Source organism: Amblyomma americanum, chromosome 2 (genome assembly GCF_052857255.1).
Source record: "Amblyomma americanum isolate KBUSLIRL-KWMA chromosome 2, ASM5285725v1, whole genome shotgun sequence".
In the NCBI taxonomy this organism is placed as follows: Eukaryota; Metazoa; Arthropoda; class Arachnida; order Ixodida; family Ixodidae; genus Amblyomma; species Amblyomma americanum.
The window spans coordinates 52,128,993-52,236,153 of NC_135498.1; the positions used below are offsets into that span (position 1 = coordinate 52,128,993).

General features: G+C 45.5%; 6 protein-coding genes and 1 pseudogene across 12 annotated transcripts; 3 read left to right on the forward strand and 4 right to left on the reverse strand.

The window, feature by feature from the left end:
* Positions 1 to 3,343: 3,343 nt before the first annotated feature.
* LOC144121227 (transmembrane protein 248-like) lies at positions 3,344 to 33,547 on the forward strand. The gene is made up of 7 exons (XM_077654326.1): positions 3,344 to 3,556; positions 7,124 to 7,281; positions 11,118 to 11,454; positions 16,983 to 17,133; positions 29,343 to 29,508; positions 30,580 to 30,702; positions 32,740 to 33,547. Exons 2-7 carry the CDS (start codon positions 7,126 to 7,128, stop codon positions 32,752 to 32,754), a joined length of 948 nt encoding a protein of 315 aa, XP_077510452.1. The 5' UTR covers positions 3,344 to 3,556; positions 7,124 to 7,125; the 3' UTR covers positions 32,755 to 33,547.
* On the reverse strand, positions 21,782 to 22,349 carry LOC144121228 (uncharacterized). The gene has a single exon (XM_077654327.1). The coding sequence runs from the start codon at positions 22,307 to 22,309 to the stop codon at positions 21,914 to 21,916; it is 396 nt and encodes a 131-aa protein (XP_077510453.1). The 5' UTR covers positions 22,310 to 22,349; the 3' UTR covers positions 21,782 to 21,913.
* Positions 22,627 to 25,556, reverse strand: LOC144118311 (uncharacterized; annotated as a pseudogene).
* A 1,143-nt stretch (positions 33,548 to 34,690) lies between the features above and the next one.
* LOC144121229 (uncharacterized) lies at positions 34,691 to 72,033 on the forward strand. Of its 4 annotated transcripts, none has more exons than XM_077654330.1 (9): positions 34,691 to 34,902; positions 36,490 to 36,667; positions 47,258 to 47,299; positions 48,716 to 48,827; positions 49,643 to 49,820; positions 50,927 to 51,046; positions 57,411 to 57,778; positions 62,672 to 63,254; positions 65,117 to 72,033. In XM_077654330.1, exons 1-9 carry the CDS (start codon positions 34,836 to 34,838, stop codon positions 65,158 to 65,160), a joined length of 1,692 nt encoding a protein of 563 aa, XP_077510456.1. In that variant the 5' UTR covers positions 34,691 to 34,835; the 3' UTR covers positions 65,161 to 72,033. The 4 variants fall into 4 exon arrangements, with proteins under 4 accessions (XP_077510456.1, XP_077510454.1, XP_077510455.1 ...); XM_077654328.1 differs by having other exon boundaries at positions 65,149 to 72,033; XM_077654329.1 differs by having other exon boundaries at positions 62,678 to 63,254; positions 65,149 to 72,033.
* Positions 72,034 to 77,051: 5,018 nt separating this feature from the next.
* Positions 77,052 to 78,301, reverse strand: Stoml2 (stomatin like 2). Its single transcript, XM_077654337.1, has one exon. The coding sequence runs from the start codon at positions 78,167 to 78,169 to the stop codon at positions 77,093 to 77,095; it is 1,077 nt and encodes a 358-aa protein (XP_077510463.1). The 5' UTR covers positions 78,170 to 78,301; the 3' UTR covers positions 77,052 to 77,092.
* Positions 78,302 to 78,522: 221 nt separating this feature from the next.
* Tango5 (Transport and Golgi organization 5) lies at positions 78,523 to 102,922 on the forward strand. 4 transcript variants are annotated; one of them, XM_077654333.1, is made up of 12 exons: positions 78,523 to 78,833; positions 82,943 to 83,217; positions 84,074 to 84,164; positions 88,178 to 88,288; positions 90,704 to 90,783; positions 91,580 to 91,679; positions 92,338 to 92,389; positions 92,510 to 92,589; positions 92,676 to 92,756; positions 94,039 to 94,217; positions 95,303 to 95,405; positions 101,069 to 102,922. In XM_077654333.1, exons 1-12 carry the CDS (start codon positions 78,714 to 78,716, stop codon positions 101,231 to 101,233), a joined length of 1,437 nt encoding a protein of 478 aa, XP_077510459.1. In that variant the 5' UTR covers positions 78,523 to 78,713; the 3' UTR covers positions 101,234 to 102,922. The 4 variants fall into 4 exon arrangements, with proteins under 4 accessions (XP_077510459.1, XP_077510461.1, XP_077510462.1 ...); XM_077654335.1 differs by having other exon boundaries at positions 78,528 to 79,843; XM_077654336.1 differs by lacking the exon at positions 78,523 to 78,833 and adding an exon at positions 79,957 to 80,093.
* LOC144121234 (uncharacterized) lies at positions 102,876 to 104,516 on the reverse strand. The gene has a single exon (XM_077654339.1). The coding sequence runs from the start codon at positions 104,360 to 104,362 to the stop codon at positions 103,514 to 103,516; it is 849 nt and encodes a 282-aa protein (XP_077510465.1). The 5' UTR covers positions 104,363 to 104,516; the 3' UTR covers positions 102,876 to 103,513.
* Positions 104,517 to 107,161: the final 2,645 nt, after the last annotated feature.

A 107,161-nucleotide genomic window follows, 5' to 3' on the forward strand; every position in this document is an offset into this window, starting at 1 on the left:
CAGGTGAATGAACGCAGTAACTTGCATGCTATTAAGTGCATTGAGTGGCAGTGCCTATCGACTCCCAGACTTCGCGCTTTACTACCGTGGCCCAATGCCTGTTAGCCAGTTTCCGAATGCGGCATTTATGTGCGAGAAACCTATCGAGGCTAATTTAATATTTTTTATGCTACTACGCGGATCCAGCAGTGACGCAGCTGGTCAATATATGCTGCTTCTGCAGTGCACAGGCTTGAAGCAGCCGCCGGTAACTGCGGCAGCTGCGGTAGGCACGGGCAAGCGGAACCTGTTTTGCCTACCATGCGAAAGTCGCTGCTAACATCAGCGCCACCGCATTTTCATGACGTCGCGCGGTGAAGGAGGTCCATACTAGACCCGTACGTGTTCCACGCTTCGCATTTCGCGTTTCGCCCCGCCGCGGTGGCTCAGTGGTTAGGGCGCTCGACTACTGATCCGGAGTTCCCGGGTTCGAACCCGACCGCGGCGGCTGCGTTTTTATGGAGGAAAAACGCTAAGGCGCCCGTGTGCTGTGCGATGTCAGTGCACGTTAAAGATCCCCAGGTGGTCGAAATTATTCCGGAGCCCTCCACTACGGCACCTATTCTTCCTTTCTTCTTTCACTCCCTCCTTTATCCCTTCCCTTACGGCACGGTTCAGGTGTCCAAAGATATATGAGACAGATACTGCGCCATTTCCTTTCCCCAAAAAACCAATTATTATTATTTCGCGTTTCACCACGGCGGCACAACGGAATGTAATGTTCAGTGAGCTTTGGCTTTGTCCCCTCAAAGAGTGAACAACAGCGGAGCGTGACGTTTCGCGTAACTTCAGGGTGGCAAGCGCAACTTCATTTCAGTTCCCCGCGGCACGTACATCGAGATTACCGTCGATCGCTATTGATATGTTTTCAAGGAAACGTGGAAAATTGTCAAAGAAAAATTTGAATAACATCTGCAGGTGAAATTGCTGATGTAAGTACTGCAACAAAGGCAAGTCATACCAGCTCTTCTCGTCCGTGCACATTTGCGCTATGCTAATAAAAAATGGATGAAAATAACGCAGTATTAATATCATTCACTTCTGTAGTTTTTACGGTTACTTTTCATGTGTTGTAATGCCCACTGAAATTATAGGTATACATTTCAGATGAAGTAATTGTAATCGGTTATTCTCTTTTGTAACGTACGTGTGCAAGACTATTCAGTGGCCATATCAGGTGTTCGGCTGTAGACCCCAAGGCCGCGCGGGATCAAATCTCAGCAGCGGCTGCCGCGTTTCGAGGGGAGCTAAATTCGAAAACGCGGTTGTGGTGTGAAATGTCAGTGCACGTTAATAAGAGGTGGTGCTTCAGGACGTTTAAAGCACCATACACCACATACCTCAACGTCGTCAAGGATAGCTAGGAGGCCAAGGGGCTTACCTACAACCAACGGCCGTGAACGCTTCAATTACGATTAGTAATGTTGCTTGTCGGCAGCAACTGTCGCGGCAAGGGGTCCCTAGTGGATATTAAAACCCCATGAGCGACATGCGGACGTTCAGAACGTCAGCAGGACGTCTAAGGAATGCCCATTGGGGGTATATATATATTACCGCGCTCAAGAGCTTGAAAAACGCCGTGATGGCGTTTACTTTGAATACGCAGACGGGCATAATGGAACTTTGAAGAAATAAACTCCGCTTTTGATTAACTTTGTTCTTTATTTGTGTGTAGCAGGGGACACAACGCCGGACACAACGAACGCAATCCGCTCTGCCCTCAGATTTGTTTTTGAGTGAGCTAGACTGTACGTATACCCTTGATAGAGAGTAATTGTTTTCTGCATATGCTGCTTGGAACAGCTAGCCTCAGCTGCCATCTCTAATAGAAAAGAGACACATCCCATTTAATTTGTTTATCATATCACTCCTCGTTGCAACTTGGATGTACGCTTGCGCGGATGTTGACTCGCGCTCACGCTCCGTCCTTCGACGTTCTCCTGGTTCGCCCTGTTCAACTGGCGGCACCCATCATACCCTTCACTACACGTCGCTGGAAAAGCTTTCAATTCAGACTGTTTGCAGCGAGGCAGTGAGGCCCATACGTTTCACTATCAGAAATTAATAAAGAAAGTGCAGTTGGAGGAGGAGGAGGAGGAGGTAAACTTTATTAAAGAAGAGGTCTTAGGCGCGGGTTGGGGTGACGTTCCCCTCCCCGCGGTACGTGGGATCCTCTTTTAGGCCGGACGTCAGGTGGCCGAACGACATCCTCTTCGGCCCGCTCCGTGACTCGGAGTTGAACCTCCGGGTCTGAGCTGAGCAGCGCGGCCTCCCGCGTACTGCGATTGGGTAGAAAGCTGAAGACTGTTCGACGGCTTGTCTTGATTGCATGAATATAGAATGTGTGGTGTGTCTGCCTTATGGTGCCCACAGAGAGAACAGACGGAGCTGAACTGCTCTAGGAACCATATGGAGTACATGTACGGATTAAAGAAAGTGTCTGCTTGGAGCTGCCGCCAACTGACTTGTTGCGTTTTACTTAGAGATCTATGTGGTTCTGGGAAGATTTGTGTTTCTTTCTTGAAGTGGGTATAGTAATTTCTTTGTAGGTCGTCACTCGCTCCTTGGCCGACCTGAGTTTGGGTTAGCGCTCCTCCCGGTTAACTACGAATCCTCGGTCAAATTGGTGCGCCGCCTCGTTTCCAGTATGGCTCGAATGGGCGGGGATCCAGATCAATGGAATCTGGCGGTTATTGGAGATTTTTTGTAATAATTTGATGGCTGCGGAGTGGGCCCTTCATTTGGCAAAATTTCGAATTGCGAATTTAGAGTCGCTGATGATGTATTTGGCAGTGACGGAGGTAATGGCTAAAGCTATGGCAGCTTCTTCGGCCTCCTCCGGAAATTTTGTTTTATCGATTGTCGCCGATGCGAGGGGAGAACCTCGATGATTGACAAGCCATGGAAAAGACGTCTCTGTCCGCATGTTCTGCCACGTCAACATGCGCCGTGTATTTCTGAACTGAAAATCTTTCGTGAGGTTTTTGTGCCCTAGCCTTTCTTCTATCCGTATCGTACTGTGGATGCATGTTTTTGGGCAGTTGGCAGATGGGTACCAACGCTAATTTGATTCTCGCGCTATCCACCATGGTCAGCCATGGTTACGAAAACTCTGAACGGGCTGAAGTCAGTGATAGTGGCTCAGATGTCTAACCATAAATTTATATAAGTAATGCCGATGAAAAAATTGAAAGCTTCTGAATGTTTTTATTTGTATGAAAACACATCTAACACGTAATTGTCATTTCGTTGCATGTTTCGTTGTTCTTGTAGCATATATAGCCAATCGCATCCACAGCGGGCCACATCCAGATCAGCATCAGTTTGCTTTCCTGTTACTCTTTTCGTAGTGGCTGTGGACTGATTGTGCAGCCGTGTATTTGTGCTTTGAGTGAGCTGGGAAGAAGAAGGGATGACCAGACATGTGAAAAAAATGATTGATGATAGGGCTGTAATAGAAAAAATTATGTAAGGTCTTGCTTTATCGTGTTTGGACGTTTGGACAACAATTCGATAGGTAAGCTCTTGCGCGAAATTCTCGGTGCTCTGGGTGCCAGTTAAGTGTTTAAATGATTTATTTACGCACATTACACATTTAAATGATTCTTTTGCATATAATATGTATGAATAATGTGCCGCGATATTGCCTTCGTGCTGGCAATAAAGGTGAGAGATCGAAGCGTTCGTACTTTTGTACCAGACGCTTTGGACAACTAACGAGAGTTCTGCTTCCAGAATTGTATACACTGCCGCTTGTTGCTTCTTGCGCAGTTCGCGATGTCTGTGACGTTCTGCAAGTTTAACCATTACGAACTGCTTGTTGTTGTTGTCTAAAAAACAATGGCACATACCCACGGTGGGGGATTGACCAGGGTAGAGTGAACTAGAAGATATAGTGGTGGTTCAACAGCGCAACAGCACACACAGACCAAGGAGGAGACGAGACACACAAACCAGCGAGACAGCAAACCAGATATTCTAGTTCACTCAAGCCTGGGTTTGGTGCAGATCCAAACAGGAAAAAACTCATCCAGGTTTATCTCAAGCGGCTCATAAATATAAATAAAGGAATCTGTGAAAAAAAAAAAACGAATTTTGAGAGATCTCGAGGAAATCGTAATGAAAATCGAAACAAAGCGGTGTGAGTTGAATAACTATATTGTAAAGCAATAATCAGAAATAAAATAATTTTGAGAGAAAAGTAAAGTCTGATTTCTTAGCGAAATCAGCCATCGAATTTGAAGTAGTGCCCCAGTGCCCTAGAATCCACTGAAAATGCACCTCTTGCACATGCAAGGGTACAAAGTACATTAGGGATCGGTACAAGAGACTAGCCCTCGAGCTTTCAGGCGCTGTCAAGACTACGAGACAGTCGGAGAGAATGATTACATGAGAACTATTGCGGGGAACTTTTTGAAGGGCCAAACCAATAGCAAGAAATTCAGCAGCAAAAATTGGTGTATAATCAGGGACTCAAATAGAATATCACCAATCTAGTGCGTGGGAATAAATACCTACTGCTGCTCTTTCAGCATGTTGAGATGCGTCTGTGAAAACAGGTTCGTGGCTCGGATACTGGAACAGATATTCTTCCAGGAGACCATTTAGCACATTGGCAGACATGTTCTTTGCGGTCGAAGCAAACAGCTGATGCAGCCTGCACATTGCTAACGCATTGCACGGACCTAAGCGAGACAAACTCTAGACAACATTTACTTTGTAAACACAAATTGAGGCAGTTTTTAGCGTGGCCAATGTTCGTCTAGAAACAAAGCTGGGTTTGTCAAAAAAATTGGTGGAGCTACTCCAGGCATATGCTCAAGTCCCCGTAAGAAGATGCACTCTGTGAGGAGCTGGAATTGAGAGTTAAAGTCCCGTACGTGGGCTTCGAGAAAGAAGACACAATTTTCCACTAATTTTGGCAAACCCAGGCAAAGCCGTAGAGCTGATTCATGTCAGGCTACCGAGAGCTTGCTCATCTTTGAGGACTACTTTTGATATGAGGTCGCCAGACTAGATGAGGGTCGTATATTACACCTAGGTATTTTAAGGGCTCAACCTGCGTGATTTGGATGCCACGATACAGTAGACAGATACAGTAGACAGACGGAACGCTGGAGGGAAAACGAGAATGAAAGATTTGTTCACGTTGAGAATTGAATGTAACTTATACAGCCAAACTTCAAGGGCATTGAGGTAGGCTTGCAGTAGCTGGTACTGTACTGTACTGCTGCTGCCAGGAAAATAGAAAGGAAAGTGCACGGGTATGTCCCGCATGAGTATGTTAAAAAATATAGGTGACAGGACCGATCCCTGAGGCACACTTCTAGTCTGAGAAAGGTTTCAGAAGTAAAAAAACCGCTTCTTCGTGGAGTAAAGGAACTGCTTCTTCTTGGATGACGGCACATTCGTCTTTTGTTTTCATTGACACCGTTAGCTGTAAACAACTTTTTGATCATCTTTCACGGTGCCTCCTTGCTGTTGTAGTTTGTTCTATAAATATACAGGAGAGTGTTTCATTCTTGAACGCAGGTAAAATATTCATGTTTCGCACGCTGACATCTGTAGATTATTTTTTTGGGCGCAAGAGGTAAGAACGCAGGAGAATATGGCTTCTGGTCATGTGGATTAACTCAAGTTTCTGTGAATGTAATTTGTACTCGTTGCCATTGCCAGAGCGCACTGGCTAATGCAGCTAATTTCTTTGAGCTGTTTTCGCCTGCCGCCTCAGTTCTGCACTTTCAGGTCGTAATAAGCTTCGTTGAGTACTTCCGCAGGAACACCCATGAAACTGCAGCAAAGGCTTTTGTGGGCTGCACAGCAGTGTTCGCGGCGTGTGCAGCAGAAGTAGAGCGGTGTACTTGTTCGCAGGAAACCTGTCGCAAGCTGGTCTTTGGGCTACTGTGACATGGTAGTCAAAGTTCATTTTTGCTATGTGCTTCTATTCCTTGCAGATGGCATTTTTTTGGTGCTTTTGATATGCTTGTTTCAGTGTGTTTTGTGCCTGCCTTTCACTCTGCCATCTCGTATATTTTGCCCTCAATTTTTCTTTTCACATTAAGTTAGGATGCTGTTTTGTTACAGTGGTACCGCTCTGACAGCCGGTAGCTCTTCTATGTATTCATCGGGACAAAAGCTTTCGAACTGTACGATCAGCAACTGAATTGCATAGCTGCCTTGACTGGTGGCCTGCTCTCAAAATCCAGTTTAGTGCATCCATTTTCCGGTTGGATGAGAGCTCATCTAACTGAACCATGTCCGTGTAATGGCAAGTTGCCTCTGTTTGACATGATGAGCATCAAGAAGAAAGTTGCTGTCCAAAAAGAAGAGGAAAAAATTTTTTAATTGAGGGCAGTGAAGAACAGAAGCACATTATTTAGGATGCACTAGAAAGGACGAAGTGGACAGGACACAACGTACAGAGTACAGGGCTTTGTTTATTGTCTCTGAAATACAGTGTTTCTGCCTGTAATGGAACAAGTTCATTCCCTTGCTCAGCTCTGTACCATGCTAGGGCGGTGGGCACGAGAGCTCATCAGAAGATCAAGACAAGTAATGAGGCAAACAAGTTTCTTTATTTGTTGTTACCGCGTAGAATCGCAGAATCGGTCCTCACATCAAACCCGTGAAATGAAAAGCTGTTGTACAGGTACTTTTGGGAGACTCGTCTTTGATAGTGATGTGCCTGGCCATCAGATGATGTGATGCAACCTGGTCATCACTTGCATGGTCTGCTAACACTGTGTCCATGTGGCACATTTCTTTTTGTAGTTTTATAAGATGTTCATTCAGGCATCATGTACTCCTAGCTTGGCTCAGAGTTAAGCTTGAAGTGTACTTTAGGGCTGACTATCTTTGCTGCAAAAAGTTTTTATTACACCCATTTCCGTGTGTGGTTACCTTTTTTCTTCCTCAGCTCATAGAATGGTTTACTCTTGTTAGGTGACCGTGACTGCCCTGATAACTTGTTCATGCTTTGTTCATAGGAAGAGGCAATAATTTTCAGCCTGTTGCACAAGTGTTGTTTATGCTGACATGTGTTGTAATCCTTCTATTTCATTTTTTCTTTTTCCCTGGTCTCCAGCCATGACTGTTGGAGTGGTACAAAACCTGCGAGGGTTTGCCCTCAGTCATCCACCGCTACTCGTGTTCACAACCTGCCTGTTGGCCTTTGGAGTCACTATGATAGTGTTGGCCTACGTTATAGGAGGAACAGAGCTTCCCAACCCAGACATTGACATGGTGAGCTCTACGCATGGCTGAATGCATATGGGATTGTGAGAGCACAAGCACAATTGGGGAACCCATGTTTCAATGGAAGCAGAACACAAAAAGCGCCCGTGTGCTGTGTGATAGCGTACGTTAAGAACCCCAGGTGGTCGAAATTAATCCAGAGCCGTCCACTGTGGCGTCCTTCATAGCCCATGCGTCGCTTTGGGACGTTAAACATCAAAATTCACAATTCACAGTCGTCTGCTTATCTTCAGCAAATACACCTACTAATATGCTTTCCCCGATCCTCGCACTATGCTTATAAATGGAACACTATCATGCACAAAGTGTTTGCATGCAGAACTTGCAGTCTAATACTATGTTGAAGGAACACCGCAATGTTTTTTTCACTACTACTTATTCTTATTCAAAGGATTCCTCATGCGTTTCAGCAACCAGTGAAAAATAATTATAGAGACTGGTGCATACAAGTCAAAGCTATTGCACTTGCAAAATTTAATATAAAAGGATCACACGAAATCAAATTCGTATGCCCATCTTGCCCACCCAGTGCCAAGAACAGTACCTCTCTCTCACGCGCACATATGCACACATACTACACAGTGTTGCTTTGCCAGTGTAGCCTGCAGTTGCGAATTTCGATACTAGTGTATTATTCCATGCGCACACGTCTGTGACAATGACAAGGAAGGTGTGGCTAAAGCATAGTTGTCCATGCTTGCTTGGTGGTGGGGTTGGAAAGCAGCCACTTTTAACCCCTGCCTGTCCATGTTCGGTCCTATTCTTTTCACATTTTTAGCCACAGCGTCCATCCATTGACTGTTTATTTTTTTTCTCTGTCTTCTCGGTTGGCAGCTTGAACAAGAGCACTCACTTCCTCAATAGTTTGAAGCGATATGGAAGGTGCTGCCCTTTGCATTATTCTAGTTAGTTTTCGTTTTCTTATAGCGCTTCTTTTCAGTTTGTGTCTCAAGCGAAAAGTGACAGTGCTCAGAAACATTACGTTTTGAATCCTTATACTGAGTATAAAGAAATTAAGCTCAAACTGGAAACCAAACCAATCAAAAAGCAGCACATATACTGGATTCCACCCCATATCCGCTGCTGAAAAATTCTGCTACAATTTGACATCATTTGCCTGAAATAAGTATTTCTGGAGCAGATCAAAATATTAAACATTATGATTTTAGTGATCTCCCTGGGTGTTGAAGTATCTCCATGTCCCATATTATGCGTACAAAAAAATGAAATGAAAGCTACACGGTTGATTTGCTTTGCAGGGCCCCTTAGGTGAGTACATGCTGGTTAAAAATTTTGGCCTCTGGACTGAACAGCTTCACAGTGAATACATAATAGCTGTGCAGTTTCATTTGTTTAGAATTAATTCTCTTTATCGTAAATAAAAAGCAACATTTCTGAATGGTAGCAGTGTTGTGAGAAATGCCTATGAGTGGGCGTTCTGTTTGGCAAGGACTGTGGCCTTTAATTGCACATGCTTAACTTAGTGGCATATAAAGGTAGAGGAAAAAATATTTTTTAGGCCTGCATTTACTATTGTAGCCATGGACGATTTAAGGGGTTGAGATTCGACTTTTACATACTTTGAACTTGCGTGTTTTCTTTTTATTATGCATGCAAACACACAACTTCGAAGCCATCTGCATGTGAAGTACAACAAGAGCAAACAAAACAAAAGAGATTAAATCTTTTAACACTAGCCATTCTGGCACATAACAGCCTCTGGATGCTGCCATTGTGAGGTTAGTGAGGAACACATGTAATTGACATGTCTTGTGATTGAGTGGAGACATTGTAGTGCATGTTATTTGCTTCAGTTGTGTCCCGGGCTCTGACTCTGTTTTGCCTTGGCTTTTTCACGGGAGAGCAGTGGCGTGCCATTCCAGGAAAATATTGGCAGGCTTTATTCCTGTCTTGATGTAAACTGCAGATAAAAAGCAAGTGAAAACATCTTCAGAGGCTCTTGACATGTGCACCCCTTTCCACTTGTGTGGGCTCTGTGCTTGGCTCTCATTGGCAAAGTTGACTCCGCATTGTGCAGGTAGCATTGCAGGGGTTTACAAAATACAGGAACATTTACAGGAGATTGTGCTGTATATTTAGGGGTTGGACTTTTCGGTTTTTATTTTTTGAAAATTCGGCGAACTTTTTTTGGTGTTTATTTCTGAGTGCCACTTCCGTTTTTTTTAATAATATTTTCTGCATTCAAATTTTCAGTTTTTATTGATGTCATATATTATGTCCCTGTGTGGTCAAAAATTACATACAGTTTACATTAACATATTTTTTAAAACCAGTCACTCGTGTAGCAGTATGTACCACATAAATGGCCATCGTAAGAGCTGTCTGCAGAAGAAAGTCGTACAGTCGTAACAAAAAGTAAAAAATCCCAAACTTAAATTATTGGGCCTTGAGACAAAAACGTAAGTGGAAGTTTAGCTCTAAAAACTTCATTGTTGCGTTCTGGTTGCACTCTGCGCTAAATGAGAGGACCGTACACCCTTGCTCCTCTTGCTGATGCAGCGATGGAACTGCCGCGGTGTTACAGTCGCGTAATCATGATCAATCATGATCAATGAGTTAGACAGGCAGAGCAGATCGATGGGTCTAAAAATTAACATGCAGAAAACCAAGGTAATGTTCAACAGCCTAGCAAGGGAACAAGAGTTCACAATCGGCAGCGAGAGCCTAGAAATTGTGACGGATTACGTCTACTTAGGGCAGGTAGTGACAGCTGATCCGGATCATGAGAGGGAGATAACTAGAAGGATAAGAATGGGGTGGAGTGCATATGGCAAATTCTCGCAGATCATGAGTGGCAGTTTGCCAATTTCCCTCAAGAGGAAAGTGTACAACAGCATAATCTTACCGGTACTCACCTACGGGGCAGAAACGTGGAGGCTAACGAAAAGAGTTCAGCTTAAGTTAAGGACAACGCAGCGAGCCATGGAAAGAAAAATGATAGGTGTAACGTTAAGAGATCGGAAGCGGGCAGAGTGGGTCAGGGAACAAACACGGGTTAATGACATCCTAGTCGAAATCAAGAGAAAGAAATGGGCTTGGGCAGGGCATGTAATGCGAAGGCAAGATAACCGCTGGTCCTTAAGGGTAACGGAGTGGATTCCAAGAGAAAGTAAGCGGAGCAGGGGGCGGCAGAAGGTTAGGTGGGCGGATGAGATTAAGAAGTTTGCAGGCAAAGGGTGGATGCAGCTGGCAAAGGATAGGGTTAATTGGCGAGACATGGGAGAGGCCTTTGCCCTGCAGTGGGTGTAGTAAGGCTGATGTTGATGTTGATGATGAATCTAGAACATGACACCTTCACGCTGTTTATGCATGGATTTGCATTAACATTTGCTTGTTATGGTTTTAAAAGTTTTCACTGCCTTTACATGCAGTGGAAAGACATACTTAATGAAGCGAGGGCCCCAAGTCGGTGATAAGTTTGAGCAGGGGGTGCTACGCTAGCCAGTAGTGCTTAGCTTAGTGGTCCAGCCTTCCTATCTGCAATGGCGTGTCGGAGTTCACAGGTCTATGCCTCATAATTCAGTCACTGTATTAAATTCCTAAGATACTGGTTTCTGGTTCCAATGTTTTCTTAATTTTCTGCTGTAACCTATATTTACTGGTACTGAATAGCCAGTTAGTTGTGACATGCATGCCAGAAATACTGACTTTTTTTCGGTCACAACCGAATTTCAAAAAATGAATTCGGCATATTTTTAACATTGTTTTGCGGTTTAAACCGAAAGGCCAGCCCTTGTGTATATTCTGCAAAATGGCATTGTTTTTGCCAGCTGTTCTCACGGTTCTTCCCATGTCTCTTGCAGGATTGGAATGTGTTCCTCACACACCTGTCTGAGCTACACTACTGTGTCGGTCCTCAATCGAATCCTGGTAGTGAAGGGCTCCAGTTGGGGGCCAGCAAGCGTTCCACAGCACAGCTCACCGCATCTAACGTGACCGCCGACATGCCAGGCGTCAAAGCCGTGGACAGGGCAAAGAGTCTGAGTGCCTTGCTTCCGGACCTGGGCTCTGGTGACCCCAAGGAAGACAGTCCCAATGTCACGGTTGCAGTGGCCGTGCCAGCGACCTTCTTTCGGGAGGCCCTGTCCAGCCCAGTGTTCTGGCATGGCAATGCTCGAGGCTACATGCTGGGTTTCTCAGGTGCTTAGCCTTGCTTCTACTTTTCTATTTGTGCACTAGGTTCCAGTTTGGACTTTTCACTTCAGGCTAGCCCAGTCTATAGGCTAGATTAAGCCTGGTTCCAAAGTAACGCAGAAGGTTTTTTTTTTTTCATAATTTGAAGGTCATGATTTATACAGTTGGCTCCGGATAATTTGAACTTGAAAGGGGACTGAAAATTTGTTTGAATTAAGTGGAGTTCGAATTCAGTGGAGCTTTTTTAATACACTTGATGCTGACGGGACCGAAGCACGAGTTCAGATACAGTAAAACCTAATTAATTTGACTGCTGTTAATTACTAGTATATATTATGTTGTCTTTCTTTAAAGTGCCCTATTTAATGTTGATGTCCTCAAGAAGGAAACAAGATATCTGAGAAATAACCAGTACAATTCTTAAAGGGCAGTTTACTGCCAGAGAACAGCATAAAAATATTGGCATATTGTATATCTTTACCCGTGATGACAAAAGCAAGGGTAGAACCCGTGGTTTTGGCAGGAATTTATATTTTTGGTGAAGAAAGTCGGGCAGGAGGTGATGGTTCTGCCGTGCAGTGTCAATACACTGCTACTCTCTAAATTGTGACTGCTAATTGGGCGATGTCACCTGGAGTTGATATATTACACTTTATGAATAGGACTGAGTGAACTGCATAGCATTATTTTTGTTATTTTTGCAGGAAGAAACTTCAGATGCCTTAATTTTTTTTCACTTGTGGCTATTCACCATTTCTTGCACTAAACAGTTTAATCATGCCTTCTTCTTAACTCTTTAAATGTTTTAAAGACTGCCACTATGCTGCCAGTGACACTGCCAGCAAAAGTAGTTGTTGGCGTCTGTGATGGGTATCATCATTATTAGTTTATTGATAGCATTTTTAAAACAGCCTTAGTGCTCTCAACTGTAGCTTTAAAACCTGTGCAGTTCGGTTAATGTCAGGCTCATTATTGCCATTGCATGCTGCCTGGGCAACGCGGCAGTCATCATATCCATTGAGCTTCATAGAGACTGTACTGACTATGTGAAAACCTCGTTATAGCAAACAGGTAAAAAATCTTAAAATAGTTCGTTATAGCCAAAATTTGTAATATAAATTTTCATCAAAAATGCATGCAATAGCGGCGCAATTTAGTCGTTGAAGAAACGGAAACTCAGGCAGCTCTTGCTGGAGGGCGAGACTTTTTCCGAAGTTTTAGTGCCGTTCCGAAGGCTCCTGCGGCGATTGCGAAGACTGCAAAAAGCCAAGCGCCAGATACATTGACTTCCCCGCACAGCACCACCAGCACGCTACGGTGGCAAGCCAAGCGCCAGAAAGGGTGGCTTCCCCGCATTGCAGCCATGTCGCGTGGAAAGCGGCACGACAAAGCGAAAGCTGTTGCTGTTTTCATCACCTCCGTGACAGCCGACGTGAGTGCAGGATGGTTACTGCAAGCCCACAACCTTCCACACCGCTGCCCCCGGGGTGCCGCTGATGGGTGCGAGAAGCGTGAATGTGTGCTGACTGCCGGACTATGACCCTCCACGCCGCTGTATCTTCCGTGAAGCACGAACCTTGGCACAAACACTTGTTGCACCACCGCCAGTCACTTGTGTAGTGCGGCGAAGCCTGTCGTCTGGCATCTGAACGGTCACCGCTTGGCGCTGAGGAGTTCGATATATCCGTTTCATGGCCACCGCATTCGATATATTCGCATTTGGTTGGTTACCATGGTTACTATTCTTTCTTAGATAATCTTTTTGGCCATATATCAGAAGATGCCCCGGGCCTAATTGTGGGTGGTGACATAAACGTGAACATGTTAATGCCAACATGCATTCAAAAAGAAATTCACTCACTGATTACATCAACGTTGATCTAACAACTGCAGGTACAGTTTACACCGACGTAAGCGATCATTTAGGCATAGTTTTTTTAGTTGAAAAAGCATGCGACATCTTAAGACAGGCTAGACAAGAACTTTTTGTTCAGGTCATCACGCCATCATGCCTAGAACAGTTCCGCGAAGCAATCAGACATGAAACATGGGCGGCCGTTTACGAAATGCGCTGTGCAGAAACTGCATGTAACCATTTCATCACAACTTTTATTCATGCATATCACTTGTATTTTCGTTTGAAGAAAGTAAATAGGCCACGCAGGGCCGATGCATAATGCCCAATAACACCAGTTTTAACTCATTTTTTCTGATCCCAACAGACAGCGAAGAAGTGTTTTCATCTATAAACGTTATTAAAAATGGCAAATCAAAAGATTCTAGTGGAATTCAAATAGCCCCTGCAAAGTATGTCCTTGATTTGATCTGCCCTGTTTCATCACACGTGTACAATCTGCTATTTTCGACTGGCGTGTTTGCAACAAAAGTGCAAGAAGCCCGAGTGATATCGGTATTCAAACATGGTGAAAGAAATAACCTTAATAATTATCATCCTATTTCAGTATTGCCCGTATTCTCTAAAGGCATTGAGAAATTAATACACACCAGGGTGGCATCATACCGTCACAAAAATAGGTTTCTTCGTGACTTTCAACGCAGTTTCCGAAGGCATAGATCGACCGAAACAGCTCTTCTATGCCAGAAAGAAATAATAATTGAATCATTTATTAAGAAAACACTCATAATCAGCATATATACAGACTTTTCAAAGGCATTTGATTTAGTCGATCACAAAATCCTTCTTGCTAAGCTACAGAAATACGGTTTCCGTGGGAATGCGCAAGCCCCGCTGGAGTCATATGTATTTTCAACATTGGACGCAGAACACAGAAATAAACTATGTGAAATCATCTACCCTTCCTATTAGTTCTGGAGTGCCGCGGGGGGCATTCCAGGGCCACTTTTATTTTCCTTATATATAAACGACATTATTCATTGCACAAAAATGCACGATTTGTATCCTATGCGGATGATTCATCTGTGTTCATTACAGGTACTTGTGAAAGCGACATCGAACTGAGTGCAAGTAATGTGTTGGCTGGCATTAAAGCATGGGTTGATGCAAATCATCTAAAGATAAATTCAAATAACACAAAAATAGTGTTATACCTGCCGAAGGGAAAACACAGTTCAAAGCCACTTAACATATGGCACAAACGCGTTAGAAACGGTGGATTCCGTAAAAAGCCTCGGCATGATCTTCTCAACTCGCTTAACATGGAATAACCATGTTGACTATCTTTGTTCCAAAGTAGCTTCAGCAGTGGGAATCTTATCTAGATTAAAACGTAGACTTCCTGAAAAACTTAAAATCATGCTATATAATTCACTAGTGCTGTCTTTACTTCAATATTGCAACCCCGTTTGGGGAACAACTGGTGTCACAAACTTGTTGAACCTACACTTGCTGCAGAAAAAAGCCCTGCGATGCATAGCAAACGTTCCTTCCCGTTATCCTTCCCATGACCTGTTCTTAGGATATGACATTACTCCCATTTTCAAAATGTACAGTTACAGTTTACTGGTGCGCTACAAGTCCTCTGTAAAAATCAGTGACAACATTTTGGCGACAATCGCTAAGCTGGAAAAGAAGGATTCGTGTCGTCACACCCGGCATGGTGAAACGTGGAATGTGCCAATGCCCCGTGCAAACTACTGCAAGGAATCAATATCATATACCCTCCCGTCATTGTTAAACCGGTTAGAGCAAGAGTCATTTGACCCCTTTTGTAACTCTAATTCAAAGATTATTTTTATCAAGTTTACTTACGTGAGATGCCTATTGTTTCAGTCATTTTAGTTAGAGTGTTCGTTTTGCTAACAACTGTATTCAAATCTATTATGTTTCATTTCTTGATGTATGTTTAGTGACTAATTCAACATGTAAAACTTGTGCTTTGTTTTTGTTGTTTCTTTTTACCTGTTATACACTTGTACGAGAGCCGTATCTGTATGTGTGCCAATTTGTGAGGGGGCAGGACCCAAGTAAAGCCGCTTTCGCGGCTTTTAGTCCTGTCTCCTTCTCTCAAGAAGGGAAAATAAAAAATTGAATTGAATGACGCTTGGATGGGCTCTGCTGAGCCAGACATTAGTGGAGCTTTGTGGGCTGCACGACTTCTTTAAATTAACTGTTGCATGGGCTTAGGCATTTGAATTATTGAGTGTTTGATCTTATCAAAATGCATGAGAGCTTAGCGGGACTGTCGTGTCAGTTTGAATCGGCCAGAAGTTTGAATTAAGCAAGTTCAAATTAACAAGATTCCACTGCTTTAGTAATACTTCTAATGCATATTAAAACTTTCATACCTCTAATGCATTTGTGTTTGTGGTGTCATGCTTCTGTCGTCGTCCTTTTTGCGCTACCTTTTTATTCAAGCATGTGTCACCAACTAGCCCAGCAACAAGTTTTATTGATGCATATTTAGTTCTTTTTTTGAAAAAGGTGTAAAAAATAACAAACCACAGTGATAATTGCATCATTATCAGTTCTAAAGTCCAATTTTATGATAAATGCCCTGGTGTATGACATTATGTGCAGACTGCTCTGCAGCATTAGTATTTGAAAACTATGAGCCAAATAATTTTTTTGGGTTCATAAATTGTACATGATGATGTTTTTTTTCTGTTTTGGGTCAAACATCTGTTTGTTCCACTTAAGGGAAACTTTTTTTAAGGCCAGATTATATTGGGCACATGTCATTCATACATGATGCAGGATAGTATACAACACAGTTGTCACTGTATGTGATGAGTGGATAGCAAGTTTTGCACCTAAATGTCATGCAGTTGTCTGAAACTGATGAACCTTCAGTATCATTGCTTCCCAGAAATTGGTGATGCTCACTTATACCAGCAGGCAATGAGCAGCCAAGCGACTCTGTTTCATTGGCATTGTGTCTTCAAGGAAATGAAATTCACAGTCTGATGTATTCCTTTGTCCCAAAGAGTACAGTTTGCCATATTGGGCTGGTGATAGCAGGGGTAGGTAACAGTCTTTTAAGAGACCATTTCCCATTTTCAGCTCCACACTTTCAACTCACTTTACTGCTTATCTAAACAACATTTGGCTGGGCAAGCTAGGATTTCACAGAAAGAGAAGATATATACAGATGTTTTTGTCTTTGATTTTCTTTTTCTTTCTCCTAGCAGGTTCGCACTCCAAGGAACTGTCATTAGTAATTTTACTTTGTTTCACTGTCTCCAAGTCTGTGAGGACAAATAAGTAAATGCATGACTGTCCTTGGTAACTACCTTGTTTTGTTTTGTGCAAGGCATGACTTTCAAAAGTAGCTGCTGTACTTTCCACTGACATGTAAGCCTTTGGGCACTCATTGATTGCTTCTCAGGCAAAGAGCAAATGCTGAATGATTGCATGCTGATTGATGTATAGTACCTGATGGTAAAACTGAATATTAATATTTTTTTTAGCTCAGACTCAGTGCAGAGTGGTTGTAGCTCTTGGTTTACTGCTGTTCTGAATTGACCCAGTCACGGTATGTGTGCACGCCATGCATGTTCATGTGCATCTGAATGCATTAGAGAGAAAGGGAATCAACACATGTCGCTTTCTACAGGGAAGCGAGCCAAGGAGCAACTGCTGCTCACCATGATCCTGTGGCCTCGCATCAATGACAGCACAGCAGCCTGTACAGGGAAGCACTGCCACGTCGAGACAGACACCTGCATTATCCTGCAGGGTCCCTCACACCTCCTGCCCAAGACCAAGTAAGCTTTGCTGCTCACCTGGCGCTCTCTGTCGTGGCCTTCTTGATGCAGGTAGTGCCGGCCAAACCAACCCAAATGCTTCTGTCTGGGAATGCCATCATTTATGATGTAGAACTCCTTTCTTGAGAGTAACAACCACTTCGTTGTGAAGAAACATTGGACAACAGACATTGTCACTGCTCTTACTGTAGTGAATGGTCTCAGCAGTGCCGTTGCTACGGCAACAGCAAGTTAATTGTGAAAAATTGAAAGCAGTGCAGGCTTAGCGTTGTGCCTCGAGATGTCAAAGCTTCCGTACAGGTGTCAAGCATCCACTCACCTGTACCACCAATAAGTACCTACCCTGCCATTGCTGTTATAGAGGCCTTGCAGGCCTCTGCTGAGGATACTATCCTGGCACCAAGTACCTTCCATGCTCCCACATATTATGCTCACTCCTTGGTCAGCCTTCCTGGTTCTGACAAACAAGCCTACCTCTCTCTTCATTCTTCTCCCCTTTTCCACATTTCTAACACTCCAGCGAGCTGATGCTAATGGTGCAGCAATGGTCCAGTAAAGTGTGGTCTTCCTTCCTTGACGAGCACTGCTTTTCGCTGGCCTTATACCGGCTGCACTGCCCAGCTGTGCTGTTATGCCCACTGATTGATTTCCAAATAATTTGGCAAGGACAGAAGTGTGTAAAGGGGGCTACGATTCTTCTTTCACCTGATGCCATGTGCTGTGCTGTGGGAGGTACAGTGCGATAAGTGTTCTAAAAGCAGAGAAAAGGTCGGGTTGCTATGGCTAGCAGTGCCTGATTAATCATTTTTATTTAAATTGTGAACATTTTGTACCCTCAAACCACCATCTGTCCTTTCCAAAATTGCATGCCTGACACGGGAACAGGACATAATTAAAAGGCAGCTTTTACTTTGAGAGGCCTGCCTATCCACTGAGAGCAAATTAAAGTTGGTCTGAGTCAATAGATGATCGCATTCTAGCGACAAAGACTCTACATTCACTGAAAATGGATTGTTTATAAGCTAGAAAAGGCCAAATTAGTACAGGTGTCTCTATCTCCAGTGCTTTAAGTCTGGCTCCATTGAAGGGCGATTCTCTAGTGATTCAAGCACAGGTGGAGGGGAAAATAAAGAGGGAGAGATAGAAAGTGGCAGGTGGCCTGTTTACACATCGTGTTATACAAGGGGGAGAAACCATTTTTAAAGGTGATTGTTTGCTCAGTTTATGACACAGACCTGTAACAAGTAATGCGCACGCTTTACTAGCGGGCTCGTTGTCATTTTGTGTAGTTGTTACATAGCCTTGGAGCTGAGTGGGCAGCTCTGATGCGAGGTCACAGATTTCCTTTTTTATCCCAACCTTTGTGTAGTGCTGTTGACTTTTTATTTTACTCCGTCTCGGGTGTTAGAAAACATGTTAATGATTCTTACTAAAAATTGCAGTAAAATTTTCGAAAGATAAACAAGAAATGTTCTGACCACCACTGACAAGAAGTAATAAAAAATTGACGATCAATTTGCCTAGTTAGGCCGAATGCAAACTGGGTGCACTAGCACTTGTGGGGTTGAATTGGGGAGATATAAATATACGTTCTCCCCGCTCAATCGCGGCTGACACGGTTCAAAGCCGCCCGGACCCCACCCCATGATCGCGTACGCTACCACGGCGGGCCTTGCTTTGAGGGAACAAAGGAACGACGCGTTGGCTGACACAAACAGGCATTTATTGCTACAGCAACAATAACGCCAGCTAGCAACAAGGTACGCTAATGAATCGAGGTCGTCCGACTCACCAGCAAGGTTCCGAGCGAATGTTTTGCCCATGCTAGGGCAAGGGATACTCCGAAGGCCGGACGCGATGAGTACGGGAGCGGGTCTCCCCGTCGCTTCCTCCCCCCGCCGGCAAAGAGCGGAGCCGCGAGCGATACGTCTGCTCGCGCCGACGATCCCAGCCAAAGAGCCCCATGCCCCTCTCCCGCGCGCGGGCTTCAGCAGTCTCTCGCGCAGCGACACTGGCGTCCTCTCTTGCCAGTTAATGTAACTGACAAGGGAATGCCGTGGCCTCCGCGATCAGCTCCGGCGGCGCACCGTTGCTCCGGCCATTCCATTCACACGGAGAGAGCGTAATCGGAGAAAGCGGTGCGACTGCTCCTCTTGCCGCACCGTGGCACGCGCAACCCAAGGCTCGCTTTCCCTGATGCGGACGGGCGCAGAGGACGAAAACGCAGTTTTCGCAGTCTGTGTGCGACATGCACTAGAAAATTATCGCACAGCACAAGTAGCTGACTGGTGCAATTAGGCAATTGCTTTTTTAAATTATGACGCAGACTTAGGACTGGGTTGAGGCAGATCGTCATGAGAGTGTTTGTTTCACAACACGCAGGCAATTTTCTTTATTTCTGTAGCCGTGCATTTTTTCAAAACACGGAACATTTTACAGTTGAGTGGAGAGGATTATTTTAATTCTACAGTTCTTTTACATATTAGTTTAGAACCTGAAATTACTTTTGATATATAGAGATCAAGGAGTTCTGTCAGTTTTCCTCTAGAAATGGTACAAATGTGATTTGTACTTACATGCGTGTAATATATTTACCGTATAAATGCGTGTAAGGGCCGCACTTTTTTTCCCAGATTCGGGGGGCAAATTTCGGAGTGCGGCTCATACACGCGATTTTCGAAAAAAAAATTTTTTTTTCAAGTGAAAGCAAACCAATCTGGAATGCGCGGCATTTATTTACCATTCAGGCATCACTCACGGAGTCTTCAGACTCCGGGCTGGTGCTGTGTTCAGGTAAATGTTCAGCCCACAGAAAGTCGTCTTCGGTCCCGTCTAAATTGTTTGAAATTCCGGTCACTTTGAAACTCCGGGTTACAATGTCGGTCGACACGGAATTCCATGTGGACAAAATCCATCCAAGCACAGTCGCGAGCGGTGCCCTCTTAAGCCGCCCTGTCGGCGTCTCGTCGTGATTGCCATTGGCCATCCATTCCGAATACTGCCTTCGAAATTCAACCTTAAAAGGCCGATTGACGCTTACATCCAGGGGTTGCTGCATGCCGGTGAGGCCGCCCGGTATCACGGCCATGTCTGTGCGGATACCGCGCAGGCGTTCCTTAACCCTGCCCGTCAAGTGACCGCGGAAGCTGTCCAAGACGAGGAGCGATCGTCGGGCCAGCATGGCGCCTGGGCGCTTCTCCCAAACGCTTTTTACCCATTCGAGCACAAGCTCATCGTCCATCCAGCCCTTTTCTTGGGCGCGAACTACAATTCCCTTGGGGAAAACGCCTTTAGGAATCGTTTTTCTTTTCAGGATGACACAGGGGGGCAGCTTCCGTCTGTCCGCGGTGACGCACAGCATAACGGTACACCGTTGGCGCTCCGCGCCAGTTGTCCGCACGAAAACACTCTTCTTTCCTTTCAGTTCAACTGTGCAGCTCTCGGGACAATCGAACCACACGGGGGTCTGGTCGGCGTTCGCTATCTGCGAAAATATATAGTTGTGCTCACGACGCAGACTGATGACATACTTCTGAAAGCTGAGCACCTTGTCGGTGTAGTCGGGGGGCAGCCGCTGGCACAGCGTGGTCCTTCGCCGAAATGATAGGCCCTTCCTCTCCAGAAATCTTCGTACCTAGCCGGCACTAGCCTTGAAGTCCTCGTGCGGTATGCTTTTAGCACGCGCCAAGGCTCGTGCCCTCACGCGCAGCATGTCTGTTGTCAACGCGTAGCCGTTGTTCCGCTCTTCCATTGAATAGCATAGCAGCTCTTCTTCTAGCTCAGGAAATTTGCATGGCTTGCCTCGGAAAGCGCGCTTTTTGGAGCTGGTATTCTTCAACGCATCCCTTTGTCCGCACCACCGTCGGACACACTTCTCGTCCACGTCAAATTTTCTGCCCGCGGCACGCTTGCCGTGTTCGAGAGCGAACTCCACTACTTTCAGTTTAAAGCCCGCCGTGTAGCTGTTGAGGTGTTTGCCCATCGTGCAACAGTGACAATGCTCGGAGGCAGTTCATGAAAAAGTGAAGAACGACTGCGCACGAGAGCAACAACTATGCCGAGCGACCACGCTAACACAACCACCAAAAAAATGCATGCTTTGACAGCCAGAACAGAACAAAGTTAGACCTGGCGATACCGATGCCGATACGGATAGCGGAAGTACAGTAGCGGAAGCTCGCGGCAGAAGAAAAGATGATGATGATGACCCGCGGCCTCGGGCGCCATCCATGGGTGGCACCTCGAAGCTCCTGTGCGCATGTATTTCGAAGGCTATTCTTGCGTGTTTCCTGGAAAGTTTGGGTGCGGCCCTTACATGGATTTTTTTTTTTTTTTTCAAATATTTCCTTTGGAAATACGGGGTGCGGCCCTTACACGCGTTTATACGGTAGCTTTCAACGCTTGCAGATGCCACTAAATGCATTGTCCCACTCAAATGTTGGGCTTCCTTTTTGTAGATGGCTTTTTTGTGACGTGTTCAAATGTATCATATTATACCCCAATCCTGCTACAGCCTCGAAAGAGGCTAGCAGTATCCCCAAATAAATAAAAGCCTGCAGTGCATAAGGAGGTTTTTTTACGTTGTGTACGGTCGGAACTGAGGCGAATTTAGTCTCATTTTTTTTTTTCGTGCGCGGCAAGCAAAAAAGAGGGTTTAAAGCGCCGAAGCTACAGCTTGGCAGGAGGACAGATAAAACCATTTGAGGATAAATGACTCTTTATATACAAAGACAAAATCGGAGCCATAATGTTCTGCATCTGTTTTTACATTGTGTTTATTTTAAACACGGAGCACTTTCCTGTGCAGTGGCTTGCAGGCCAGCTTTTTGCGGTAAGCAGCCCTGTCTGTCACAGTAGTGCTGACGTTGGCTAAAAGTGGCCTCATGAACTTATCAAACACTACAGATAGTGTGCTTGCGGCGTGGTCATCCCTTGCTGGGCAAACGAAAAGGGGGCACTGCTCTAGTCGAGGCAATAATAGTTCTGCCAGCTGCTGACGCACGTTGCTCTTTTTTATGTGCGGCATGGCAATGTCAACAGCCTTCTTAACGGTCACAAGGACCGTGACAAATTCTGACTTTGGGAATGTTAGCCCGCTCCTTGATTGCAGGTCAATAAGCCCCATCAGCAGGGGCTGGGTCCATCCGACTGGCGGAGGGGAGGGCAGAAGCTGCATGTTCTCCGCTCCTCAACTGCTCTCGTCACGAACCCTGCTATATAAGCGATGCTGGCATTTGCTATGGTTGATGGGGGCCGCTGCACTGAAATAGAACATACCCATATTTGTATATGGAGTTAGGCATTCTGCAATGTATTCCTATTTGTGAGAGCACAAAAAAAAACAGCTTTTGGCACTAACCTATAAAAACGTTCCAAAGAGCAAATTTTAGACAGCATGTAGAGACAAAGCTTGTGCATTAACCAAATATGACATCATGTCACCACTCAACGTGCATTCCCTCAAAATTTTCAAATTTTGGTCATTGATACCAGTCAGTTGTTATAGCCTTGACATAACGCGAAATGATCGCTTTTTGGTGGCACTTCACATAGGCGAACGAGTGTGCACTCGCGAGGCATCGCTTTCAGGGATGTGAAAAGCTCATCAATGTGCATCACAAAATCTTCAGTTCCCGTGAACCTGAAACAAAAATATGCACACTATTCATATCAGCCAGATATATGTATTAGACAAATCGCTGTTGGTTGCAAAAGAACAGCACTAGTAGTCCAGTGAGCCAGCCAAGCGTAAGCTCTTGAGAAACATTTGATGCAAGATATACCTGGCTGGGGCAACTTGCGCTGTCTCGGTCGAATCATGCGTTGTTGCCTGTGCTGTTGCTTCAGCCGGAACATCAAGTTCGGAGGACTTCACATTCAGGGAGGCACCATGCATACTGCAATACATGTAAAACAGTTACCACCACTACTAAGCAGCCGCCACATAAAACCAAAACTGTTTGTAACACATTGCCCATCGGCACAGCAGGATTTGCATGCTCATGTGTTCTGAACTGTAAAAACTTCCAGTCAGCAGGCAGGCTACAACATTAGTAGCTGCTCGCATCAGGAAATCTTAGTTGTGCAAGGGCCTGAAATGTGATAAGCTTTCTATTTTGAAACAAGAGACAACCAGTTCACAACTATGAGCACTCGTCCCGGAGCTCAAATAACATGCACCTACCTCAAAACAGTCTGTCCGTTTTCAACGTTTGAAGCTTGGGATGGGCACAGGCTGCCAGTCCGCAAGGTCCTCTACAGGCTAAATGTCACGGCTCTTGCATCCAGACAGTCATTGCCGCCAGCCATTTTCCGCAAAGAACTGAAGAAGAGCTCGACGGGGTCGCTAGAGAAGTTCCTTGTTAAAACATAAAAGAAGCCGCTCTCGAGAAGGTACTTAATGCATAGTACCGTAGATTTGCTTGTCAGCAAGACAGCTTTGTAGGTTTCAGCACTAAGAAACTTTTTCCCGTTCCTTTTACAGGCATTGTAGAGAACTTCGAGGTAGTCTGGGAACTCCTTCTCCAGCCATTGTAGGCGTTCGTCGGTAGCGCTAAAAAAGTGCATTTGGTCAGGCTTTCTCATATGCACATGTGCTGTTCGGTTGGCCACATTGTGGATGGCAAACCACTTCTGCATCATCTTCATAAACAATATTGTTGCGTCTGCGTTCCTGAACTGTTCTGCCTGAGGGTAGTAACTGGGGTATTCTTTCAAAAAAGAAAGCGCCGAGATAACTTCACCTGAGAACAGCTGCACTGCTCTGCCCACATGCATCTTCTCAAAATTAGTCGGCTCTTTGTGGTTTTGTGTCAGGAATCGAACTGGCTTCACAATCTCGTTTTTTTGAAGGACATAGAGCTGCTTCAAACTCTCCAGTTATTGGCCGACTGCCATCTGTCATTTCCCCGTCCAGAAGAAGGCTTCGCACGTTTTTTATAATATGACACTGGTCAAAGGACAAGAATAGGCTTCTTTCTGGATCACATGGATGACTGACCACTGGCTTGAGGGAGCCATTGCCCAGGTGGCGCATCATTGTGACATTAATCTTGTGGTTATCCGCGACGATCCGGACGACGTAGAGGCCACACTTTTGAACTTCAGCGTTCACTTCTTTTGTCAGCTGATACAGGAGCTTGCCACTTAATCGGTTAGTGAAGAAAAAGCTGCAAGGAATTTTGTACGACGTGGACAGGCCTGTTGCAACGAAACACAGCACCTTGTTGGCAAGCACGATGTTGTTTACATTCTCTCCTGTCCCAGCGTCTTCTCTCACAGTTTGCTGACCAAAAAAGCAGTCCATTTTGCGATCGTAGATGCATTTGGAGCTTATAGCCATTTCATCCACAATAATTGAGGAAAACCGCGCTTGCTCTTTCAGCTGTCCCACCTCTTGCTTTAGGCGTTCTTTCATTAATGGTGTGATCCCACTTTCACTGTTGGATTTGCCAACATAGTGAAGTAGCGTGTTTTTTGAAGGCAATTTCAGCAGTCCTCTGTTGCGTATGTAACGGCATGCCTTAGGGGACAAGTAGTACAAAACTACACATTCCCGGACAAAGTCTGGAGACCACACGGGCCGTTGCCTTGACGCATTGGCGATCTGTTCCGCTAGGCAGTCTTTAAGCAGAACTGGGCTGTGCCGACCTTGTCCAAGCACTTTCTCAACGCCGAGTGGAGAGTGTGGTTTTCAAAACCACTGAGCTTCTTTTTTAGGCGGCTGTTTTCTCGCTGCAGTCTCGCGATAGCATCTGCTTTCCTGAACAATTGCACTCTCATTCGGTTTACATTCCTTGAATCCGACTGCTTGCGTGAAAGAGGGTCATCGGTAGTTTGCGTTGTGCAATCAAGTGCCTCACTAGACTGCTGTAATTCACCGACTGCATCTTGTGCACTTGGCTTCTCATATCCTGCACCTTTAGGACTTGCTTCTTCATCTCCTAACAAGGGTGCATGAATCAGGCTATCAACGTACACTACAGGAAACGAGCAGGCAGAAGTTGCCGAATGGCGTGTGCTTTTTTCGCAACCACAGGCTGAACCAGCAGATTCATCAAGGCTGCTCGATAAATTTGATGCCCTTTCTTGGTTTGGAGTAGAATTCTGCGTCAATCGCTCCAACTTGCGTCATTTTTGTGGCTGTTGTGGCTGCATGTAGCTTGGGTAACCCGCGAACACGCTCGGAACAGCATCCTATTTCAGGCACCGCAGCTTTGTGGACCCCAAAGTAAAATCCGAATCTAAAAAGTGAAGGCCGCAGATGACACTGCTAGCAGACTTGTCATTTGGGACAAAATCTTTTCTTGATATGGCCTTCAGCCATGCTTGGCGGCGATCATCATTCGTGGGAAATTCGTGAAAACTTATTCCAAGTTTCTTTTTTTTCTGTCAGAGTGGCAGAAAGGTACGCAGCAGTACATTTATCTGAAAAATACAGAAGCAGATAGGATTGTGGTGCAAAGCTCATGACAGAGAACCGATGCAGTTTTCATCACACAGCAAATAATTTAATTGCGGGATCACATTAGCTACACGAAACCACTCGCACCTACCAGGAACACATGCAACATAGCAAAACAAAGCCCAGCAAAAAGTTCTCGCTTCAAGAGCAAAAAAGCAGAGCTCATAACTTCTGACTCTCGTGGTGGCGTATAAACAATGCACGAGCGCTTATCGTAATTAATTATGTTGTTCGAGCCAGAGAGAGCTTCGCTGTAAAGTAGCTGCCCAGTACTTTAAAAATCGAGTGAAAGGCACAAAAAGCATACCTGAGTTTTGTCATACAGCACGGAAACTTTTGCGACACAAAAAAAAAACATTCAGCACGATGGCATGCAATCTGGACGAAATGTCGCGCGGTAAAAGCCTCGGTTGCCCCAGTCGGCTTTTAGACGACCACTATAGCTGCATGCAAAAGCAATCCGTAACTGTTTAGCAACGTACCTCGACTTCTTTGTAGCTGCAAGAAGGAGTCGAAAGAAATTGACTTCGTATTCACTGTTCTTCTGCGTGACAACAGGGTTGATGTCGCCACTGAAATCGCAGGCAGTGCCGGCTAGGCGAGTGCCGCTTGAGCCTTGGGCTAAGGTCGCCACCTCGCGGCGTGTTACGGAGTTAGCATAATTACACTTCTCCGCTGCGCTACGCGCCGAATGGGACGGCCTGAGCAACAGCGCGCCGCCGGAGCTGATCGCGGAGGCCACGGGAATGCTTTCCTCCTCGAGGTGAGACTGCTGCTGCATGGTGCTTCGCGGGAAAGCAAACACAGGGGGCTGCAGGGCAGGTCCCCACATCCCCCCAACCTTAAATAGACCCACGCGCCTGAAAGTACATGCTGTGGAGGAGTCTCCTGGTCTTCATGTCCTTGAGGCACGTCTTGCAGCGGAGGTCATGCCGACAGCGTCCACGCAGACTTCCGCGGTGTTCCGAAGGCGGCGTGAAGGCCTCCGCTGGGACGACTCGCATGGCCCGCGAATAGAAGGCCGGTGGGAAAACTGCAGGCCAGGATTCTGTAGTAGTCGCCAGGGCAGCAGCAGCCGGAGGTGACTGCTGACTGGTCTCGCCACAGCTGCCTCGGATGGATGCGGCGAACAGGATACAGGCCGCTCCGTCGCAGCAGGTGGGAGCGAGAAGATGTGCACCGGACAGCGAGCCTGGGTGGCTCCACCGGATCTGCAAAATTGCCGAAACACTCTCGGCCTGCCTTTAACGTAGGTCACGGGAGGGGAAACGGCATCCGCAACGGCCTCGTGGCACAATGCCTACCTAACTCGCTAGCAAAACGTGTCGGCGGCTGTGCAAACGCAAAGTTCGAGTGAACAAAGCCCTTTCTTGAGTTGAACGAGACTGCTCAGTTCGTGCGAGGTTACAAAAAAACGGGCGGGCAGCAAAGTGCGCCCTCTCACAGCACCACGGTCCGGTGGTCGTGCCTCTTCTGACGTGGTGCAGGCAGCTCCGAAAAGCATTAGGCCTAACTACCACTCCGACGACCGTGAACACAACAAAGACCCGAAACGGGTTAAGTGCGCGCAGCCGCGAGGAGACATCAGCTTTGTGGGGTGGTTCTACCCCGCTCACTGCACAAAGCAGCTTCTGAGCAGTCGGCGCCCACAGTATCGGACGGTGTCGGAGCGCCCAGTGCCGAGCTGCAATACCAGCGAGCTCGTAGCGGCACCCGTGGCCCCAGGCCACCCGGCTCCCGGAGCCGCGACTCCCAGAGTCGCGAAAGAGACAGCAGAGAAAATATATACAGAAACTCGGACCACCCACGCGGCTTTCGTACTCACTCTCTTCGGGCTTGGCAACTCCGCGGGCGCTAGGCCTCGCGCTCCCTCGATGCGAACCAAGTGATTCTCGCGAAGAAACTCCAGGGAAAAAATGTGCTGAGAATGTCGAAAAGTTCAAACATGCTGCAGCGCAATACACCTCGCACTCAAGAAAGCATGCCACAGCTCCTAGCGATCAAAATTCACTCTAGGCCTAGCACTTGTCAAGTCCGGACAAGGAGCGTTCCTCGAACCGACAGTCGTCCAATGTTCCAAGAGCGGGCCCCACGTTGGGCTGCCAGATGTGGGGTTGAATTGGGGAGATATAAATATACGTTCTCCCCACTCAATCGCGGCTGACACGGTTCAAAGCCGCCCGGATCCCACCCCGTGATCGCGTACGCTACCGAGCGCACGCCAACCACGGCGGGCCTTGCTCTGAGGGAACAAAGGAACGACACGTTGGCTGACACAAACAGGCATTTATTGCTACAGCAACAATAACGCCAGCTAGCAACAAAATACGTTAATGAATCGAGGTCGTCCGACTCACCAGCAAGGTTCCGAGCGAATGTTCGCCCGCGCTAAAGCAAGGGATACTCCGGAGGCCGGACGGGACGGGTACGGGAGCGGGTCTCCCCGTCGCTTCCTCGCCCCGCCGGCGAATAGCGGAGCCGCGAGCGACACGTCCGCTCGCGCCGACGATCCCAGCCAAAAAGCCCCATGCCCCCTCCCGCGCAGCGACGCTGGCGCCCTCTCTTGCCAGTTAATGTAACTGACAAGGGATGCGTTCCTCCTCGAGGTGAGACTGCTGCTGCACGGTGCCTCGCGGGAAAGCAAACACAGGGGGCTGCAGGGCAGGTCCCCACACACTTCAGTTTTCACTTCGGTTCCATTGTTTGGATCCATTGTTCACGGATGGAATTTGTTCGAGTAACGATAATGGGCGAACGCCCATGCATTTGGAATTGGTCATTCTCTACATTCATAGATCCATGGGAGCCCTCATACCACTCCTGGTGGAGTGGTGCAGAGGTTAAGCGATGCGCCATTCCCCTGCAATGGCAGATGCTGCCATCAGTGGGGCTTGTGCGGCCAATGTTGATCTTCCCGAGCAACCGCTATCGACAAATCATTAATTGAACTGTCACCTGCCACGATGGGCAGTTTTCACGGTAGGCAGGTGGTCAGGTTGCATAAGAACAGCATCTTTTATGGGTACCATCGAATGTTATCGCATGCTTGCGCAGGCACACACGCACGTACGCACTTTTACTGGGAGATTGCCCACAACCTAGTCGGCAAACAGACAGATAAACACACAATGGCTAAATACGGGGAATGCCCACTATAAGTGCTATTGCACTAAAAATAGTTCCCTGCTTCAGATTCATGCAGTCCATAATACAAGCACGGAGGCCTCCAGATCCCTTGTTAATACTGGTGGGGGGTCTCAACTTTAAACCTTGGCCATCGCCGATCAATTTCGCAAGTAAACTGCATGCATTGACACAATTATTTGGGTGCAGATCCTAGGCTGCACTGCCATTCACTTCAAAATGGGGATGATGGAGATGTTTTTGGTGTAGATGTCACAAGATTGAATAGAGTGACGGGAAAATTTTGAAAGCAATTTTTGCAGCAATGAATGTGTCTTTTGCTGCCGAAAAAACATCAGTGTACCCTGAAAAAGCCACAAAATTTATTTTTACTGAGAGCTAAAATTTAGTGGTGTTGTCCTCAGTGTCCCTTTATTTCATTTGGACATACACGGAAAAAATTTTCACAAACAAGGTTGGAGAGATGTTTAAACTTTCCTCCTCCACTCAAGATGAGCAATGAGGGAACTCAGTGCGGTTTTGGTTGCTGAAATATGAAGTTGGAGGAAGAGCCTTTGTATATGTATGCTGGCCACTTTCTTTTTTTCTCCCACAAATGCAGACGGCCACCCAAGTGCTTCCTGGAGGCAGTACCGCCATCAGTGAGCCGTCAGGTGTTTCTGCAGCGTTCGGCTGCTGACACAGGAGGTCGTGTCAACTGCAGCGGCGGCATCTGGACGAGTTTTCTGTACAAGCCTGACCCAGAGCTCACTGTTATGCTTTCCTATGTAAGCAGTCTCACATCGAGAAACCACCCTGAAGGAGACTGCGAGAGAAGCTTTGGTGCTGAGTTCTCAAGTGTGCTGCTGCTGTTTAGGTTGCTGCATCGCTTGCTGCTATGCTTGCTGCAAAGGGGGTTGCTGTTGTGATGGCTCTCGCTGCCAGTGGTGTTATAGCCATTTAATTAATTCATGCATTGCATACTTGAGCCTCCATGCAGTTGCACCATGGAGATTTATATAATGAGCGAAAACCAGTTTGGCCTACTGGCAGGTCATGCATATCTGGACCGCATTGGGCAAAATGAGGAAAAGGAAGCAGTTGGAAACAGCCTCATATTAGGTGCCTGTTGTGTAGCATTCCAATTTGGATTGGGCCAAGCTTGTTATAGTGTGTCTGCCCTTTCCACTGTACCGATTCCTAGTCCAAACTATGGATCTACTAGCTTGTCACCTCTTGTGCCCCATGTCCTCCTAGTGATAGGTAACCAGAAACTTGTTGGGTTAGGGCTAATATGTATTTCTTCTAGCTGTAATGGGGAGAATCTGAGGAGGTTGTAATGAGAATATTCACGAAGTTTTGATTTATTGGTTGTAGTTGTTTCACCACTTTGAGAATGCTTGAAAAAAAGGCTAGCAGAGGGTCTCAGGAGCCCACATGTGCTGACAGTAAGGCCATTTGTAGGCACTTTTGGCCACCATGGCAGAGTCTGATAGGTGGTGGTTCATAGCATTTAAGTGATGTGGTCGGCCATCATTTTCTTCCTCCTGTGCATTTTGACCAATGGCTAATATGGCCAGAAAGCATTTTTGTTTCAAGAGCTTTTTTCATTGAGACAGCTCCCAGGACTGGGCAGTCAGAGAATGACACTGCACATTTCTTTCACACCTGTGGCCTACCTTGATGCCGTTTTTATCAGAAAGCAACTAAGGATTTATGCAAACTCATTGCCAAGGTCCATACAGCATTAAAATTATTTGTGGCTGATTTTTCGACTCGGTGCTTTCTGGTGATAATAATGACAGCCATTTGTTTCCTCGGTTTATTGCCTTTCTCTGCCTGTGCTTTTTTTTCACCAGGGTGATCGTTCCCTAGTCAACCTGCACCTGATCCACACCAGCTACTTTCTTTTCTTTGTGGTGATGACACTGGCCTGCTATGCCATCATTCGCGGACGCTTCCACAAAGTGACCGTAGAGAAGGTGGGTCCCCGCATGCAGCGTTTCACCCTGCGCAGATTGCTCAAGTGGTCATTTTTAAAACCCAGACTCAAGTCACTAACTTTACCTCCTGACAACAAAAAGCCACCATGGTTTATGTTGCTCGGCTGCTGACCCGAAAGGCGCAGGTTTGATCCCAGCCACGGCAGCCGCATTTCGATGGCGGCGAAACGCTAGAGGCCCATGTACTCTGCATTGGCAATGCACATTAAAGAACTCAGGAGGCCAAATATATCCGGAGTTCTCCACTATGGCGTCCCTCATGGCTTGTGTCACTTTGGGACGTTAGACGCCATAAAACCAAAACCTAAACCAACCTCGACAACAAAGCTGAAATAAGTTGTGCGCTTGTTATTTTCCTCTGTGCATTGATCTTGCTCTCTCTCTTTTGTGCCTTGCTGCTAGAAATGTCACCCCAAACCTGGGGTATGCGTCATGTTGAGCTCAGTGAATTAAATGGTTAATTTCCTCCTTTTGTGTGAAAACAGCGTGGAATAGCACCATTCTTGTTAGCAGGTTCTGCCACTTCTATGATTTCGTTGCTCACAGGTATGCTTTTGGGGCGCCCCTTGCAAACATGCAGTAGTTTAAGGTGTCTGGACTTAATGAGGTTAGCTGCCTCATAAAAATGAAAATTGGTTTTGAGGAAAGGAAAGGTGCTATAAGTGTCTCAGTTTTTCATGGACATCTCAGCTGTGCCCCGAGGGAAACAAGAGAGAAAGAGGTATGTGTTGGAGGTCTGTGGATGAATTTCAACTACCTAGGGTTGTACACAGACATTGCACTCTACATGGGCACCTTGAATTTTGCCTCCATCAAAATGCAGCATTCCCCCCCCCCCTTTTTTTATTGTGGGGGGGTGTGTCACTGTTCTTGTGGAACCCTTTGTTTTCAGGTTTTTTATTTTTCTGAATTTAAAGGATAAAAATTGGGCATTACTTCTGTTCAAATAGAGGAAAAAAAAAGCCTTTTCTTGAAACTCTTTTGCAATTAGGTTCTTTATTTTTACAGGTAAAATCAATAAGCACGATCACTCCTTTGTTATAGGACATGTATTATCCCACACAAAAGTCTAGCTTCATCAAAATAATATTTATGAGCTCTCATGCTGCTAATTAATTTTTTTTTCTAATAACTGTTTTACTTCTATTATCATCTACATTTGATGTTTTTATGTGCCCATCCTTGACACCCAGAGCCTCATACATCTAAACTGTGAAAGCAGCTTTTTTTTTTCCTTCACTACTATCAGTTAGGCACTAGCACAAAAACTTTAAAGCGTGCAGGCAAGCAACAAATAGCACTTGTTGCAGTTATGCAAATCTGGCCTTTGTTGCCTAGGTCCTACCAGGTACTTGTTGATTTCATTTAAAAGTGAACGTTTGCTGTTAGTGGCAAGGGCATCGGCAGGAACAAATCAGTTTAACTAGTGTTAGACTACCAATAATAATGGTGGAGGCCATTTTTAAATGAGCTTGTGGTTGCTGCTAGTTTCTGCATAGTGCCCTAGCTAAGCTGATTTATAGTGGCAAACTGCCTTTCTGAAAGGCAGTTTTCGGGGAGATATCAGGCTTGCCCAATCTAAAACTCAATCAGGGTACAGGATTCAGGAAGAATTGGGCATTTTTTTCTAAAATAAAGGGCCTCATGTATGTGTTAAATACAACTCGCACTTTTTAATCAATAAACAAGAATGAGATCAGAAGAAATTATTTCACTACTGTGGTGAAATAAATTTTACTGTCTTAATTGTAAATTCCATACTGACTAACAGTTGGCTTTCTTGCTTCTTGGGCATGTTGCTGCAGCCTGGAATTTGCAATTTAGCTTAAGTAGGGTGACCTTTTTGTAGCATATTTTGTGAAATTCCACAAGCAGAAGCATCAAACATTTCACTGCTGGAAATTTGGTGGATCAGTCAGTTATTTGTCATTTTTTATGTTGCAATCATCATTTTTCTTTTCCTTGTATAGTTTGTTGTGGGGAGAGATGCAATTCATGTTGCTTCTTTACCTGCAGGTTATACATGCTTGAGCGGGGTTTCATCATTACTCCCTGAAGACACAATCTGCGACATTCCAGAAAGCCGTGGGGCCTTGATGTGGCTACTTCAGTGTCGAGAGAATGCTGTGGTGACAGAAGTTGCACACCTCGGCAAACATCAAGTTTGCACATGTCATCTACATGCGATGGCTTCACAAGCACTTTGCACAACACGGCTTCACACTTTTTCTAACTGTGACACTGACCGCAGAGTCATCTCACAGGTTCTATGCACAGAGAGGACCTTGGGTGTGTTGCTGAGCTGGCAGTTGTGTTTAGAAGGGAAAACTAAGCCTGTTGCAGCCAAATACAGGTTCCATACATGCACAAAATAGTTATATGCAGGTGATATGTTATTTGTATAGAATCAAAAGGACAAAACTTGTCCTTTTGTGTCAATACTGCTTGTGAGAATGGCACTTGCTTCTTTTGCCAAGAATGTTGCACTTTCTTTCACATTCATTAACATGCATAATTAGTATGCACATGTGTATTGGCAAAAGGTGACCTTGGCAGGGGCTATCTCCTATTAAAGGTGCTCTTGACTGGAGTCATTTCCGCTCACTGAGCAAAATAGAACGAAGCAAGTGCAACATTAGGCTGCCAGAGGCTGCAGTATCGGCCCTGTTTGTGCACTGGTGGAGTTCTGTAATAAAGAAATAAGCGTGTAAATAGCTGTTCACGAATCGTTGTTTGCTCTGCTAGCCTGTAAATATGTGCGTTGTCAGAAATATGTACACACGGGGAAAAAAAAAAAGCTTCGCATTAAAGGCACTGGCGTTGATACTTGTCTCTGTGCTGTTTATCCCTATGACTGAGGCAACATGTAATAAATGGTGTGGCTTACGTCTACGTGAAGCTACAAAGAAACGGAGCGAAACAAAGGTAAAACATTTGGTATACTGAATTCCCCACTCCATTTTCTCCAATGTTTCGATCACTCAAAGCAGGCTACCCAACGTGCCCTACCACACACACCGAGTGCAATCTAGCCCTAAGCAGCTGGGGACGCCCCTAGTATTTTATCGCAGAGCCAGCTCCTATCGCGTGGGTGCTGCGCACATCACGTCAGTCACTGGGGCGGCAAAACGTGCACGTCGGCAAGCACAGGAAGCGTGAAGGCGCAGGCATCAACGTGTTCGTCCCTAGCCGGTTCTGAATCTGATTACAGCTGTGGCCTGCGTGTCATATCCCAAGCGCAACTTTCCGGTTAGGGTTCATGACCCCATTTAAGGCGAGCTTTTCACACCGTGGGCTAGCGCCCACGCCCGTTTGGCCTCACGCACTCCGGTTCTCGGCATCCACGGATCCATCCAATTAGTTCGATGGCTAAATGGCCCCTTGGTGACGCTCAAAACGCGGAACCTACGGGATTTGAGTAAAGGTCGGCCAGTTGTCATGCTCGTGGCGCGGAAAAAACATCCACAACAACACGTGATTTTGTAACTCCGCCCACTAGCTATGTTTTCTCGCGCTCCCATTGGTCAGCACGTGACGTATCAAATGTTTCATTTCAAGCGTCCTTATACCTTTATCTCAAGTCAAGCACAGTTTTTGTTACATTAAACGCATAGTAAAATATTTGCTTGTTTTCTGATGTGGATTATCGGCTATACACTTTCTCAGAGTGTGGGGAATTTTTTTAACATGTTTGAAGACTTTCAATCCCAGCAATTATTTAGTTAAATTCGTATGCCGCTCTGCAGGCGTTTGCGATAAATTTGTGCGATTTAATGCTAAAATCTCCAGTTTACAACATTGTGTACCACTTAAAGGCAGTCTCATTTTTTCTGAAAACGTGTTTATTATCCCACACGACCAGAACAGCCTGCATATGAGACGCGTGAAATACGATCGTGGCATAAGGACGCGCTCCAGTGGCACGTCAATCACGGTTACCACGTGGTGCGTCGGCATACTACAGGAGTGTTCTGCGAGTGTTTTGATGAGCTCCCGCCATCTTGTGAGGAAAGTGTTCTAGTTTGCTGTGGAAAAAGACGTGTAGCTCGCCAAAGCCACCACCGGGATTGACTCCACCTGAGTGCGGAATTCATCGGGAACTGCTCTGCGACATGAGTTTAGATACTCTGCTTGAAGCCGCCAAATACATCGAATATAGATCGGAAGCAAAAGCACGTGGTAAGGATATTTCGTTCCGGATTACCGTCGGTAGCCTCGGATGTGTGCCTCTGTGATCGCGAACGGGAGCCCGTCCGGTGTTTCCCGGCTCGTGGGCGATCGCGATGAGCTCAAGCCTTTGATCGGCCACCGGGTGTGTGCGCGATCGGGCCCGGAAGCGGGCGGATGGGGTCTCGTCGGCGAACAATGTCGCTCCTTGTCCGCTGTCGCGGCGTCGAGTGCATCTAATACGCGGTCGGCCGAATAAGGGTCGCATCGGGTACGCATGTGTCAGTGGACTCGAAAACAACGTCCCCTAGCTCCCCCGAACCTTCGCGGGTCAGAATGGCCTTGCCCGTGCTCGCTAGCGCATCGGTGAGCTGCGAAAATAGCGGCTGTGTGCGGGATGAAGGTTGGAAGATGGCCCCGTTGCGCTTTAATGTAAATAACCGGATGAGAGTGCTGTGACTACGCAGGGTGGGGTGTTGTTTTTTGCAACACAGCGGCGCCGTCAAACGCGTCGGCCTCGTCAGGACAGCGTCGCAGGTGCTTTAGTTCGCGCTACGAGCCAGTGACCGTTTTATTTTTACTGTATCTGTTTTTCGGTACTTGCTACTCCATGACTTTCCTTTTTTCTTTTTGTGCCCTTACGTGTGCGCTGCAACGCGGTGCGGTTTGTGACCGCTGGAGCACAACGCGTTTACTTCAGGCGGCCCCGGGCTGCGGCTTTGTCTCATCTTTGCTTCAGTTTTATTGTCGGTTTATTATGCCCTGTACGTGGCACAGTAGGGCCGGTCCAACGCCCAGAGCAATGAAAAAAAAAAAAACGTGCGTGGATGTATATGTATATAAATCGCGAAAATGTGGCGTGCTCAATAGCCTGCGCGCAGGTCATTGCTGCTGTCCGTGGCGCACGCTGCCTATCACGTATCATTTGCGACCGCAATGCATTGCCTCGATCGTCAACTCTGGCGCTCGCGTGGTCGTGCGTGCCTTCAGGAGAGCACCTCCCCCTCTCGCGAGCGTGACGCATTGAGAGGTCCACCTGACACTCCTCATTGGGCTAAAGCGGCCGCTGTTTTTGTTTCCTCCCTCCCCGCGCGAGCGTTGGCGGGCGTCGTCGTGCGCGTGTGCCATGCGCGGCGCACATGCGTGAGAACGCATGCGGCCTCCTCCGGCCGGCCGTGCGCGCGTGTGTGTGACGGGGAGTTCCCTTCTCCGTTCTCCTCGCAGCGCCTCCTCATCCTCTTTCCTGTAAGAAAGAAAAGGCGCGTTGGGGGGTTGCGTGGATTGTGCGCACATTCCTTTGATAAACAAGCCGCGAACGTTGCCTCGCGTCGTATCGTCCTCCAATGGAGTGCTCTGTTCATGAAGCTGCCCTTCTTCGAATCGAACGGTATACAAATGCGCGAAGCGGCGGTGTAGAGGCTGTGCTGCTAGCTGGGCCACGTAGCGCAGTGCGAACCGGCCGCGCGCGCGTGCGCTGCTGCTGTTGTTAAACACGCTGTTCGCCCTCTCTCCCTCCACTCCCTGACACACGCGCTCTCTCTCTCTCTCCCTCGCTCGCTCTCCCGTCCTGTGTGCTGACCGCTTGCGGGGGATTCCCAGGCGAGATCCCGCAAGATTACCAGACGTTCGCGCTGCAGAGCAAAGCCATCGCAGCGGCTGACGACTTTCGGATCCAGGCGAGGCAGCAACTGCACAACGCATCGCGGTGCGACAATTCCTCGGATTCCTACTCGTCGAATCACTGCGACGATGGCCGGGAGAAGAGGCGGTCGGGCGGGTGCGTAGACCGTCCGCCACCTCCTCTTCCTCGGTTTTCTCCCCCTATCTCATAGTTTTCCTCTTTTGGTGAAATTGTGTTTAATAAAACGATGTGCTGCAGTGCCTGTCAATAACGTTGATTGCAATTGCACAGTGAAATATTATTCTACATGTTTGGAACTGCTGCTCGCTATGTGCTCCCAGCAAGAATGGCAGTGTAGTGCTGCCTCTTAAGAAATAAGTATTTAAATAGGGCATGTTGCAAGCTTCTTAAATGCGCCAGAATTAGCTCAATAGAAGCATTCTCTTGCATGAGTTCAAGTGTATTTTGTTTCTGTTGAGAACGCAAGTTTATGCACCCGCACCGATGGTGTATTCTTGTGAGCACACATGCACGCAAACTTGTACGGCTTTCTGAAAAATGCTGTTGGCTTTTGATAGACCTTCCAGGTTTTGTGTCATTCACTACACACATACGAACATGTCTAGCAGCTGAAATTTATTCATGAATTTTGCAGTACGTAGTGCTCAGAAATATTTGCGAAGGTATTGATATGAAATAAATGAAAATTTGGGTGTAACTCTAGCATCTGCACACAAATAGAAAGGATCACTTTTTTTTTTAGGTGTGTGCAAATATTTGGAAATTTTGAATACCGAATCAAATATCCTCCTATTCAATTATTCGAACGAGCCAAATAGTGTATGTTCAAAATTATTTGAAACGAATGGAATATGTCTAAGTTTTTGAATGATTGGCCTAAAGTTCGAATAAGGTGTGCCGTATTTTTCTTACGCAACTGTTCCAAAAATGGGCACCATACACATCGCATACCATGCTGCCATGAGGCCATGCCTCATACATAGCTTTCGCCCGTCTTGTGCATTGACATGTGGCGCTAGTTTATTATCTTCCGTTATCTGCAGCAAAATTTGGGGGGACACTTAAGCTCCGCCTTTAAGGTGTGATGTGACAGCGGTTCCTCTTGCCCACGCAGACATGGACACTGTTTCCTCTATCACAATCATTGTGTGAAAGACGACACGATGTACATATAAAGCCCTGCTTTAACCAAGCCATACGAACATGCCTGCGTGGGATAGCGGCAGCGTGTCTGACTTGCAACCCCAAGGGTCAGGGGGTTTTCGATGCGCTGTTGGTGTGGCGCCAGGGAGCCTGTTGTAACAGCCACCTTTTTGACTAGTCCTAATTTCTCTGTCATGCTGACTGCAACACCGACACTGACTTTTCTGCAACACGGGGCCTTTACACTTTCCCGTAGAAGGTACTTTTCCTATGCACATAACATGACAGTGATAAACTTCATACACCGACTTCGTGTTTGGGCCTCCCCAAATTGGAGATCAGTGTTGTGTCTTTTAATAGATACAGCTATACCTGCGATGGTAGCGCTTTGCTGTTTGTCACGATTGCTCATTGAATATTCACACGAGTAGCGAATATTCATAAACATCTTTGATTCGTATGCGATTCAGTTTTTACCTATATTATTCATATTCAATTCGGTAGCAAAGCTACAGTATTCGTTTTCAATTCTGTTTGGAAAAAGTGCTATTCGCACACCTCTACTTTTTTTTCAGTTTGTGAAGAAGTTGTGTTATTTACCTTGTCTGGGGGAAAAGATTGATGGAATTCGCAGAAACACATAAAAAATTCCATTTAAAAAGTTGACATTTGATTGAATTAACAAGAATGTATTGCTCACAAAAAGAGTTGAACTATGGGTTATCGTCTCCTGCTAGAGGATAAAACGAGGGTCATGGGGTGAAGGTGTGCAGGAGGGCAAGGGGATGAGCAGGAGACGGAGAGATAAACAAGAGGGGGAATCTTATCACTGCTGAGGGTGTGCAGCATCCCCTCTTCTTATCCTCAAAAGTATCCCAACTGAAGATTCAGAGCTGCATATTGATAACGAATGCCCACATTTTGGTACAGTCACTAAGTCCGTTTGCTCTTGGGCAGGTATCTAAACATTGTCATGTTCCCAAGGGTACATCATCATGTTAGGCAAACATGTGCTGCCCCTTTATTAATGCGATAGTGTTAAGGAGATTGTGTCACAGAAAATTCGGCGTCGTTGACCGTGAACCAAAATCCATGAAAGATCCGAGAGAAGCAACCTAGAAGGCAGGTGGGCTACCTAGGTCATGTGACCTTGTGGTGCCATTGCAGCCTATCCACCGGATTGTGAGAAGACTGCCCACCATGGCAGATGGCAGTTAAATTAATGATTGGTCGCTCGGGAAGAGCAACTTGGGTTGCACAAGGCTCACCGGTGGCAGCACCTGTAACCGCTGCACCACTATGCGAATGCACCAGGAGTGGTGCGAGTGCTCCCGAGGATCTATGAATGCAAAGTAGAGAATGACCAATTCTGCATATATAGGCTTTAATCCATTACGCTATTGCGTCATATACCCTTAAGGCAGAGCTTAAGTGTCCCTTCCAATCTTTAACTTTATCGTTTACTAACAGTTGTGTTTAGATCGATGGGATATGGAGGAGGTGTGAGTCACCTAGCTGCTGGTTGAAATCAGGTTCGATCCTATGGTTTGAGATTTATCTTTTACCTGCCATGGCGGCTTTTTTGCCGTGCGTTTGACCGCTTAGTTAAGGACGCGTGATCAAATTTCGGCTGGGGTGGCTGAATTTCGATGGAGGCGGAATGCAAAAATGCCTCGCGCACTTACAATGGCTGAACACGTTACAAGAACCCCAAGGGGTCAAAATTAATCTGGAGCTCTCCACCACGGCGTATCCATAGCCCATTGCAGCCTTGGTATGTAATCCCTCCCACACAAACATTTTTTTTTTTTTTTCAGAAAGCAAACACAGAAGTGAAGAAATTTGCAAATTATTTTAAGTTTTGCCCCTTAATGAGAAACATTGCACTTTGTTACCTGCAGCAGCCCACTGCAAAACGAAAACTGATTTTCTGTGCCCAGTGTATAATTGGCATGGGCCAACTGTAAGAAGTCATTTGAATGCGAAAATCTTCGGCGGAAGTCCATCTGGTTGGGTTTGAAATAAAAGCTGAGAAATACAGCAGCCAACATTATTTGAGTTAGTTCCAAAAAGGGCAGAGTGCAGTGAACATTCCTTTCGAGGATACTGTTAAGATTTTTATACTGCACGGACTTCACTGTCTTCTTGCCTACAGGATGAAACATTTAGTAATACATGTATTATGGTAGTTAGGCATCTATGATTAACCACATGCTTAATTTTCATTTTAGGGGCAAATTGCCAAAATAATATTCTTCAAAATCAAGATGTCAATAAGTACTCTTGAAAGCATTAAGTTACAGATTAATGATGGAATCACAATGCAAATTTTATTCTAAAAAGACACTTTGTTACTGGAAATAATTGCATTTAGCACACTGTATAGTAATGGGCAATTTTGAAAATGAATACTTTTAATGTTTGCATCTGTTGAAGTCCGCAAAGTGCATAATTTTATCTTTTAGGCAGGTTTAGTCCATGGACTGTATTCTGCACGGTACAGTACCGTAATATAATCAATATGGTATATATGCATTTAAAAGATATTGCATGTTATGCATTTGAGGTAAACAGGCAGTCTTCAAGACTAAACTGAAGCGTACCCAGTAAGATTTTTGTAATGTAAAAGAAATACCATAATGGTCAAGCAAGAGAATATAGCATAGAGTAGACAGGACACAAGAAGAAACGAACAACACAAGCGCTAACTTCCAACAAATTTTATTTCACACATGCAACATATTTATACACCAAAGTCTACTCTTGCGCTATATTCTCTTGCTTGATCATGCACCAACAAGCCCAAAAAGCCACACTTTTGCACCATAATGTTGAAGGGAAATTGTGTTTTCTCCTTTATCGATGATGCTGATCATGTTTACAGAAACTTGGCTGCATGCAGATATTGCAGTAAACTTCCTCCCAACAGGAGTATTTATAACGTGCAAGAAAGACCTGCTTCTACAAAATGGGCTGTGGTGTTCTTTTAGCTATATAAAAAATGCTGACATCACAGTCCATCAGCTTTAATTTTGCTCTCAAAACTGTTTGAAGCTTCTGTTGGGATTTCTGTTGATTTTCTTTATTGCGTGCCATATTTTATTTTATTTATTTCACAATACTGCAGGCCAGATTGGTCCGTGCAAGAGGGGCATAAAACAAATCACAAAACCATGTGGAAATGAACATTCGTTAGTCGATGCAGTAGTGGTATAGCAGTTGAGCTCTGCCTTTAACATTTATCTTTTAGTGATTTTCATTGCTCCTCAGTTAATTTATACTGCTTGTTCTATTTAAATTCAGTGGAATTTATTGATTTGCACATTTGACTGATTTATTTCATGTAGTGAACAAACCAACTCTTCATTCAGATGTCTTAGCTGTGTTCCCTATAGCTGTTAAGTTGGAAGTTGAAGTTGCTTATTTACATCCTAGATGTGGGTAGGCTTGGGTAAAAAGTGTTCGGAGATCACTTGAGGGACTCTCGAACCCCCCCTTTACATGACATACAGCAGGAAAATGAGACACAGTACATTGCAAATGTAAAAATGATCGGCTAACACTTCATACAACACTTTTTACACACACGGCTGGAATTTTGCACAAGTTGTTTTTTGTAATATCAATCATAGACTGTAGTTGGTTTAGTAAGTGGGGAACGTTTGAACGCAGCATCTGTTTTCCATAGCTGGTGCGTCAGAAATGAATAAATCATTTCACTATATTTTGGGGGATATAAAGCGGGACAGTTCGCGTGAGAGTAGTTAAGTCTAGAAACCCCCGGTTATCATATTTCAGAGATTTTTTGTATCTGGCTCCTAATAATAGTCGTACAAGCTATGAACTAATATAATCTGGTGGTGTGAAAATAGGTGATCATTAGGAGCACAGTAATCAACATTGCCTATGTAACGGACAGCTTTTTTTTTTGTAACATGGAGATTTTACGCGTATTTGTTTCTGTAGTAGTGCCCCAAACCAAAGAACAGTAGTAGTTTAAATGAAACAAAAAATGGAGTTATATATCTTTAACTTTACTGAGACAGGAAGGAAGTATTGGAATTTAGCAAGAATGCCATTGCACCTAGACAGATGAGCGACAACAGATTCTACTTGAGTGTTCCAGCTGATGTGATTGTGAAAAAGTATTTCTAGTGTTTTAATCATTTCTTTGGTCTCTATATTGGTGTTCCCAATCTTAATGTTGAAGTTCTGGCTAATTGTCTTGCATGATAAAGAACTGCTTTAGTTTTTTCAGTATTTAAAAGTAGTTCATTGTTTTCACTCCACGTGAAACATTGATGGTTGACAGTTTTATTGGTTATGTCCAACTTCAGTTAACCTTTAATATTGATGTACTTTTTACAGGCAGCAAAAATAAATATAATATCTTGGCTACTAGTGCCAATCAAATGCTAATCAAATAGTAACACCAATATGTGTCAACACTTGTTATTTAAGGATTTGTACCCAGGCAGGATTTTTCCATCATCATTACTTGCGTGAATCTCAAGGGGGTGAAACGTGACTTCCAGGGAGAGTGCACCCTTATGCTGTTAAGATTAAGCCAAAACTTCAATATTTTGTAACGACTGCGAGAACTGTTGTTGGCATGGCAATGAGCTAATGAGTTTGATTTTAGGAATACTGTCATTTCCAAAATGCTTGCAATTTAATCATTTTTTTGGCATAGGTGACCCCAGGAAAGCTCCTCCTACGTGAGGAAGGGGAAGAGGTTGTTGTATTATGACAACTTTTTCCTGAAAATTATGTCACTTAAATGCAACATTCGCTTTTTTTTTTGTTGCTGTAACTGCTATTTAAAGATTTGACTATTTTGGCATGAAATTCTACTAAAATGAGCACAATAAGTACATTGTCTTGTTCTCTGCAAAATTTTGGTCCAGGAACACCATCAAAATAAATTTTTGCCATGTAGTATGAAAAATGATAGTTTTCCTAATTATGCAGTTTGGCCCGAAAATATGAACTGAGAAAAATTATTTCAAAGGCTTGAACAGCTGTAATATTATTCCACGGGTCTTTTTTTTTTTCAATTAAAGTGGGAATGATATGAGATTTAAGATACGCATCGTGAACTGCCATAAATTCAAGCTCTTGTGATGATTATAGGCTAGAATTTAGTCTTCAATGGTCATGTGATGTGTTTCCATTAATCGCTGCCTTACTTTTGGTTTGCTTACCAGTTATGGTTAGCAACGCTAGGATTGTATGATTTTTGCTTGCTCTTTTAATGTCTTTCTGCTGCAGTCTTGGCAGAACGCATCAATAAGCCAGAAGGGGCAGAAACTAACGGCGATACGTCTTCTGGCCACTGCACTGCATGTTGAAAACTACGTTTTTGGGCTCTGCCAGGGACGGATTCGCATGCCATCTTCACAGGAAAAAAAACTTACGAAATGTCTATATTTCTACTGCACAGATTATGGCCATACTTGAAATATACATTCCTTATTAATTTTTAAACTGTGTATTACCAAAATTCTGAATTTTTTTTCATCAAATTTTATTTTTGCATCGATCCTTCTTATTTTTATTGAAAGAAAAAAAAAAGCACTGTGATGTCCAGTGCAATCAACACACTGCAAAAATCCCCAGAGGAGCTGGGGCTTGATACTCCGGTTGCTCTTCCCGAGCAACCTCTCGTGGGTTGCAAGAGAAGGCAGTTAAATTATTGATTGGTTGCCGGGGGTTGCTTGGGAAGAGCAGCCTGAGTCTCACAAGCCCCACCGGTAACAGCACCTGCCATCGCAGGGCAGTGACGCATCGCTGAACCGCTGCACCACCACACCACTGCGCCAGGTGGGGTATGAGGACTCCCAGTGAACCATGACTGTAAAGTAGAAAATGATTAATTCTGCACATATGGGCATTAACCCAGTAGCACTATCACTTCACACTCTTAAGGCGGAACTTAAGTGTCCCCTCCAGTTGTTGGTTCTTTTTTTTTCTACTTTTTACCCTTATCATTGTTACCAGTGCATTTGCTTCTTAATAGTACCTCATTCAATTTTTGCAGTAAAATAAGAACTTTGTGGGCAAAGAGGCTGGTACCCAAGTTTCTCATTTTCTTAACTTTACCTAGTGCAAATTCATCAAAAATACTACTCCGTGAGGCATAGTTTACAGTTTGTTCTATAGTGCTATTTCCTCTTGAAGTGCACAGCTTCTGCTTGCTGTTAAAGAACAGCACTCATTATAGTTGTGTGAGCAGTTTTTTCTTAACGTACTTGACATAAATTTGTTTAACAGCTATTTCGTCTTATGTATCTATCTTGTTTATCATTCACCTGACAGTTGTTGCATTTAATGCATGCAATTTGATCCTCTTCCTCGGAATTTGGAATTATAAACTTTGTAGTCACCCTGCATTTGTATCAGCCTGTAATGAGCAAATTTTTCAATCATTGGGGTAATAAAATCAATTCTTTAATTTTGTTCATTATGAACTGCTTTATGGGCCTCACAGCAGAAATTTTTCCAAGCATTGTGTCTGTGTTTTGCATATTTTGCAAGAAGTTAGAAGACAGGCATCGCTGCCATTGCTATACAGATGTCTTCTGGTTCTTATTTTTATTGTCAAATTAATGTCTAGCTCATAACTGCCTCCCTTTGAGATGGATATTACTCATATCACAATTTGAGCCTGTCGTTGGCTGTGGTGGCGCAGCTTACGGTGAGGAAGACTGGTCCATGATAGTGAAAATTTTAAATTCATTGGCTGCAAGGGATCTGTAGTAAGGCAGCTTTGGTCCAATATTGATGCTTTGAATACCCTTCATCTGTTCTTATGTGAAGCTGTTTTTCACTTTTTGTTTTGCTGTCTGCAGGGAGTTCAACTCCAGTTTAAAGTTCCCAGGTGTTTAAGTATTATGTATCATATTAACTTGCATATTATGCACACTTTTTCCCTAAAATTATGGCTTCAAAAAAGGGGGCACACAAATTACGTGGATATTTGGCAAATACGCCCTACAAAAATTTCAAAAGATCATAACACGCAATGTATACGGTATATTGCCGCGTATAAGTCGAACCCGCATTTCGCACCTCTCGTGTTGGCCAAAAAAAGAAAAGAAAGTTGACTCCAAATATAAGTCGACGTACCCCCCACGCCCGCCCCAGACCGACGTTATGTAGTTCCCCGTGTGATGGCGTGGCGGTGCGTGCTGAGCCCAGAGCAATAGGTTTCGATTTGGTTGCATTGTCTGCACTAGTTCCATAAGTTCCACGGTGGTATCGCGAGTGTGCAGCTTCAGTTCAAGTGCAGCTTGCCACTGGCTACTTCCAAAATGAATAATCGAGTGCAGGCCTAGCCGTCTGCTAGCCTGCAAATAGCAGCCAGCCGTGTGCTGTCGACGTCAATGGCCGCCAAAATCTCGAACCACGTGAAGAATTTTGAAGCAGCAAAGCGCATTAAGTGTCGCTATGATCCAGCCGCAGGAAATTGTCGTTTTACTCAAAAAAAGTTGTTGCATGTATATGCACAGATAATTTACGAATATGTGCTCAAAAATGCTGCTCATGGCACTTGATTTGACTGCTCAGGTTTACAAGTATGACGTCATGAATTTACCCTCCTCCTCCTTTCAAGAACGAATAGTCATCATTTCATTTAAACTACGGCTAAATCTTCTCCGACCTACACATGGGGGCTGCGCTACAGCTGCACTGCAGCTGCACTACAGGTGCACTTTCAATTCTGAGAGTGCAAGCCAGCCAGTGCAAGAACTAGTGCTGCTCTAGGCTGGCACTGTTGCAAAACGAAGACGGAAGTGCAGCAGGCACTTGCTGCACTGGGAAAACGAAGGTGAAAGTGCCGTACTCCTTGAACTGGTGCAGAAAGTGCAGCCAAATCGAAGAGACCTAATAAATGCGTAATGGTACAATCGCAGAGCCAGCACTCAGAGACAAATGGAGATACAAGGCGATAAAACGGCGCCCTCGCATGCGGCCTGGCCGAGTAGCGGCAAACAGAACAGCCAGTAGTTTGGTAGTTTCGGATTCTGACGTGACGCACGCTCTGGAGGCTACCAGAAGTTTGCTCTTGCAGCCGTTCGTATGATAAAACGACCGCAGGCGTGAGCGAGCTAGCTAAATGGAGCGCATTAGGCTTTTCTTTATTGGGACCAATTTAGAAACAAATTACCTACTTTTATTTTAAGACATCACTCACTCACCTTTCGCATACGGCGACATGGCCACGGCCGTGCCGGCCTTGTCAAACCTGCCCTGCGCGCACCCGTGTGCATGCTGGTGTGCTTGTGCAGCAGCAAGCACTAAGTATGCGAGTAAAAGTTTCTCTTATAAATCCGGGTAATAAATTAGGGGTGGGCAAATCACGCAAGGGCTCAGATTATTCGAGCAAATGCAGTACTGCGTATTTATGTGCGAGCTGGTTGTATAACTATTGGCTGAAGTTTTCATCATACCATGGTAATGTGTGTTTCCTGCAGCTAAAATTTCTCTTGAGTATCCTACTTGGCACTTCACTGTAGTGGAACGTGTTCAGCCAAAATGTAGTCATTGTAAAGCAGTGCTTCAATTGTATGTAATAGTCTTAAGTTTTAGTGGTTTTTAGCTAGGTTCTACCGAAGAAAGTAAGGCTGTTCCAGTCCTATGCTAGGCAGCTCCCGTCAGGCTCTTGGCACCTGTTAATCCTCTGAACTCGAGGCTGTTCCTTGCTAGACATGTAGTGGGATCCGTTGAGGGTTCTTCCAACTCATGCTTCTTAGTTCTTTTACTTTTTTTTTGTTCCCAGATGGACTCACAAAGTTTACTAGGAACTTTGGGACTCTGGCCATTCGTGGCGACATTTTCTATGCCCTTGTTTTACGGAATAAACCTGCCTGTTTTATTGAGAGCACAGACAATTTTTGCGGTGAAAACAGTTGCATTTCGTCTTCAGTAGACTCAGGGAGTTAATATTTTGACTCCAGTAGCAAAAATGAGACTGTGTTTCACTTTAGGGCATTTGAAAGGCATGTCCACCCAGGAGACTGCCTTGAGCACTTCTTTACAGGGTCAAATAATTGTTGCAAGGAAGAGATTGAAGTGTGACATATATAATTACTTCATTTAGCATATATATGGAGCAGTGGTTTTATTTGTGGCATCTGGTATTATAAAAGAGTTCTAGACTTTAAGAACATGAAATTCGTGAAACTTGATGACCCCAAAGGATTGAACCTTAACCCTCTTGCAGGCTTGAACGAGTCAGGCTCGTCATAAGCCGACTGTCATTTCTGGCTCGTGACGCGTTCAGCTTGTGTTTTCTGGCATTTGGTGTCTGGTTTAAGGTGAGCTGAGCTCATCCAAAATGTTTTTTTTTTTTGCTTTTCCAACAGATAGCGGCACATTTACTAAATGACCATTTTGGTGCCATTTTTGGAAAAAAAAATGTTTCTGTTAAGGGGTTAATTTTCGTCCTGTAGCATTTGAAAATACTGCTTTCATTAGCTTATTCTGAACTGCTGTTACTCTGGATGCAGTTCTCATTGTGCCTGTTATCCCACATAGTTCATTTTGTTGTTTTTTTGCTCTCTTTTTGTCTGTACTCAGGGCGGGCACACGGGAAGTCCACAATAAACTGGAAAAAAATAGGTGAGTGCATTACTTGTGAGTGAGTCCTTTTTTCTTCTTGCCCTCCTGCTCCTGTTTACCGCAGTTCCAACTGTGCATCTGTCTCCTCTGAGTGGAGTACGTGCACATTTTACATTGCCCTGAGCATTTTAGCAGTAAAGCTGTAGAACTTGTTTAATGCCAAACTGGCCTTCAAAACTCCTAATTTTTCTTTTTATAGTGCAATAACACTTAAGGGCTCGTCTCCCGGTTCTGCAGTGTTGGCGGCATTGGTGTCCAAAACGAAGTTGTGCGAGGGAAAGAAAGGAGGAAAGCTGAGTGGTGCTGTGCCACCGAGCTGGCCGAGTGCTGTCCAGATCCGTGTGCCCTGTGTGCTCACCAGAGCAAAGTAGTGCTTGCACAGACTGCCTCTGGTTTGATTTGTGGCAGCCTCGTTGTGTAGCGGTGCACAAAGCGTCTCCATAGCAAAACTCAGAAAGCGAGAAATCCAGCTGCCACAGTCGTAAGTGCAACGGAGAAGGTCCCTTTTACTATGATCGCAGAATTTTGCCGTTACACAGGCATGTAACAATCAGCTAATTTTTTTCCCTTTCTTCTGCTGAAATTTGTACTCTGGGGTCCTTGCGTTTTCAAGTTGTGAAAATGGAGGCATATTTTAGCTCGTGTACCTGCAGTGGATTGCAGAATATTGTATTTCGTACTTGGTTCTATGTAACTGATTAGTTGTTCACATAGTTCCCTGCAAGCTAGCTGACACTTTGAGAAAGTGCATAGTAGATAATGTTCAGTTGGATAACACCCAGATGAAAATTCAACTGCATTCACCTGTCGAACAGTAAATAATGTCTAGTAACGTGTACAAGAACCTCTAAAGCTCCATTTAAGTAGACTTAGGTTAAGGTGCGGAAAACTCTTCCAACTCTCGTCGTCGTTTTAGTCAGGCAACTGCTTATGGGACTGAAGAAGGGGAAAAAAATACCGCGCAGTACTTGCTTGGGTTTCGGGTAACAGACCTCTCTGCCTTTTTGAGGGTTTTTGGAGTTATGAAACGAAGGAAAGAAGTAACTATCGAGACTTTTCACCATCCACCTGGGTGAAAAAGCGAGAGAAAATGTTGTACTGTACCCCACTTCCTACTCACGTTCCCTGCTTTGTGAATGCACTGCCAGGCCGTATTTGGTGCATTCGTGAGAGTGACCACTCACAGCTGAGTCCCACGTGGGCAATAATACCCTGTTTGTTCACCAGACAAATGAGGGCAGTTTTTGGTTGTGATCTACTACAATGGTAATCCCATTTATAAACTACGACGAAAGTCTGTCATGCAGCCATCACTGCAAAAGCATTAACATTACCTCAGTGTGTTTGTTCCTTACTGTGCTCTTCCCATGTGTAGCATACTTGCAGTAAATTGTGAGTGTTGTACCTTTCTTGCAGGAGAGCCCACCTGAAGGAATGCTTTGAGACCCTGAAAAGGCAGCTTCCAAACATGGATGACAGGAAAACGTCCAACTTGACCATTCTCAGGGGTGCCCTACGGTACATACAGGTCTGACTCTTTTTATATATATATATATAGTTGCTGGTCGGCAGTAGTGGGGGCCTTTTTGCAAAAGTTCACAGCTGGGACATGGAAGCAAGGTATCTCGGGAGAGGAAAAACAACACCTCAATGGTTAGAGAGTCATCGTAATAATTTTGTCAAGTCTTGTGGCTGTGTTATTGGTGACAGTGCAGGTGTAGTTCTTTCTCAATGCCAAACGTTATTGGCATTGTCCTGGCTTTGCAGTTAGCTGTGTAGTCATTTAAAGAACTTGATTGCAGTATTCTTTTTTTGTTATTCTTTCATTTTCACTTGCTGAGTGTCTAAATTTTACTTCTAGGTGTGACAGTCCTACAGCAGTGACACTCGCCAAAGAGCATGCATGCAGTGGTTTCTTGGAACGTTCCTGTTCCACAAATGTTTACAAACTTAGCTGGGGTCGACATTTTGGCTAAAGTTGTGCTGCATGTGGCTAATGCAATCGAGGTGTGGCTGGCCTCTGTTCTAAAGGCTGCCGAAAGGCTGCTTTACACAGTGAAAGCAGGGACACCCAATTTTGTGTTCCTAATTTAAAAATTTTCTATTAAAGTAAAGGGTACCTACATCTGCTTTAAGCATGTTCTGTGTGTAACTTAGTGCAGCATGGATTGCTATGGCTTGCTCATATATTGAGGCACCTGCAGAAAAGACCATCCATTAATGACTGAAAATACGGCAATTTTATATTTGTGAAACTCTGTGAAATTACTCATCTAAAGCTTGACGTTTGGAGCTGTTTTAGAAGGGGCTGCATTGACTGTGCGTCCCTGCATGTGTGTGCAGAGCCTGAAGCGGCGCGAGCGGGAGTATGAGCACGAGATGGAACGCCTGGCTCGGGAAAAGATAGCAGCACAGCAGAGGTTGGCCACACTCAAGAAGGATCTGTCCCTGCAGCTTGACTACCTCGACATGAGTGCCCTGCTGCCAGAGAAGGACAATGAGACGACCACCACTGCTTCTGGTAATTGTCCTGCTTTGCTACTCACTTGTCAAGGGTCTGGTCTCCCAGAGTTCAAGCTCTTGTGTCGCTTTGGCATATTTAAACTCCACAATTTATGATTTACAATTTTTTTGCTCCACATCGTAAAATGAAATGTTTCTGATGCCCGCTTAGTACTTTTGGTTAAGTGGTACCACAGTAACTTCCGCTAGGTAGTGCCATTGAGTGGTAGAAAAGAAGGGATTTTATGCCAGCGGCCGTTGACAGCATTACAGTCACCGACCAATATTTCGGACTCGGTGGGACCCAGAAAATGGTCTGAATAATTGAGCAGGCCAGAAATTCCGTGAATTTATAAACAATAAAGTTTCTGCGAAAAACCGGATTTAAAAATCGCGAACTTCACTGCTCCTCACTGTCCGCTTGCAAGCGATAATATTAGACTTTAAATGAGCCACAGTCATGCTTTCGTCGTGCACATGAAGACTGAGAGAAGTAACCGACGGGAAGGCTTGAGCTGAAGCGAGCGCTTCCAAATTTTGGTGATTTTTGGCAAAAATGACTGTTGTCAGGCTTATAACATGCGCTAAAGGCGCGAAACGCACTTCGTGGTCAACTATTGCCCCCTAATGTTGTAAATTGCAACCAAAGCAATAGCTAACCGTAACCCGTCTTTAGCGGTGGGAGCACTACGACACCGGGCTAGATGAGTGTTGCTTGCCATTGGCGAGTTTGGTATGATCTGCCATGACTAGTACAGCTTGGGGTTAGTGGTTGACTGGTTAATACAAGGTTCGAGACAATTTTTTTTTTTGCTCATTGCTAGACAGATATGGTTGTGACTGGGCCCATCCACTCAAAGAAATTGACGTAGATTGCTGATGGGAAGTACAGGACGGGACTGGAACGTGCATTTGGTGCAACCAGAGAGTGCTATGGCATTCGATATGAGTGCTGTCAGACTGTAATCTAGACACTGCGTTAAACAAATTCATAGGTGACTTGTTCAGGCAGACAAGACACATCCTAGCTCACGAGCAGACTTAACATGGAATCGTGAAAGGCTCTTTAAACATGATGTTGCAGATAGTAACTGGTGTGTCCTGCTTTTGACGTACTACTTGCAGAGTGTGGCAACTACAGCGACCTGGATGAGGACTTGGACGAAAAGCCCCGTCCTCAGCCGCCGTCAGTGTCCCCCGCCAGCTCACCCAAGCCTACACTATCTTTTCTATGTGACGTAGCAGGTACGTGGAGAGCAGCATGTAAGAGCGCTGGTGCGTATTTGCCCTTCCTGTCAGCTCGCAGGAGGAGCATGCCATGAGCTTGTAGTTGCTGCCGGAGGATGCAAAGGAGTCATCTCATTAGATATGGTAGTGAGCCATCAAGGCATACTAGGTGTACTCTCTTTTTCTGTTATGTTTTGCAGGTTTTAAGATAGCTAATTAACAGCATTTTGTTGTGGTTTCATTGTGTGTTGTGATTGACACATTAGTGTTTGAGGTGATAATCAACGTGCCCCAGGTAATGTTAAGGGGCCCTTTCCTGGGACCAAGGGCTTATTGCACTCTCGCAGCTATGCTGGTTGTTGCTGTCAGTAACTCTGGCTGTTTGGCTTGGACTGTGTGGCTAATGGTGCAGCATAACGACAAAGGAGGGAAGCAGAGGAATCTGTGTTTAGTCCTTTTGTTGTCATGGCTGTCATTCTACTCCTTCCATTTCCCCCTGGCAAGACCAGTTTATAGTTTCTGCCGCTCTTGCCCATTGTCGCATTCAGCTGATGAGCACTGGCTTCGGTGGCTGCCTAGTGGTACAGGATTGTAAACAGTTTTTTGGAGGACGATGGCTACTTGTGCTATGCAGGGAGCCTCCAGGCTCCTTTCACTGGAGAAAGGAAGGAAACCTTGTCCTCCTTTTATTCTCTGTAGCATGTCTTATAGGCAGCAAGAAATGTGGCATTCTATTAGTATTAACCCTACATGCCGCAGCTCTGCTGTGCAGTTTGACAGTCACGTATGCATTGAGTTAGTGTTTAGAACCTCATTGATATGTTCTCGGTTTATACGATTGCCTGGTGTATACATTGGCGATGAGAATGTCCCATAGAGCTGTGCTGTTTTTCTTCCGGTTAATATCCCGCATAACAAAATTTCTTGGCTACTGTGTTCAACATTTTGACAAATTCTGGTTGTGCAATATGTTTAGCGACCAGCCGCACATTGCAGAGATACGAGTGGGCTGAATCTTGGTACAGTAGAACCCCGCTGTTACGTTCCTCACTGCTGCATTTTCCCGGCTGTTACGTCGTTTTCGTCCGGTCCCGGCATAGCTCCCATAGGATCCAATGTATTGGGTACCCCGCTGTTACGTTGTAGCTGTGAAAACGTTCCCGCATGATACGTCGCAACCTGGCACCCCGAACCCGGCCGGGCAACACACGCCAACCGCCATTTTGACAAGTCTTGGCCAGGCTTGGCTATGGAATTGGCTACAAGACCATGGCCTCCGAGATCACCCCCTTGCACGCGTGTGGGTAATCTCGGAGGCCATAATAAGCCGCACGCGAGTTGGAGAGATTGCCACTAGATGGCCATGGTAAAAGAATGCAGCGCGAAAAAAACAAGGACGAACAGAAGTGGACAGGACAGGGCGCTGACTACCAACACATTTATTCAGAAAGATGAGCAGCTTATATAATGCAGTCCAACACCCACGTGACCAGGAAAATAGCAAACGCGTTCAACTATCTAATACAAAAAAACAAAACGAAGTACACAATATCAAAGTGATACATATCTAGGTAACGCAATGTCCGCCAAAAACCGATAAAACCGAGAGGACCACGACGAACCGTAAGGTGCACGCATGGAAATGATCAGTCAGCGACCTTTGCCGCCAATGCAGCACGAGGCAAAACGAAAACGAAAATAACAATATAGTCACCGAACACTAAGTAAACGTCGAAGCTAAAAGCAGGGTCGCGGCCAAACGCATAACAAAACAATACAAAACGCAACGCAAAGCTGAGTCAACCGTTCACAGTCAAACTGAGTCAAAAAAGTTGAAAGTGCTCTATAACAAGAATTAAAAGCAGACGTGATTAAAAAAGACGTGTTTATAGTGGGCCTAGAAAACTGGACTCCTTGTCTGTAAGTAAAATAGAAGGCGTGCTGACGCACTTGTCTCCAGCTTTGGCCAAAGCTGGAGACAAGTTACGTTACGTATTTTTTTCGCGGTCCGGTGAAAAACGTATGAACGGGGTTCCACTGTACATGGTTATGAAAAGCTGTACTGCGGTGGTAGTCACTCTTTGTTGTGGCTTCTCTGCAGTGCCTCTGTGTCTGTGCAGTGTGTTAACATACTAGCGGGCCGTTCCTGCGGGGATGCAATTTGAATAAAAACGCAGCGGCATCTACACAGTGCCTAAGGGCATGGGGCCAAAATAGCTGAAAACTACAGTGATGCGCTTACTTGCAAGTGGGCTGGGCTCACTGAACACTGCATGAAATGCAAGAATGCTGCAGCAGTCAGCCTCAGCCACCGCGATAGCTTCCCCCGCCGTGCAGTGGTGCAAGGGGAGACGCATCTAAAAACAACGAGGTAGAGATGGCTTTTTTTTTTTTGCCATTGCTGTCGATGGACTGGGCGTGTTGCAAAGTTTCTCCTGCACTAAGCATAAGGTAAATGAGGACTGAATTCTGCGACCTATAGAAAAGCTGTTCAGGCCTCGTGCCAAGAAATGCTGAACAACACTTTATGAAGTAAATTCTCAATAAATGTCTTTCTACCTTACTTTTTAAAGATGTATTACTGTAAAGCGCAACACAAAGCACACGTCACATAACGGTAGATGGCACAAAACTCTACAGGACACCGCTTGTCCTGTCTACCTTTATGTGATGTGTGCTTTGTGTTGTGCTATGCAGTAGTCCATCTTAAATCATGAGCCCACTAGCCCCTAAAGAAACGCTACTAAAGTACCTCATTTTACTGTTACAGTTCTCAAAATTAGGCAGTTTGGATTATACGCTTTTCTGGATTATTCTTTTTTTTTCTGCATTTTTTTTTTTCAGTGTATCTACGAGGTTTTTTTTTTTAAGTTTGTCTGGTTGGTATTGGACTGTGTAAAACCGATGGCTCGATGGCTAAGTAGGTCTGAAAAGAAACATAAATCCCCGCCCGCTCTGTATTGTATAAGACATCACGTGGGGGTGTTGACTGGCATAAAGAGCCATTAGATCATTAAGTGCTGCCTTTTGACGGTAAGTAAGGGAGTGCTTGTTTCTTGGCCTTACGTACAAGAATTTGATGCTCATATTAAGGCCTCGTGTGGTGTTAAAGGACACTGAGGCCAATTTCATCTATTTATTATTGTTCTTAGTAGAAATCCGTTCTATGGCTCTCTCTGGGTATATTGAAATTAGTCCTCAGCATAAGATGAGTTTATGGCAGAGAAAATAAATTTTAAAGATTTTCCCGCCACTCAATTCAAACTTGTGACATCTACACTGAAAAGGACTCTGTGACTGCCCTTTTGAAGTAAATGGCAGTGTAGCCTGGCCGCTGGGATCCATGCCCAAAAGTCTGTGTCGATGCACTGCAGTTTAGCTGTGAAATTGGTGTGCGATGGCTACACGTGTATAGCTTTTTTTTTATCTTTCTTTTTGGTGAAAGCGTCTCTTTGTGATTAGAACACGGTAATCCATTGTTAGAGGCGGGCATCATTTTTTCCTCATTATTCCTTTAAGTGGCTGGAGGTTTATTCAAAAATCTGTTGCAGCTTTATAGTCAAGGCTTGTTTATTTCAACTCACTTAATTCCAACATCTCGTTATGGTTTGGTTCCATTGATATGAAGTGTTTAAAATGGCTCTGCTTAGTTCGTGCTCCGCATAGTACTGACAAATTTTTGGTTCCCTTGGAGTTCGAACTGTCAAGGGTGAACTATCTAGAGCTTGCTGTGAAGTGGAACCGTTGGGGTTAATTCCTGGGTAAATTGTGTGTGTGCTGTTGACACTGCCTCACCCTGCAGCCCTAGCTCACCAATAAGCTTTTCAGTAGATCGAGCCGCGCAAAGAAACATATATTTGTCCACGAGACATCTCTTATGACTCGCCACCGCTAGTGAGAAGGACGCTGTTTTCCAACTCAACGTAGAGGATTGCTTGTCGCTTGAAAGCCACGCTGTATTGTTGCTTAGGTTGCGGTGGCATCTTGGCGTCCACCGGGCAGAGACACAAACCACACACACCACTGCTAGTGACTGTCACCTCATTGAAGTGAAATGCAGAAATGGAAAAAAAGGCATGCAAAAATGCGCGGAAACGCTTCCACATGCTTGTGACTGGTCACGTGGTTTACCCTATTTACTCACATAATTTGCGCCTTCATGTAATTTGCGCACCCGTGATTTAATGCCCGGATTTAAAAAATATATATATTTTATTTTCTGCATATTTTACGCTTCCTGCTGCGCCAGACCAACAGTATGCACGCGGGTGCACGCAAGGAAGGATTGGGAATATTGGTGTGGCCGCGTCACCATGTACTTCTGGTAACGTCAGGCACCGGAAATCGAAACTACCGAACCATTGGTTGTCCTGCTTGCCGCTAGTCGGCTGGCCCAGCCCGCATACAACGCTGCCGTTTTATCACCTGTTTTCTCTATTTGTCTCTGACTGGTGGTTTCGCGCATTTATTGCTTTGAGCTGCACATTCCTGTTCAAATTCCTGCGCATCCAAATTCCTGTTTTTAAGCAGACTATCTTTTGCACCATGTCTGACAACTATTATATAGCATGTTCAAATTTAGCCTTTACCGATTTTTGTTTTAATGAAATGTGAAACGCCGTGCGCTAATGTCGCTATTGTACGTTGGTAATGCTGCCGGGCGGACACAAATCGGGGTAAAAATTGTCAGCGTAAATTCAGTAATTAACTGAAATTCATTAATTAACTTTTTATTGGCTGAAGGTAGCGTGCATATTTGTATTGAGAACTTAGAGCCACTTGCTTTTGAGGGCTATTCCATTTTGTACAATTTTAGTAGCGTGCCTGTGTCCTGAGATGGGCACGTCTAAAATTTCATCCCAGTTCGTCTAATTATGCATTCGAGACAGCGGCTCTTGGCGTGAAGCACCTTCCTCGTGTGGTGAAGCACCTCCCTTGTGTGACGCAGCTGTTGCGTATGGCACTCCGCCTCGCAAGAGTGTGCAGCGAGCGGCATCGCATCTTTCTACTGGCTGTAGAAGCAGTCGTATAAAGAATTAGCTCTCCCTTCTCGCCGACCGAACAGCGATTCATCGGTTTCAATTGCCAAGAAGGAAAACGCTGCCCCAGAACGAAAAGTCATCCGCGTCGCCACTCGCTGCACACTCTTGCGAGGTAAAGTGCCATACGCAACAGCTGCATCACACGAGGGAGGTGCTTCACGCCGAGAGCTGCTCTCTCGCATGCATAATTAGACGAACTGGGGCGAAATTTTAGACGTGCGTATCTCGGGACACAGGCGCGTTACTGAAATTATACAAAATGGAATAGCCCTCAAAAGCGACTGGCTTCAAGTTCTCAATATAAATATGCATGCTAACTTCAGGCAATAAAAAGTTCATTAATGAATTTTAGCTAATTACTGAATTTACGGGGACAATTATTACCCCAATTTGCGTCCGCCTGTCAGCATTACCAATGTGCAAAAACAACATTAGCGTACGGCATTTCACATTTAAAACAAAAATCAGTGAAGTCGTAATTTTGAACACGCTGTATAATTAGGCATGCATGGGGCATGATATTATCCGCGGCTCGATCAAAATTTATTTTCACCATGCACATAGGTCAACTTTATGAGTCCGTGTATAGGTTGACTACGATTATAAATTGAGCCCCCACCTTTGGAAGATCATTTGAGGAAAAAAACGTCTACTTATAATCGGCAATATGTGGTAATTCTTATTCGGTAGTAAAATAAATGACAGCTGCGCAGAACGTCCAGTCGTCAGATATAAAATTGACGCTGTTCTTGTTGTGTGGCATCGCAGCGTTCTGCTTCTTTTTTTTTTCCGTCTCTTAGCGCACTTTGCAACAATCGAGGTGAAGAAGTGCCCCGCAAATGCTGCAACGATAGTAGCTATGAAGACATCAGAGACAGTCACTGATCTGTGGCAGCTTTATAGGTGAAAAGTGAATGCTTATCAAATGAAGTGCACATCGCTGCCCATCGTCGCCCCGCCATCATAGTGTCTAGATTCCACCGAACTGTGAAGTATTTGAATAGCTTTTTATGAGAAAAGTTTCAGCTTCACTTCGTATTTTTTTTTTAGATGTTGCTACCTCTAGCGCCATTTTTCGAATTGCATGCTCACAATTCGCTCTATGATCATTGAAATTTGCTGTGTGGCAGCGGTGGCACATGACAGCCTTTGCTGTATATGCACAAATAAACTCAATAACTAACATTGAAGCAAATATAATGAGCCCAATAACTAACATTGAAGTTAATTTGGTTGCTTAAAACTAGTGTCAGCACTGATGATCTTACCGAGAGCTAGAAACATACTACTGCAGTCAGTTGAGGTTGAAGGCAACTTTTGGTTTTCTTCTCTGTTGGCAGGTAACTCTGAAAATGGCAAGCCTTCCATCCATCCCACAAATCACAAGTTTATTGACACAATAAATGGTACCACAAACAGCAGCAACAGTGTATGCGCCAGCAATGGTGGTGCTATCAGCAACATTATCTCCAGCATGGGTGCAGCGTTCACCACAGCTGGCCACACCACAACCAATAGCAACTGCGCTAGCACCCCAGTGATGGTCACCTGTGGCCGTGCTGCGGCACCCAGGGCATCTCCTGGAAAGGGCGTAGCCCCCATGGTGACACCGGTGCTGTCAGTGGCCAACAGCAGCAAGATGGTGGCGACACCAGCCTCTGCTTTGACAACCAGCACCAACCTGGCCAGCCTGGTGCCACAGCAACAGGTGTGTGTAGTGCTGTGAGGCAATGATGCTAACATGGGTTCATGTCATTTTCATGCCACTCGACTCTTTTCCAAAGGCACCCCTGTTAATTTCACTAAAGCTGGGAAAGGAATTGATACTTTTGTAAAAGTGCAGGTGGGATAAGCATCAGCACAGTCTTTTTCAGTGACAGCTGTTCGGTGCCCGTTCCTGGGTTTTGCATCATAGAGTCTGAAAAGGCACAACCAGTGGGTGGTTGCCACAGGAACCAATCGGAGCATAGTTTACCTGGAAGGAGGAGGATGATTGCCGTGGAAGGACAAGGGTATGGCAAGAGCGTAAGGCACAAAGTAGTGGTTGGTTGCTACGGGAACCACTCGGAGGGTAGTTATTTTGGAAGGAGAAGGGCATGACGAGAGCAAGGAATGCGTAACTGGAGGGTGGTTACCATGGAAACCATCCGAAGGGTTTTTACCGTGGATGGAGGAGGGAGAATATGGCGAGAACAAAGGAATGTAGTACTGTCCATCTGCGGCAGCTGTTGTATAATGCACTGCCTGAGGATGTCATCGGTGGCACCACGTGCCTAGAGCAGTGGACTGGAGAGGAGAGCTAGTCGAAATGTGAGTATGTATGGAAAACTAAAAAGAATTTTATAAATCGAGGCCTTCAGATGAACCGGGCATTTCTTCCGGTCTCTTGAACTCCGAGTGAATGAGGTTTTACTAGTCATCATGTTATTTTTTTCTGCCAGTCTTGTCATTTTATGGGTATTGTTTTGCATGACCTCATTACGTTTCGGATACTGTTATGCTGTCTAATCAAGTAGTATACATTTCTGTGCACATCATGTTTTTTGTACGGTACTAAGGCGGTCTAGTTTTGTTTATTTTAGTTGCAAATACCGTACACTATTTTGAAAAAAAAAAAGGGGCAACAACATTGCTTGTTAATCATTTTCTGAAGTTTCTTTTTTGTACAGAACAGATATTCGATTCGGTATTTGAAGCCATTTTTTCTTCATATTCGTATTCGATTCGTATTAGAAAATTCCAATATTCGCACACCCCTAACAAATACCTTTACAGCTGTCGCTGAATCTAGCATCAGACAGCGATAACCGCCCTGACAATTCTTTTTTTGTATGTTTGCTCTTAATGATGGCATTGCCACCTTTTGGCATGGCACCGTCTGAGGTGGCATAATTACACCACCATGCCACCACGTAATTACTTCACAGCGATGGCCTAGTGGTTTGAACATGTACTTACCTCCTATGTGGGAGGGAGGTGTGGGGATCAGTCCCCAGTGCTCTCAGGTACCCACCGGTTTCCAAGAGTACAGGCTTTCCCCTGGCCTGGTGCTTGGCTTCTTTTGGGTGAAATGCATGGAAAATAGGTCTTGACCCCGCCTTGAATAGACAGATACCTTCTGCCATGGTGCTGCTTGGAAAAAGCTGCCCTTGCACCATTAAAATTCATCATCATATCATGTGAACACTTGTTTTGAATACGTAATATGTTAGAATTTTAACGCGACAGTGTTAAAGGCCTCGTCCAGAAAATCCGGTGTCGGTGTTGTGAGCGAAAAGTCACTAATATGCCTCTGGCAGGTGGTGCCCAGAGAGCGACCTAGAAGGCAGGTGGGTCACCTAGGTCACGTGACCTTGCGGGCATCATCAAAACCTGCCCGATGGATAGTGAGCAAACTGCCCACCGTGGCAGCTGGCAGATAAATTAATGATTGGTTGCTCGAGAAAAGCAACCTGGGCTACACAAGGCCCACCGCTGTGAGCACCTGCCATCGCAGGGCAGTGGTGCATTGCTTAACCGGTGCGTCACTGCGCCAGGAGGGGTATGAGGGTTCCCAGGGATCTATGAATGTAAAGTATAGAATGACCTTCTGCATATGTGGGAATTAACTCATTACGCTATCGCGTCATAACCTTAATGCGGAGCTTAAGTGACCCCTCCAGTTTTTACAGTAACAACTGTTAAAGGCCTGTTCCCTGGGTTTTGTGTCATCGTTGTTGTAGCAGTATTAGGCTTAGCCGGAGGGTGGTAACCATCGGGAAAGAGGAGGAGGGTTGCACTGATGTCACTGTTAATATCACTGGAAAGCGTCATGGCAATGCGTCTCTCTCAAGTGGTCCGAACCGAGTGGCATCATGAAGTATTCTCTTCATAAAAATTTTAATGCTTGTCGAAGCAGTGAGTAGTCAGTTTTGTCTCTTTTACTGTGACAGCTGTTAAAAGGCTGTTCCCCAGTTTTAGCATCATACAGCAAAATCTCGTTACTACGAACATCAGATTAACGAAATTTTCAGATTTACGATTTTTTTTAAATTCCTGCCAAAATTCTTATATTTTCAATGTAAAAAACTTTCAGTACTACGAATTTCAGATTACCGAATGTTTCAGAATAACGTATGTAATTTAATCTCGCAGTCGTCGCAGTGTCACCATGTTGACAGCGAACGGTAGGATCTGCAAAGTTATCGGCGCTGTGATTGTGTTGTGCATTAGCTTTTCTGACAATGAGTCCTCCTGGCCCCCGCGTTAAAAAGAAGCGACGCCAGTTTTCGCTTAAAGAAAAAGCGGACATTCTGTCTCTTTTACTGTGACATCTGTTAAAAGGCTGTTCCCCAGTTTTAGCATCATACAGCAAAATCTCGTTACTACGAACATCAGATTAACGAAATTTTCAGATTTACGATTTTTTTTTAAATTCCTGCCAAAATTCCTATATTTTCAATGTAAAAAACTTTCAGTACTACGAATTTCAGATTACCGAATATTTCAGAATAACGTATGTAATTTAATCTCGCAATCGTCGCAGTGCCACCATGTTGACAGCGAACGGTAGGATCTGCAAAGTTATCGGCGCTGTGATTGTGTTGTGCATTAGCTTTGCTGACAATGAGTCCTCCTGGCCCCTGCGTTAAAAAGAAGCGACGCCAGTTTTCGCTTAAAGAAAAAGCGGACATTCTGTCGCAGCTGTTATGCTGGAAAAAAGCCGTCAACAATGGCAACGATGCTCAAAGATCGGGACAAGATCATAAAACAACATCGAGAGTCGCAGCTGGCTCCCTCAAGAAAACGTCTGCGGCTGGGCAACTACCGTGGACAACGACTTATGTGGACAGCAACTTTCCAATTATGTGGACAGCGACAGCGCAGCGGCTACATCCGCGGATCTCACCACCGAAGACATCGTGAATCAAGTGCGTGAGCAAGAAGAATGTAGTAGCGACGAAGACGATGCCGACACTGAATCAGCGCAAGAAGAGGAAGAGATTGTTTCCGGCTCGGACTTCCTATGGTGACTTCCAATCGCAGAGTTCGAGCACTTCTGGAGCAACGTTTCCTGCTCTATTTGGAGGAAATGTATTCCAGACACAGATCTGAGGTACGGATCGCGTCTTCCAATCGTAGACAGGGAGCGGTTGCCGAGCCGAGATAGCTCCGTGGAGCAGTTGGGACTGCTCCACCGTGCTCCACCGAAATCGGTGGATCCGACCGGAAGTTTGCGTGACGTTCTTTTTCAGCAGCGCCCTACACGCTCTGGCCAGAGCAAGTGTATTCCAATCGCAATTTCAGGTCGGGCGCTCTGCACCGGATTCAGGCGCTCTGTCACATAGCGTGCAGACCGCTCCAGGCCTGAGATTGGAATTCACCACTAGTCTTTCTAGAGAAGACCCTATCATCCCTCGGGCGCTGCAAAGATGTCCCCGATGACGTGCACAGGAAGGTCGAGGGTGTGGAGGCCTTGGTCCTGCAGCGCTTGTCGTCTACTCGCCAGAAGAAGATAACAGACTTCTTCAAGCAATAAATTGTACTTAAACTGTGCCCAGTGTTATCATTTATTATTTACTTACCAACACGTAAATCTGCGGCAAAGGTACGTAATTTTAGTTATTGTGATGCATTACTGACATGAAAATAATGGTTTTTTCAGTACTACGATATTTCAAAACAACGAATTAAATTCGGCGGTCCCGTGAAGTTCGTTGTAACGAGATTCTACTGTAGTCGGTACAGTAGTGCCATCGCAAGACACTCGACTGAGTGGCCCAAACTGAGGGATGTCACGCGTGACGGTGTAGTTCTTCTCGCGCATAACTCCCCCTACTGCTGTGACCACTTCCCAGAACACATGCATAGATCTCGTCTTTCAGAATCGGGCATTAGTCCAACACCTTGAGCACATCTGCCACTTCTCAATTCACAAGGCTTCCTTCATGACTGTTAAGGACTGGGAGAGAAGGGCTACTTAAAGAGCAAGTATGTCTGAAAAATAAATAATAACTTTTGGCATATAACGCTTTCCTCCGAGCTAAGCTCGAGTGGGCCTTTGTCATTTGGGATTCGCACACAGAACTTGGTAGATGATCTGTGCGATTGAGGTGGCAGAGTATGCGTTAGCATTAGTGTTTGAGGGGATTTCCCTCTCCTCTTTACCACCACTTGCCTCCCACCCTCTCTTCATCTGCACTCCCACTCTTCCTCTCCCCCCCCCCCCCCCCCTCTCCTCTGAAAGTGGAAGAGGATTTCCCTGTTTCCACTTTGGCACCTGCCAACCGAGGCTTCTGACGGATGTATGGACAGACGGACAATATTTCCAACATATGGTTTTAATGCAAATGCATTAAAAGAGTGGTCGATAAGTTTACAGATATGCATGTCGCTCTGAAATTTTTGCCTCAATATATTGTGAAATGAAAATTCGCTGAATCTCATGTTACACAGTGGTAACCGCCGTGTCAACTTTTGCACTTGAGGTTATAAGGCATTGTGTGTATGCGGTTGCAAGCTTTTGTTTTTGTGTAATTGTTTCATGTAGCTGCACTTACTACCATGTGAAGCATTCTGTTCAGTACTTATTTGTGCTAATCTTTGTTGTCCGAATGGCCAGTCACAGGTGACCACACCAGTAAGCCTAGGCCTTGTTTCTCCAAACCCGACCACTGGGAGTGGTGCTGCTGCCATGGCCCCAGGCATCCCAGCAGGTGCAGTGCAAGTGGTAGCCAGCCCAAGCGGCACAGTGAAAGTGATTGGTGTGACAGCAACTGCAGGCGGGCCGTCAGCAGGTGCACCCGCTGCTGCAACTTCAGGTACTGGTGGCAGCACCACCCCCTTGGTGGCCTTGGCCGTGGCGGCTTCCACAGCAGCAGGGCCGATGGTGGCACAGCCAACGACAGCCAAGTCACTGGTGCGTGTGGCGACTACTGCAGCCACAGGTGTTGGCAGGCCAGCCACGGCGACAGGCTCTGCGCCGGTCACCTTGGTGACAGCGGCCAAGTCGTTGTTTCTTGGTGGACCACAAGGGGGAGTTGCCGCTGCGACAGTGGGAAACATGGGTTCAAACCCGCAGCCTGTTGTGGCAGTGGCCGGGCCACCTGCGGCCGCTGTTGTGACAACACCAACCATACGACGGGGCTTGCCACAGATCCTGACACCACGGGTTTCTGGCACCACAGTGCTGTCCAGTTCTGCAGGTAAATGTCTGGTGCTGTGCTGTTGCAGGTGCTTATTTGTTTATTTTTGACTCCTAAGCAAAATATTTTTCAACCTGGTGCTCATCTAGCATTTTATAATGAATACCTTATACACTCGTGTGAGGGTGGCCCCGATGTAAGGGTTGCATCCTTAACTTGGCAGACAGTAATTAAAAAATAATAATAAATAAAGTCAGCCAGAATAATTGCTTCATGTGTGCATAATTTTGCCAACATGGTAACATACTTTGGGAGCTGGCAGACGGGAACTGCCGGCGGCACTCTTTGCGACAACGTACGCATTGTCCCACACGCTATACTCTACTTGGAACCGTGAAACCGTGAACAAGCAGTGCCTCAGCGCTTTTAACTCTTTTGTGCGCTCAGCGTATGCACCAGAAATGATAAAACGTTATGCTATGCAAAAACTAGAATGGGGAGTACCCATGCTAACGGCACATTTCCTTGCGACGACGCACTCTACATTCGCCCAGTGTCGCTATGCCTAGCTTGCTTTACATTGAAGCCGCTGCGAAAGTGCTTTGAATCCTCTAAAAGGTCCTAGCAGTGTCACCAATTTACCAGCGTGCAATAACCCCACATTAAAATAAACGTATAATTGATTTCTACAAGGCCTTCGACAGTGAAGCATGCGGAAAAGCAGGCCAGGTGAATGCTACCTCACACTGATGACGGCCGTGGGTCATGTGTGGCGCGCTGCTCCGAACCATTGACCAAGGCATCATTACTGTCTATCGAGTGCCAGATCTTTGGAGAATCTTGAGCTTAACTTCGAATCACGTGATGTTTTCCAGTAAATTGATCTAGCAACTTGTTTTGCTTTATGTGGTTAATTTGCGCCTTTCGTTGGGTGCGTGCTCTATCGTCTATACCTTCAATGCTTTATGTATTTGAAGGATTCGCTGGGACTGCTCTGCCTCATCATAAAAATTTGTGGCGTGGCATAATAAAGAGACGCATAACAAGGGCTCCGCCGTAGTCGGAAAAATTTTATAAAATGTGCCAGTCCCATGTAAGGGCCGCACCCCATCAAAACCGCGGAAAAAAGTGTGGCCCTTACACTGGCATTTTCGGTAACAGTTTATTTTCTGAAAGTACACATTTGACATGTGAAGACCTTGATTCCTAATTTATGCTCTCGAGAATTTAACCTTCCTTGCTCTCTACCTACTGTTGCAGTCTACAGTAGTCAGATGCTACACAAGAATGCGGTGGCAAATGCCCTTCAAAGGAGGCCCCGCAGCCAGTAGTGTTGACAAAGTGTCACGGCATTGTGATTAATCCCCTTGCACTGGCCAGCCACCTGTGGTGTCACTCTAGCCAGTGCAAGGGAATGAACCATGACAATGTAACTGTTTGATACCATTGGCTAGAGCAGGGGTTCTCATACTGTGTTTCGTTGGAGGGTTCCTTGGGATGCATTTTGGGTTCCCCAAGTCTGAGTTCATGCATGCCTCAACCTCCACCTTTCCTTTGTGCAATTTATTTTGGGACTAATAATCCTGTATAATAGCCTATAGTAGACTGTTCCACTCTACAACCAGTCAGTGTTAAAGGAATTTGGGCATTTTTTAAGGGGCTTTCTGTCAAGCCGAGACACGCAAGGTTCCCTAGCTCCTTCTAAGTGCTATTTGGGTTTCTCAACACATAAAGAAAAGATGGCGAACCCCTGGGCTAGAGGGCCTCGTTTGCGGGGCATTTGCCATTGTGTTCTTGAGTTGTATCTGACTCTAGCTTAGAGGTGCAGTTGAATATTCTGATCTACACTTTAACAGGATCTTAACTGCTGTAACTTTGTATTGAGTCTTATCTCACAACTGTTGCTCATTGCTTTGGTACAGAGGTGCCATTTCTTCCTTTTCTGGTGATGCAGTGGGCACCCTGAAACCTGTGCGGGGCAGTAGCCCTGCACTCTCCCAGCTGGCAGCTCACGTGACCCATGTCGCCGCAGCAACTGCACCCACGGGGCAGATTCCACTCATGGCACCCATTTCAGTTGTGGGACACCTGCCTACCCTGCTGAGCCAGCAGTTCCTCTCGCCAGGGCTCGGTCCTCTTGCGGCAGCCGCTGCCACAGCCGGTAGCAACAGCCACCATCACCATCACCACCACCATGCCGGTGCCACCGCAGTGGTCAAGCCCCTTGTTGTCGTCAGCCTTCCCAATGTGGTGGCCCAGCCAGCCACCTCCTCTAGCGTTGGCACAGCCCAGTGACACCCCCCTATTTGACAGTGACATCTCTCATTGGCAGCACTCGCTCCCATCTTTCTCTCGGTATTTTTCCTTTTTTTTTTTTGTAGTCTCGGCCCCTGCCACTCATGTGCACTCGCTTCACCACTGGCGTGTTGTGTTGCCTTCCCAAAGAAAACACCATTCACAAGTTACCACAATGGCTTGGTGCTGCAGCAGAGCACATCTCTCGTTTCCACAGTACCATCTTGGCAGAAAAATGCTTTTCCCAGCCAATGCATGTGTCTATGACGAAGTAGAAAAAAGGCTGTTGTCGTGTATGTATTGTTGTATAGTCCTTACATGGTCGTTTTCCTACCTGACTTCACCATTCTTCTCTCTGTGCTTTCAAACTGCATGCTGGCTTGGTTTCCTCGTGTTCGGCTTTGCTGTTGTTATGGCAAGTGCAGTAGGCATACCCTTGCACTCCCTGCCAGTCATGTCACGGATGCAAAACAAGCAAACAAAAGAACACAGAACGAGAGTGCTGTCTCAGAGAATTTGCTTCTCTTGTGTTAGGGATGTCTGCTGACTAGGCTGCATGTTAACAGGGCTGCTTGTAGTTTAGTAAGGGGGACCCGTGCTGCAGTACAGAGACTGATTTGAAGTCCCTGCAAGGAGACAGCCACATGAAGGGGCTGTTCCCAAGGTAACTCTTCTTTTCTTCTTTATCACTCTTTCCCTTTGTGCTATTTTCATATACATTTAGCTCTCGCCTTGTATGCATTCAGTTTGTTTACTAAAACCCTTTTACCATGCAGAATCATCTCTGCAAAACAGCTTGCGCAGCGTATTCCCCTTCCCTCAGCTCTCTGGGGGGGTACTGAGCAGCACACCCTTAGCATTTGATTGGAAACATGCTGGTTCATAATTATGCTCATAACATACTTGTTACTGCTATCCAAGCTGACGCACATGCAGCAATTAGGTAGCGTCTCATCGTTTTTCCCATTGCTCATTAACAGCATTGATGACTTGCAACATGGCATCCTTCTTCTCTCTCAAAAATTTGCTGTACCCGTAAAGGTCACTCTCCTTATTGTCAGCATTTGAGGAGCACCTGCAGTTTTGCTCTGAATCAGCTCTTTGAGCTGAAGAATTAGATTGTTTCAGTTGTGCTTCTAGTGCGTAGTAAAGTTACACATGTCATTTCAGTTTGAACTGTTGTCATAGGCAGTGGGCAGGTGATGACCTTGTGCACACATCCAGTGTTTCCTGATGTGAGCACAGTCTTTTCAGATAGTCTTTTTCCTCCCTACCTATGTTCTCTGAGCATGGGAAACCTGGGCCTCTTTGTCACTTAATGAAATCCACGGTGGTCGATGCTTTGCGGAGTCCGCCTCGCTTTCTGTTTCTTGCCTTAACAAATACACCCACGAAGAAGTTTCTAGTGGTGTGACTAGCTGAACGTCCTGGCAAATCATGTGTCTTCCTGTCCGGTATAAATGATGCGCTTTCACTTTTTGCTGCTTTTGAGTATTCATTCCAGTGCTAAAGCTACCAGATCAGAAAGCTGCCTTCCCGTGTACTGTGCTCACATGCCTTTTTTCAGTGTGCCACCACCCTTTATCTGTTCACTTCCATCCGCTTTCTGCTTTCTTTGTAGAAAACCTCGTCACACTAGAGCAGAGTGGTGTTGTGGTTCCTCTACATGCTTCCCTCACTACTTCCTCTTTCGTGCATGTTCTTTTTTGCACATAATGCATGGTTTGAGGAGCAGGCAGATGCCTTGCTGGATGTATTGGTTGTGAGTGTAGGCTTTTAAATGCCTTCATTTCATTCGTGCATTTTGTACTCTTTTCACGCTGCTGGTTTCCCAAAGTCGAGCATGCTTTACCAAGCCACTCTGCATGTAGTCATGATTACTTTGAGATTTCAAGGTTGCTTACTGCCAGGGCAGCAGAGTGAAAAGAAGAGGTCCTATCAAGTCCAGTGCGGGGTTCCATCCCTTGGGCCACTGAGGCAGCCTGAAATCATTTAGAAGCACTGTCACTTTTGAAGTGAAGCAAATTCACTCTTGTTATGTAGACGTAGGAGCAGTGCTCCGAAGCAAAGATCTCCGTGGGGTCCAAAGAGAGTTTACTGTGGTGATGTGTATACATAAACGTGGACAAGTGGCATCAAATGTGCTGTGACTTATGTGCGCTATTTATTTTTTTTTTATGCTTGGACATGTCGATTCTAGTAGCCTCATGCAGCTCCAGTTATCGGCACAAGCAGGAAGGCGTTTGCTTTTGAAAAGTGGAATTTAGCTCATTTCGTTTTCTTTGCTCCTAGATTATTTTCTTTCTTTTTTGTCAGCTATATTGCATTTTTGGTACCTGATTAAGTGAGGGTTAAGACAAAACTTTTTGCAATTTTTTTCTTTCTTGTTTTGTTGTTGTTTAGCTTCTTTTTTAATTAGTTGCAGTATTGATATTTTGCTTTCTTTTTTTTTCCAAAAAGTGATTTAATCTGAATTTTTGCTCCTTTGTTTATACTTATTATTTGGTGGCAGTGCATTGAGGAGAGCAATTCGTTCCTGGTTTTATACAATTCCAGTGATTTCTAGTGGCTATTTATGTTCCTGTTGGCTTATAATTGGTACCTATCACTAACGCTTAAGCTGGGAACCACTGAAAGGCTTAAAGGATGCCTATGGTATTACTGCATGCATTGCTGTTTGTGGTGCCTGTTAAAATAATCTGACCTTGATCAAATGGATCAAATAAGTTGGTTTATAGGACCAAAAGTAGACCTAATGGAATTGCGTTAGTTCTAACGGACATAGTCCATGCAATGTTTAGGGCTGCTTCAAGCACTGCAAATTACTGCAACAAATAGACTCGTTGAGTTTCTCCTCATCTTGCACCTCTTTACGGCCTGCACAGTGACACTGCACATGACACGTACCTTGTCACGTGCTCCATCAAAGTTTCTTAGTGTGAGTGCATTTGTCAGAGGCTACTGAGGTCAAGAGTTCACAAGTTGGCAGCACTTGTAAAATAGTAGCTGCATGTAGCGTATTTAACCCAAAAGGAAACAGAATAATTAGGCCTGCATTTTTTTGTCTTTCCTCTTTGTCTGACTTGGTATGACTGCTTGTGCAAGACTGTGAGGTAAACAGGCAGAGGCACGAGACGTGGACTTACTGCTCACTGAAAAGTCCAAATGAGGATCCGTGTATGTTGTGCTGGTCGTGGACATGTAGAAATGTTGACTGGATGACGGGTCTCTCGTGGTGGTGAATTTGTGAATCTTTATGATGTCAGCCATTTTCATAGTTTCGTTTCCTGAGTGTTTGGTTCGGGTGTTATGTGTGATGGCAGTCCTGATAAATGTTTGCAGCTGAAGAAGTGCAGAATGAAAAAAAAAGGAAGGGGTGAAAAGGAAGAAGCGGACTAGAACAAACAGCTGCTCTTTGTTTTCAAATGTATCTTTGTTTTTGTACCTGTCTTGCATTTTGCTCCCTGGATGCACGCTGACTTCGACAGTCCATCTTTTGTTCCTAATGAAATGTTCTTTACTTAAATGTAACCTATATCTTTTTTTTTTTCTCACATGTTTTGTTTTCACCTCAAGAGCACCATTGTAAATGAATCAATGTCTTAAAATGTAATTTTTCTTCAAATGTGCCTCGGAAAAATGTCATTTTGGAATTGCACGTTTAGTGTCATGACGAGCATGTGCTAAATGTAAAATGTCTGTGATTGAGATTGCCGTTAAATCATTTAAAAATTACTCGGACTCTGGGAATGAAATATTGGCGTGCACATGGTGTAGGCACGTTTTTGACGTACTGGGCACTTTCCGAGTGCAGATTGGACAAGTGCCAGATTTCATTTGTGGTGGTATGCTTTGCCGACTTTTTCACACTAATGCTGACCATTTGAAACCTAGCATTCAAGTGACCCTTAGTTTTGTTGACTGTCTAAATTCATTGAAAGAACAGCTAGACAGCAGGAAATTATCTATGTTTCTGTTTCAACACCCTGACGAGCATAGACATGCATGTTTCAGTATTAATGCTTGCTGTTTTTTAGCATTAGGTGAGGGTTACCTGCAGCATTTTCTGACTGTTCAAATTGAAAATGCTAGCAGGTGTGGGTGCCGTGCAGTTTTTTGCCACCTGATCGTTTTTCTATCCTTCTCGTTCATTATCTTACCCTTTTCCCTGTGCACTGCTTACGCTGTGAACGACGGACAAGAATTTGGAAAAATTTTGAACAGCTTCACACAATCGCTTTTTTGTTATCAACAATGTGCTTTACCAAGATACGCTGCAAGAAGCAAAATGCTTCTGGCTCTCATCTGCTGTTTCACCTCTCCTCTCATGCATTGTATAATTTATTGTGTGCTTTATTATTACTTTTTTGTTTCTGGCATCTATACATGTATATGTAGATAATGCATAATTTATTCTGTATGAATGTGAAACGCTGGCTGTGAACTGCTTAATCCAAAAAGGCACCATGATGCTGGCGTGGCATTGCTTCTTCACATTTTTATTCCTCTGTTCTTGCAGTACATTGAGGAAAAGGATCTGGTTGTAACGCATGCCTTGCTTTTCATGCTTTGTTTTTAGTTTTTGTTGTAAATGATCGTCAAATTTCCCTGCTTCAGTTTCTTTCTATGCACATTAAAACTTTTTAGAAGCTGGTATGTTAAGGTGTTGAATTCGAAGAGGTGCTCAGTTTAATTGAAGTTTTTGCAAAGTGAGGAGTGATTGAGGTAGGAGGATTGATTTTTATGTTCTTGTTGTATAGCACAGTTGTGACATAACTGTTCAGCGTTATTTTGAGTGTAGACATGTGCGCATAAGTGGTGGCAGTTGCAGTTTTTCTGTGGAAAGAGCTGTGCCTGATGGAACTGTGGGGGAGGGCAGGCCAGCATATTAGGCAAGGTGGACTGTGCACATTCCGACAAAAGGCATGCGCCGTCAAATAGGCTGATGTGCACTTTTGCCACCGTTTGCGTCATCTCTCTACTTTCACACATGCCTGTACATTGGTACTGGCAGGCCTGATGAGCCTGAAATGCTGGAGAGTTTTTCTTTTTCTTAAATTTTTCATCTATTTCGAGTGGATTGCAAATTGTATGCAGAAACGGCTACTACCTTTTCGTTCAGAGCACAGCCCCGGTGTTTCTCTTGTGTGCATGAAAGGAGTTGCAGTTCAGTGTTTGCATAAAAAAAAAACTTGTACTTATTTTGTAGTTCTAAGAGTTTTACGTGCATGAGCTGTGGTATAATGAAAGATATCATGGAAAGAAACTGAGTGGGCAAGAAAGCTGTTTGTAGTGAAATCGGTATGACAAAACTGCTGCCCGTGAGCTCATGCATATATGACGACCCTGGCAAGGCATTGTAAAGTAGCACATGATCCTAAGAACTTGTATAAAGCTGACACTGTTTGTGTGGTATTTGTTGTATAATGACTGAATGATAATCGTACTGCTCACTTCATCTTTGTTAATTTTCTTTTTGCTGTTTTCTTTCCTCCAGCATGTGTTTTTCATTGCTTTAGTACTAATTGATCTTTCCGCTGTTTTTGAGCGGATATGCTAACACGCTTTTTTGATTAGCCTTGGCTTAACCATTCCTTCAGTGACTATCTTGGAGCCACGTTTCAGTGCGTTAAGTAGTTTTCAAAGGGTCATGGTTTCATGTTACTGTGACCTGACAGACTTGGCTCTGGAAAAGAAAATTTCTGTGCAGAATCCGAATGTACAGGTGCAAAAGAGCCACTGCACGGTTGTCTATAGTGATACCAAGCAGTTTAAGGTCTGATTGTATCAGCTAGCTGACAGATAGTCGTGACCTGTCATCTAGCCACAGCTGTCTTAGCATTGGCGCTTGTGCTTTCTAGGAATCCGCTTTTGGATTGTTCGAATGTCAGTGAAGCCGAGTGTGGTGAGCAGAAAGGGAGTGAGAATGCTCTCTGTGTGTCTTGCTAGACTCTCACTTGTCCATGTTTTACACCTGGTGTCACTTGACCCGACACTTGCGGCTTGGGGAGCAGAAGTCTGAAACTATCCCCTGCCGTGAATGTGTCAGGACTGTAAATTAATTTTTTTCCTTGTTGACTACTCTGTCGCTTCCCGTGATGGGAGCATTGTTGAAAAAAGTTTAAAAAAAAAAAGTATGTATGTCATCTTCATCTCCATCCCACATGAACACACCTCCTTTCCATATTTCCAAAGGAGCAATATTAAGTTATTGCAACTCTGCTGTAAGATATATCTTTTGCGATGTGTGTGTGTGCGCTTGAAGTAATCATTGGTGTGGTATGTGTTTGTTGTGTGAGAGCAGAATTTCTCTGTGCTTTTCTTTTTGTCAGCTGAGAGTGTAACTTATTTGTCATCATTCGATCGCCTAATATTTTTTGTCAGAAGATGGCATGCATTGTTAGGTTATTTATGGATGCAAACCATGTTTGTTTGGCTGTACTTTTTTTTTGCAAATGGGTATTGTACACACATACATTTGTGTAGATGAATGTTGACATTCCATGTACATATTTGTGTAATATAAAAATGCTTTGTTTACCATATCACTGAGTCCTAGGTTTCTTCATTGTTGTAATGTAGCAACAGTGCTCGGCTAGTAAGGGTTGAAATGCTTGGAAAATGGGTCTTTGACCCCACCTTGAGTAATCGAAAATACCTTGTGCTGTGGCGCTCTTTGGCCATAGACGCCCTTGCGCCATAAAAATCGATAATAATCAAAAATAGAAAGCTCAATTTAGTGGATTTCTTCTGCCTCTTTGCTCAGTTACATTTGAAAACTCTGGGTAGTGTCAAAAAGTTATGCTTCATTTCTTTCATTTCCTTTTTTTTATAATTGGGCACATTTCTAATCTAATTTGCATGAAATACTAGCATTCTGGCTCAAGTCATTGTTTTGTGCTTTATTTTATCTTAAATATTGGCATAAACTGCATGAGGTGGCAGCCTGCCGAACAAACTGCTTTTTTTTTCGTGGGCTTTACTAGAAGCATTTTTTGTTTCATAGTAAGCTTGCCAAATGAAATTGTTGCCTATACGGATTGAAAACCAGGAAGGGCAAGTGACTTAACAGAGTAGAAAGAGCCTCACATCATTTGCTACTGCAGCCCCATCTAGAACATTAGTGTTCCTTTGCTGATAGGGGGGAGTGGTTGCAAAATAATAGTTAAACTGCAAAAAAACTGATTCTCATGCAGTTGTTTATTTCTACTGGGTGATATGGCAGCTGTCAACATAGATCAAGAATGCTATGATGGCTCACTGGCGAAAAAGCTTTTTTTTTTTTTTTTTGCTCGCATGTTGCTGGTACTAACAGCATACAAATGCAGGGTCATCTGTATGTTTCCTTTACGTCGACCATATAAGGAGGCGTGAATCATCGGTGAATTTCTTTAGAAAGGAGAAATTTGAGTAAAGCTGCTAATTTAAACTGAAAAATATGTGAAGTTATCATGGTAAGGGTACGGGCTTTGCGTAGTGCATAAGTGCCAGTTTTGTATGTATTCATATTTCATGTAGCTAAAATTTTGATGCCAGAACAAAAGTATGAGAAGGCATTCAAACAAATACACTTGAACCTCATAACGAAGTCGAAGGGGCCCGGCAATTAGTTCGTTATAGCCTGTGTTGACAGAGCTTCCAAAGAGAATCGTCATTCCTTCATTATATGCAGTACTTCATTAGAAACTGTTTCGTTATAACAAGGTACTGGCATATCTGAATTTCAAGTAGGAGTGTTAAAAAACTAGCAGGGCGGTTATGACTATGTAACGCAAGATTCAGCGATAGCTGTTTAGACGTTTAGTTATAGCTGTTTAAGACGTTTAGTTTTGGAGATATTTTGAGGTAGAAAAGATAGTCACCTCGTATCGCAGTGGTGTAGTGGTCAAGTGATGCACCCCTGCACTGGCAGGTGGCTGTTCCAAACAGAGCCACTCGTAGGCTTATGCGACCCAGGTTGACCGTGATGCAACGCGAGTGCGTTAATGACCGGTGGGTTAATGACGGTGTCATTAATGCACCCACTGGTTACACCGCCGACGCCGGATGACTACGACGCGCAAGCCAGAGACTGGTGCCTAACAGCTATCGCTGTAAAACTTTGCCAAGTGTAAACAGTCAGAAATTGCCATAACTTTCATGTATATCCGAAGGTCATTTAAGCATTAAGTTACGCTATTTCTAACGAATTTTGGCATTGCCTCTTGGGGTGTTGAGTATAGAAGTGAGCTGTTCTCGCATTTACACTACCATCTTTAGAAAACAGTCTGCAGTGGATGGTTTAGGATGAAGCTTCCTCATTCAAATGAAAAGCTGTTGCAAGAATGGCAAGCAGCGTTGGCATGCACAACATGGGCCTGCCCTGCACGTGTTGTCGTTTAAGGCCCTCTCGCGAGACCAAACTGCAGGAATTTTACACTTTAACTTCCTTTCGTAAGCTGTTTAGTTGAGCTGTAAATAGACTGCATATTGTCAACTCCTGATGAGCTTCGTTTAGTGCATTCTTCAGTGCAAAAATGCACATGAGCCCCAGCATTCAACATATTCAAGTCTTGGTAAGAAACACAAATTGTTCCTTAAATTTTCTTGCATAGTCCGATGCTACGCATTTGTAGCTGCTCAAGCAAATTAAAGTTAACATTTGGCACATTTGTGGCACATAAAATTCACCAGTAAAAATTATTTCTGTGCAGGTATTGCCTGCATCTTCAATATTTTGCCAACAGTTCATAGGGGAAGATTTATGATCCATAGAATTCACCAGCAAAATTATTTATTGCAAATATTGTCTACATTTTCAATATTTTGCCGACAGTTCCTCGAGAGAAGACATTACCTTTTAACTGTGGTCGTAATCAGCTTCTGCTTTTAATTTGCTTTTCACAGCCATTTTTGTGCTTGTCATTACAATGATCTGCTCTTGCTCCTTGAGGCCCGAAAATTCTTTTTTTTTAAATTGGGTGCTGTAGTCAGATACAACCCAAGAATGCAGCGGCAAATGCTCCTGAAAAGAAGGGCCTCCAGGCAATGGCGTCTACCAATTCCCAGGACGTCATGGTTAATCCCTTAGTGTGAAATTGCAGGTGGCTGTCAGATGCCTCCTAGAAATAGGATTAACCACATCATCACGACAATTAGCTGTTGCCATTGGCTGAAGGGTCTCCTTTGAGGGGCATTTGCCACTTTGTTTTGGAAAAAGTGATATGCCCCGAGCTTCTGGATGAGAGCTTCTTAAAATGCCTTGTTTTTAGCATATAGCTATAACAGGTTCACTGCCTGCATTTCCTGCTGTTTTTTACTTCCACGTGCGGTTCAGCTTAGAATGACTCCACTGTGCCTAAAATCACATTGCAGCACTGTGTGCTTCATTCTGTTGCTGGTCCAATGCCAAGAGTGACTTGCCCACTCACGCATAAATGTGCACTGAACACTTCTTATAGCTTGATGGCTTGTTAACCTCGCAGGGACCAACACCAAGCCCGGGCAAGGTGACAACCAGAACACAAAGTAATTGCTTTGGAGTGAGGGGAAGCAATGTTGTGGTGAATGAAAGGGCTTTTTTCTTGCAATTAAAATGCATGCCTTGGGTACAAATCTGCAGATGCACCCAACTGTTTTGAGTTTGGCTTCCACGCACCTTCATCCTCACTGTAGAGTGGACGTGCTTGAGTACGCCAGTAGGGAAAGTTCCAAGCCAGCTTCCTTGTACAGTGTGTAAATGCCTTTAGCACGGCCATTCAGTGCACCCTTCAGGCACTTATTAAATGCAGTGCTAGCATGTGCTCAAGTAATGGCTGCTGTGTGGTGAAAGACTGCTGTGCAAGGCAAATATCTTCATTTAAACTTCTCGCTTCCTGTGCTAAAAGAGCAAAAGCATTTTTGCGAAATCAGAACTGAGGTAGAGATATACAAAAATCCTCTCCCAGCAATTGTGGCATCATATTGTGCATGTCAGAGCCAGTACACTTCAATTTGGCTGCTGAAGTTCTTGATCCTATGAGTGCAGCAAGAAAACACTCATTTGAGGTGGATGCATATCCAAAGCAGATAAACCGCTTCTTGCCACCTTCTTCCAGTTTGTTGCAGTGGCTGCCTGGAATGTCTGTTAAACTGCCAATATGCTGCCAATATACTTCCAGCATGCCTTGGCCTGCTCCTAGAGGAAAGAACCCACCAAGGAAATTGTGGTCCAATAAGCAACACCATATATTACAAGTGCTTCAGAAACATCGCAGCTGGGGGCACGCATTTCCACTTGGTGCCACTTGGTAGGTAACACAGATGCTCGTGTGCTGCCTTAGAGTTGCAAAATCACGGAAATCTTAAATTAACAAAACACTTTCACTTGCAGTGCACAGGACACACAACACACAAGCAGTAGTACAAAGCCGACTTTGCTCATTGACAAATGATATTAATTTTCCTGGGATGTGAATGTTTGAAAAACACATGCATCCTAACATTTTGCTTGGCTGGAATGAAGCTGAAAAACTGAGACGTGCCTCGCTGCCAGTCGTGTGATAACTTATGCACAAAAAAAAGAGAACTTTTAATCTTGAGCCATATTTAAGTCAGTTATGTACTTCTGTCTCGAGCTCAGACTGCAAACCCTCAACACCAGATGTGCATGACACATCATTTAGGTTCTGGCCACGCCCAGCAGTCTGTGCACTTTTATTGAGGTCCACCTGTCAATAAGCTTAAAATAATGCCTACCGGTTTCACCTGACAGCCCTCTTTTCCTTGGGTGCAGCAACCAAATGTCATCCAGCAAGCTTTGAAGGCATTAATGTATTTGTTTTCCATGGACAGAAATAATAAGGGCTTTTATGGCAGAACACTTTTAATGCCTTCAGCAGATTTATTTTTAAAAATTGCCTTGTCACACCTTGGTGCGGGCAATAAATGTAAACTCAACATCAAAAGTTTGAGGCACGGAGGCATGCAGATTGCGAAAAACTTAATTTTATGGAAGCCATTGCATGTATTCTGAGATTAAAACCTGCAGTCTATACTCTAGGGCAGCAACTCTGCACAGCCCCTGTCATTTTCAGACTAGCTGCCCACGGTACACGGAAAAAGCGTTTTTTGCAGACACATGTTCCCTGCAAACTTTTGATGCTGAGTGTTCAACTGGTTTGCACATTATGCCATGGACACCATTACGGTGCTCCACACAGAGCTTCTGCGGTGAAGGTGGCAATAAGCTGAATCTTGCAACTTGTTCGAAGTGGAGTGGAAGCTTGAGTATGAGGCGGCAGCTTTCACAAGTGTGCTCTTGTCACACATTCAAGACCAAACGACAATGTGAACCACATGGGCCTGGAAGCTGTTGCCTACAGCACACAAGTTGTGAGACTTTCAACGTGCTCCGGGCTCGCCAACATAGTGGCCACTCCAGCACTGGTGCACATCATCTACAGATAAGAATTGTTGGTGACCATGGATAACTATAAACATTATATTGTCAAAAAGAAACCTGTCAGTTGTGACGTTTGTAACAGTATTTAACAAATCTAGAAGCGAACTTGACCAAGCTGCTGCTTAAGATGCAAAATCACGCTAAGTGCAGAACAGTTTTTAATTGCGGCGTCTTGACAATCTTATGTCTGACGTTTCGTGGTGTTGCTGGCGTCTTTTCTGTCCTCGTCGTCACTCATGTACTCTGCCAAGTTGTCCCTGGACGCCACCTCTGCCTCGACCTGCACTGTCTTCACAGGTTTGGCAAGGTTCTTGTAGATGGCCATTGCTTGGACCACTGAGGACGACACGTCGCCAGTATTGGCGGGAAGGATGATGGTGTTCCCTTCCTTGGCAAGACTCTTGAATGCCGTCACATACTGTTCGGCCACCAAAAACGACGCCGCGTTGGGCCCAACTGGCTGTTGCAATGAGCCTGCAATCCAGTCAAGGGCCTTGGCCTTGGCCTCAGCTTTGGCCAACGTGGCGGTGGCCTCTCCCTGCGCCTTGTTGATGAGCTCCATCTTCTCCGCCTCCGAAGCGAGGATGCGCGCCCGGCGCTTGCCCTCGGCCACATTGATATCGGCTTCACGGATACCTTCAGATTCGAGAACGGCGGCCCTCTTCTTCCTTTCGGCCTCGACCTGCATCTGCATCGCTTCATGCACCCTCTGCGGCAGGCGGATGTCGCGGATTTCGTATCGTAGGCAAACGATGCCCCAAGCGCCGCTCGCCTTGTTGATGGCGTCCACGATCGCAATGTTCAGGGACTCACGCTCCTTGAAGACACTGTCGAGCGCTATCTTGCCCAGCTCTGAACGCATCGTCGTCTGCGCGAGCTGTGTGATGGCGAACTCCGGGTCCTCAACGCCGTAGCTCGCTCTGTACGGGTCAACCACTTTCAGGTAGAGGACTCCGTCGATGTTGAGCGTCACGTTGTCCAGCGTGATAGCAGACTGCTGCGGAATGTCTATGGCTATTTCCTTGAGGGACTGCACATAACGAACGCGGTCTATTATGGGCAGAAGCAAGTTCAAGCCAGGCTCCAGGATCCGCGAGAATTTGCCCATTCTCTCGACGACCCATGCCTCTTGCTGAGGCACAAACATGATCACAGTGTTGATGGGAGTAGTGGACCTCTGTCGCGCGCAGCGGCCGGTCGTGGATAAAGCGGTGCGCAGAAGTGTCCTGCTGTACGTTGCTCTAGCCAGTGAATACATGCTTGAGAGCTGTTTCAGCAAAAAATGACGGTTTTAACAGCGCAGATGTGGGCTCAGAGGGTCACCGGTAAAAACATCACGCTGCAGAGAGCAACTTTTCTTGCTTGCACAAAGTTGTTGGTAGTGAACTCCCATTGCGCTAGTAAAAGCGGGAATAAGAGCAGTAAAAAATGCAGCTTGAAGCTAATAACATTAACCGTGTTTTGGATATTTAGTTTTTCTAGTTTATAAATTTAGACGCGCTATAGTACCCCTCACGACAGCCTTGTTTGAGAAAATAAATTTTCTATGATCGCCGTGAATTTAGCCGAGCCTGTAGCACCGGTCATAGGCACCGGCAGGTAGGAAACGCTGCTGTGCTCTGCAGGGAAGCTAAGCTGGCTAAGCCGTGTGTTTTGTTTCTCCGCGATGCCGTGTGCTGCTTAATTTTACTTCGTTCGGCCATTCTTTTGCGTTTCGAGATTGTAGAAGGGCAAGCATGAGCCCGGAGGCACGTAAGCAGGCCTCCCTTAGCCTCCAGTTCCGCTACTTTTAGTTCCGAGCGATGGGCCCGAAAAACAAACGGGCGCCCACTCGTCGGGAGTACAAGTCACTCACTAAGGATGCGCTTCGCCAAGAACTGAAATACCGAGGCATAAAATCTTCTGGCAAGAAATCGGACATGGTCAGTTGCATGCTGGACCGCTGCCGAAGGCACAATGACGCATGAAACAACTGCCTGCAGCTCTTGGGCTTCCAGCTTTTGTTGGATGCGCCTCATGCTCGAGCATATGGTGATGAAGCATGGCAGTGTGTGCCTTGCACGCTAGTAGAAGAGCTAGTTGTGCGATCTGCATCTCTACACCTCACATTCGTACTTAGAAAAGAAACAACGCTGTTAGTACGGCGCAGTAGCTTGTTCTTGAGCAACTTCGTGCTTCACTTGAAGTTTGCCGAGGCATGCAGTCTTCCAGATAATATTCGAACGCCCTCAGGCCGACCGGCGAGCCCCGTTCAAATGGATAAAAGGCGGCGGAGGGGAGCATCCTCATTCAGCCGTTACTGAGAGAACCGTACAGTACGCACGCGCATGCATATTTATCATGCCCAAATGGCCCCAACTAAGCACCCCAAGTCAGTGGTGGGTGGCGCACGCCTCAAGGGCATATTCTACATTTCGCTAACACCGTGACAAAATGAGAGCACACGCTTTATCTTATCATTGACGCAGCAGTACCTGCATCCGGTAGTTAAGGGTTGCCCTTATAATCGAAGAGTCTGGAACAGGTAGGGTACAGGCAGTTTATCTAAGCAGCAACGAAGTGCTGAGGTTTTTTTTTTTTTTTTCTGTGGCAATGGATTAACTTGCGGATATTACGTACCGGCACGTATCGTCACCCTTCCGTACGTATGTAGTACGCGTAGCCGTTACAGCACTTCCGTTAGACAGAAAACGACCAATCGCGCTCGCCCAACTAATGAGGTAAAAACGGATGAGCGAAATGAACGCGTGGTGTGGTGGTCGCGTTACGACGCTACGGCCAGCGCACCTGTCGCGATAGTTTCGCTCTTTGGCCCCGCCGTTTTCCCGTAGAAACAGCTGTAGTCTATCGCAGACGCTCCTGCTGTGCGTCGAAAGGGACGCGCAGAGTGCGTGACCGCGCCACCACCGTCAAATGGACTTGTGAACGCGCTGTGAGTAGTTTTCCTGCCCTGGATCTCTCATCTAGCAGTGTGTCGCGAACATTCGCCGATTTTCGCGGGGCCTAGTGGTGGGATTTTCCTGCTGGCTGCGAAACGGCGCATTAGGAATCCGAGCGCTCGCTGCCCGGAAGAAAGTCGTCTGCCACGTCGGCTTTTAGAGCGAAAAAAAAACGTCGTATTTCGCTGTGTGCTCTTTGCATATGCTCTCGCGTCTGAATCGGCTTCGTCGTTATGTGACACGGTACTTACGTGACTGTTTTTTGTCGGGACTGCTTGCCGGGGACAAAAGTGAGGTAAAACGTGTCCGGTCAACCAGCGCGCGCTCATTTGCCCCTTTGTTCAAGGTAGCGCTCCGGCGAGGGAGCTTCTTTGGTTGCCCCCTGAATTGGCGCAATCTATTTGCGCACGTTGTGTCGAGATCACGCTGTTCGTGGTAGTCACGCGCAAGTCCTTTCCCTTGGCTCCAGTGCGTTGCATGGCGATTACAGAACGTTTCTTTGTACGAGGCTTTGACGTGCGGGCACCGAAGTTGCGTTGTGTTTCGTAAGGCGCCATGGTGTATCCTCCCTTAGTGAGTACGGAAAGCCAGGTTAGAGAAAACTTTTCGCCCTTTGAGCTAACGCTCGTTTCTTTCGAAGGTGACTGACCTGGTGTCGTTGTCCGCGAGATTCGCATTGTCGCCGGCGGCGAGCACACACATGCTGTGATGGAATGAATCGCAGCCAGTACTTCGTCTTCGTTACCGAAAGTTCTTTTATCGCCGATAGTTCATGTCGCCGGGGCGTCGCGCTGAAAAACGCGTCAATTATTGCGACGGCAATAGCATCTGCGGGGCTACTGCCATATCAGGAATCTGCCTCTTAGTAGGGAATGCAACCTGCGTGGAAGTCAGATGCGGGGCTAACCATGTGACGAATAAACGGCGCTTCTGTGCCGCAGCATATCAGCTAACGGCATGAGCTAAGTGTGCCGCTTCAGAGTTGGACGCAGTGCTGGTGGTGCTGCTATAGGCTGCACACCATGCCTCTAGTATTTTGCCGATCTTTCCGCCTTCCCCATCATTAAACTTTACTCTCTGGAAGCCCTTCCTGTGAACAAGTGTTAAAGGTCGCACCAGCACACCACAGCTATGGCTATGAAGTTGCTGATTACAGGGGACATCGAGGGTCATTCATAGATGCACTTGATATATCCTTTGGCAAACCAGATGGTAATGCTTTTTTTTTTTTCAATTGTGAAACATTAGTACCAGCCCTGAGGAACAGGTCATGGAGAAAGGAAGCAGGCAGGTTAGTTACACTGGGTAAAAATTCAAGTTTTTTATCAGTGTGTACGTGCCTAGCATTCCTTGGCTGAATTGCCAAATTTTGTTCGAGCAGGAGCAATGCCAGTGCAGTTTTTCCCATTTGTGATTACTAAGGGCACATATGGCATGAAAAAGCAGACTGCACCAGGGCCTTCACCAGTGAAGAACCAATATCTGGGTCTATCATAACTGTCAGGGCCATGTCAAGCATGTAATGTCTTGCATGTCAAGGGTATAGTATCCGTTTTGCAAACAGATAAAACTGTGCAGGGCAGTTCTCATTTCTTTCATAATATCTTGTGCCGATTTGCACACCTGTTTGCTCAGGTTTAAAAAAAACAATGCAGGGACCTGAAAAAAACTTTCTCAAGCAGAAGCTTAATTTTAGATGTATCAGTAATGCAGCAGGACATATTTTTGAATTCTTTGCACTGGTTGTTTCACAAAGCCAAATTATCTCTTAAAAAAGACTTGTGATTGTCCCAAGGTATGCAAGTGCTCCTTTATGCTATGTGTGTGAAGGTATGCGAAGCAGTCTAGTGCCTCGTGCACATATAGTTTTATTGACTGTCTGAAAATCAGTGCTGCACTTACGGGCACATACAGTAGTCAACATCAGCCTTCTGGCTGTGACCAGCACATGGATTTCAGGAGGCATATGCATGGCTTGCATACTACAACTGTGGGAAAGTATATTGCTTTGGTAATTTAGAGGAAATGTTCTGCATTATGATCTTGCATGTGTACCGGTCACATACATGTGTGTTGCTAGATATTTTTTGTTGTTTGTAACTGTCCCAGCAGTAATATGCATGATTTTGCACATGCTATCACACCCCTGTAGCTGCATTCGTGTGTACAGCACATGTTGTGGTGCCCCCAGTTTTGCTATGCCAGCACCAATGTCAGTTTTGTTGTTGCATGTATTTTGTGAGGTTGTCTCACTGACGCCGAGATTTGGGCTTTGCATTGAGAAATGTATTTTAAGTAAGCTGCAACTGTGCATCAAAATATTTGTCATGGGGAAATTGCATGCAACTTGATGAATATTGTGACACGTGGAATGACTGAGTGAAAAGCATAAGGTTTGAAGAAGCAGGGGCAGCAAGACTGAGTTTTATCATCTAGTTTATACATGTGCAGATATTGATTTTAGTCCACAATTCAAATTCCGTTGATGAACTGTCTTTAAAAGGACACTAAGGGCATCTCTATCCACAACTTGTTCTCCGTAAATTTCATTGCTTGGGTTTTTGTGGCCCTGCAGACGTTCATTCAGGAGAAAGAGGCGTTTATTGTCAAGGAATTTAGGGCCAAAAATTTAATATTTATAATCTCCTCTTATTCAAACTTGTGACATTGATAATTGCACTTTTAATTTCATGGCTGCCGTTAGTCATTCACAAAAAATTATTTCTGAATAATATTGCTTGTGAGGCAACCTACTGACTACACTAACTCTATTACTCATTTAGTTTCATTTCTTTGCATGAATCCTGGTACATATTGTGCTGGATCCTCATGGTGTTGCAGGATAGTGCACAGATGTCTGGCAAAAGGTCACCTAGAAGTTGTTGCTGTCGTCTATTGCAGGCATTGCAAGCCTAAAGCTTTCAGTCTTGTTTTTATTAACCAGGCTGCAAACGTGCAATAATAAATGCGTAATATATTTATTGCACATCTCAGATGCGTCTTGTAGCACGATTAAAATATGAGTCTTCAATGGTGCTCCTGAAATTGACATTCTTTGCATTGCGGTTTGTGCTTGATTTTGGCCTTGCCAGGTTAAACGACTGGAAAAGTGGGACCAGGAACAAATGGCAGCCGACGCGAGTGATGCCACAAAGATTGGGCCGGCAGTGCGCCAGCGCAAGACCTCGGAGTCCCTGGGCGTCGCAGCCAATGGGGGCTTGGCCGCTTCACCCAAGGAGGCCCTGCGCATGGAGCTGCTGGCCGGCTGCGTGGACCGCAAGAGCCTGGTGCTCTGGAGGAGACCCGTCATGACGCTGCGTTACTTCGTCAGTGAGCTACTGGTGCTCACCCTAGACCTGGGTGTCAGGTGAATCTGGAATGCATCTCTGGGAAAAGGAGGAACCAGCAGATGGAATGAGGGGATTGTCTGACCTAAGTGTGTTTTGCAGAAACCTTGAGAATTTTCTCTAGGTTTTACACTTGTTGGCAAATATCTATTAATGAATCTGTTCAGTTCAGGTCTTAAAGACGAGCTTTTCCTAACGCTTCAAACCCCTAATGACCATGCATTCATGTCTTCTGTAAACAAAATGTCATCTCCTCATGCAGTTTTGGGTGTGAAGGGTAATTTAATTTGCATTGGATTCTTTTGTACCAAGATTTTAGGCTACAGGAGCCCTGGTGAAAGAAACTGCGATTGTTAAATAAGGTAGACATGAAAAGCCTTTTATTCCTGGTAACACCTGGTAGTATCTGGTACCTGGTAGCACGGGCAGGGACATATTATTTTTCAATCCTTTTGCTTGTCCCAGTGTACTCTTTGTCCTAAAAATACAACTGGCTTCTTTGTGCTAGGGTCCTAGGGCCCTGAAGCTTGTCCTCTACTCTGCAGCTCTCTTGGGGATAAGTGATGCAATGCTGTTTGCGTGCCTAAAATGTGTTAAACTTCAGTATTTGCCCCCAAAAGTATAGTGGGGTGCCTGTGCTCACTCCTTAACCTATGCTTCCCCAACACCGACACCACTTTTAGACATCGGCAACAGCTGGCTCTGCATTGCACCGTGAAAAACAGCCCAATTTAGAACAGCTACGTTTGCACGCAGACTTATTTGAGCAATTCAGGAAACTCCTGACGTCTACGTGCCTCCTGGCCTGTACTTGTTATTGTGAATGCGAAATGCCTTGTATTGATTTTTTTTTTTTGTGTGTGTGTGTGGATGCAGGCTATGGCGAAACAGGAGACATGTGATGGCCGCCCTTTTAATGTCACTTCTATGCATCATTGCTTACTACATTGAGGGATCTCATCAAAAGGTAGGCTGTACTGATGTTTGTATTATGTTGCTTATGCAAGTTTAAAGGCAGAACGAAAGCTCTGTTTACTAGGATGTGCACTTAATAATTTGCCTCAGCCATGTCATTAGTTCTATGTTGTGTTAGTCGTGCTGGTTGGTTTAACCGCAATTACTGTGATTGAGAAAAGTTGTTTTTGTTGTTCAGTTTGCTTGGATTTACTCTAAGTGCTTGCACTGAATTGTTGCAACACATTTGACCACACATACCAAGTGTTGCTACATGTGTCAAATGACATTTGTCAAGTTTGAAAACTTACTGCGTAATTTTGCAAGCATAGAGATTAAATCCAGTCATTGGTGGTCATCAATTGAAACTCAAAATATATTTATCTGTGGAGTAATTAACTTTTAAACAGCAAGAAATCATTGAAACAAACTTGCAGAGTGTGGGGGGATTAAAATGCAGGGGATAAATACATTTTCTCCTTATTTGCGGCTGACCGTCCAAATCACAGACCCCATCCTGTGATTGCGCGCACTGCTGAGTGCACGCTGACCACGGCGGGCTAAGCTCTGAGGGGACAAAGGAATGCCGACACTGGCTGACACCAAAAAAGCATTTAAGGCGAAAGCCTTTAAAGGCCCATACTTGCGGCCATGACCTTGTCCGGTCTCAGGTCATGTCCGGTCTCAGGTCATGTCCGGTCTCAGGTCATGTCCGGTCTCAAGTCATGTCACACCGATGACTAAATTAACTCGATAAGAAAAGAAATCCTTATCATAAGTTGAATGATGGAAACAGGCGCGTGGCGCAAAACCGTGTTCGCTGAAGCGCCGATGCTGGCTTGAGCAACAGACATCTGAAGTGCACATGAAATCCTAGCAATGTTGTCGCTAAACTTTATTGTGGTGGTAGTATTCCCGAATACATGCACCAAAATCTTCAGCAACCGTTCGTCGTACTGCATTCTGAGTGGTGTCTTAGATTTTCTCTTTGCATACAGCTTACATGTTTTAGTCAAGTTGGAGGCTAGCTTGCGACACTGGTTCAGACCAATGACATATGCACCTTCAGCTGCAGCCTTCAAGTTCCACCGAGATGTAGAGATCCTTTCCTTTCCTCAAAACACATGCTTTCCCATTCCTCCACGTAAGCACTTCAGCCTACTGGGCATGCATGTGATTTCATTGAGTGGCGCCACCATGGTTCGAAAGTAGTGCTCCTCAGGCAATCTTGCCAGACACCTTCTGAATGCCGATCAGGAAGGATGCCGCCTAAACGCTCTCCTGTGTCTCCAGCAACCAAGCGTGCGCGTGCTAATGAACGACAGAAACACAAGCAGCAACACCGCTCTAAAGGCTTTAGCGTCACCGCACTTTAGGTCAACAAAGTGCCCCCCCTGAATTTTTTGCTGCAACAACAATGAAGCCGGTTGCTCCACAAGCGTTAAGAAAACGCTAAGCAACATGATTTCCAAAAAGAAAAAGAAAGCTTTGGTTCAAACATTTCACGCCCTATACATTGAACCTTGGGCACAAAATATACTCACATGTAGCATGTTTTTTTTAACCAATAATTGCAGGGAAAAGTCATCCCTTGCATTTTGATCAAATAATATGCAGACACAAAGGCACACTATACCGTATTTATTCTTATATTGGCTGATGCGTCGTAAGGTAAGCCTCCAAATTCAGGAATTGGCAACCGGCACGAAGTGCATTTGTTTGCAGTGCGAACTCAACGCTTCGTCTTGAGCACAGTGGTCCCAGGAAAATGTGATAGAACACACAAGGTGTAAAGACCTTCATTTCATTCTATTAAACTTCAGCAGACACCCTCATTGTCTGCTGTAATATGTATTACATTGAACTCTTGTGTTGCCGCACAACTTTTCGGCTGCTCCATGTGTACAGTGACGGCTTTATTAAATGTTGTCAGTAAAGGTCACAGACACTCCGGAGGCATGATTTCCAGTGCGGCTGAGCCAGTTGAGCTGCTCTGAGAAATATTGTTTTTACGAGGCCTCTTATGCGCCCGGTGAACACAGTGACTGCGCGGCAGGACTCTTTGTATATCTTTCTATCAGTCTTGTCTGAGAACTTATTCGTGGCCCTTGAAATAAAAAAAAATGGGGTGTATGAAACCTTCGCACGGTAATGGTGGTAGCAGCTGCCATACTAGACTCGACTGGTGCGCCTTCCTATGCAGTCGAGCCACTGGAAGGACATCTTTGAGAGTACACTACAACCGCTTAGCTGTCATTACATTTGTATACTTTTTTTTTCTGCTTCACGCCCGCTGAGTCTACCCTGTGGAGTTTTAAATTGCAAGGAGGAATATGTGTGTATATTCTCCGCTTGTCTGCACTAACAGTCAAACCAACACCCCACCCCGTGATCGCTAGTGCTGCAGCGCCCAAGCCGACCACGGTAGGCCGTGCCCTTGTGAACAAAGGAATACAACAATGTACTGACACAAGCGGCATTTATTGCTGCAGAAACAACAGCAGCTAGTAACAAACGAGGGGACGGTTATTCTTAGGGCTACACCATAGAGTCAAGAACATCGGACTCACTAGCTTAATTACGGGCGAATGTTCGCACAGGCCAGAGCTGGGTGACACAGATGCCGGATGAGGGGAGCTCGTAATATTTGTTCCTGCAAGGCTGTGTTCCACTTACGAAGAGCGATGCTGCATGCGGTCATCCGCACGCTTCCAGTTACCAGAGTCAGACTGCAGATTAGCTTTCTCCCACGCGCCATGGTGCTTACACCGTATGCTGCGCGCACTACGCAAGCACAAGTGCCGTCCATTGCTAGCTAGCATAGCTAAGCAAAGGACAGGGATGTTGTGGAAGGGTTGTGCAGTGATGCTCAACTACAAAGGAGGGGCACCTGGTGAGTTCCCACAACTCTCTTTTTGCAATTGTGGTTGCATTACATTTGGGTAGGTACGGTTGGTACCAGGTATTGTGGCTGAGATGGTGACATCGGCTGTGCCAACTTGGGTATGCCAAGTACTGGCTTATAAATTTATCCTGCCTCTGCTAGCTAAACTGCCAAAGGCAGTTGAGCTATCATTTCTACTCCAGAGTTGTGGCTACCTGCTACAACCCTGATCAAAATTTTAGTTTTCAATTCTGTGTGCAATAAAGTCGTTAATGCTGCTTGTGTTAAATTACCAGAATATGCCTCAGATCCACATTGTTACCACTTCTACTTTGGCTGCTACAGAGCAGCTGGCTACATTGTCTAAACAAGTATGCTGTGTTCAGGACACAGGTAGCCTGTACAAATTTTGCATTGCATTATACTCTGCAGTTGTAGTCATTGTTGATCCCTTCATGACTAGAACCAGACTGTTGCTGCAACTGAGCATGCTATGCTGCTCGCATTGAAAAAGATGCGCAGCATTTACAGACCCTGCCTTGGCATTTTTCCATGCTCATTGTGACATTGATCGAGTTGATCATATGGAAATGAATCAAGAGAATGTTAAAAATTGGAGCCTAGTTTGAGATAGCAAGAGCACAGTACATTGAGCACTGGGCTTCATGCATGCAACATTTTAACGTCTTTGTTATGTACAGTGCCATTGCACTGTTTGTTGTTTACTGCCCCTGAGTTGCTCCCAAAAGGCAGAGCTTCCTATAGGAGACATTCTAATCACTATGCATTTAGATGCTGAAGAGGCACTTTGTTTATTATGAGCAGGCTTATTTATGAGCAGGTTTGTTTAGTCCTAAACATTTGTTCTCAATGGTTATCACTGGTATCATAACTGATTTTACCACATTTTAAGTAAATATTTATGCCGTGTTCTTTGACGTTAACTAAGAAACAAGGCAGTATGGCTGCCTATTGCACTGTGCTCTGAATGAGCAGTTGAAATGGGCAAGTTAGGGCTCTATCCAGTTTTCTGTTGAGGCATTTTATTGTGCTCTCCCAGGTTTCAGTGAGTGCTTTTTTTTTATGATGGCATTTCAGGTGTGCAGCGTGTGCATTCTTGCCTATTTCTTGCACCTTTGCAGTACATAGTGTTTATTGAGAAGAAAGTACTCTGGTGTGCCTATTGGGTGGGCCTTGGCGTGCTCTCCTCCGTTGGCCTGGGGACTGGTCTACATACTTTCCTCTTGTATCTGGTACGTACTGGCACCTTGCCTTATCCGTCATGGTTCTAATGCAGAATCAATGTGCATTGTATTTTGTTCATTGTATTTCAAAATGTTGATCTGGATGGTGCTGAATGGAGCTACTTTCCAACTGCAGCAAAATCTTGTTAATTTGTTCCTGATTCATGATATCCTGGTTCATGCACTCAAAATTGCAGGCATTTAAAATCTCTCATAGAGTTTTCTTGAAATTAAGGTTTCAGAAAGGGGGTGTGCAAATGACGCGGAGATTTCACGAACAAGTCCTAAAAAAAACTCTACAGCAATGTATATGGTATATTGCCACGTATAAGTCGACTCTGTGAATCACGTCCCTTGCCGGCTCCAAAAAAATTGACTCAACCCCCCCCCCCGTGCCTGCCCAAGAAAAGTTGGGGGCACGCAAAATTACTCGAGTAAATATGGTAAATTCCCGCATAACACGATTTCTTGGCTATTACGTTTAAAATTCTGACATTCTGGTCTGGAAGCTGAAATGAAGCGGTAGTCACCTGCCACGGTGGCTTGTCTGCAGTGCCTAGGGGTGAAACGCGTGTAGCGTGAGCGGTTTGTGGGTTATTCCTGCAGCAGCTTCTTCGCAGTGCATAAGAGCAACATAGTATCTGAGAATTATGATGCACTCTCCTACGAGCAAGCCGGGTCTGAAGAACCCTGCATAAAAAACAAAAACACTGGTACATTCGGCCGCTGTGGTGGCTCCCCCTTGCAAAGGTGCAAGGGGATGAAACGTAAAAAGAAGGGCTAGGAAGAGATTTTGGCTACTTTTTCCATTGCCATTGATAGACTCTGTGTGTTAGGACGTTCTTTCTGGGTTAAAGACAAGGAAATAAGAACTGAATTCTATGAGCCTGAAAAATGTTGTTCGGATTTTATGCCAGAAAAATGCTAATCGGCATTTTTATGAAGTGAAATAGCTAATAAATACCTTTGTAGTAGGCCTGTGCGTATATTCCATAGTTTCGGATATTCAGTCAAATTGTAAATTATTCGATTCGGTTCATATGTTTGGTATTCGAAATCTCGAAGTATTCATTTCAAGCAAAAAGTGTGTCTGGAATGCTTGCACCTTTTCTGGAGGTGTATGCGTCGCGTGGCTCACGTATGCTGGAGCCGGTCTGCACATGCGAGTGGCAGCACACGCAAGCAGGCGCGAGTGCAGCTCCCGGATCTGTCCCTGAGAGTTGCCTGTGCCCGCGCAACTCGTGGTGTGCACGGGCACAACAGGCATGGCAACATTCACCAGCTGGAGTACGCATGGCCCCTTTGACTTCCGTAGGACGAATCTGAGCAGACTGTTGCTATCGCAGCCGCTCTTCTCTGCGTGAAGTTTGCTAATCAAGCTCGAAGGCACGAGCACGACAAGAAGCTAGCACAAGGTACATGGAAATGGGTGTACTTTCCGACACCTGATGCAGGGTGACATGGGGTGCGCTGGCATGCGGTGTGTACGCCTAGCAGGTGCCCATGGAGTCTCCGCTTAAAACTTAAAAATTGCAACAATGCAATTGATCGCAATCAAGTCCAGCCGCTGTAGGTCCCACAAATACGCCCCACACACCGAAAATAGATCGACGCTGCATGTAGGTTGACTTCCCAAATTTTCAATGGCCATTTTTGCAGTAAGTTTAGATAGCTTCAGTGAGTGTTACAAAGCTTTAAAGCACTTTTTTTTTTTTGTGCCAGGAGTATTTGAAATATTCGCTTCGAAATAGTTCGAAGAAATCTGCTTTTCACTTCGAAGCAAAATACCACTATTCGCATGGGCCTACTGTGTACTTCATTCAGCAGTTATTTATTTATTTTTTAATTGGTAGTTTTGATCATACGTTTTCCTGGATGTTTTTTTACAACATTTATTTGTTTTTAAGTTATCACCAAGGTTTAAATGTATTGCATGGATATCACTAAGGAAAAGTGGCCTCAGATGCCTTTTTGTGCTATTTACCGCAAAGTTTACCTTTTTTTCTGCGTCAGTTGTTTAAGCAGTAGGAGCGCTGCTGCAGAGTACTGTTCAAAATGGACGGCTGCTATGAAACAAAAGAAGCCTCATTTTGGATTCGCAGTCTGCTCTTTGTGTTGCGTTATTGAAAAGCCCTGCAGTCCTTTAAATAACACAACTGTGTGTGTATTTATCAAACCACTCATTTCAGGGGCCTGAGCTTGCAGCTGATTGTCGGAGCAGGTTCAGTGTACTGTACTGATCTGACATGTTACATGTAGTATGAGGATTTGGGCATGCCATGCCTGTTTGCCTCATTTGCATTAGGATACTGTTTGTACTCCCCTGTGCATTGAAGTATCTGTGCTTTTATTGCTGCTTTCAGTCAGTAGTGCTTAATACCATGTCTGGACCATTAATATCGTGTTTTGTTCTTGTCCTTCCAGGGTCCTCATATAGCTGCAGTAACGTTAGCAGCTCACGAGTGTGGCAGTGTGGATTTCCCTGAACCTCCATATCCTGACGAGTGAGTTCACTGCATGTTCTTTTGTATCACGGGTTCTTTGCTGCTCTTGATAGCTGTGATCAGCTGGGCACTTTGTTTGAGGTGGCATCTACATTGCATCTCTGAAATAGTGTGAAATCCCCTTATTTTCAAGTGCATATAGTAATGAAGGGTGCGCCATTTGATGCTAGCCCCAAAAGGTGCCAGGATGCACACGTGAAAAAAAATAATAATAATGGAACAACAGAGGAACATGCATCATAGCAAAGACATAATGTAGTGGAACTTGCAGCGATGAAGTCATACTCCATTATGTGCAACTGTAAAGTGTAGTGCATATAAGAGAACAAGCACTAAAATGCAAAATACTACACCAGAGTCTCAAAAGATAGTGAGCATGGTGACAGTTAATTCGTATTGCTGTAGAGATCTGTCATGCAGGTCTATCAGGGCAGATAGATTTATCTGCCGCCATCATTCACTGAATCATTTTATAAATTGCGGCAGCCTAAATTTTAACACTTTCCATAACGTATATGGCATTTGTTCTCTATTGTTCTCTCCTGCTTGTCGGGTACCAATTTCTCGTCCAGCCAGCAGTTTTTAGGAAACTTTTACCGTTAGTTGTCAAGCATACATGGATTGTTCATGTACGTGCACAAACTGAGATGACACGAGAGGAAAAAATCTCTAGTTGTGCACCTCGCACAAGTACCGTGTGATGTAACTGTAGATAAGTATCAGTGTCTTTTCTGTGAGGATGCCAGTGAACAGTGGAAGTGCAGATGTTTAGTGCCACTTATTGGTTTGTTCCTAGGATAATCTGTCCTGATGAGTCTAGTCCTGGAGCATCGGGTGGTGCCACTGTAGGCATCCTGAAGGTGATGAGCAAAGTGAGACTAGAAGCATTTATGTGGGTAAGTGATGTTGGTTTAGCCTTTTCCTTTTTATGCACGAGGCTTAACGTAGTTTTTGCGTAATGCTGGCTTAGTTGTAGTGTCCGATAATGCATTTTCTGTTTCCCTTGTGACCTCTCCACTGTTTCTTTCAAGTCTGTTGCGTGTTCTCTTTGTTGTTGATGCTGTTGTTGCTGACACTGACTGCCAAATGTTTAAGGTGTTCCGTTTGTTTGGCACAGTTCTGCAAGACGTATTTATTGAACACAATTGCATTGTGGGTACTAAGAGCTTTGCTGGTGCTTGACTAGCCGCCGCGGTGACCGAGTGGTTAAGGCGCTTGGCTGCTGGCCCGAAAGACGTGGGTTCGATCCCGGCCGCGGCGGTCGAATTTCGATGGAGGCGAAATTCTAGAGGCCCGTGTACTGTGCGATGTCAGTGCACTTTAAAGAACCCCAGGTGGTCAAGATTTCCGGAGACCTTCACTACGGCGTCTCTCATAGCCTGAGTCGCTTTGGGACGTTAAACCCCCCAAAACCTGTTGGTGCTTGACTGAGCTTTAAATTTTTAGAACATGGATTGTAAATGAGTTTCACTTAGAGTAATTTGCTTAAATAAAACATTCTAAAATTTTTTTCTTAATGAAGGTCAGTTAATAATTCGTTTAAAAATTTTGCAGGGAGCAGGCACTGCTCTAGGTGAACTGCCACCATACTTCATGGCAAAAGCTGGTGAGTTTTCTTGTGTGGTGTGAAAAGTCGAACACATTGCTGATTTTACATTTTTCAGTGCTTGTAAGGCTAAAGGTTTCTTGTGCTGAGCTGTTGACTGAATTTTTTTTTTTCTTTTAGCTCGGTTGTCAGGTAACGAAGACCTTGAGGACCTTGAAGAACTGGAAGAACTTATGGAGAAAGAAAAAACCACGGACCTGGTAAGCTTAAGTGTGGGCTTTGTCACATTCCAGAGGTGTGCTTATTAGGTGTGCTTATTCTCACTTTCAAAATCTACTAATTCCAGTCTGTCCTGGACAAGGCGAAATTGGCTGTGGAAAAGCTGGTGGAGAGAGTCGGCTTCCTAGGAATTCTTGCTTGTGCCTCGGTACGTATGCACTTCAGTTCTAATTATGTGGGTGTTCCACGCTATGGGAAATAGTGCATGTTGTCGTATTTAATTGCAATCACAACATGGTGGTTATTGCAGATAAACTCTTGTTTGCTTAGCAGTTAATGTGCATCTGTCATCTTTCAACACACACCATTTCTATCTGGCTGTGCTCTTAATTTGGGGAAGCATTGGCATTTGTTCGAGATTATACTTCCGCAAAGCACTTTTTTTCTTTGTTCTTAGCACTGGTGACACGCGGTTGCTGGTAACGTATGGCCTTACCACCCTGTTAGCTACGAGAGGCGTGACGAGAGCACTTTGGAAAAGTCAGGCTCACAAGCAGCTGTTGTTTCCACGATTTGAGATAATTGCGTGTGCTTTGAGAGTCTTGCCTCAAAACTTCACTGCTGTCTTTAAATTCAGCATGGCCAAGAGCGACTAGCATTCTAACCTTCGATGACTGCTGAGCAAACTTGCTGGTATCGCTGCCGCCGAGTTGTTTATTTGTGGGCACAGGTTTGCCCTTTAAACAGTTAAAGTTTAACACTGTCTTTCATCTGCCATCCTTATGTGCATGCGTGCTGTTATCGCAGCCAAGTGTCAATATTAATGTCCATTTTGGCTTCATAAGGAGTGAAAAATTGGAGGGGACACTTATGGTCCACCTTAAGGGTATGACGCGATAGCATTAATGGGTTAACGCCTGTATATGCGCAGTTGGTTATTCTCGGCTTACACCACTCCTACCGCAGTGGTGCAGCGGTTAAGCGATGGCCCTGTGATGGCACGTGCTGCCGTCAGTGGCGCTTGTGCGACCCATGCTGTTCCTCCCGAGCAACCTCTCAGGACCAATCATTAATTTAACTGCCACCTGCCTCGGTGGTCAGTTTGCTCACAATCCGGTGGGCTGGTTGTGATGATGCCACAAGGTCACGTGACCTAGGTTGCTTCTCCGGGGATTTTTCGCTCACAGTGCTGACGACGGCGATGTCCGATTTTCTGCACAATGGGAGCCTTAACTCTATAGCGTTAAAAACTTGCTAAATCTGCATGTGCGTTTGTTTGGTGTGAGCAGTCATGCACACCTGCGACCACTGGTGGTCTGCAGTGTAGGGAGTAAATCGCATGAAGGATCGAATGCATGAGTGAATTTGCAGGTTAATGGAATGCAGACCATGCGAAACCTGTACTGTCTATCTGATTTGAAGGCCTGCAGGTTTTGTAGACTTTTTCTTTGCCCTTTCTGATAACCTTGTTGGCATGCTTGTGTGTGCAGATTCCCAACCCATTGTTTGACCTTGCGGGCATCACTTGCGGCCACTTCCTGGTCCCCTTCTGGACCTTCTTTGGTGCCACCCTGATCGGCAAGGCCGTCATCAAGATGCACATTCAGAAGCTGTTTGTCATCATCGCCTTCAATGAAAACCACGTTGAACTCTTGCTCAAAATGCTCAGGTTTGGCCTTTTTTCTTGGTTTGCTTGCTTTGTTTATGCTGTGGCATGTGCCCTTGGGGTCTTGTAAGGTGCCTCTGTTCAGCCTACAATGGAGCATTGGAGGGGCTTTTCTTGTTGGCAGTGTTGTTTAGTTTGTTTACTGGTGGAGACTTCTTTGCATAAAATAAGCTGAGTTAGTGAGTGGATTTCATTAACAGTGGGAGCACTGCGATTACTGAATTCATTTTGGAGTAGCAAAATGACCTTTTGTTGGCGGTATATGTAGTATCTACAAACTGTGGAATTTCTGTGGCATACTGTCTAACTGCGTCACAATTTTATTTTTTTTTGCCCATTCTTCTTTGTCCATATGTGTCAAGGTATTAATTTGCGGGGTGACAGACTGCATGCATTTGCTTTAATTCACTGCGCCCTCTTGTGTGCCCGCCACTATTTTCATTTATGTGGTGGGCCCTATGCCATCATGTGCACATGCACCAAGTATATGCACTCTGCGCTTCATCTACTTTGCTGGGCTAACCACATCTGCATCTGTGTGTTATCCTTTCTGCAGGAACGTGTATCCTTGATGTAATACTAATCTTGTTTAGTCGAACAGAATGCGTCCAAAGCATCCAGTGATAATCTGAACAACCGTGTTGCACTTATATTTGTTTCTAAAAGTTCCATCTAACATGCTGATTTCATCAGACGGCGGCAATTTTTAAATTTGTGAGGCATTATTTAAGGCCTCAATCAATCTCAAGCATACATGCATTTGCATGCATTCATATTTTAACAATACTTATTGCACTGTCACAATAACAAATGCAGAGGCGATTGAGAGGTGAAAATTCTCCTTCCACTGGATTCATACAAAGGACCAAATTGCAGTTAACTTTGTATCTGATAGATGTCGCAAATTGCATTGTAGATCTGCTGCAGACGAATTGCATGTGGCACATTTCTGTGTCGCAGAGTTATGTGCAGAACAGTTGTCGCTCTGCGCAAGTCTTTGCCTGTGATTTTAGCTTGCTAGTTACGATACAAGTTTGCTGACTGTGTCACGCTGATGTCCTGGTGCCTTGTGTTCTTGCTTGTTGCAGGTACATCCCCTATGTTGGCCGATACCTGCAGGCTCCCTTCAAAGAATTCTTGGCCAAGCAGAAGGCCAAGTTGCACCGCAAAGTGGGCACGCACGTGGCTCAGGTGAAGGCAGCTGAGATAATGTTGCATGAAAATGTAGTACTATTGCTTACTTGTGTCATGAAGTGCCAAAGTATGTACAGTGGAACCCCGATTATGCGTCCTCCGTTCATGTGACGATCCGGATTTTGACGAATTGGCGTGGGCCCATTGCATCTCCCAAAGGGATAATGCATTAAAAGCCTCAATTGCACGACTGGAAAATATGCACGCCCAACTTTATACGACGGCCAGTGGGAACAGTCTGGAATAAGAGATGCTGGCGGAGCACTCTATTGGATGACTTGACGTCAACAAAGCTGGTTCCAGATCGGGATGTGGTCAGGGGTGCGTGCTTAACGATATGATCGAGCACATGATGGCCTGTGGTGACAGCTCTGCCGGCGGCTTGGACTCTGATTCCACCCATGTGACCCACAGCCATCAGTGTGAGGCTGCTTGCCTGGCCTGTTTTTACACTCTTCACTGACGAAGGCATTATGAAATCAATTATACGTTCATACCAGCATGAAGTTTTTGTAGAGGCGGTAACAAGACTAGGCATTTCTATGATCAGCAGCGGCTAGCTTGAAAGTGCTTTCCGCTGTGGCTTCAGTGCAGAGCATGCTAGGCCTAGCAACACTGAGCGAGCCAGGAGCGAGCAGTGTGCTATCACCTGGCGGGGCCGCACATCACTGCAAAAAGGGTGCCGGCAGCGCATTCGCGTCGCAGGCGAACATCGTGTTTTCTTTTTTCCTTTATGATGCGAATTACTCGTACTGACACTAGACAGTTTTAGTTGACCGGAGCGATGGTCCCGCTCCACTCACGGTAGCACGGTAAGCTGTAGCAGAGCGCTGACACCGAAATCGTTTTTAGTTGCGTGTGAAACGAATTTCCCTTAGCAGAGGAGAGCTCTTGTAGCGCCCTCTGTGCAACTAAACTGTAAGCACTACATTTGACAAACTGTACAGGGTCATTATTTCTTTTTATACTGTGAAACATACTCTTTATGGTACCATTTTGTATGCAGTTGGAAATAATTTAGGCAGCAGAAATGTTTTTAACATATATTGACGTACTAGTTTCGACAAGTCGGGTCTTCTCGATATCCAGAGCAAGCCAACAGCAGCTCTAGTCAAGGTTGTACTAGTTTCTCCCGACGTTGATGTTGATTTCAAGAACCACTGTACATATGTACGTACATCTTCTACATTTGCTACATCTATAAAGACGATGCCAAAGCCGAATTAGCACCGCTGCCAAAAGTCGACAACGAACTCTGCGTGCTTGCCTCACTGGGGCAGCCATCTTGCTTTACTGCTGGGGGCTGTCTCGCTAGGCTTGCTCCGCTAGGGTCGTCAGCGAGCGGAACGGGAGGTGCACTCCGGTAGCCTGTTCAGGGCCAAGCGGGCTGCGCATGTGCAGTTGTGTTCCCGCTGGGCTGCCTGAACGGAGCAGGACGCCGCTCCGGTCAACTAAAACTCTCTATTGCTGCCTGCTGCTATGGAGTGGCAGCAGTTCTAGAGAAAGTCTGAACAGAAAAATGTTATGGTGCTTCGTCCAAATCATCGTTTTCTAATCATATGTGACGTCTGCTTAAGGGCCGTTGTACGATCGTTTCGGAGCGCCTTCCGCCACGTCCACTTCACGAGCGGTCCGCCAGTTTTCGGCCGCCAGGCGGACGTGAGGCGGAAAGGTGTTGTACGATCACTTTGGCGCTTGCGAGCGAGGCGGATGGTCCCAGCATGCCGATTGGCGCGCCCGGCATATCCGTCTGTCCAGTAGCCTTCTCCGGCTGATGGCAACCTAGCCGGCGCGAGTGCACCGCCAGCATCGCTCCACGCGCCGAAACGGGCTCCCGCATCCCAAGGGTCAGATCGGTATGCGCCCGACTACCTTCTCCCTTGCCTCCTTTCCTGCCCCCCTCTCCAAACCCCGATATCCCTGCACACTGCGCTCCCCCCCACTTCCCTACCTACTTCCCATACGAGCACCCCCCCCCCCCCCCCCCCCCCCCCCCCAAATAATCTCTTTTCGTGGTCACGTGGTACTTTTTTCCGTTCCTCGGCGACCTGCACCTAGGCCTAGTAGGCTGCACTTCGGCATCGCCATGGTGTGCGTGTTGAAGCTCGAAATAAACACTTCGTGACACCGCCACTGCACAGGTCTTGCATCGGTTTGAAGCGGCGCTCTGTCAACTCCTTCAACGTAGATGACTACAGAATTCAACTAGTGGAACTATCGCTCGCCACTGCTGAACGCGGCGAAGTTTGCAGTTGCTCTGAACACTGGTAATATCAAGATGTGTCCAATATAATACGCTTCGTGACATCGCTGCCACTGCCCAGGCGCGCTCCCCAGTTCAGTCGACGGATGGCCATCTTGCCCCGGCAGAGCAGAACCAAGGCGGAGGGAGGAGGGGCTCGGACGTCACTGACGTCACGGGAAAAGCAGCCAATAGCTGCAATCCGGTCCCCGGCCGGATGCGCTCGTCCGCCAGAAAGTTGAAGTTGACCAACTTTCCATCCGTTCGCCGAACGAGGCGGATCCGCCAGGCCCGCTCGCGAAGCGGACGAGGCGGAAGGCGCTCCGAAGCGATCGTACAACGGCCCTAACACGCAGGGACAAGAGCACTCGTACGCCTCGTATAAAGCCGCCTCTTCAATGCCGAAACCCTAACTGGCTGCACGCGGTCTGATAACTAATTACCAGTGTTGTAGGCGTTACCGAAAAAAAGTAACTAAATACGTTACTCGTTACGCTAAGAAAAAAGGAACGCGTTACCGCCCTATGTTACCTATAAAGAAAAGTAACACGTTACCATTACAGTTACCGGAAAAAGTACCGCGCCGCGTTACTTTGCCGTTACATCATGGCCATAAATTTTGATTAGTGCGTCTTCGCCTTAAGAACTCACGATAATAATTTCATAAAGCTCATATTTCACATAAAACTTCTAGCCCAAACAACCATTTTACGCGATATCCTGATATAACGAGAATACCTTGCACAAATGTGTAGGAGCTTAGCAATGCTATAGTGGCATAAAGTTGCGTGTAGAGTTACAAGTGTTGGATTCTAACTGTGTGGCACATGGTGAAGCCATCTTCTGAATGTGGCATTAAACACAAAATGGCACTTCATCATCAATTATAACTTCACAAAGAAAACATCGCTGAACTCTCAACAAATTTACAGTAAGTCTGAAAAATTTGATGTTCAATAATGCTCGGCATGCTTCTACTAGAGTTGTGCGTGTGAGTGGTTCGGGAAGGGGAGCTAGGCGAAGGCGAGTGTGGGAATGCGTGTTCGTGTACGTGTTTCGTGCTTTATGGCTATTGTGTTTTTTTTAGTAGTTGGTGCGTTGTGAAGGGCAGATGTATTCTGGCATGCATGCGAGCCGCAACAAAGGTCGTCGAAAGCACCCGTTTGTTTATTTGCAACATCAATTTAGGTGCTCTGCGCTTTTTTTTTCTAGAAAAAGGGAACAGAGTGGGCGACAACTGGAACAAAAAGTAACTAGTAACGTGACACCTCACGTTACCGAAAAATGTTAACATAAGTACGTTACCCGTTATAGGTCCCAAATGGTAACGAGTACGTTACTAAGTTACCGAAAAAAGTAACGCGTTACTGGTAATGCCGTTACTTGTAACGCGTTACCGCCAACCCTGCTAATTATCTTAGAACGAAAACGGGTGACTTCGTAACACTTGGGGAAAAGAACTGAATTTTTGAAAGCCAGAGTAGCGGATGTGCTTATTACTCGAATGTGTCGCTCGTGCGAGATTTTCAGTAATGTGACAATGTCACGCGGTCCCCTGAAAGTCTTATAATCTAGGTTCTACTGTACAATTATAGTATGTTTGAGGGGCTTGAGAGTGCCAAAGGAGCATTAGGAGTGTCAGGAGCCCTGTATATGCAGTGAAACCTTGTTGATGCGTTTCTGGTTCATACGCTCAAAATTGCGTACAAGTGTCCCATAGAGTTGCACTACCTTAATGCTGTTATTTTAAGGGTCTCGTTAGCGGAAGACCCGGCTTAGGGTGTCGACATTCTGTTGAGAAACTCCGGATTGGTTGAAAAGGTGGCTGTATCACGCGTTGAATAGCGGAATTGAAAAGCAATTAAAACATGACAAAAATGGTGATTAGAAGGTCGCAACATGACTCAAACATCATTAAGACGTGTAGGTTTGTAAGGTAAATGAATTGTGCTGAAAAGAAAATTGGGGTAATTATAGTCGGGAATCGAACCCTTGATCCTTGGGTTGAGAATCAGACATGCTACCCCTAGACAATGCAGGGACATACAATTGTATGGCTTGGTGAAAGCCAGGCCTTATATGTATGTCATGTGGTCTTTCACATAATGATTGTGTAAGAGGAAACAATGTCCGCGTCTGCGTGAGCAGGAGGAGCTGCTGACGGGGCCAATTTATGCTATCACTTCATGCCCTTGAAAGGCGGAGCTTAAGTGTCCCCCAAATTTTAGAATGCAGCTGTTAGGCGGCCGTTTCTGGGTTGAGTGGCGTGCCTCGGCGTAACTGAGCACAGCATAGGATGAAATATGGCTATAGTGAAGAGAGTGCGAGACGGAAACCTGAGGAGGAGGGTACGGTGCCATCGTGAAGGCAGGTTGTGCAGTGGCTACCCGCGACATCAGAGTAGCGCGTGCCATCATCTGTTCGCCAATGTTTTCATCAGTAAGGTATGCGTCGCTCGCGAGGGATAGTGCCCGAGTAGCATGCGCAGGTCATTGACCCGAGATGAGGCTCATTGGCGGCCTCTTGTAGGCCCATTGGTGACTTGGGTTGTCGAAACCTAGAGCCGCCTCCATTCACCATTGCATATTCCATATGCGGTTGCCTATGGTTCGAGTATCACAGTAACTGCGCTCAAAAATCTCATTATCAAGAAAAAAAATTGATGATGGCCTAGATCATGGCCTAGCTCTGCTAGGCCATGATATATCTAGCGAAAGCACGGCGACATCTGGTTTGGAACAGTTCATATATGAAAGGGGCGGATTCACTACACGCGCCTTTATTCATGATTAAACCTTGAGCCGTCGTGGCAGAGTGGTAGCGTCTCCGCCTCAAACGCCAAAGGCCCTGGTTCGATTCCCAGCCTCGACACAGGGTTTCAATGGCTCTTGCCACCGACCGTGTGGCTGGTCACGTGGTCAGTCACGTGGTGCGGAGCAGCTGCTGGCACCTCGGCGCCATGGCTGGCCACATGGTTCATCACGCAGTTGGTTCATCATGTGGTTCATCACTCGTTAACAACGTACCATGCGGGAATGGTGCCTTGATGTTTCAGTCGGGTTTGCATTGCGTGGGTTCCTGTGGGACTGGCTTACGAAAACTTATCATTCAGGAACACAACAGCAAATTGTGTTGCATATTCCTTATGTGTGCTGCTGGCCGTGCCGTGGTCGCTCAATTGGCTTTGGGTGCTCGGTTTCCGAGAGAGAGAAAAAACATTTATTTCCCGGTTGCCGAGCCTAAGGTCGCAGGGTTGATTTCCAGCTGCCGTAGTCAGTGCATAGGTCAGTTCCCTGCGTTTAGTTATATCTCTTCTGGCAATACGCGGTAATTGTCTACTGTAATTAGGAGATTTTTGCTGGTATGCACCTAATTTTTCTGTTTTGCTGACATTGTGCTTTGACTCTTGTGTTTGCAGGAGGGCTCACTGCTCGCATGGCTCTTTGAGAAGCTAGTGATGGCCATGATTGTCTACTTTATCCTCTCTATCGTCAACTCAATGGCCCAGAGCTACCACCGGCGGCTCACCAAGGGCCACCAGGGGGCCTCTCCAGCTCCACCACGCAAGGTGGCCGTCAGTTGAGCCCCATGCTGCTTTTCCAACAAAGTCATTATGTGGTCGCTAAAGGGCGACACTGTGTGTGAACTGCTGACAGTGTGTGCCGGCCGAGACAAACAAAGGACTGCTAAACGAAAGAACTGCACCTGTTTCTCCCTCCCCCAGCCTCTCCTTCTCATCAACATGTCTGGCTCATGTTCATCTAAGCTTCTCTGTTCAACTGCCTATGCTCCCCCCCACCTTTTTTTTTTCTGTCTTTGGTCTGTGAATGATTGTGAAATGCTGAGAAAAGACTTGTTCATTTCCTTTTCAGTACACCTGTCCCTTCCAGCCAACCAAGTTTACAAAGCTTTCTTTTAGTACAGGACTCCCTTTTGTTTTGTTGTGCTCAAGTTTTTTTTGTTGCTGCTGCTGTGAATGTTTGTTGCTTACAAAGCCTATGTACGTAGGAGCATGTAGCAAAACATTGCAACCATGAGTTTTAAGTGTGCATCCCTGTGTCTCAGATGGTGCCACTCTGCCCGGTATTTTTGTTTCCCCATTTCTCTGGAAACCGATTCGTGTTCTGCATTTTCGCAGTTGCCAGTTTGATATTTTTTCTAGAAAATGAAGACTTGACAGCTGACCCGATTGAATGCAGAGAGTTTTAGAAACATTGAAATCCAATTGTGTTGGGTGGGGTATGTAGCAAACTTTTCTAGTGTTTTTTTCTTCCTCTTTAAAAAGGCGTGCACCCCTTTTCTGTTTACTTTTACTTGTTTGAACTGAAGTGCTAAAAATACAGTATTGGTGAAGTGCAGGACAAAGTGACATCTGTTTCAAGGCAAATTGTGTGGAAGTTTGTTTCCAGAGGAAATGTATGCATAGCTTTCAAGGTTACTGCTACAATAGCTGCAGGGGGTCTCTTGTCATTGCAATTTGTGCAGAAATATGAGGTGCCAGTGTCTCACCTCACAGATGAGCCATTTTTGCAGAAATGTGCGTAATCTGTAGCCAAGGAAATATTGCTGGCCAGGAGCACTTCATGTAGCAGCAGTTGCTGGTAGTGTTGTCAACTTGTCACCCAGAATAAGGCAGGCTTTCTTTTTATTGGTCAAACTGTGCGTTGTCCTTCCAGTGTCCAGCTGATGTAACCAGTGTGAGGAAGTACTATGGCTTCTTGTGGTTGCTGTACCTATTTGCCGAAGTTGAGGTAAATTTAGCTTGTAAATTGCATTTGTTTGAGGTGCAATAGTCCAGCCTGGTAACACTGCAAAAACGTTTTCTCATCAGTGAGGCTTCAATGCTGCAGGCTTGACGAGGATGCTCTGTGCTCTCTTGAGTCTCTTCATAGGCGAGAGCTGTGTGTGTGGTGCACATGCAAAAAATTGGGCCAAGGAAACACTCCAGGGCTGCCATTGACAGTAGCAGTCGAGCTTTCCCACAGGATTAGTGTGTGCTCCCATTTCAAGCTGTCCAACTTACATTCCCAATTTACCTAATTTTTTTTTTTCAACAAGCCACTGTTCATTTCACACTGCATGTGCAGGAAATGACCCCAACTGGCCTTTACAAACTTTTTTCTGGTGTGCTGCATTGAGAAGCTGGAATGTTTGGCTTAGCACTTGGGCACGTTGGGGATTTCCTTAGGGTCATAGCTTTATCAAAGTGGCCTCGACACTCCCAGTTTGTAAAAAGCTATATATATTTAATAAAGAAAACTATACAGATTGCCATCAGGTTCATGCTGTCAACACAATAACAAACATACCGTAAAAGAACGTCGCATATACCGCAATTCCGAATAGATGTGTCGAAACAAGGACTTATTAAAACATGCCACAGCTGTATATGCATATAGTGCATATACATTATGGCTGCTGACCATACATTCGTGCCACCGGGGTGTGAAGGAATAACTTCAGAGCAAACAAAGGTTGCACGAGTGTAGCAATATCTAACACTACGCTATCAAAAAGAGTATTGCATAGACAAGGTAAAATTCGAATGTGACCAATGATAGCAGTTCAAAAGTTTCATGTGCATCAAATCCAGGAAAGTACATGAAGCAATAAGCAAATGCATTGAGCTTCGAAATAACCTCACAGAATGACTTTCCCAACAAAACATACTTAATGTGCATTTCTTCTCTGCACCACTACCTGCACAACTCCCAAACCTGCCTAAGTTGAAATACCCAAACATGCAGAACAAACAGCGCTTTCTATCGCAAATATAGCCTCGAACGGCGCAGTGGCTGCCTCGGCTCGAAGGCTCTGAGCGGCAGCTTTTCTAGACCTTGACTACATTTTTGCCAAACTGCCTTCAGTAATAGACCGAGTCAAAGGTGAGCTTGGACGTCTCCCTCACGGTCTCCTTGAACGCCAGGAACTCGTCCATGCTGACAGGCGCGAATCCCTTGACCCTGAACTGGGCGAGCTGTTTGGCGCCTTCCGCGTACTGGGCCATTTCCAGCAGTGCGGTCTTCAGCGCCAGCTTGGTCTCCTCGGGCAGTGCCTTGCGCACGACGATCGGGTACGGGGGAAGGGTACCCCACGACTCGATGACGAACACCTTGTCCTTGTAGGACGGGTTCCTGTCGAAGAAGAGCGCAAGGCAGTTCGCGTCCACGGCGGCGGCGTCCACCTGCTTGTTCAGGACCATGTAGATGGAGTCTAGGTGCGACTTCGCCCGCAGCTTGTTCCCGAAGAAGGTGGCAGTCTCGCCGCGTCGCTTGAGCACTTGCAATGTGATCTGGTTGCCGCTGAAAGACTCCGCGCCCGTGTAGGCCCACCTGCACCCGCGCAGCTTCTCGAACGAATCGACACTGGCCGCCTGCAGGTCAGCGTTGACGATCACGTCAGCGAAGTGGCCCGTCTCTCCGTGCACGGCCTTGCGGTGCTCGTGCACGGACGAAACGGGCAGCAGTTCGATGTGCCGATTGCCGGCATCGTGCATGCGCACGAAAGCGATGGGGCTCATGAAGGCGACATCGACGTCGTCGTGCTCGAACGGGTCCCTCCGGTCAGCCGGGGGTCCGAACCAGCGCGACTCGTACTGCAGCGTGGTGTGGACGTCCAGCCTCTGCTCGAGGTACTGCAGCACTGCCTCGTAGAACTCCACGGGGATTCCGGGACTGAGGTAGGTCGCAGCGCGAATAACTTGCGGCGCCATCGTCTCGTTAGCCTCCGCTATCTGCACTGCAAGGTCTTGCCGGCAACGAAAATAAACGAGGCCGGACGTCGAGTCTTGCGATACCCCAACGGCGTGACGGCGTATCGCCGTATCACTCAACAACCGGGCATCAGCAGCACTACATGCGCGCACACGCGCGCTTCGAAACTATAAACAAAATATGCCCGCTGTTAGTGAACTAGAATACTGGTCTAGTGGCGCGAACGGGAGTTCGCGGGCGTGCGCTTTGACGTAGACGCCACCAAATGGCGCCACTAACTTTTTATAGCGGCGCCGTCGCTGCTGTTTCAGGAGCTTGTGTATGCTTCTCCGTATCGTTGTATACGTAACGATGGGGTGCATAATACGCTCCTAGTTAAGAAACCTCAATGTCATTGGCTTCAACTAACTTAAACGTAACCTCCTAGGCACCTTTTTTTTCCTCACCGTGCTTCTTCGAGCATTTTGGCGATGATGAAAAATAGCGCCGCTCTATGTCGTCTGCTACCGACAAAGGGCAATGCGAAATGTTCACAGTTTTGCTGGTGCATGTAATTTGTTTAGGTGCATCTCTTACTGAGCTGATTTTGTTTACATGTGACTATTGAGCTAACCCAGTGATTCATCTGTGAGGGCACTGTACGAGTGCTCTCCTAAATAACTTTTCCGCTCTTAAGGCGACAGCGTTAAGGAGCTCGTGTCGCAGAAAAGCCGGTGTCGTCGGCGTCTTTGGCCATGAGCAAAAATGGCGCATCTCGGTGGACACCTGAACTGCGCCGTAAAGGAAGGGATATTTCTTCCCGTACGGCGCGGTACGGGTGTCCAGCGAGAATTGTGAGACAGGCGTCATTTCCTTTCCTTAAAACCAATTTTCATTTCAATTTCCTTCACTTATGTGGCCCGGTTCGGGTGTCCACCGAAATATGTGAGACAGGCGTCCTTTCGATCCTTTCCTTAAATTGTCTGGGCAAGGGGTCGCAACGAAGGACGATGGCGTTCCGTGTATTCCTTGGCAATGCTGCAACACGCTGTCGCGTCCTGCTCTTAAAGGCGAAGCTTATAAGCGTCCTCCAGATTTTCCTGAAGCTGTTCATCGGCCTCAGAAACGCATTTTATTCACAAAAATTTACACACGATTAAAAACGTATTCACTTCAATTTTAGGCAAGGCTTGCATTGTAAGTGCAAATATTTGTAAAATAAAAAATTATAGCCAATCTTTGCTTCCTGGGAGGCACATTCTTCGAGCAACCAGCCGAAATTACGTGAAATGGAATTTCACTCTAACAGGTCCTTAAATTTCCAGGTTTAAGCGCACCGGCTAATTTTCTGGTACTCAGAATCTTTTTACTTCCGGTTGTTCAAAAATGGAAGGCGGTTTTGTTATGTAAAAGGTAGTGATAGCTAGGCACTACAGCAGTGAGCTCGGCTGCCAAATTTTTACAGTGGCCAGAGAGCCAGATCTGTTTTTGCCTTAAACACCAATATCAAGGGTACTGTCTGCATGTAGCTTTATAGTAGGAGGCTAAAGCATTTCATGTATTTTCCAGGTCAGCTACAATTTGTAGAGGGGGCCCTGCAGAGGGGCGACGGTCACCCTTGTCGTTCATGCGAGTGAACTCGGCTGGCTTGAGTTTTTTTTTTTTTTATTCGAGAAGTGTGCCATGAGGCATAAGTTGGAAAAGGAAGGGGGGGGGGGGAGGAATGCACGGGATTGAAAAGTTAAAAGAAGGAGTGAAGAACCGTTGCGCTGAGGTAGTCGCACAGGTTGCTAATGAAACGGTTGTCCATAGTCCACTTTACGTGGTCACTTTCGCGGTTCCACCGCAGGCCCACCTCCCTGAGGAGCCGTTTTCTGATAGCAGCCGTCGCTGGACACGTCCACAAGTGCCGCACATCACAAATGTCCGGTGCAGCGCTACAGTGAGGGCACCTGTCAGGTGCTGGCAGATCTTTGGCACGCCACCGATGACGGACAGATGGTGTCAGAGCCGCCCCTGCCCGAATCCGGCGCACGGATACCTCCTCCTGCCGAGTAAGACTACGGGGGAGAGGGTTCTAACACGGAGGAATTAGAGCGCGTGTTCGCTGGCGCAGAACTTGGAATCGGAAACATGGGACAGGAACGGATCTGGGGGAAGAGGGGAAGGTGGCGGGACGTCTGATGTGTGAAGGTGAGTCATAGCATCTGCTTGAATGTTATGTGGATCCTGAGCATGGCCACGAATCCAGTGTATGCGCACAGGACATGGATACTTTGCGCAGAGCACATGAATTGATTGTGAAATCTGGAACGTTCGTCGAACAGCCTTAAGCTGTTTAAGGGCGGCGCGGGAGTCGGTGTAAATATGAACTGTATTGAATGTTGGAACGAGCGGAAGGGAAGCAATGGCATTGTAAATGGCTTGAAGTTCCAATGCCAGGGGAGTGCACGTATCCGCAGTATACGTCGCGCGAGAGTTGAGATGCGGATGAGATGGGCTATACACAGCAGTAACTCCCCTCTCTGCAGAATGTGATATATCCGTGTATAATATGCACCCTTCAGGCAGATACGCTGCTGATACCGACGGGGAAACAGTGGGGCGATTGTCAATGAGCTGGCAATAGGACCACGGTGGAACTGTCTTTAAACGATGAAGTTTGAGAGACTGTTTTCTAGCTCTATTTGCCACCCGTTGGTCGATGATTTCACTGAGTGTATTAAGTTGGGCGAACTCCTGTAGCACAGGTATGGGTGTTAAACGAGGCAGATATGTTATGACGCGCATAGCCTCACGATTGATAGCTTCAAGGGAGT

Excerpts from the sequence above, each read along its gene's own strand:
- Tango5 (XM_077654333.1), top strand. The coding sequence starts at position 78,714 with ATGGGCCCGAAAAACAAACGGGCGCCCACTCGTCGGGAGTACAAGTCA. Across the intron at positions 90,784-91,579 it reads GAACCTCCATATCCTGACGA|GATAATCTGTCCTGATGAGT; the intron begins GTGAGTTCACTG and ends GTTTGTTCCTAG. Across the intron at positions 92,590-92,675 it reads AAGAAAAAACCACGGACCTG|TCTGTCCTGGACAAGGCGAA; the intron begins GTAAGCTTAAGT and ends TACTAATTCCAG.
- Stoml2 (XM_077654337.1), bottom strand. The coding sequence starts at position 78,169 with ATGTATTCACTGGCTAGAGCAACGTACAGCAGGACACTTCTGCGCACC.
- LOC144121229 (XM_077654328.1), top strand. The coding sequence starts at position 34,836 with ATGAGTTTAGATACTCTGCTTGAAGCCGCCAAATACATCGAATATAGA. Across the intron at positions 47,300-48,715 it reads AATAAACTGGAAAAAAATAG|GAGAGCCCACCTGAAGGAAT; the intron begins GTGAGTGCATTA and ends CCTTTCTTGCAG. Across the intron at positions 48,828-49,642 it reads GTGCCCTACGGTACATACAG|AGCCTGAAGCGGCGCGAGCG; the intron begins GTCTGACTCTTT and ends ATGTGTGTGCAG.
- LOC144121227 (XM_077654326.1), top strand. The coding sequence starts at position 7,126 with ATGACTGTTGGAGTGGTACAAAACCTGCGAGGGTTTGCCCTCAGTCAT. Across the intron at positions 11,455-16,982 it reads CTACATGCTGGGTTTCTCAG|GGAAGCGAGCCAAGGAGCAA; the intron begins GTGCTTAGCCTT and ends CGCTTTCTACAG. Across the intron at positions 17,134-29,342 it reads CACCTCCTGCCCAAGACCAA|ACGGCCACCCAAGTGCTTCC; the intron begins GTAAGCTTTGCT and ends CCACAAATGCAG.
- LOC144121228 (XM_077654327.1), bottom strand. The coding sequence starts at position 22,309 with ATGCAGCTTCTGCCCTCCCCTCCGCCAGTCGGATGGACCCAGCCCCTG.
- LOC144121234 (XM_077654339.1), bottom strand. The coding sequence starts at position 104,362 with ATGGCGCCGCAAGTTATTCGCGCTGCGACCTACCTCAGTCCCGGAATC.